The following is a 142,421-nucleotide window of genomic DNA, read 5'->3' as shown; positions in this document are numbered from 1 at the left end:
TTAAATTGCGTTTAATTTACAATTTATAATACAAATTTTATTTTTGGTCGCCAATGTCGGATTTGTTATAGAATTAGCATCAAATTTTGTCGACTAACTTCTTCTATCTACCCGACCATATGATACCGTATTGAATCTTATTTAAATATCAACATTTTTAAGATATTTATGATCGATAAAGTGATTTTCAGAATTGGACATTATATGGGAGCTATGACTAACTATTAGGGTATTTAATTACTCGGGTTTCTGAGTTAATCGGTAAGTCGAGCAAATAATTAATCGAGCTTTAGATTTAATCGGTTAATAATCGGTTAATTTTAAATTATTCCATTAACCGAATAATTTCCATTTTAATTTTAAATTGAAAAGAAAAACAAGAATTTTGTGTACTTATATAAACATTTTTATAATAAAAAGAACAAAAACATAAAAAACTAACAAAACATAACATTTCAACAAAACAATTAATAAAAATGTGAGTTTTTTTTGGATTTTAGGGAGATCTTCTGAAATAGTCTTTTTAAAAAAAAATAATATAATTATGGCAGCGTTGCCATAATTTTTTTTTTAAAAAACTTCAAATTTAGAAAAGAAAAACTGATTTTCCTATACTTGCCTGAATCGCTTAGTGATACCTTGGAACTTTTGTGAATTCGTACAGCAACAACTGACCAGAACAGATGTCAAAGTATGAGCTCTTAAATCTGTCACTCCAGATAATGCTTTTAGCTTACAACAACATACTTTACAGTAGGCCAAATTGTTATCTCCTCCTGATCCACGATTTAAACATATGTAAGTTCATGAAAAATATGTTGCATATGCAGAAGAAAGCTCAGTATTACGTTATGAAATAAAATAAAATATAATAGCAAACTCCATATAGAGAAGTATAACTTTCTTAAACATACAAATGTGTGAATTCCTTCTTTCTTTGTGATCAGCAATTCAAGTATATGATAATCCTAGGCGCTTGAAACTTTCTGAGAACTCATAACTTTTATTTATATTTATTTTTTTATAATGGACACTTTTGTGTCTCGGCTTGGGAGGGAGTGGTAAATGATTTTACATTTTACACCCTTAACAGGATGACAGGTCACCCGGGTACCACATACAAATTATATCGAAAATATTACTCATACGCTCACAACACAATATTGAGTAGCCTTTCTACTTGCTGAATTTATTTGAGTACTGTGTATATAAATGGGAATCCCCATTTATTGAATTGACGTTAGCTAAACTAAAACATTTTTCTTGCATTTAATAATATATAATTAATAATATTAAACGTCATTTGCTCTGAGTGTGGTACCCGGGTACCCTGTTAACCCTGCTGTCAGGTTTGGACCATTTTGGTCAAATTTTTTTTTATTTTTTAGTTAAATTTGTAATGGCTTTTCGTTTCAACCTGAAACGTCAGCTCAGGTATTTATTTTATATTTTAATGTTTTTAGTTAGTTTTTAGCTGTGTAGGATAAAATCGAACAGAAAAAAATTAAAAGTTACAAATCTGTATATGGGTATATATAAGAAAAAGCAGTTATGGGTTATTGGTATTTTCGCAGAAGGATGAACAAATTGTATTTCGATTCAATTTACATACAAATCTATTGCATATAATGCAATTGGCATCACATTAGGACATACATCAATTGCAAATTCCTGGTTTTCTAGCAGCTGAAATTTTTATATCGCCACTTATAGATGGTACATATTTGAAGACGAAGCTTGCTGTTTAGTTAGTAGCCCTGCTGCAAATGTATTTTCAGTTTTGACTGTATTTTTCAACATATATTCTTCTGATAAGCACATAGCTAGCTGATTGATTTTTGTATATAAAATAAATAAATTAAGTGCCGATATGTCAAATGTATTTGAAAACGTTTGGTTTTGCATTTATTGTTGTATTATGTAATCATTTTTATGGCCGAATTTTTTGAACATAAGCAATTTCGGTGGTTAAAGTTTTATATTTTCGAACTGTTCCCACATATGTATGTCAGTTTCATTTGTTCCCCCACTCAAAAGAAGTAAAAAGTTATCAGCTGTAATATTTTGGCCTTTCAATCTATCTGTCTATCTGACTACAACACGACCCTCTCTGCTTGATTTTTCTTTCAAGGTACGGTTGTGTTTTCTATATGTATCATGATTTGGAGTCCACATCTAACCAAAATCCCATATTTAGCAGGCTTTGAAGGATATACTGCCTAAAAGTATAGCGTCCTCTAAAACCATTTTCATGACAGTTATAAATCATTAAAAGAAGAGCTTTCCAATTGTCCCATAACCAACGATCAAGAGCAAACTCATCACTACTTTTTTTGACTACCGTTGATAACATTATCAAAGTTTTAATCTTGTGAAAATTATCCTTGCTCATAATAGACCGGAATATTGGACTACTAAAACTTGTAACACTTGTAAAATTATTATGGTAATATGGATTTTTCTAAATCTTTCCATTGCTTTAAAATTTTTTTCCACCATATTTATTAGTACTTTCAATGACTATTTTTTCTATTCTCGAAGAAAAAAATCAAAAAAGTAGACCTGAAGAAGTGGTAGAGGAATAGCACTACATTGTATTTGGTTTTTCGCAATGTATAATTACCTACACCACAAGCACCTTCATTTTCTTCATCATTTTCCATTTCATATTCACATGTATCGCTTTCAGTATTTTCATCTAATATAGAAGAAATTGAAATATCAGAGTCACTATCATATAGAATTTCAAGAATATCACTGCTGTTCAAATTTCCACGATTTTCCGTTTTTTTCTCTTTGAGAAAGTAAACGCATCAAAAGAGAAACATGAAATGAAGAAAAACTTATACTGGTTGTATGGAAATGGGGAATCCCAGAAATATTTTAGGTATTGATTTTTTTTAAAAATAAATATTAAATTGATGAAATTGATGATTTCCCTTTATAAATTATTTAAAAAGTCTGATCAAAAGAGTTTTATGTCAAATTATTTCTAAAAAAATAATATTTGGACCAAAATGGTCCCTTACCTAAGATTCGTAAGTTTTTTTTAACCTAACAGCAGGGTTAAAGGTGTTTTTTTTGTCACACACATAAGGGTTAATAAAACTTGACTTGAAAAAACTCTCTCACAGATTGAAGATGTTGGATAAATCGAAAGTAAGGCATGATAAAGAATATCCAATTTCTCAGTTATTTTTTTTTAGTTTTTTCTAAGAATATGTATAAAATCTTCCATCATACCATGGGAGTTCTTTTTGGATTTTTTTAGATTTTTAATACTTTAATAGTTTCTAAAGACTGGTATCAGTAATGTCTTCAGTTTCGTCTATTACCATATCGACCTCCGACACATTAGGACAATGTTCATCATAGAACATTCTAGAAAAAAAGGGTCATTTCCAAATTCCTTATTGTCAGTTTTCGTACTATACTTTAAAAAACTATTTCTAGAAGGGAAAGTTTACGAGTTAAGAAATAAAATTTGTGTATTTCTATATAAAGTGCAACAAAAAAAAATAAATTTCGGTTAATCGGTTAATCGACACAAATTATTCGGTTTATTTGTTATTTGAAAATCGTCAATTTTGAATTATTCGAACAGTTAACCGACCAAAATTAATCGGTTAACCGATTAACGGTTAATCGATTCAATACCCTACTAACTATGGACCGATCACAAAATTTGGTGGGATGATTTGCGTATATATGAAACATATTTGTGTTGAATTCAGTAGGGTATTCAATCGATTAACCGTTAATCGGTTAACCGATTAATTTTGGACGGTTAACTGTTCGAATAATTTGAAATTGCCGATTTTCAAATAACAAATAAACCGATTAATTTGTGTCGATTAACCGATTAACCGAAATTCATTTTTTGCACTTACAATTTTTTTTTGTATTTAATTTTCCATTTTAATTCAAATACAAATTTCAAATTAAAATTAGATATTTTTTGAACATCCAATAAACATGTTTAGTGAGTATGTATAACAACTGACATATGTATTTAATTTACATGTATTTGAAACTTTGTTTGTATTTACATGTATAGACGAAACTTTTTTTTTTGAAATGAGTCTTTTATCATAACTGAACGAAACTATTATTAAATTAATCAATATCTAAAACAATCCAAAAAGGAATATTCTTGATTTCTCCAAAATATACAATCAGCGAGAGAGTTTTTTCCAAGAAAAGTTTTATTAAATCTAAAGAAAAAAATCGTTTAAATTATATTCTTTTTATAAAAGACTATTTCAGAAGATCTCACTAAAACTATAAAAAACTGACACATCGCTCATTTTCTGCAACAACGTCATAATTCAAAAAAAGTCATTTCGAGAAAAACATCTTTGAATATTTTATGACATTTTACTAATTCTTAAATAAATTTTCAACAAGTCATGCGATTTCAGAAATTTAAATATGAGATTTTAAATTAAAATTTTTAATATCTTTCTAACCTGTATTTAACCCAAATTTTTACTTATCAAATATACGAGAAAACATGAATTTTTACAATGTTTACAACAAAAAATCACCCTCACACAAAAAATAATTTATTTTTTTGAAAACTGATAAAACTATATGAAAGATTATAGAACAGCGCATATCTTATATTACTCAGTTCAATAAACACGGATTTTGAGTAATGATGTTGTTGCAGCAAATAGGCGATATGTTTACAAAAATTATCTCAAATACCTTATTTGCTGTTTTTTATGTTTTTGTACACAAAATTCGTTGTTGTATCTTCAATTTAAAATGAAAATAGAAATTATTCGGTTAATCGAATAATTTTAAATTAACCGATTATTAACCGATTAAATCTAAACCTAGATTAATCATTTGCTCGATTAACCGATTAAACCAGAAACCCGATTAATTGAATACCCTAATACACAGTGCAACACGAAAAAATATAACTATAAAAAAAACGATATACGACCATGCTATATTAAGCCATCAATTGATGTTTATTGAATTTTGAACGGTCTACCTCTCAAGGGGCCTTGCTACCTATTAATACCGGCTGTACTCATGGAAAATTGGGGTGGTTCTTGCCCCATCGATATAATTTGCGATTCACAACAGGGGAAAAAGACAAAAAATCTAATTTTTTAAAGTTTTTTGCGATTTTGATGAAGTTTTTTTGATTTTATATATTCACAATTTTTGATATTTATGACAAGAGCTATAACTTTGCCTCATAGAGTAAATCAAAATTCCGAACGGTTTGCAAGATATGAGGCTGGGAAAATTATCACTTTTTTTGAAAAATTGACACCGATTCCCCAAATCTTTGGGGGCCCATAAAAAGTGCATGATTTTCTTTTATCACGTAGTGGTGTCCGTATATGTTTATTATGGGCATACTGCATTACTTTTTTACAGCAGTAAGCAGTAAGCGCTTCAGTTATCAGTAAATGCTTACTGGTAATGAAAATTACTGAATACTGAAAAAAAAAATTAGTAATCAGTAAAATTTACTGATTACTGAAATTATTTTCTGTAATCAGTAAAATTTACTGACTTTTAAGAACTAAAATATTTATAGAAAACTTTTTGCAAAAATATGGGAAAAAATGTTAAAATGTTATTAGTGGGTATTTGTTTCATCTTTTGTTTATAAAATCAAAAGTTGTGGACAGATTTTAATGATATAGAGCTTGTTTTGTTTGGAACTTAGCTTTCTATGCGATTGGAAAAAACTAATAGTCCGATTGTTTTGATAAGTTCAAGTTTTGAATTTGGGCTAATAACACCTAGGGGGCCGAGCCACAATGTCCCAAAGCGGGGCAGCTAGGGTATATCAAAAATTAAAAATGATGCCAAATTTTTATTTGTTCCGATTTGAAACATTTTTATATATTTGGAATCTACTAGACGAGATCTACAAAAAAACCTTGCTTTCGCCATTTATTATCTCTTACAGTTTAAGAATTATTCGCATTTGAAAAATACAATTTTATTTTATTGACCTTCCTTGGTCTGCCTTTTTGGTAATAACGGATCCAATTCTTTCCTGATTTTCTTGAAATATATTTTTTGGAATCAACAACTAATTTATTAATAACACTGTAACACAAAATCGAACTTTCCGAATCGGAATGGGATGAAACCAATATCAAATGAAAGCTGACGTTTTCCATAACAAAACCCTCAAGGCTTTTTTCTGATTCAGCGCTGGATTTTTTTTACACGCATTTGAAGATAGTGATTTTGGAAATCTGGCTATCAAGAAAAAATCATTAAAAATTTTATAAAACAATGCCTATTTATGTTTATTATCCCCGAAAGTTGTGGTATCTTACTATTGGTTGGGGTCGGGTAATCCATTTTTGGTATTTATTTGTAACTAGAACTCACACTAGAGGGCGCTGCACAGTTGTGTTGAAAAAAGAATAGGGAAATAAATATGTATCTTCTAAACTGCTGGTCCGATTTTAATGAAATTTGACATGAGAAAAGAGGAAGTGTTGTCGACTTAAAGTATTGAATTAGGACCTCATGGGCCTACCAATGGCGCGGGCAATTTTTTAAATTTGAAAAATAAAAAAGGTAATTTTTCGCTAGTTTTTTGGGAAAAAAAAGTACTTTTTATTTTTTTAATTTATCTAAAAAAATTATTAGAAGATGTATAAAAAATGTATACTTTTTGAAAAGCTAGCTTTACATTAAATGTTCTAAATGAAAAGAAATTTAAAAATTTTTTATACCGAGGGAGTCAGGTCCATCCAAAATACGCCTATTATTTATGTAAAATATAAATTAAGGGCAATTTATTTTAGATAATCCAATATGTTCTTAATTATCTTGTAAAAGGGTTTCGATCTCACCACTCCTAGTATGGTTAATCAAGATAAAAAACTAAAAAATGCCAGAGAGCAAACGAAGAAATAGTATGTGTCCTACTTTGGGACCCCTGCCCGCGCCCTTGGTACGCTCATGAGGTCCTAATTCAATACATTATCTCGACAACACTTCCTCTTTTCGCATGTAAAAATAAATATCAAAAATGGATTCCCCGACCCCAAAAATAGTAAGATACCACAACTTTCGAGGATAATAAACATAAATAGGCCTTGTTTTATAAAATTTTTAATGATTTTTTCTTGATAGCCAGCTTTCCAAAATCACTAACTTCAAATGCGTGTAAAAAAAATCTAGCGCTGAACCAGAAAAAAGCCTTGAGGGTTTTATTATGGAAAACGTCAGCTTTCATTTGATATTGGTTCATCCCATTCCGATTTTGGTTGTTGCACAGTGTAATAGTAAGATAAAAAAATAAAAAAAATCGAAAGAAGTACTTATATTAATTTAAAATTATACAGAAAATAAGAAAAAGATAAATAATGTATTTATGTATATTTTTCTGAAATATAACATTTCGGGAAATATTATAAAAGCAGAATAATATACAAACTCGTATTATTTCGGGGTCCAGAGCCTTCCGAAGTAGACCTATTTTTATGTAAATTTTAACTTTAGACAACATTTTCTCTAATTGCATAGCTGTTTTCAAAAAATTAAGACCTGTTTGGCATCATTTTTAATTTTTGATATACCCGAGGTGCCCCACTTTGGGAAATTTGCCGTTTTGACAATTTTGTATGCCGTTTTAAAAAACAAAAATTTTGAAATTTTGCTAAAAATTTATTTTTTTTGCCCAAAACAATTTATATTTCTAAAACGAATGCGAAGATTTAAAAAGTTTCAGTCTTACTTAAAGGTAATTATTGCGGAATTTCGTTTTTTAGTTTATTCAATAAGCTAAACAGTTTTTGAGTTACCCTAATATATGTTGTGCAACCTCCTCCATTTTCGAAATAACGGTATACATATCTCGAAAACAAGAGCTAACCTAAAATAAGAAAAAATCCCAGGATTTTCGGGATCGGGATTGGCATCCCTAGACCAAATGTTTGATAACTGTTCACTAATTGCAAAATCTCTGCCAATATCTTGTAACTTAATATATCTTGTAACATTTTTTACTTTTTTCAGAAGTATACTTTAACTTGTCTATGATTGACCTAAAGTCCACTCTTATGTAAAGTTGAGTTTAATTCTCTTAAAGTATACTTTTTTTTGACTATGATTATGGGCCAATGAATACAAAAAAATCACTAAAACACGAGATTTATTGACTTTAATCCCAAATTTTGTTTAATCCATTACAAAATGAATTGAACAAAATTTCTAAAGCTTTTTTGTAATAGATGTGAATTGAATTAAAGAAAACTTGAAAGTTCATAAAAAACACATAAAACAAACATTTGCAATAAACCTAAGCTTCTAGAGAAAATTATCTTTCTAACAAGGTATAAAACAATAATTTCGGCACGTGTTCTAGTTATCCGTTTTCATTTAAATTTTGCAGTAGTTAGTTTTAGCTACTAACGAACAAAATAAGACCCATCCAAAGCAAATCTATTTTTTAAGGACATGTCTAATGCACATTCATGCAAGGTTTTGCAAAAATCAAAAAACTTGTTTTTCAAGCAAAAAAGTTTGAAAAAAACGTTCACTGTTCATGGCCAATATTCATTATCAGTAACATTTCTTTGTGAGATGGCCTAATATAAATATTTATCTTATCATGTTTTGATATACATATGTACATATGAAATGAATAATAACAGAAGCGGTTCATTAACATTAATAAAGATGATCAATAAAAGTTAACAGATCATTCAACCTTAAAATAATGAACCAACCAGACTGAGAGTTCACGATTACACGAAGATCGATTTGGTTCAGGTTAAATAACATAAGAAATGCACGCTTGCGATAATATTTTAAAATGTTATTTTAAAACGTAATTTAAAGGCATTCTTTCATTATTAATAATCTATATACATATATAAAAGTGAATGTGTGTTTATATGTATATAGACTGCTAAACGGCTAACCAGATTTGCTTGAAATTTCTATTGTATGTTTTTCTATATCTGGAAGGAACAATAGGATACTTTTTCGTGGTACCTCCCATACAAAATATCAAATATTTTGGAAACTATAATAGCTATAGTCCTCAAATGTTGCATGAGCAATTCTACCGTTTGTTTAAATATGTGCGGCAAAAATGGGAGAAGTAGCCACAGAGGGCGTGGCACCTCCCATATGATGATAATTAAAACAAAATCTAATATATGGGATACAATAAGATATACGGTACGGTTATTCTACCATCAATATTAATATTTAGGATTGTTGCGTACTTGTAATGACACTCGACTTACAGTAAGGAAATTAATGAACAATCTAATCGGGACGACCTTTATAACTGGGAAGTATAAAGGGACAGATGTATTGCTGCACGTATTCCGATTATAACTTCGTAAATGCCATTGATTTTAATCGATTGCAGTTTCCCATTTGCTTAGCATTTGCAATGTCAATTGATAAAGCTCAAGGTCAGTCTTTGCAAGTTTGCGGACTAAGTCTAGAAAATCCATGTTTTTCACATGGACAGTTTTCAGTTGCGTATTCGCGAGTAGGAAAACCCACAGACTTATAGGTCTATGAACCAGATGGAAAAACCAAAAATATTGTGTATCCTAGAGGCAGAATTAGTCTTTACTTTCTGTTACGTTCCGAATCAGCTGTTTCTCTTTTGTACATGAAAAACATGTATAAGTAGTTAGTTTTTCTGTGCTGTTCCGTTTTGTTCCGGACGAACCTGTTAAAAACAAAAATTGTCTACGAAATTGTAAGTGACAGCGGCTTTTCAAATAAAGAAAAAAATTATTTGTTATTGATTTTGTGAAATTTAATAGAAATTTGGAAAAAACAAGCCGTCTGGTTGAAAATATCAAAGGAAATGGTAAGTTAATGTGTTTTAAAGAGGAATTATGTGTTAAAAGAAAAGAAAAATTATATATTTTGTCACAGAACAACTAACTGCCAGAATTAAAATCCAGAACGGAACAGAACGCAACAGCAACGGAAAGTAAAGACTAATGAAGCCTTAAGGCATTGGAATAATAAATAATAAATAAAAAATTTTATATAGTAAACATTAAATACAAATATTTTTGGATCTAAACTTCTATATTTTATTACAATTCACATTAAGATTAGAAAATATGAAATAAATAACGTACTTTTTATTACATTAGAAACTAATTTTAGATAGACTAAGGGCCATTATTACAACTTGCCTCTAAATTCCTAATAGTAAAAGTTAACTTTAAGCAATAGAAAAAGGTACCCTTAAAGTTTACTTTTACCATTAAGAACTTAACCCTTTGTCGACCGACGGAACTTATAAGTACCATAACAATAATAAACTTACAAAATGAAAACAAAACATATTTTGACCCTTTTTGTCCAAAAGTACTTTGAAGTATACTATCATCTTCGGAATAATATATTTTTTTTCCATTGGCAAACTCGCTTATCATGAATTATTTCATGTTCTCATTGTGATATTTATTTATTTTGTAATGGTAAGAAATTTGAATGAAATTTCACATGCATAAAGAGGAAGTATAGTTTAAGTTTTGAATTTGAACCTCATGAGCCCACCAGGAGCGGGACCAGGGGTTCCCAAAGTAGGACACCTCGGGTATGTTAAATTTTTATAATGATCCTACTTCTTCGTTTGTGTTCCGATTTAAAAAAAATTACACATATAGAATCTCCTCGTCGAGAAGTGTTTAAAAATCATGGCTGAGTCCAAAGTTACATGCATTTGAATTTAAAAAAATCGATTCGAAATCGAAATCGATTTTTCGCAATTTTTTTGGGAAAAAAGTACCTTTTTTCTTTTTAAGTTATCTAAAAAATTTCTAAGAGGATGTATAATGAATTTGTACTTTTTGAAAAGCTAACTTTACGCCAAATATTTTAAATGAAAAAAACATTTATAATTTTTCATACCGACTGGATCAGGTCCATTAAAAAAATGTCTATTTTTTATGTAAAATTCAACTTTAGGGCAAAAATTCTCAAATCGCATACTCGATATCAAAATATAGTAACCTAGTTTAGATGGCCCAATAAGTTCTTAATTATTTTGTAAAGGGTTCCGATAACCTCGCCCCTGGTATGGATATTATAGCCAAAAAACGAAAAAATCCCATTTTTGGGATTTTTCAAGATTTTTTTGGGAATTGCGGGATACTTGATAACAAATTTCGAAATTTGTTTTTATTTTTCCATTTTAAATAGAAAAATCTACATAACTGTGAAATTTCATTAAAAAACTGTGTATCTATGCAAAATTCAATAAAAAACATTTTTTGTCATATTTTTCAAAAAAGTATTCCATGAATTTTTTAATTGTCAACAGGATTATACATTTCTGAAAAGTAGACAAAATCCTCTATCCATTGATATATAACATGTCTACATGGTGTTATGTAGGCAACATGCTTTTTTATGAATTTCTATGTTAGGTAAAGTTTTCCCTAATTTATTTGACACGTAAAAAACATAAGGTAGACATGTTATATATCAATGGATAGAGGATTTTATCTACTTTTCAAAAGTGTATATAACTTTTCACAATTAAAAAATTCATGGAATACTTTTTTGAAAAATATGACAAAAAATGCTTTTTATTGAATTTTGCATAGATACACATTTTTTAAATTGAAATAAAATTTTTATTTATGAATGTTTTTTAATGAAATTTCACAGTCATATAGATTTTTCTATTTAAAATGGAAAAATAAAAACAAATTTTGAAATTTGTTATCAAGTATCCCGCAATTCCCAAAAACATCTTGAAAAATCCCAAAAATGGGATTTTTTCGTTTTTTTAACAACATCTGTTGTTAATCCTATAAAAGAAAAATGGTGAAAATCGGGAAATATTTGGAACCGCGGTCATCAAAAAACTGGAGTAGGGTGGGTAAAAATGTTGAAAATTTAATTTTAAAATGCGAATATCTCCTAAGCTATAAGAGATAATTGATAACTACGACGAGGTTTTTTGAGTGCTCGACGAGGAGATTCTATATATGTATTTTTCTCAGAAAAGAAAACACCATAAGTTCGGGTAATGTGGTATACCTATTTTTTATTTTACTATAATTTTTAGAATCTTAATTCGATTGGAACTAGAGTGATTGGCCCGGTTTTTAATAACCTGTTATAACCGGTTTTTTTGGTTATCGATAAAACCGGGGTTTTCTCCTCGAATAGCCAGTTTTTTTAAAGTGTGTTTTTATGAGTTTTAGTGTATTTAAAAAATATTCAAAATCCAAAAAACTTTTTTAAAACAAATATTTCAACTATTTTAGAAAACTTTTTATATTTAGATAAATGTCACAGTTTGTGATCTACGTTCATAGTTAACAGACGTATTAAACCTTTTACTCAAGTGAATTTGTTCATTCAAAACAAAAATTTATTTAAAAACAATAAAACAACAAAATACTTCTTTCAAATAAGAAATTTTAAAATTCCAATCACCAAAAACAAATAAGTGCATTGCCTATAAAAACAATTATTGGTGCTAACTAATTGTTGTTACATTAAAAAAACAACATGGATGCTGATACTGATGAAGCAGAAGCGGGTAGTGAATCGAATGACAATAGTTATTTAAACTGGCAGCAACAAAAGACCGCAAAAAAGAAATCTGAGTGAATCCCCAAAAATTTACAAAAACAAAGACACATTGAATACACCAGCAATAGATTTGCAACTTTACAAATCAATGATGATAACGATAATGATGATGGCGATAATGAGGAAACAACAACACCAAAGCTGACATACATTCCTGATGTAGTTAACGTTAGTAATATGATAAGTAATATATCTAAAATTATACCTCAAAAAGATTTTAACTATAAATCGTTAAGAGATATTCAAATTAGACTTATGATAAAAACCGTAGATTCATATAGAAAAGTTATTAAATATCTAGAAGGTCGTAATATAGGCTTTCATAATTATCAGATTAAACAGGAACGATCGTATAGAGTTATTATAAAAGGACTCCATCACTCGACCCCAATTGAAGATATTAAAGCCGAACTTATTTTGTTAGGTCACCAAGTACTAAGCGTGACAAATATACAAAGCAGAATTACTAAAGAACCTTTATCGATATTCTATGTTGATTTAGACAATCGCATTCAAAATGCGATTGTTAATGTTGAAGCTCCCAGAAAAAAAAACTGAAGTAGTACAATGTCATCGTTGTCAACTATGTGGACATACAAAGTCGTACTGTAACAGGCCATTTAATTGTGTTAAATGTGGACTAAATTTTAGACCCAAACCCAAACAACAAGGAAATTTTTGACTTAAAAAGCATTCAAAATGCGATTGTTAATGTTGAGGCTCCCAGAAAAAAAACTGAAGTAGTACAATGTCATCGTTGTCAACTATTTGGACATACAAAGTCGTACTGTAACAGGCCATTTAATTGTGTTAAATGTGGACTTGATCACCCAACAGCAGAATGTAAGAATAAGCCGCTCGCTGTTTTAATTGCCTGAAGAGTCATACTGCCAATTACAGAGGTTGCCAAGTTTACCAAAACTTAATTTTAAAAAGAGTACAAAATCGAAATTTTAAAAATTTTAATCATAATACTGACTTTTCGGCAAACTCAACTAATTTTCTTCAACTGGGAAATCGTAATGTTGGACATGAAAACTCTAATCATCCTACACAACAACCCAGCAACAATCAGACTTATTCTGAAGCATTGCAAGGCAATAACAATAACAATAACAATATCAGCAGTAGCACATTAGATAGAATTGAAGCTATGTTAGGAAATCTCATCAATATGATAACAATGTTAATTACGAAACTACGCAAATTAATTAACGGGTACCGTGAAATAACTCCCAAATGAAATAACACCCCAAGAAAAAATGATATAACACCCAACAAATTTTTCATACAACATAGGACTTATTTCATTATGAAACAACTCCTAACGCATAGGGAGTTATTTCATAATTTTTTGTTGGGAGTTATTTCATAATGCAATAACTCCCAATGAAATTTTTGTTGGGTTTTATTTAATTTTTTTTGGGGAATTAGGAGTTATTTCACTGTATTGGGAGTTATTTAATTTTTGTTGGGTTCTACTTTGCAAAAGCAGAACCCATAAATATCCAAAACTGGCTTCACTCAGAAAAGTGTATCAAAAACCGGCTTCGTTCAAATAAAGATTCTTTTTATATCGTCGGCCTTTGTCAGGTTGCAACGATTTCTTAATCCGGTGCGAAATGAAAATCGGCTTTCTGAAATATTATAAAACCTTTCTGCAATGAAAGAAATCTTTTCTGAGCGAAGCCAGATTTTGATACACCCTGGAATAGAAAACCTTTGCGCACGGCCAAAGGCCTGCAATGAAAAATAACTTTTCAGAGCGAAGCCAGTTTTTGATACATCCCAGAGAAGAAAACCGGCCAATGGCCGGCAATGCAAAAAACTTTTCTGAGCGAAGCCAGTTTTTGAAACACCCCAGAGGAGAAAACCTTAGTGCACGGCCGTAGGCCGGCAATGCCAAACAAATTTTCTGAGTGAAGCCAGTTTTTGACACATCCCAGAGGAGTAAAACTTTGCGCCATGGCCCGCAATGCAAAAAATGTTTGGTAAGCGAAGAATAATTTTACTTTTGTAGTTCCTTTTTTTAGATTACATAAATAAATTGCTTCGGTTTGGGAATTATTTCATTTCTATGGGGATTTATTTCATTGGGAGTTATTTCGCTTTCTTGGGAGTAATATTTTTAAAATTATGAAAACACCGATTATTGGGAGTAATTTCACTTTACGCTTTGGTAGTTATTTCATTATTCATGTTTGGGAATTATTTAATTTTTGATGGGAATTATTTCATTGGAAGTTATTTCATTTGGGAGCTATTTCACGGTACCGAATTTACGTATTGCAATATGGAATGCCAATGGGCTTTCTAATCATAAAACTGAAATTGAAACTTTTATTAACATCCACTTCATTGACATGCTATTAATATAAAACACCCATGGTGGGGTTCCAGATTAAGTAATCCTAAGGGTAAGGAGCTCTATAAATGTATCTTGAAAAACAAATTCGCAGTTCTTTCTACTGCACAGTGGGGCAGAATCGAAATTTTTTGGAAATAAATCTGGCCGAGCTAGTCCGCTCGGGACAAAATTTGACGTGACCGTAGCCAAGGAGTATTCGAGTTTAAGTTATTAAAATGGATCCTACAAATGTTTCAGAGGCCGCGCTATAGGGGCTCAAACTAGGGTACCTTCGACATGTAAAATTTTTAAACACGTTCCATTTATTTTGTTTCCCATCCGATTTCAAAGATTTTTTTTCATACTAAAAAAATTTTATAAATTTTCTTAATGTGACTGAGTCAGAACCAGTGAATTGTGTTGAATAAAATATTAAGAAAATTTATAAAAAATTTTTAGTATGAAAAAGTGCAATATTTTTGAAGGACGGAGTTTTAAAGTGGAATATTTTTGAACCTAATTGAGATATTGAATTGAAATTTTTTTGTAAGACCAAAAATTACCTTATCTAAACAAAAAATAAAGATCGGAGGAAATGCGGATCAAATTGTTCCTAATATTTGCAATCCTATTAAAATTTTGATATAGAGACTCAATAAATATTGTTACGAAATTGTACTTGAATTCAAATATAACGATTTTAAGGGCTGATTTAAAAGTAGTGTAATATTCATTTTAGCAACAAGAAATTTTAACATGTTCATTTGTATTTGTTTTTTTTAAACATACAAAAAAAGAAATAACGCTAAAATAATAATTATATAAATTTTTATACATTTTAGGGTTATCATTTATTTTTCCTTGTTTTACATTAACTTGACTCTTATTTACTCATTGATAACCATACCTACAAAAAAAAAAAAAATTAAATATTTTTTTTATTCATTCATAAAAAAAAAATATCATGAATGAATTGTTTTTCCCTGTTATGGTACGTTTTCTTATTCTTGATTACAGAAATTTCATTATTGACTTATAATCCAAGTTTTACAAAATTTTGTACGAAATTCACGTTAATCAAACAGGTAAACCATTTTTATACAAAATTTGTGTTTTCTTAAATTAAATTATCGTTTTGTAAAAATAATAGGGAACATAGGGAACAAAGATTTGGGAGTAAATCTGTAATTTTGAAGGAGGTTCCCTTGGTAATATTTCTAATTATACTGTCAGCATTCTCAAAGATTCTTCGAGGACAAAAGGTAATTAAAAATTGTTGAAATGTACACGACATTGACTTTCTAAATAATTTATTTTTAAATCCGATAGGAAAACCAAATTCGTCACCAAAATATTTCTTAGAAAGTCTCCCGAGTTCATTATTGGACACTGTTAATACGTGTTACGTAACTCGGGGGATCACGTGTGCGGGAGACCGACCAGTAGCGTGGGAAACCAGTCAGACATCTTTACGATCTCTAAGACATAATCTAAATTGGCTTAACGAACAGACACATTTTAATTCCACTAAACCGGCATTTTGAGAATACTCCAATCAAAATTTCCATATATGAATCAACAAATAATCTACAATACTAATCTATAGCTGCAGTTCAATTCCATAGTTTAATATATCAAAACCTAATATTCCAACAAAAATGATTGAAAACCCTAAAATTTCTAAACTAACTAACTGCTAACTTCTAAAACTAATAGTTAAAATATGCTTAATTTAAAATGCTAACAAAAACACAATTCTTATAGACTATTACAACTACAAATTCTAACCTAATTACCGTAAAAATTTCTAAAACTAACTATAAAATATTTCAAACTTAACATATTTTTATAATTATTGTAAATCTAAAACTATGAAATTAAATATTGTCATAGGAAAAAGTATTTTCTTCATAATTGACCTATAACTTAATATGTAAAATATCCCTGTATTTTATATTTATATCTGCTAACCCTATATTAATTACTCTAAATTAAAATAATCAACACAAAAGAAACCGAAAAATCAACAAATGTCATCAAAATTAATGCAGAAGGCCTTCATGCAGCGTTGGACAATTGTTTTTGTAAGTTGTTTGTTTTACTATTTTCATTCATAAATTTTATGCATAAAAATATCACAATCAATTCGAATGCAATAAAGTTATCTCTCTCTTTCTTATTTTTTTTTATATGTCATTCGACATTCTCACTATAAATTTTATATAAATATGTTTAAAGCAAAGAGAACACTTTGTATAAATTCGATTTGATTATAACAACAAAACTTATACTTAAAATCGGAGATACATAAATGAAAAACAAAAGTATTATTTTACTGTCTCTTCACTGAAAGAGAATATTATTAATCTCTATCCATAAGTATTTTGTTTGTTTGTTCTTTAACATTTACATTATTATTTTTTTTTTTTATCAATAATTATTTTCTTAAATCTAATTAACCCTATAATGACCTAAAGTTTTATTTTATATTAAATATTAGTTAATGAGAGATTTATAAATTGAATTAAATCTTGGAGTTTAAAAATGTATTAAATCTTGTTAGTGAGAATAAATCTGAAATAATTTAATTATGAATTAGTAATCTTTTCAATGTGAAATTTTTAATGTCTTTGGTAAAGCAAGGGTGTGTTACGGGTTTTTCTAATTAAACATTTATTTTGGCTATTGGAAAACCATGGATGGGTGGGTATTGAGGCTTATAGCAGAGACATAAAAGCTATAATCACAGGTCTAGTAATTATTGGGATGGTATTTTGGATGAAGGTAACTAAACAGGGTTTAAACGCATGTTAATATTTTTTTGGAATGAAGATAAAAAGGTCGTTCACAGGAACAAGATCCCTGCCCTCCACTACCGAACTGGCTAGTAATCTAGAACATGCGTACAGCTTCCTAGTGTGATCGAATAAAGTTTATTTTTTCCACCTTAAAGAAACATACCCAATAAATATTTAACATTACAGTAGCATAATGATTTTAAATAACAGTGCTGTAATAGCAAACTGTAACATATCTGTGGGCATTATTAAATAAAAGCTTTCAGTTGACCATTGATCGTAAGTTGGCAACGCTGTTTGAATTCGAATATTCAGTTAACAAGTAATAGTGCTATATTCGGCTGTGCCGAATCTTAAATACCCTTCACCAAATTATACTTCAAAATTTTAAATATTTTTAGGTAAACAAAATTTTATTTTTTTTAGTTTTTTGAATTTTTTGGAAAAAAAAATTTTTTTTTGTTTGTTATTTAAATTTTTTTTTTTTTAAATTTAAAAATTGTTTTTAAATTAAAATTTTTTTTTTTTTTAAATTTAAAATTTTTTTTTTTTTAAATTTTGAAATTTTTTTTTTTTAAAATTTTTAAAAAATTTTTTTTTGTTTTTTAATTTTTTTAAAAAAAAAAAAAAATCTGGTTCAAAATTTTTTTCCCGATTTTGACCCATTGTAGGTCCAACTTTCTATGGTCTTATATACGTCGTTGCAAATGTCTTTGAAATATCTATCATTAGATATCCATATTGTCTATATTAATGTCTTAGTAATCCAGATATAGGTAAAAAAATAGGTCAAAAATCGAGGTTGTCTTGGTTTTTTCCTCATATCTCAGCCATTTGTGGACCGATTTTGCTGATTTTAAATAGCAAAATTCTCGAAAGCATGTCTGACAGAATTATTGAAGATTTGGATCCCGAAGATATCTGGGGTCTTCAGAAAACTGATTTCAACAGACAGACAGACAGACGGACAGACAGACAGACAGACAGACAGACAGACAGACGGACATGGCTTAATCGACTCCGCTATCTATAAGGATCCAGAATATATATACTTTATAGGGTCGGAAATGAAAAATGTAGAAATTACAAACGGAATGACAAACTTATATATACCCTTCTCACGAAGCTGAAGGGTATAAAAAACATTGTAGAAAGTACACCACAGATGGCGTATGTATTAGTAAGATCTAGAATATTCGAACTTTGACAGTTAAAGAGCAATCTAGAGTGCAGATGGCAGTGTTATAAATAGTGGCAGAGGTTGCAGTCGTGAGTGAGTTTATCAGAGACGCTTTTCGAATAAACATCAACTGAGTGCCTTAAAGTGTGTTTGTAACAGAGATTATTTTATTTATATTATTTTATTGTATTATAAACTTCATTAATATTGATTACTTTAGTCTTTTATTTTGTCAATTTTATTGTTTGTTATTTTTATTTGTTTTGTAACTTTTGTTTCCCATTGTAATCCCATTTTTTCATTATCCTATTTGTTGTTACTTTTGTTTACTTAATTGAACATACATATTTTATTGTTATTTTCTTTAATTTGTTTTTTCTTTACTCTGTAATTGAGTTATTTTAAATGTTCCTTTTGTTTTGCTCTCACACATAATTTTGTTCCAATATATTTAATTTGAATTATCCCGTTACATTTCTTTCTTGCGCTCATAATAATAAAATAACTCAATTCCAATATAATTTCATTTACTTCCAATTGTAAGTTGACCTATAAAGTGTATCACATTAGCATAATCATTCTCTTTGCTGTTTGACCATTGAAGAATAAAGACATATAAACTTAAGTCTTCTGCGTTTTAATTACATAACCCAAAAATTAATTAATAATAAAATTTGATGGCGAATAGGACATTTTAGTCTGTTCAAGCCACAAATTATAAAGAAAAATATAAGGAATTGAGGCCGGCTAGGACAAATCGTCTGGCTTTGACCCAATTCCAATTTATTAAAGAGACTCATCCTCTACATGTTGTGTTTTTCAAGTTAATTCGTGTACATTATAAATTGTGTCTGTATTTCTGAGAATTTATAAACGTGTATAAAAAACATTGAGTGGCTATTTAATTCTGTTGTTGTACATTTTAAAGAAATAAAGAGTTGTTACAATTTTCAAACTACTAAACAGCTTTTATTTGCAATCAAAAGTATCCGGTTTATTTAAAGAAATAAACCAGCGTTTTGAAAAGGTTAAAACGTAACAATATGTCATATGTAATAAAATCTTTATTTATTAATGAAACTCAATAAAATTTTCAACGTTTTTAAAGTTTGTCATTCTAAATAACAAGTTGTAAAAAAACTTGTCAAAAGGTCAAAGGGAATCCCGCAATTTCTAAAAATTGGAGCGAAAATCCCAAAAATGGTATTTTTACAATTTTGCCTATAGGGTCCACATTTCTTTCGGCGCTGGGAAAATACTTTGGCGATAAATAGGGAACACATCAAGGTTTCTAAAGCTGCTTTGCGTTTTCTGATCCCAGCTTTGGGATTTTAGAACATGTGGCCCAAAGTATAAATTTTGATTAAAAATAGGTCAAATTCCGAAGGACGTAGGGGCGACATATTTTTAAAAAAATGGGACAGTTTTTTTTATACCAGAATGTTCTCCGTAAAGATACCTTACAGAGAAACATAAAATTGTTATACGTTCTTAAAGAAAGTTTTCTTTTAATAAAAAAAGAGTTATGTCACCTTTTCGCCAAAAAAAAGAAAAAATCTACTATTTTTTTAATATATAAATTGAAAATCGTTTATTTTTGGATCCATAATAGATATTGATTTGAAATCTTTTGTATATTATTGGTAATTTAGTTGTCTAACTAACAAAAAATCCGAGTGCATTCGGTCCAAAATTACGCCCTATATTTTTAAAATAGCGGACCAAGGTATGGCCAAATTTTAAAATTTCAATTTTTAAATGACTATAACTCGAAAATTAGAACAGATAAATATCAAGACCTATCAGAGCGCTTTCCAAAAATATTAAAATCTTTGAAATCGGATGGGAAACAAAAAAATGGCACGTGTTTAAAAATTTTACATGGCGAAGGTACCCTACATTGAGCCTCCATAGCGCCGCCCCTGGATAATTTGTAGGATCAATTTTAATAACTTAAACTCGAATACTCCTTGGCTACGGCCACTTCAAATTTTATCCCGATCGGACCAGCCGTTTAGAAATGCCAGATTTATTTCCAAAAATTTCGATTCTGCCCCACTGTGTACTGGTAGATCAACTTATTGGCCAAGAGACCCTAGAAAAATTCCTGATTTACTTGATTTTGTCGTATATTCTGGTATTTCAAGTATGAGTTCTGATCATACACCACTAATAGTGAACTATGATACATTATTTTTAAATGAAACATCATGTTATTGTACTTCTTCCAAAACTGACATGGTTTCTTACAAATATTGGATAGAAAAAAACATTGATTTTAAAATAAGAATCAAAGAATATCATAAGTTGGATAACGTTGTAGAAAATTTTACAAATTTAATACATGAAGCAGCCTACTTATCAACACCATCAAAAATACATACCAATAAAGTCATAGTTCCTGTAGAGGTTAGAAAACTTATACAGAATAAAAGAATATTAATGAGAATATGGAAACTAACCAGAAACCCAATGCACAAAACAAACTTAAACCGAGCAGCAAATGATTTGAAAGAACGTTTAAATGAGATTAAAAATCAACAATTTAGTACTTATTTAAAAAATCTAACAGCACAAAGCAATGAAAATAATGAACATAGCTTATGGAAAGCAACTAAATTTTTAAAAAAACCTGTGAAAAGAAATGTACCCATTAAAGATCTCAATGTCGATCGTAGCAAAGCACATGCTTTTTCATAATACCTTGAATAGACTTTTCAACCATTTTCGTTTAACAGCACAGATGAAGTAAATAATATTAGATCCGTTTTAAATAGCCCATGTCAAATGGATCTTCCTATAAGACACATCACACCCAAAGAAGTTGAAATGGAAATATCGAAGCTTAAAAATAAAAAATCTCCTGGATACGACAAAATTGATCCAAAAGATATTAAAATGTTACCGAAAAAAGCAATTCTTCTCCTAACATTGATTCAATTATGAGACTGCACCATTTTCCTTCACAATGGAAATCACACTGGATTACTTTTTATTTGGTTCTCATGTCTTATTTAAAGAACCGGTCTTTTTATGTAAAGGTAAATAATATAACTTCTGATAGTTGTGATATCAACGCAGGAATACCGCAAGGTAGTGTACTGGGACCTGTGTTATATACAATATACACTTCAGATATGCCAACATGTGATGAAGTAACAGTTGCTACTTATGCAGATGATACTGCGTTAATTGCTTGCAATAGTTACTCCACAGAAGCCTCAAGAATAGTCCAGCATCATATCGACCTTATTGCTAATTGGCTTAAAAATGGAATATAAGCGTAAATTCAGAAAAATCTTCCCATATTACATTTGCTCTAAAGAGGGGTGATTGTCCAACAATATTCATTGATGGTCAAGAAATACCAAAATCTAATTCTGTAAAATACCATGGAATGCATTTACACAGAAGGCTAACCTGGTAAGATCACATAAAAGCTAAAAAAAAGATCATCTTAATATAAAAACAAAACGATTGCTTGGTAGATAATCTGAACTATTGGTTGCTTGGTAGATAATCTGAACTGAGTTTATAAAACAAAATATTACTTTATAAAACTATACTTAAACCTATATGGACCTATAGAATCCAGTTATGGGGTACTGCTAGTAACTCAAATGTCGAAATTTTGCAGCGATATCAATCTAATACTCTTAGAATGATAGTTAATGCTCCGTGGTTTGTAACTAACGATAATATTCACAAAGACTTGGGTATCCCTAAAGTAAAATATGAAATTAATAGATTTAGCTCAAATTACCTACAACGACTTAGTTACCATACTAATGTACTTACAATAAGTTTATTAGACGAAAGTGATGAGATAAAGAGACTTAAGAGATATTCACATATTGGATATACCTTATAGCAGATAAGCATTTAACTTTGTAAATAATGTAAATGGCTGACTTCCAAAATGTATCAATGCAAAGTTTGTATGCAGTTCTCCTACGGTATTTTAATTATGTACATATTTAAACTTCCTAAACAATGCAACTATATACTTTGTTTACATTTACGATATGAAATGCACATAATGCAAATTATCATTTTTTTCACTGAAAAATATATAAAAGTATTTATTTGGTGTTTATATTAAGTTTTTTTATCCAAAAAAAAATAATATTACTTCCATTTGTGAGTCGGCAATTTTCTATATTATTTTCTTTTTTATTTAAAAAATTGTCAAAGAAAGCATCAACTATAAAACCGATGCGTGATTGCTTTTTAACTGCGTTCAAAATATTCATTTTCGGCATTTTGAAATAGTATACACAGTAAGCATTTTGTATGCCGACATTATGAAACAGTATACTCTGTTCAAATACAAAGCAACTAACATTTTGGAAGTCAGCCTACATGTAGCTGATGAAGATTTATTAAATATATTTAAACTAAGTTAGTTATAATATAACTTTTTAAGATGTTTTAAACCCAAAGGGGTTTAAAACAAATGTAATTGATTATATTTAAGAGAATTTGCTTATTATTGTTAAATAGATTGCAAATAAATTTTGATGAAAAAAAAGAAGATAAATGTCACAAGCGATCTGAAAGCTTAAAAACCTACTCAATGCTTTGTTAACTATATGTCCTACAAGTACACTGAGAAAGATCATTTTCAAATGAAAAAAAAATCGATATACTCCAAACCATTTAAACTGTGTTTTATTCCTAAGATATAATTTTAACTTTCATAAGTACTTGAAATTTACTGACATTACCAATCTTCGGGTCAAATTTAACCCAAATAGAAAATATATATTTTTTAGCAATTTTTTTTTAAAAAACCTAGTTGTTGACATTGGAAATCCAATAAAAGTCTTAAAATATCAAAAATATTAACCACTAATTTTAGAAAAAATTAAATTTTAATTTCAAAATGGGTTAAATTTGACCCGAAGACCTTATGAAGAACAAGAAAAACATTGCTTTGGTATTTACACTGGGAATCACAGTATTAATACAAGTATAATGTTCTGCAAGTATGATGAAAAGAGATTAGTGCTACCAAAGACATATTGTAGTGCGTAACAAAAATTAAAGATTTTCGCTCCATGTCATATATGACCCAAAGACCTTAAGTGAATAAAATTGTATAGATATTTTTTTTGCCAATTTGTGTTTCTAAAAACCAAACGTAGTTTTTGATATTTGACATTAAATAAAATTCATAAAATATCAAAAAAATCAATCACTCACTTTTAGAAAAAATTCAATTTCAACTTCAGTATGGGTCAAATTTGACCCGAAGACTTTGTGAAGGTTAAAAAAGTAATCAAAATTTGAATTAAAAAGTATTTAAGCATTTTAAAAATGCTTATTTTTTGCTTATTTTATTAAAATATGTACATTAGGGATATAACTATTGACAATTTTGCAATATGCAAATTGGCATACCATAGTCATTAAAAAATATGGTAGATAAGAGCATTAAAAAATATGGAAAACCACGGTATTATTTTTTCGCGGTTGTTAAAAAAGTTCACGCACCAAATGCAATAAAGTTTTTCATTAAATATTTTCAATTATTTCGACTATTTGATCATATTGTCATAATGTCCTAATGATAGTTTAATCAAAATTTTGTTGTGTTTCAAACAAAAAAGTTCTAAACTAATAAGACTATTTGAACTATGTTTATAATTTTGTCATAAAATAATACTTTTTTTGTTTAAAACACAACAACAAATATTATAATATATTAGGACATTATGACAATATGACTAATAGCAGACCACGTGAATACCCCAAATATATGTATTTTATCTTAATAACAACTGCGGACATACTTTAAATGATAATTTTTAAATAAGGGAAGTTTATATATTTACATATATGTACATATATTTAAATATATAAACTTATAATATAAAATTGGCGGATAATGTGGTACACAAAAAGAATTATTGCTAAAATATTTTCAAACAATCGCCTGTCTGAAACTAATTTTATTTTCTATAAATATTTTTATAGATTCTACTATCTTGACCCGGTGCGCTTCGCTACCCCTGTCGAAGTAAAATAAAAAAATGTGAAAAGATTTTATAAGCAAATAAATGAATATAATTAATACCGGAATTCTATAAATATTCGAATATCAAGTGAATCTAATTGTAAGAGTCTTTAAACTTTGTGTAAATTACGTTGATACCAGTGTCCTGCTATGACAGAAATTGTTCCCATCCGTCCCATTTTTACATAAACTTCATGTACTGATAAGAAATTGATTCGTATAAAGTTTGAAGGCTGTCGCATTAATAGTTCTGCAGATATTCGAAAATACTATATACTTTGCATGAGAAGTTCCACGCCCACTTATCCACTCCCGCCCATTTTCAGCTATTCTATGTAAAATGATAAGAGAGCTGAGCTATTCGGACAAAGTTGGAGGAATCTAGTAATTATAGATCTCAAGATATTTAGAAATAACTAATTACTTTGTATGGGAGGTGACTCACCCCGAGTTCCGATCCTTCCCATTTTTTTATTAACTTCTTGCACTGATAAGAAATTAACTCATATGAAGTTTGAAGCCTTTCACATTTACAGTCCTCCAGATATTCAAAAATAACTATTTACATTGTATGGTAGGTGCCACGCCCACTAATTTAATACCGCCCATTTTCAGCCAACCAAAACTTGTGTTTTGTATATTTATTTACCAAACTCCATATAAATTTGTTAATTTAAGTGCATTGTTCATACCTGCACATTTAAGATAAGTGCATAATACTTTTGGAAGCTATAGCTGGTTTTCATGAACAAAATTTCATTTAGCTGCTTAATATAAAATTAAATCAAAACAAAATAAGAAAAATACGATTTTGAATAAAAAATTGTGTTGTAAACTTCTTAATAATTTTAAAAGTAGCTAAAATAGCAATTTGACGTTATTTTTAGACGGAAAAATCACAAAGCTTCACATAAATTATTTGTCGTTAGCTGCTTTTTTGGGCAGTAAACTGTAAATGCACTTACCAGCATCAATGAGCAGGTAAGTGCTGCCTATTGACGCTTCCCAGTAAGGATCTATCTACGTTCCAAATTTCAATAAAATCGGTTCAGCCATTTAGGCGTGAGTTGTGTGGGGGGACATTGAATGACTTTGATGCTAAAATAATGTCCATCTCGTTGTTTCTAACAGCTCAGATAGCTTTCTTCAAATCTTCCGCTGCACATTTTCTTACATCACCTTTGTTTGGCATATTATTTGTTTGAAATGTTAATGTGATACAGTAAACCACTTTAGTCGCCTTTAGCTATATCACATTAGCCGACCACGTGGATTATTGAAATTATTATGAAATTTAACATTATACACTAAATATGCAATATTGTTCCATGTGTCCTTCAATTGCAAAATATTCCCATTTGTCTTTAAAATTAAATTAATGCAGTTTAAAACACGTGATTTTAGGAAAAAAAAATGTTTTTAACAGATCACAAAAAACTCGCTTATTTTTTACAACTGACTATTTTCATCACCTACAAAAATGAAATACACTCACACACTGCTCAATTGATGTGATCATACGGGGTTGTCATAGAATCCAATCATTGTCGGAATCGGGTTTGAAAATGTGAGAAAAACTACATTGGTCCCGTGAAATCAAAAGTTATCAGTTTTATATTCGATCTAGAATTAAATTCTTTATCGATTAAACAAAATATTACATTGGATTTCATAAGTCAAATGTACCTTTTTTTGTAGTTTTCAAAAACGATTCCGACAATGATTGGATTCTATGACAACCTCGATAAACTATTATAATCTTATGATTTTAAGTTTAGAGAAAAGTAGCTATGTATACCACAATACCCGCCTATACCAACTACCCGAACTTACTCTATACATACATACTTATATAATCAACAGCAGTTTAGAATACAATAAGTATTTGTTTTATTTTTTAGAAAGAGGATCTAAGTGAAGCAGTGCCACCATTAAGGCTATTTGAAATTTCACATACAGGAACTCCGACAATTGCCACCAATGTTTTGTCACATTTATTTATTTTAATTACCAAATCGTACACGAACGGTATCAAATCGACAACGTATGGTGTCAAATTGACAACGGTCTGTTATAAAACCGTGAACGAACGGTGTCAAATCGACAAAGGTTGGTATCAATTCGGCAACGAAATGGTGTAATTTTTTCGGTGTCAAATTGACACCGTATGTGTACAATTTTTACACATACAGGGTTGATACACTATTGACACCGAATGGTGTCAAATCGTACACGGATGTGTTCATTTTTTCGCTGGGTATACGCTTCACAATTTTGTTAAAATGTAGATGAACACAGCTCTTCATCAAACAAAAATGTGTGTGTGGCTTAATTGATATTTGCCAAGTTTGCGGGAAGTAAATCTGAAAGTCGATTTTCTACATTTAAATATTTACCTCATTGTCAGTTTTTCAAAAAGTTGATTCAGAAGATATTATTTACTTTGAAACCTGCCAAAGAATTCTTGACGTTTGTTTATTCGTATATTCGATTGTTTGTATGAATTATTTTTTTATAATATTCGATTTTTAAAATTGAACTTTTTATCCCAAGAAAAGAAAGTATATTTTGTAAAATTTAAATTTTCACGGCGTAAATATTTTTGGACAGGAAATCTTATTGGTTTGATGTTTCAATATCAGTGGTTAATATCGCAAACATTTTAGAAAAACTGAAAAAATTGCATTTTTTCCCCTTGTAAATCCACCTCAAAACTAAATCGCAAGTCGGCACGGGTTGCAATCATGATAGAAAGACAAAATTTCATATTTAACTATAGTTTTATATATGAGGGGCTTAGAGCACAAGGGATTCAAGTGACTAATGTTTAATAATGAGAAAAATGAGGATAAAGTTAATTTACAATAAAAAATGTTAGATGCTATCTGGAATATTGCTTTTTAATTAATAGAGATTCTGAGATATATTTTAATCTAACCCCCATTAACACGAAGTCTGGTTATGCCTTAACTAATAGTTATACTGCCGGTTAAAATTATTTTTATATGAAAACTGTCAGTATAACTATTAGTTAAAACATAACCAGACTTCGTGTTACTGGGGGTAACACGATAAAAAATACCATATTTTACATATACAAATACCCAAAAATTACCTTTGAAGTGAGGAAAGTCGCACTTATACCCCTTGTGCTTTAATTTGTTTCAAAGTTCTGAATTACCTGATAAGAAAACCACATAAATTTTTTTATTAACATTTTATTAAGAAAAGCTTTTATGGTTCTTTGTTACATTTTTTAGTCGTCAGAATCAGATTCCATGACATCATCGGGGTCATCCTCACTTTGATTTTCGATTCTTTCCGGAATTTATTCCATTCTATCGTGAGGAAGTGCTTTAAACCATTCATGGTAAATTGGTGGTATACAGCAAAGAAGATCATGTAGGTTATTGAATTTCTGGAATATTATTGTTTTGACGCTGTTTTTTGAAGGAAGTTGTGGTAGTAACTACACGACTCGGTCAACATTTCGAGCTTTCAGATTTAGTTTGGTGAAATTTTCTTGCACATTCATAAGATCATCTTTGTATGACATGATCAGATTCAGAAAATTCGTCAATATTATTTTCAGATTCACTTATTTTTAATAAATAATAAAAAATCAACAATTATTAATATACTCGATTCCATTATTTTATGTTACTTTTTCTTTTTTGGAAAATAATCCACAAATTTGAAACAGGTGTTTTGATAACAAGTGATGGAATTAATCGCTAGATTTTAGCTGATCACTCATCTGAATTCACTAAATCAGTCCATGTGAAAAATGAATTTTAATATTTGCTTAGAGCACAATGGGTTTAAGTGCTCATGTACCCCTTGTGCTCCAACCGAAACAGGTATTTTAATGACAAGTGCTAGAATTGGTCGCCATATCTCGCTAACGGATGAGAATCCCACGTTCAACTCTTGTGCTATGAACTTCTCTGAACTTCACCTACTAACAACATATGTTAACTCAATTTGAGAAAAAAGGCACTTGAACCCCTTGTGCTCTAAGCCCCTCATATATAAAAAAATAGAGGGTAAGCGTTCCAAAATTCCAAAAAAAAAATTTTGGGACACTCTAATGGAGATGTATTTCACCATAACCATTTCAGTTCACATTTTAATTTGCAATTATAATTAATTTTGATTCCTGATTTAGTTTATTTATGTCCAATTTTTGACTTCGTATTTAAATACTTATTTAGTCAATTTTTACTTAAAGTTTAACAAAAGTAAAATTGTTGGTAAGAAAATGGACAAAAGAAGCCCCAATTTCACCGCATCGGAAGTGGAATTTTTGCTGGATGCTTTAAAAAAATACAGCGCTACAATAGAGTACAAAATACAGACAACAAAAGTAAGCTGTCAAAAACATATGGTAGTTTATGAAACTTAAATAGATTTTAAATAACCAACGGTTACTTTAATAGAAAAAGATAATAGACTGCTAAAAAATAACAGTTTTTGTCAGAAATTGAAGAGCGGTTAAAAAATAGATTTGCTTTGGATGGGTCTTATTTTGTTCAACTAACTACTGCAAAATTTAAGTACAATCGGATAACTAGAACACGTGCCGGAAATCGATTGAAAGTTGTAAAATTGGGTAAATAATGGTACTTTTTTCGATAACTTAAAAAAATACCCTATTTAAATACTGGTTTTTAAACATTTGCAATAAACCTAAGCTTCTAGAGAAAATTATCTTTCTAACAAGGTATAAAATAATAATTTCGAATAAAAAATAACAAAGTTATACTAGTTTTATTTGACCCTATATTGCGCAAAAAGTGCTAGTTTACGCATATTTTACTCGTATTTCTGTTGTTGACATAGTTGTTTACATAACGATTGCATGCAAAACAGTGAGTAAATAGTACAAAAATTTCGTTTTTATTGAATATATGACGTGAGGAAATGCTAATAACTTGGTTATTTTCAACTCGATGTTCATGTTTTATACTTTGTTAGAAAGATAATTTTGTCTAGAAGGCTTATTGCATATGTTTAAAAAACAGTATTAAAAAAAATACCATTATTTACCCAATTTTACAACTTTCAATCGATTTCCGGCACGTGTTCTAGTTATCCGATTGCACTTAAATGTTGCAGTTGTTAGTTTTAGGTACTAATGAACAAAATAAGACCCATCCAAAGCAAAACTATTTTTTAAGGGCATGTCTAGAGGACATACTCAAAAAATTGTGTGTTATTTTGAAAAATACTGTTTTAGGGTAGTATGTACTTTAGTACCTCTAACTCACACATTTTTCATAAAACGTATGCTATAAGAAATTATGTAAGTTTTTAGAAAATGTTTCGCATTTTTATTTATTTTTTTTATAATTTTCAAATTCAACATTAGTTATTTTAATTTTTTTTCTACGATAATAGAATTTTTTTACAGTGTTTTAAAGATAATTTTATATAGAAGAAAACGAAATATTACTTTTTAAAATCGGTTTATATTTGCAAAAGTTATTAAACTTTTTTCGAAAAAAGTTCGAAAAAATTTACCTTGTACATTAAAAATTGTACCTACAAATATTTATTTTTTTATTTTTTTTTATACCCTTCACCTTCGTGAGAAGGGTATATATAAGTTTGTCATTCCGTTTGTAATTTCTACATTTTTCATTTCCGACCCTATAAAGTATATATATTCTGGATCCTTATAGATAGCGGAGTCGATTAAGCCATGTCCGTCTGTCTGTCTGTCTGTCTGTCTGTCTGTCTGTCTGTCTGTCTGTCTGTCCGTCTGTCTGTCTATCTGTCTGTCTGTCTGTTGAAATCAGTTTTCTGAAGACCCCAGATATCTTCGGGATCCAAATCTTCAATAATTCTGTCAGACATGCTTTCGAGAATTTTGCTATTTAAAATCAGCAAAATCGGTCCACAAATGGCTGAGATATGAGGAAAAAACCAAGACAACCTCGATTTTTGACCTATTTTTTTACCTATATCTGGATTACTAAGACATTAATATAGACAATATGGATATCTAATTATAGATATTTCAAAGACATTTGCAACGACGTATATAAGACCATAGTACGTTGGACCTACAATGGGTCAAAATCGGGAAAAAAATTTTGAACCCGAATTTTTAAAAAAAAAAAAAAAATTGAAAAAACAAAAAAAAAATTTTTAAAATTTAAAAAAAAAATTTTTTTAAATTTAAACAAAAAAAAATTTTTAAAATTTAAAAAAAAAAAATTTTAAAATAACAATCGAAAATTTTTTTTTTCCAAAAAATTCAAAAAGCAACTGGAAAAAAAATTCAATTTTGTTTACATAAAAATATTTAAAATTTTGAAGTATAATTTGGTGAAGGGTATATAAGATTCGGCACAGCCGAATATAGCACTCTTACTTGTTTTTATTCATATGCGCTGGGGGATAAAATACTAAAAAAGGTGTTAATGAAAAGTTGAATAACTTTTACAATTTTCATTCGATTTGAAAAGTTAAAAAATATTTTGTTAAGAACTAAATTTTCTTATAAATTGGTATAAATTTGATATATTTTAAGTATAAAATACATATGTTAATCTTTTTCTAGTGGCCTGAGACACGTTAATGGCCGGGGGAATTTTTAATAACTTTAACATTTTTTAACCAATTTCTGTTTTTTATGTATCATTAGAACGACAATTACGTACACATTTCTATTCTATTCTTGCATCTCAATACTTTAGAGGGCTTGCGATTTCTGTCATTTTCAATAGGCTCTGTCCTCTATATACCAAATTTTATCGAAATATCTTCAAAATTGCGACCTGCGCACAAGGTTTACATGGACAGCCAGCCAGACGGACGGACAACGTTTAATCGACTCAGAAAGTGATTCGATCGGTATATTTTAAGGTGGGTTTTATATTTTTGGGCGTTACAAACATCTGCAAACGCTTAATACCCTCCCCACTATGGTGGTGTAATGTATTATAACGTTTATTCAGCATGAAATATATGAAAAACCGTACAAATTTGTCAAAGAGAGCAAGGTTTGTGGTACTTCTGAATATTTATATAAATATTTGATATTGTTGAAAACCTTAAAACTTGATGATGGATATTTTAGTAAAATTAAATAATTTTATAAATTTTACCAAAAAGTTCTTGGTAAGCAATATTCAGTTGCGGCAAAAGAAGTGAAACATTTGTTACAAAGGGCTCTATAAATACCGAAATTTACATCAAGGAATGTTTTCTTTCAAAACATTTATTTGTTTTGAAGATACGAGGAGCCGCAGAACAAAAGGTACTTTTTTGAAAATTATAAAATTTTGGGAAATTGATTTTTTCTAGAAGATTTCAACCCAAATATTATAAAAATACCAACAAATAAATTTGTAAAAAAATTCGAAAAAGTACCTTTTGTTCTGCGGCTCCTCATACAGAAGTACAGGTTTTACACGAGTTTGCCAATTTTATACCAATTAACGTTCGAATTTTCAAAAATCCTAAAATAAATCTATTTCCCGAATTTCATGTGCGTAGCTTCAGCAGTCTGGGCTGTGCGATGATGAATGAATCAGTCAGTCACATTAACTTTTATAATGGGCGTGTGACTTAAATATTTATGTGGAAAGCAAAAACAAAATTTCAAAAATTAAAAATTTTGTTTTTGTTTTATATACAAATTCTGAACAGAAAAAACACACCAAAATTCAAACAAAAACAAATTTTTTAAATTTTGTTTTTGATTTCTGTAAACAAAAAAGGTTTTTTGCTTCGAAAATGTAGAAGAATGCGGGAATTTTTACTTTACTTCCTTAATTTGTAAAAAGAAAGATGATTTTGCATGTCCAAAAGAAAATTATTTTTCACCGGATCATTACTTGCAATAAAAAATGGATCCGTTATGACAACCCGAAGCCGGAAATTCCGAATGTTTTCGAAAAAAATTCCGTTTTTAATGAAAATTATCTGGCAGCTCTGAGTATGAAGCTTTGAGAGCTAATGAGAGAAACAAACTCATTGAGGAAATGATTAAAAAGTTCGAAAATTTTAAATCATTTTTTCGAACAACGTGCAAACGTAGTGTTACAATTCATGATAAGGTATTACGACTTAACCATATGTTGTATGTACACACATGCATATATGTATATACAGATATATATATATATATATACATATATATACAGTGGTGGCCAGCGAATTAGGGATACAATTGTTTGCTATATTCCATGTAATTCTCAATTAATTTTTCAAATATTTAAACGTGTTAATGAGGGTTGCAATATATAAACAAAAAGTTTATTCAACGTTATTAAATTTTATATATAGCTAAATTTGTCACAAATAGTTTAGATAGTTATTTTTCATCAATCTTTGGAAAAAAAAGTAAAAATAAAAAATATTTTACTTTTTTTTGCCAAATTAAAAGTCAAAAATTTTTTATTTTTAATTTTTTTTTCCAAAAATTGAAGAAATAGCTATTTAAGCTATTTGGAAAAAGAGCAATAGGTAATAAGTTGCATGGATGAGAAAAAACACCAGTTTGGCCAAAATGTAAAATTTTTACCCCCTCTAACTCAGGGAGTTCTTGACCGATCCTGTTGAAATTTTGTATAAACTTCTATCCAATTGGAATAATCTTGCTGCAAATTTCATCCCGATCGGAAGACATTTTAGCAATTTGTTCACTTCACATGAAATCCCCCATATAGTTACAGAAGACCTACCTCACCCACTCTAGTATACACGATACTATTTTTCGTACTAATCATAGTATGAGTTGAAGTACGGTTTTGTGATAGACGTTACTACAAAATCGTACTATTTCCTTTAAAAAAAAAACATCACAAAAATCTAAAATTTTTGATTTTCATACTTCGTTAGTACGACAACATGATACACGTTACTAATTTCATACTTATACGATTTATCCTAACGTGTATACCTAGTAGAAGTTCGAATAATTTGAAATTGCCGATTTTCAAATAACAAATAAACCGATTGATTTGTGTCGATTAACCGATTAACCGAAATTCCTTTTTTTTGCACTTTAAATTTTTAAATGTTCTGTTAGACAAAAAGCTTCTAATTATACGTATGAGAGAAATATCCATTCCTATAGTAAATAATTTGTAGATTAGAGCATCATGCCATACAGAATCAAATGCTGCCTTTATGTCAAGAATTATCATTCCAGTGGATTTTCCTTGATTGAAACTGTTTTTAATGATATTTCTAATCCTCACGAGGGGTTGAATCGTATTATGTTCTGTACGAAATCCAAACTGTTCTGGTGGTAATATGTTATTAACGTCAATAAAGTTAACCACTTTTCGTTTAATAATTATTTCAAGAAGTTTACTCATTTTTTTTAGCAAGCTAATTGGGCGATAGAAACATGGACTACTACGGTCCTTTCCAGGCTTCGGAATAGGGATTATTTTCGACTGCTTCCAAATTAAGGGGAAATAACAAAATTTAAGGCACGACATGTAAATACGGCATAAAACTTTTAAACCCTTTAAAGGCAGTTTTTCAGGCAAACATTTGAAATGCCATCGGTATCTGGTGAGGTTTTGTTTTTAAAACTTTTTATAATATCTTTTATATCTTTAACACTGTGGTTCATGAGTTGATCACTATCAATCATATTTATTGTATTACTGACCAAACTTTCTGTATTTTTTCTATCTCTTAAATTTGAAGAAATAGTGTGATTCAAAACAAAATTTTGAGCTAGTATTTCTGATTTTTGGTCATTTGTGATATATCTGTCATTTTGTTTGAGTGTAGGAATACAGCTTGCTTTCTTCCAAAACTTAGAAGAAGCTTTATGTACATTTTTCAAAACATTATTCCAATATTGGTTTCTAAAATTAAAAATTTGGTCATTAATAACATTGTTTAAGAAGTTCATTTGATAACTTAATTTAATAAGTTTTAAAAGTTTCTTAATTTAATAAGTTTTAAAATTGATTATGGTAATCTTTTTATGAAAATATTTGCTATGGGTATTTTTGGAACGCTGACGTCAAAAGCATCCTGCAAGACTTCCGTAAATCGTTGTATAGGACAGTCTATATCTTGTTCTCCAATAACATTCATTTGTAAAAGTACATTAGTGTTATTATTAATATGGTCTATAAATGTATTCCAATTTGAGTTCTTATAATAGAGAGAGTCTTGGCGGTTACAAGAAAAATCAATTGTTGTATGTACCGGTAGATGGTCAGAATTTAATCCGTTAAATGTCTGAGCTCCGGAGATTTTATCAGGAATATTAGTTATAAAAAAATCAAGTACTGATGTGTGAGCTGTACTACTTGTAGGAACAAAAGTTGGATCAGGTGGATAACCCAAACTAAAAGTATTTGTTGTTATCAAATTATGGATTATAGTGCCCCAACAGTTCAATCTTAAACAACCCCAACTCTGATATCTATTGTTAAAGTCACCCCCGAGAATGTAGTTGCCATTAGTTCTGGAAAACATTTTTAAATCCTCTTTAAAATGATTTTTTTATGTCATCTGGTCCAGCTGAACCTCCAGCAAAATAGCAGCTGTAGATATATATCGACGTGTTTTCAGAAGGATACATTTTAATCCCAACATTTACACTTTTTTTTGACGCTTTAAAAAATTTAGTTTTTTGTTTATATTTTGTAAGAGAACAATTAAATATTTTGTTAAATATAGTAGAACTTGAACAAATTTGTTTTTTAATATGTAAATAAAGCGCTTTAAATGTAAAAACAAGTTGTACACTTTCTTTTGAGGCTGGTATGGCAAAATTTTAAAATTTCAATTTTTAAATGCCTATAACTCGGAAATTATAAGAGATAAATAGCACACGCAAGCCCGTTTTTTAAGACATAGGCGATGGGAAATAAAAAAATGGCACGTGTTTAAAAATTTTACATGTCGAAGGTACCCTACTTTGAGCCCCAATAGCGCCGCCCCTGTGGCATTTGTAGGGCCCGCGTCAAATTTTATCCTTATCGGATCTGCCATTTAGAAATACCAGATTTATTTCCAAACAATTTTGATTCTGCCCAACTGTGCATTGGGTGTGTTTACTGATATGTTGTTATACACTTAGCAATAACAGCAACTAATAGCATCAATTGCAGAAACGTCAATTGTGCTATAGCACAACCAAATAAATGTGTATTGTTGCTAGAAAAGTTTGCCAGCACAACAAAATAAAACGAATGATATGCAATATTAGCACGACAAAAAACTGTGTGTGCTACTAAAGCACGAACATATATTTTTGTGGATATGCAATGGATTGTGTTTGCTACTAAAAATTGCAGACTAGCATTGAAATTTTAATAGTAATACGAACGAACAGTATGAATATTCATAATAGTTGATTGTGATGAAATGAGATAATTTCATATTTATTGCATAGTCAAATGTAAGAAATATGTTGCTAGAGCTGAATATCGAAACCCTGCATACAAGTGCGTTTTATTCAGCTGTGTCAATTCATACATATTCAGCACGAAAACCTACTGTTTTTCTACAACTTGACGAAATTTTTTTTTTACATAAACATATTTTCTAACTTTTATATACATAATTATATTTTTACTAGCTGAACCCGGTCCGCGTTGCTGGCCCTTACAATAATTCTGTTTTATATTGCATCTCGATTTGAATATACAGTGTCGGACAAAAAAAGCACGGACTTCCCCGACCTGACATCGCACCCGAAACACTGAGGTGGTCATTTGACAAAGTTGTAGCAGATATCTATAAGTACAGTGGCATGATATGCCCTTAAAAAAAAGAAACGGATGTATTTAAGGCAAATGGGATAGTATATTTATGAATTCATCTTAAGGACAGTGGATATACGTTTCTTTTTTGTATTTACTCGGGAGCAAACCACATACAAAACATGAATTTTCCAAATGTAAGACAAGGAGAAACATTATCTGTGATCCAACCTTCAATGTTTCAGTAGCATAATTGAGGCTTGTTCTTCGTTCATTACTGTGTCAATCGATTTGTATTTCATTGTTTCGCATATATCGATCAAAATATTATCGACATTTTGTTTTCTCTACATGTCAAAGCAGTAACTAATTTTAGTTATGAATTGTGAATAATACCATGTTCACACGACGGCATTATTCGTCATTCACGCTCTCATTCGTCATTCAACCCCCAATTACGAACTGTTGGGGTTCCTTAAGTTGCATTAAAATCGGCCCAAAAATATATAACATTTCGCTATCTTTTCATTAAAAATTCCAAATATTGAAAAATTTGACCTTTGACCTTCACGATTTAAAGGTTAACGTTTTCCGATTTTAGTAAAACTTTCAGACCATATTTAAAATTACCAGGATTATAATACCATGAATAAGTTTTACTTAAAATTTATAACAGTAAGGAAATTGGTCTCATTCGCCTAAATATGGACAAATAATTAGTTTTTCTTGAAAATCGCAAAATTTAAATCGCAGGTACGGAAAAACTGTAAGAGGTATTGACATAATTTTTTCATATTTTTATTCCCTATTTTGATCTCAATAAACCCCAATGTGATGTTCGAAAAAATCTGAAATTTGTTTAACAAGATTTTTAAAAATTTGAAAATGGAGTTTTGAAACAGCCGTTAAAAAAAAATTATTTTTTTTGGCCATACCTGCGAATAGGTTAACGGTATCCTACGTAGACAAAAACTCATATACAAGTAAATATGGATATATTTTAAGTAAAAATTAGCTTTTATTTTAATTTTTCTCGAAATATCTTAATTTTTTTCCTAAATTTTTTGTTCAAGTGGCCAGAAACACGTTAATGGTCTGGCGAATTTGTAATAACTTTAACATTTTTTAATCAAATTTTGTCATTTATATTTCATTACAACGATAATTACGTACATATTTCGATTCTTTTGCATTCAATTGCAAAAGTATTTATTTAGTAGGAAAATTTTTTCAAAAACTGAAAAATTTTCATTTTTCTCTAATTTTGGCGATAATACAGTTTTTGGGTCATTTTGAACCAAAGGAGATACAGGGTTAATTTCCAAAATTTTTTTTAATGTAATATTCATTAATATAAATAAATCTACATATTTCTAGAAAACAATGCAGAAAGTTAACGAGTTTCACCTATTTATTCCATATTAACAGTAAAATTTTGCATATATTTGAACTTTGACCTCGATGCGCGTCCAGAAATCGTTGCCCGATTTGGCTCAAATTTTCAGCACTTAACATTTAGGCCTAGTGTCACAATATTCCACCCGGCACTCTTTGAAATCTAAAAAAAAAAATCGGCTGTCACTCTAATGTATATATACATTCAAAATGTTTTATATTAAACACACCATCTGATTCCTCATCCTATTCAAAAGATACATACATATATATTGAAACAGGAAATTTATATTTGAAGAATATTTTATTACGTTAAAATCGTTTATTAAAATTTGAACTTCACGGCATTGACAAATGACACTTTGACAAATCATGCTACTGTACTCAATTTTGATGCTATTATAGCTCGTTTAGATTTTTCCTATGCCGACAAAAGGCCAATTCATATTATTGAACAGGAATTAAGTATTATGAGACAGGGTTCCTTGACTATATTAGATTATTATAACAAAGTGAATAAAAAACTTACCTTATTAAAAAATAAGACGATAATGACCGACGGTTCAAATTCTTCTTTGACAAATGAATTGAATAATAAAAATCTTCAATATGCTCTCAGGGTTTTCATTACTGTCTCCTGATTTACCTAATGCCTTAGCCAAGGCTCAGGAACTAGAAGCTAATCATGTTAGAGCTAATTTTGCAGTACAATTTAACAAAAAACAATTCAATAGCCAAAATCCAAGAAATAACCAGGTTTTACGATTTCCTCCAAGCAAAGCCTGAGCCGATGGAAATCGGCAGTTCAGCAAATCTTGCTGTCAACACAAATAAAATTCCACAAAATGGACAAACTCAAAATCACACTCGAGGACCACAATTCGGTCAATGGCAACAACGACCACATACTCCATTAAATTTTTTCAAAGACCTCAATTTAATCATGGCTTAAAAAGTCAACAACCAAGTGGACAGTTTAGATCTCAACCAAATAATAAGGCACAAAGAATAAATAATTTAAATGAAACTGCTTTTTTAGACATGACCCCGGATTGCCCATATCATCAGAACAGGAGCATCCGGAAGAACTTAAATTTACGCATTTTCTGTAATTACTTTACAGGAGTAATTTTACATGCATTTTTTAGAGTGTACATATATTTTATTTTTGTATGCGAAATTTTTAAATAATAACTTGTCTATAATATCATATTTTTTGAGCCTATTTTCACAATGAAATAAATCCCCAACGAAATATAATAACACCCGAAAAAGAAATTAAATAATACCCCATTTTTGAGGACTTATTTCATTTGCAATAAAACCCCAATTTTTAAAATAAAATAAACCCCCAATAAGCAGGGACCTAACTAAAATATTTTTATTTTTTTTTGGGTCTTTGATAACCATAAGTTTGAACCAATTATGAACCAATCCACAATGGTCGGTGCTGTATGGAGTTGGCGGCCAAAAATACTTCCAGTGTAGGTATCAACTTGTAGGTATTGTAGGTATCAACTTGTAGAATATGTATTTTGAACTTTTGTTTTTATACGATTGCATTTTTGCCAAAATTTTGAAATTTTTTTGCAATTATAATTTAAGCGTGTTTCTAAATGACTTTCTTTAAATGTGTAGCCCTCATTTTTAATATAGTTTTTCACGACATCCTTCACTTTTCGAGCTGTTTCAGCATTCTAAGCACCAAATATCAAAAATATGTGAGCGTGAAAGTTTGCAATTATAAGATGTGACTATTGCAAAAACAATTTATAATAAGGACCAAATTCATAAAGTAAAAATATTAAAAGTCCGTGGAAAAGAAAAAAAACAAACACAATTCTTTACATGCATAACAATAACAAAGCAACGCGAACATAAACTAACAAAACACATCACAAAAATTCAAAGTTGGACATCAAAAACAACGAGGCCGCTTTGGTGTATGTGAGATAAATCAAAGAGATGCAAAAGGATGCAGCTGAAATTTGCAATTTTAGAATCTTGGAATATTAACTAATAAACCAGAAAAAATCCCATTGGAGACATCAGGGGGAAGCACAACTAAAACTCTAGTTGAAATTGAAATATATGACGAACGAACACTAAAAATGACACTGGGCAAATATTAATTTTATAAAAAATACACAAGAAGCTAAACACATTGTAATTATATTAAAATTAAGTTAATACCTTCCAATTCAATATTCATTTTGATTTTTTTCAAAAAAACATTTTTTTATATGGTTTTAATTAATTTAAAGTTGCGCTTAATTTTTCACTCTGCAAAAACCAACTGTCAACATGCTCTCACTTTTGAAGCTATTCTTGAAGAGTATAGTTGGAATAAAACAAAAACAACTATAAATATTAAAACCTTGTTTTTATAAGAAATAGTGATGACACATTTGGTGACAAACTTTTCACTTTGTTTTTTTTATTTTTGGCCTATGGGATCGACCAGTGTGCAATCGTCACAAAATTTAGTAGTGAGAGTTCGACTTATATAAAACTTATTTGTGTTGAATTTGGTTTGGATATCTATATAACTAAGATATTTATGAGAGCTTATCTATTTTCAGATAGGACAATCGTATGGGGGCTAGGAGAAATAATACATCAATTCTAACCAAATTCAATAGGCTTCGTCCTTGGGGCACTATACGCTTTGTAATGGGTGTAGTCTTTAAAAGGCCAAAAAATAAAAATATTTCATAATGGTTATCAAGACGTTAAAAAATTAAAATTTTTCATAATGACTAAAATAAAGTTATTTATAATTATTATTACGGGACCTATTTGTTTGAAGTTATTTTTTCTATAACCAATTACTTATTTAAACAAAATTACAGTTATTTAGGGTCGCTGCCAAAAGGTATACGAAATAATGATGAAACAAATTAACGCATATTTTACTTGCAATAAGTGTAAAATTTAAACAAAAACTTTCAAAGATTTATTCGAAATTGCATCTACCATTAAGTTTACCTCAATGCGGTTTCTATTAATTCAAGTGGAAGAGAAGCAAGAACCATTTTTTTGTGGTAATGCAGAGATGTGGGCTTGGGGGTCTTATATATTGAAGCAACGAATACATATGTCTACAATTTAAAAATTAACTTTACTTTCAGCTAAATACAATAACGTTGATCATACAAATTTTGAATTTGTTTTCTCAGATCAGGCCAATACTCTACGCATTATAATAGAGCACTCTATATAATGGCGAACCCCTGTATCTACTGGTAAGGAGTACCCCAAACAAGAATTCGAATAATCAGAGCTATGTACGAGGATGCAGAATTCACAGCTCTTCAAAACGGGAACATCAGTCCACCATTTCATACTAACGCTGGTGTAAAACAATGATCCCCTTTTTCACGTCAAATGTTCACCATCGAGCTGGATGATATAATGAGCGAAGTCAGTTTAGAGATAAGAGGAATTACATGGGGTCTCTCACTCTGTCTACTCTCGCATAAAATCTCCAAGATCAAACGAAACTACAAGATCTGGAGAGATAAACGAGTAATGTTGGACTTCAGATAAATATCAAGAAAACCAAATCCATAGGAATTAGCAATGTTAACACAGAAAACATCATGCTACAAGGGCAACCAGTTGAATACTTAGATAGCTTCTGATATCTAGGCATTATAGTAACAATAAATGGCGGCGCAGAAACCTACGCAAGCAACAGGCTCAACAGAGCAAGAGCGGCAAATATCCAGAAGTACCAATTTCAGAATATTAAATCTATTGTTTCACTGTATCTTTTAAAAGAAAATTATCTAACAACAACAAAAAATTACCACATTTTCTTGGTTTCCTGTAAATAATACCAAAATAATTTAAATTTTGATGTGACAGTCAATATCATTCGACATTCTAAAACATAAAACGTTGTTAGAAAGATTATTTTCTATAGAAGATAAGATTTATTTTAAACGTTAAAATAAAAAACATTTTAGTACAAATCAAATAAGTACCATTGTTTAGCCGATCGCACAACTTTCAATCGATTTCCGTCACGGGTTCTCGTTATCCGATTGGACTCAAATGTTACATCAGTTAGTTTTAGCTGCTAATGAACAAAATAAGACCGACCCAAAGCAAATCTATTTTTTAAGGTGGAGGAGGCCTAATATACGTACATTACTCATCTCTAAAGCTAACATTTGCAAATATGTATGTATTAAGATAGCATCAATTCATAACTTTATTAACTAATAATAAAAAACAGTTTATGCATTTACAACTTTTGTAACACATTATGTAATTAATTACTCATGAGCAAACACATCCGGGTAAAAATTACACATGTTATGAAGTGGCAACACTGCTACAAGTCAACCAGAGAAACAAGCCGAAGTAAAATAATCGGCGGCGGCGGCGGGGTATATTTTGGTCGCCGGCGGTGGCTTAAACAAGAAAGTAACCGCGGCGGCTTAAATGTCGTAAAATGTATTTTTACGACAATAGTTACTATTAAAGTCGGATTACCAATGTTAGAGGAATTTAAAGTCAATATATATAATAGGGCTTCAAAATACCTTTTATATGATAAAAAAATCGGCTTAAAAAATATATTAATGACTTAGTAATCCAGATATAGGTCATAAATAGATAAAAAATCGAGGTTGTACTGGTTTCTCAGCCAGTTGTGGACCGATTATTGAAGATTGACAGAATTATTGAAGATTTGAATCCCGAAGATATCTGGGGTCTTCAGAAAATTGATTTCAACAGACAGACAGACGGACATGTCTTAATCGACTCCGCTGTATATAAGGATCCAGAATATATATAATTTATAGGGTCGGAAAATTATATTGTGGAAATTATATGTATATACCCTTCTCACGAAGGCGAAGGGTATAAAAATACACATATGTAAATAAAACATTGCTACACACATAAATGGTTTCAGCGGCGCAGATGATAATCGGCGGCTTTCTTTGAGCCGGATCAGCTTTTAAGCCGATTCAAGTCGGCGGCGGCGTGATAATGAAAAATTTGCCAGCGTCGGCTAGCCGCCGATTTTCAGCCGATCGGCTTGGTTCTCTGAAGTCAACATCTCTAAGAATTTGTTTGTTTGCGTTTTGTTTTGTTTCTTTTCTGGGAGGGGGTTGTTGTTGGTTGGAATACAAATTTACGTGCATGAAATGCTAATAAATTGAGCACGAAAAACCTCAACAGAGCGCAAACCGATAAAGTAACAGCAATAACAATAAAAAACCATTTGTGAATTTTATTGTTTTCTAGCTAATAAAATAGTAAACATAGATACATACATCATACATACCTGTACATACATATATATCTAGATATACAGTCAGAGTCAATATTTAATATACAGCACGCATTTTCATCTATGAAGCTAAATACATATTTTAATTATAGAAAGAATATATGTATGACTAAACTTAAAATTAAATTTAGAGTTTAAGTAATCAATTTTTTATTATTTTAAAAAACTTTGAAAATTAAAATTGATTTCGTGGAAAATTTATGAGAAAATGAGAAAAGTACCTAAAAACAACAGTCAAAATTTAGTATACAGTGTATGGATAACGCTCTATTTTATATCACCAAAAGCCGAAAATAAAAAGTTTATATTTTATTCATCTTAATTACGGCCTCTAGTTGCCTTTTCATAGAGTTTCCAAGATATTCAGTTAGATCTTTAGTCATTTCTTCCCCACTCTTCCGTTAAAGAGGGTTCGGAGTTCGTCCTTTGAGGAAATAATTCGTTTTCCAATATTCCAGTCTAAAATTTCCCACAGGAGCTCTATTGGGTTAAGGGCTGGAGACTGCGGAGATGAATATAACTGCTTAGGCTCGTTATACAATAGTCACTCCTTAACAATTTGTTTACTGTAACCATATACATATATGGTTGACACAGTCATATGAATCGTAAATTAATCATATTATGGTTACCACAATCATGTGAATAGTTACTGTAACTATAATATTGTTAAAAAACTTGTAACAATGTTGAAATGATTACAGTAAACATGCACAACTATATTTTTTCTGCGCGTGTACATACGTAAATTTTTTCAAATATTGTACAAACCCATTAAAGATTTTATAGTTGCTTCCGATACCTATTTTTCTGGTATTGTTCTTGAACATTACCTCGTTTGATTTTATTTTTATACCCTTCACCTTCGTGAGAAGGGTATATATAAGTTCGTCATTCCGTTTGTAATTTCTACATTTTTCATTTCCGACCCTATAAAGTATATATATTCTGGATCCTTATATATAGCGGAGTCGATTAAGCCATGTCCGTCTGTCTGTCTGTTGAAATCAATTTTCTAAAGACCCCAGATAGATTTCGAGAAGTTTGCTATTTAAAATCAGCAAAATCGGTCCATAAATAACGGAGATATGAGCAAAAAACCGGGACAACCTCAATTTTTGACCTTTTTTTGATCTATATCTGGATTACTAAGTCATTAATATAGACAATATAGATATCTAATGATAGATATTTCAAAGTCCATTGCAACGATGTAGATAAGGCTATAGTAAGTTGGACCTACAATGGGTCAAAATCGGGAAAAATATTTTTTAACCCGAATTTTTTGTTCATAAATTTTTTTAAAAAAAAAAAAATTGAATACTAAAAAAAAAATTTTAAAAAAAATTTGGAAAAAACTTTTTTTAAAAAAATTAAAAAACAGTTTAAAAAAATTTTTTTTTGAAAAACCATTAAAAAAAAAATTAAATTTTGTTTAATTAAAAATATTTAAAGAAATTTATTTTAAAGCATAATTTGGTGAAGGGTATATAAGATTCAGCACAGCCGAATATAGATCTTTTATTTTTTTTTTTATTTTTAAATTTTAATTATTTTTTCACGTACTTTTTTCGCTGTCCATTTTGATCGATATAAAAGTTGAAAATGAATGATTTAGAACATATAATATCTGACATATTTTTAAATGCTAACGTGATTACAAAAACAATAATTTGTAACCTAATCGTCAATGGAAGAAACAATATTATAAAATTATTAATTTATTTACATATAATCCCCCACATATTATTAAATATCCCCAACAAAATCCCCACCTTTGACTACAAATATGCCAGTATGGCAAGCATGCATGAGAGTGAAAAAAGTTAAATGAGCAAATGAGGCAAGAGATACATATACTCATGAACGTTTGTCGAAATTAAAATCAGTTTAATTTTGAACGTTTCGCGTGTAAGTGCGGATTATCTCTACGATACTTAAGAAAAGAAAAAAGTACGTGATTGGATTGTATTTATCTGTAAAAAAGTTAATAACAAATATGTATCTATCTTTTTGAATAACATAAATTATACGAATAAAAACTATATTGAATAAAATGTAAAAATATTGAGAAATACCTACAAAAATAAAAAAATTGTGTACAATCCCTATGCATAAATATATGTACATATGTATGTATGTAGATACCAACTCGACACATGTGACAACATAAATCAATAATAGTTTTATTTCTTAAAGAAATTGCATTTAAAAAAAATTATAAAATAAACTAATTCAAAATTGATCTATAAAAGAAATCAAAATCATGAAAATAATTGATGTACCTATAAATAATAATAATAATACATACAAATATATCTACAAGTATTAAGTATATACAAAATAAGAAAATTGAATAGTAAATTTTCGAGATATTAGTGTTTTTTATCAACGAATATGGCTTTATCATTTTCATCTAATTATAATGCTGACTTCACGGATACAATGAGGTATTTCTCGGATTCTGATGAATTAGTTTATTCAAAACAACGAAGTATACACAGTACAGAAATATTGATGCTAACAATCTAATCAAATCAAATTAAAGAACAAAGTATAAACGTGTTGCAAAATAGCAAAATACATGCCTTAAAAGTAAAGTTCAACAAGATCTTAGATATCCTCAAAGCACGCGAAATAAATTTTAAATCGAAAATAAAACGTATACGTCAATTAACTATATTTCGAATACTATCGACTTTAAATAACAATTCGTGAGAAATTCGTTTTAGCAAATTTAATAATAAAAATACAAATAAATAGTTAACAATATGGATACATTTATGGATTATATGCAAAACATGGATTATGTGTCGTTTATGTTAATCTGTGCACCTATTGTTGCGGTTGTTATTTCTGGAATATTAGCTATATGTACAACAAAAAGTAAGTTTAATTTCTCATTTGTAGCAAATATAAAATTTTTATTTAATTTTTCTAAACATACAGACAGACGTGACATTTTGAAATATTGGAGAAGATCTAACAACTTTTTGTAGATAATCAATGATGTAGATATTATAAGAAACGAATTTCTACATTTATTTTTCAATATACACCATTTTTCAATATATCGTCACCTAAAATGCAAAATAGCGTAACAACAAAAATACCAAAATCGAATGTTAGGTAGATAATGATGAATAAGTTAAGAAATAATAATAAAAAGCTAAATTTCAATTTGGAAATGCGTTTGTCATTCTGTTTAATGATCAAATGGGAGGAATTAAGTTTATATCATAGATATTTTCAATTTTTCAATGAATTTTTGTCCATCACTTTAAAAATGTTTGAAATGATGTTACGTTAATTTGCATTTTAGGTGAGGATATGTACTTGTGACTACGATTTTGCAATTAATGATAAATAATTTAGATATAATACGGTGTGTACATAAAAAGCAACAGAAATCCTTACATGGCTTTAAAAATACTATTATCGTCCATTCGTCCACCACAATAGCGCTAGTAAGAATCAAAGACGTCAGGTACATACATATTTGTCACAAATTTGTTTTCTCTATTTAAGAGTATAAACATTATTGTGTTTATAAACATATGTTTAGAAATATGTACATATATTTAATGGACCATAATAATTAAGTAGTTAATTGTTTACTTAAAACTTAATATTTTCGAAAAGTATGGGATTTCATATTGAAACTACTAAAAAAAAGTTTGCGTTAATTTTGTAAAAAATTACATTTTTTTAATAACTCATGTTATATTTTGATATAAAATTCGATTTATTAATTTATAGCTTCTTATTCTGAAGTTAGAGCGAGCATTGTGAAGAAAGCTTTTTTAAAAGAAAAAAATTAAAAAGCTCAACACATGTTTCAAATTTGTTTCTATTTTTTTTCTTTTTATACATATGTATATTTATGATTATTCGTCAATAAAAATATAATATTTCATGACTAGTATTATGAAATAAATTTGTATAATAATTGAATTTGGTCAAAAGCAAAAAATCTGACTTTATATACAAATTACTGCATAATAGAAAATCGCAGTTTTTCAATGTCTAATTTTTTGTTGGTTTTTTGAAAAATTTTTAGTAGAAAAATTAAAAATTTAGAAATATGTAGATAATTTTCAAAAACAATAAATTTATAAAAATATCATTGAATTTCTTTTAATTTTATAAATTGTATTTCCTTCTGTATTAACATGCTGCCTCCATAGGCTAGGCAAGAACCATTGTAATCCATTTTTTTCCTGGAAATATTCCAATATAGAATTTTAGTTATAACTGTTTATTTCTTTAATTTTAAAGGAAAAATATTGAAAAATTTAAAAAAAATATATCAGATTAGGTGATATACTACTAAAAGTTAAGAAAACTCAATGAGTTTTCTTCATTAAAAATTTTAATTTTTAAAGTTCCAGTTTTCTTTCGGCAATTTTTATTTTTCTCTTATGAACTTGCCTTTACTTGATACAGAAAACTTTCACCAATTTCTGTAATTTCACACATTTTGTTACAAAATAAATGCTTCTGATACGAGCATAGTGTTATTAGTCATTTTAATTTCAATTTCCACGCATAGTTACATAAATAACTTTAGTATAAGTAGGTATGTACATTAGAGCGACTCACAGAAAAAAGTGATTTTGTTACCCTCCTTGAAAATAAATCTATGTTTGTTTTATAATGTTTCAAACATGATCAATATGGGTATAAAAATGTCACTCGTAGGCCCAAAAAATTTTACTTTTTCAAAATTAATGATTTTTTCATGGTACTATAATAGCAAAATTCAGTAAAATTTTAAGTTGGTCGAGTGTGAAAGAACAAATTATTATTACAGAAATTTATGTAAATATCCATTGTTCAACGTGTTTTTAATAAATAATATTTTCATATACATATGTACAGTGGTGGCCAGCTAATTAGGGACAAAATTGTTTGCTGAATTCCACGGGATTCTCAATTAATTTTTCAAATACAGTAGTTTTGACTTACCTGCCTTTCACTTAAGAGCATTTTGCATATAAGTGCACAAAACTTGTGTTTTGTATATTTATTTACCAAACTCCATATAAATTCGTTAATTTAAGTGCATTGTTCATACCTGCACATTTAAGATAAGTGCATAATACTTTTGGAAGCTATAACTGGTTTTCATGAAAAAAATTTAATTTAGCTGCCTAATACAAAATTAAATCAAAACAAATAAAAAATATACGATTTTGAATGAAAAACGACCTTTTTTTTAAAAAAAATGGTCCAGCTCACGAACGGTTATCACTAGACATTTTAGGAACATCATAAAACAAACCACGGTGTATTTAGAGGGGGTAATAGAATCCCTTCTTTTATCACCATACGAAGTGAGTAACTCTAATATACATACATACAAACATATTTATATAGTAAAGCATGTACATTAGACCGTACCTCAAAAAAAAAATTACCCGTACAATGTGGTTCTGCAGTAACGAAAAAAAAAATAATTTTTTGGTATTATCGAATTACTTCGTTAGCAAAACTTTAATGATTTCTTGCGAGCTTTAATTTTCTGACATTATGGTGGTAGGAACACAGATCTGGTGGATAAATACTAGAACGGAATACTTGGTCAATGGCCCTTAGAGCAAAACATTGGTCTTCTCGAGACAAAAACATTGATTTATCATACTTTAAGATCCGACTGTAAATGCCAAACATATAACGAAAAATGTAAAAAGGCAAAAAAAATAAATTTTTTTTTTTCGTAACTGCATTGCAGAAATACTTTATTAGGGGGTGTTTAGGTTTTTGCTTGTAAGGTGGTACGGTCTAATGTACATACATATGTATGTTAGTTGAGTTGAGTATTTTAGCATCAGAGTTCCGAAGGTACATATATTATTGAGTGTATCGTCAAGACTTGCCCATCCTTATCATGTGGGTTTGTGGCTTGATAAGCTAGTAGTATGTAGATCTTTTTGTTTTTTAATTATTGAATATGAAGAGGTGCGATAAAACTTTTTGTATTAAAACGCATGTAAGACATGTGCAATTGTTAATTTTTATACATACAGTGACGGGCTGTATTAATCGAATTTTGTGCGCCCTTATCATCATTTCAATTTCGGATATAGTAATATATTCCGTCATTACCAGAGAAACCTGTATCATGCAAATGCATGATTCATCCGTTTCAGAACATTTTAAGCATTTTGGCATTGATTTGTATGTGCATATTTTTGCATTTATTAGTTTTTACAGCATGTTTATGGCATATTTTGACTTTTTAGACCAAATTTTACACGAATATAGCTTTTATATTTTTCAAACTTATTTTTATTGAATCTGCCTAAACATTGCTTATCATAGTGTTTGTATTAATAAGTAAAAAATCAGTTTGGAAACTTTTAGGAAAATAAGAATACGGTTATCGTAGCGACCATAGAGCGGAAACTAGAAAATAACTCAAACGAAAAAATTACTCAAAAAAGTTACACATACGAGTGATGTTTTTGTTTTCACATAGTTTTTTTTACTAATATATTCTCACCACTTAGGTTTTTTACAGGAGAGTTTCCGCTCTATGTGTATTCTCTATGGTAGCGACTGCTAATTATGTACATATATGAGAAATGTTATTGTTTGAATTAGAAATCCCAAGTAAAAATTGTAAAAAAATCTACTTTATTTATTAATTTTTTTTTTAACATTTTTCAATATGCAAATTACGTTATTAAACAAATTGTATTAATTTTTTAATAAAAATTATTTTCTGGCTTTAAAAAATACATATATAGATTCAGCTTTTTTTGTAGCATATTTTTTTAAAGAGTATATTTTTCGGATTTTTCAGCATATTTTATGCGGATTCCCTGTTCATTACTTTTGAAATGTCTTGGCCTAATTTATGAGAGAGAATCCCCCAAAAAGCAGTACCGTTGGGTACAGTACATAAAGTCTTAATTGTGTCTTAAAATTGTATATCAAAAAACTAAAATAATATTTAATATTTAAAATACTGAGTGGAAACTTTTTCGGGAATTTCTTTATACGTTTGCTTTTTAAATTTACAATATTCAGATTCGCTGTGATGTGCAAATTTGTCGATAATTGAATAATTCCATTATATCCATAGATTATTTCGGTTTTAGCAACAGAAAGTCAGTTGAAAAAGAAGGATTACGGTTGAAATAACCAAATATTTGTCATTCAACTATAATTTTTCAGTCACATCAGAAAAATTCGGTCATAAAGAATGTAAATGTTATGTTCTTAAGGTGCCTAATACTACAACTTCTAAAGATATTCATATTTAGGAATAATAATAATAATTTGTTTATATGAGGCCGCAGAACAAAAGGTACTTTTTGCTCATTTCAAATTTTTGGAAAATTGAGTTTTATTTATTTCGCCCCCTTAAAAAACTGCATGAACCTGGAAATGGTAACAAGTTTCTTACTTATCAATAGATACATCTAACTGCCATAAGTCTCCACATTAAACGTTAAGGATTTTTGATATAAAACCGTTTTAATATCAGAAAAATAACCTTTTGTTAAAAAATAAAGAAAAACAAAATTAAAAAGTATCAGCCTAACTACAAAAGACTTAATTAAAGTCGATTTTAAGTCCATAAAGTTGACTATTATTTTAAATTTCGTACCATAAAACAAATTTAAAATATTATTTAAAATGTTGTTTTATTATTTAAAAAAAGCTTTTTGTACTGAACTTTTATGTACATTTTCTTTTTTTAATTTTTTGAAATTTCTTTTTTTATTTACATTCATTGAAAAATATTTTCGATTAATTGAATGTATGTATATGTTGGAAAAAGTTTTGAAGCTTTTTTCAAATAAAAACAAATGTTCTATTTCAAAATAATGTCGACTTTAACAAAAATTAACTTTAAATTTTCTTTCATAGTTAGGGTGTATGTTTTTTATGCTTTTTTTTAAACGATAATATTTTAAATTAATGTTTTTAATCCTGATCTAATATATAAACAAATTACACATTGAAATTAAATATATTATTTTTGTCGTTTTATACTAGTGTTGAACGTTTTGCTAACTTGATTGTTTCTAGAAGATTTCAACCCAAATATTATAAAAATACCAAAATACCAATTTTTGAAAAAAATGCGAAAAAGTACCTTTTGTTCTGCGGCTCCTCATATATAATCTAACAATAGAACTTGTTGAATTTATACAAACTACGAGTGCGACAAGACCACTCTTATATTATAATAGCCACTCTTATATTATAAACATCGTGCAACTAAATATAATTGTTTTATACTTTTTTTTAAACGCTGGTAAAAGTCTATAAAGACTGCCTATTCGAAAAAACCTTGCTGGTATTTGGTATAATTTGGTATTAAAATCATCCAGGGAAGGCAAAAAATCCGGGAAATTAGGAACCCTAACACCGACCTAATTTTTAGATTTGACACTGTTGGTTTTCGTAATTTATTTGAAACATTCACTTATTGAACAAAATACATTTGTTTTTATTATTAGTCAAAACATCGCCAGACCTTGCCCAATATAAAAGAAAGTGTGGTTTTCTGTTTGCGCACATTCAAACATATGTATATACCTACACATACATACATACACACATACGTCCATAGATACTGATTTCAAAGTGTTGAAATTAAATTCATCTGAATAAAAATGTTATTGTGTTGAAATTATGTAATTTTTTTTTATTTAACGTTTTTCAGGGCGATAGATAGCGAAGATGATGACTGAACCGCATGATTAGCATAAATTAATATTAATTACGGTGATAAATGAATGAATGGTTAGATACAATTTTAAATGTTTGAATTTGTATGTATGTGTGTATGCATATGCATATTTGTATTTGTTTACATTAACTCATGATTTACTCATACATAATACATATCGCTCATTTGCGGCAAAAACGTCATAACTCAAAATCGGGGTGATTTGAACTGAGTAATATAAAATATGCGCCGTTCTTTAGTCTTTCATATAGTTTTATCATTTTTCAAAAAAGTTAATTATTTTTTGTATGAGAGTGTTTTTTTGTTGTAAACGTCAAAATTAAAATTCATGTTTTCTCGTATATTTGACAAGAAAATTTAGGTTTTATGCAGATTAGAAAGATATTAACATCTACTATTTAAATCAGGTATTATTTCTGAAATCGCATGATCTGTTGAAAATTTATTTAAGAAATAGTAAAATGTCATAAAACATTCATAGCCGTTTATCTCGAAATGACTTTTTTGAATTATGACATTGTTGCAGCAAATGAGCGATATGTATGTACATATGTAGATAAAGGGTCTTTCATTAAGAGATTCCAATCTTTAAATATAAATCAATTCTGATTTGCTTGAAAGGCCTATCGATACTATTATGTATGGAATATAACATCGTGCAAATCTCCGCCGCGGCTTCGCTGGGCATCCATTCTATGACTCTGGCTTATATATGGCCCATATATACAAGAAAATTAATAACATGGTCAAATCGAACGATCTCATGTGGATTGGTATCGTCCCAAATTCGAAAATGTAGATTGCTGATTCCAGAAATGGGACCACAGCAAAATGGGCGAAGCTCGCGGAACGTTGCCCGAACAGAACACCCAGTTTGATAGAACAATTTTATCATTTGCACGTGTTGTTGAACGTTGTGATTTAGCTAAACAAACTGAAAAAAACAATTCGACAAATGTAGCTTCAACAATATGACCGCTATCAACTGTCAAAGTTCGGAAGTCGCTATTGGAAGACCCTTTACATATATACCACCTGCGTACCTATGTATGTATATAGTATTATGTATTTCGCAATGCCTTCCTTCACTTCATTTCTTTTGTATTTAAATGTTACTTTTAATGAATGATAGAAACACTTTTTGACACTATTTTTTCTATTAAAATCACTATTAAAACATTTTTACAAAACGAAGAGAAGCTAAACAAAAGTAAACGATGTCTTGACCTTCAAACGACCACAAGATTGTGACGCTATTTATTGATGCCAAACAAAGTGAATAATTTATTAAGATTCTTGCTGTTCTTGCTTGTGCGTATAGCTCAGTAAAACGTTTTCCAAATTTTGAAATGATTTCGATACAAAACACTGAATTTATCATTAAAACAAACAACAGATTTACACAATAAAAATAAAACAACAGTATGTTTTAAAATGTCGGTCAGTATGTACTGTGCGGACAGAAAAAAATCGTAGTAATCATTATGTAGAAATTAAATTTAGGCTGTTTAATTGGTATATTTAATTATCAAAATTATCAAATTCAAAACTCAAAATTCAATAGAAAATATCAGAAAATTTTGTTTTTGAGCACATGAATACTGATACTGAATTATGATATAATTGAAACCAGTTCAATATGTGATAAACATTTTAATTAAAATATAGTTTTTTCTGAGTATCAATATCAATACAAAAGTGGGGTAAGCTACCTTTTGGTATTCAAAAGCATATCGATGGCTTAATATAGAAAGGTCGTATCTCGTTTTTTTCAAAATCGGGTATTTTACATATTCTGGTAGACAAAACTCAAGTACATCTCTCTTAAAAAATTCAGTTTCCTATGTTTACGAATAACAGATTTATAGTAATACAAAAAAACTAACTCATTTTAATAATAGTTTGAAAGAAAAAGCGCTAACACATTTAATGTTGAAAGCTTATTTTTTGGTTTATATTAAAACAAACAACTTTTATAAAAGTATATTTTGATATATTACAAAAAACTGTTGAAAATTTAGTTTTCAAATGCGAATATCTCCAAAGCTATATGAGATATTCGCGAGACAAGAAGATTCTATATATGGGGACATGAAGATTCTATATATGTTTTTGAAATCGGAACGCAAACGAAGAAATAGTATCGTTTTAAAAATGTAACATACCCGAGGTTTCCTACTTTGGGCACCCCTGGTCGCGCCCTGATGTGCCCATGATGTTCAAATTCAAAACTAAACTTCGACAGACTCAGGTTATTTATTACACAAACCGAGTTTTCATATCAAAAATATACAATAATAATATTAAAAAACACATAAGTAAGTGTGAATGGAATGGAAAACATTATTTGATGAAATCAATTGCACTTAATACATATTTTTATTTATATATCGTTTGGTATTTCTCACTCAATTCCCTCTTTACCCTCAACTCAACAATAATTAATAATAAACACAGTAGGCACGACCGATCACATTTTGGTACATTTTAATACAAAACCACCACTAAATAATATACGGTGGACACAATTTTTCAACAAGATCGGTCAAGAACTCTCTGACATTTTGGCCAAAATGGTGTTTTTTCTCATCTATGTAACTTATTACCCATTGTTCTTAGCATAATGTGTACCAAATAGTTTAAGATTTCTTCAATCTTTCAAAAAAAATTAAAAAAATTTTAATTTTTTTTTTAAATCAAAATCTTGTTTGACTTTTTTTAAATGGTCCCTTTTTTCTCAATAGAAAGCTTAGTTATTTTCCTTGAAGAGCTTTTTGGTCGCTTAGTGGGATGCGAGTGGGATATATATCAAAATAAGTGTTTACAAAAGATTTCAAAAGTTGGTTCACTTGACATGAATTCCCCCATATTTAAAATCCCATCACTAATACGTACTGTATCAACCACGTACTTACTCGTGCTATTATTCAATGTTTTAAGTTTTTTCTCACAAAATGTCGTTTTAACTTTCACTTCTTTCTCAACAACTTTTCGTTTTACATGCTGTTGCAAATGCTTTTTTGGCTTTATAATCAAATCAACATTGGTTTATTTATTTTACGAGCATACCCTCAAGTTTTTTTTTTGTTTAAACTGGTTTTGAGTTTTGTATTTAAAATATGGAAAAGTTTCCTTATATTTTTGATTAAGTGTATCTATGTACATCGTACATACATGCATACATACGTACATATTATATAAGTATGTATGTATGTATGTTTGTTGCCAGATTTTTAAATTTTTTGTTATGTCATGTAATTCTTTGGAAAATTTCCAATGCTTAGAAATAATATTTATAACGTAATAATCTTACGGCTAGGCCTCAAAAATAAGTCTATAATTAGGAGACGGATTTACACACGCGGAGAGAAAAAACCTTGGAATTTTGAAAATGTAATATTGCTTGATGTGATGCCTTTAATTGCGGAAAGACTACTTACTATCTGCTAAACAGTTTACTGCTCCAGTTATAGTAGATAATCTTTTAGTGAATCTAATTTTTACTCACAATTTGATAATCGTTATAACTTACATGTTGCAGTATTTCATTTTCCATTATTATAGTATCTGAATATTTTGTGGATCCTTTAAAGCTGTTTGGTTGAATTTTTTAAATACATAATTTTAATTCGTTGTATAATTTTTTTTACAATTGTCCAATTCACAATCGGTGTCGTAGCTTTGTATCGTTGTATGTCGTAATTTTTTTTTATTAATATTTTGTTTGAGACATATTTATGACATACAATTTACAAATAAATAAATTTTTACAGTTTCAATAGTAAGATTACATATTTTGTGTTTAAAGCTACGTTCACAATGGCAGTGTCACTTTACATTGCCACCCACTATGCACTCAAATAAAGAAATGTTAACTGTTCTAAATACAGAGTGAAATTTTGACCAAATTATTTGTCAAATTATTGAAAATGTACCATAAATAAACAATAAAAACTTTAAATTCTAATTTTATTATTATCAAAATAGCACACGGTCTCTAAAATTTTCTGGCCCACAATCAAACAATCAGCAAAAATAATTTGACAGTCCAGTATGTCTGTAATACATACTCATTCTTATATTACGAGAATCCTATATGTTTCCACCAAATACCTTATGAATGAATGAATCTGACAATGAATGAAATCTGTTCATAGTTAAAAGGAACACGCTGTCCCAATCACCCCTAAATTTACATCCTGTCCACAATACAATTTCTTTACCTCTGTAAAAATCTATTTGCTGAAAAAAAATTTCAATTATTTCCACAAAAACATACAAAGAAATAAACTTAAAATGTTTAATTTTATTGACAGAATTTGTCATTTAATACGTAACATAGGTCATGTTCAGGGCACACTTAGAAAGGTGACTGCGATAAAACAGCTGATTATTTTTTTTATTAAGTTTGAATTATCAATTCACTTGTGGTTGTTGTGGCGAAAAATACAACAAACCCAGAAGCAAAAACAACAACAAGCAACTTTGACAATTCACCTACTTTTTAACAAAAACAAAGTACCTGTTGTTTTTGTATTGTTGTAGTGATGCAGTCACCTTTCTAAGTGTGCCCTGGGTCATGTTAATGATAACATTTGAATGTTAATTCCAGAGTTAAAATAGTCATCACTCTGGAGTAGAAATTGTTCGACGCTGGATAGCCAAATTTGAAATCAAATAAATACAAAAGATAAATAAATATAATTTGATACAGAGTAGAGTACTCCATCATTGGATTTAAGCATAAACTATACGAATAATATATCGAGCCCTTAGCGCCAAATTATCGTAAGTAGAGTTGTGTAGCTCATGAATGACCTAGTTCAATTGAACTATTCACTCAACTGAGCGAAGTGAATCATTCATCATACTGAGCGTTTTCAGCTCAGCACTGAGCGTTTTCAACTGAGCGGTTTTGTTTTATGCTCATGTTTCTTTCAGTACTCATGAAAGAGCTGCACAAGCACATTCATTGGACATCTTCAATGTTTCATGCATTAAAGTTTAATGCATAAAGTTTAATGATTAAACACATTCAAGACAGCAGGCTACCAACTTCAATCTGTCAAAAATAAAATGCACACGTTTATATGGAGACGATTATTTTAACGACAACACAGCTACACGGCCACACGCTAAGGGCTCGATATCATCACCGTATTATCAATTACGATTATTGATTACGATTAACTATCTTATATTACATATGCAGGCGCGGTCCCAGATCAACCATTACATATTTTACATTTTTCTTTTATTCCTTTAATAAAGTAATAAAATGTGTTCTATAATAGAAAATAGTTATAATGAAAACATGCATATATTAAGGACGTTTATCAGCTTCCACAAAGTGTGTATGTACTGCTAATCATTTTTGAAATTCGGCAGCCTCAGACTCCTGAAGGTTAAGAATTTTCAAGAATAAATGGAAACATTTTCAGAATCTAAAATCTTCTCCCATCAACCAGGTATTACTTTTATGATAGCTAACTAAGTTTTTACCTATAACCATGCTTGTATCTTTTCCCTTTTTTCTTGCTTATTTTAAGTTTTTGAGCACATTTAAACTTGCCTTACTTATTAGCAATTAAAATAAATAAAAAAAATATAAAAAACCTATAACTATACAACCCGTTTTTTAGTTTTTATATAAATTTATATTGATGATAGGTTATTTTGGTTTCAGAAAACCACAAATCGAAATGACGTAAGACACATAGCATAAAGTGTACTTTAAAAACAGATTTTTTAAACTAAAAAATTGTGATTCAATATCTCAAGTAGATTCCATTTTATATAGTTCTTTGCTTCTCCTGTAAACTTTTGAAAAGCGATGTTACGTCATTTTACATTTTAGGTGACGATATGTAATTATAAATTTCAAATGTGTATTGTATTATTAACTAACATGTTTATCAACATTCAAAATACTATATTGTGAAAGTACTTTTGTAGAAAATATTTTGTAATTAATTTTCATAAACATATTGTGCCTATATTTACGCATTTTCTATAAATTTACATGAAAACTTATTACATACTTACTTTATAGTAGTAATTTTACATGCACTTTTTAGAGTGTAACTAAATTTGTGTGGACTCCTTCAAAATGTACAATTATACCACGGCAGATCAATTGGAAATATTAATTTAAGACGGCTTAAAATATGTACATATGTATATAGTACATATGTATATGTTTTTGGCCGTTATCATTATTATATTTTTTAGATGATCTTTTATGTACGTCTGTTGAGAAGGCTCACTGGCATCCAAAATGTTTTTATAACAATATTTTACAATTAGTATGTAGTATGAAATGAATTTAACTCTGATTGTTTATTTGTTATTATAAAATTGTTTATTGAAACTTAATGCATGTATATTTTCTATTAATTTTTTTAGCTTTTGTGTACATATGTACATATATTTACAGAATATTTTGTATATTGTTTTATTATAAGAGAAAAATCTGTCACGTACGATATTAAATTTTATTTATTATAAAATCATCCAAAGATTGTTTTTATTTAAATATGACGGATTGTAAAGGCAACATATTTGGTTAAGTGTAAGATATTAAAGGAAAACATAACGCCTCTCACGATTCGCATATTTCTACATGTACCTCAAAATTACTTCCGTTTTATGTCACGTACGATATACACTTATTTCGCTCGATATTTCGGACAGCAATGTTTCGAAAGAACTTTTTATTATTTAAAAATATAGTACCCACTGAATGGAACATAAAGACAAAATTATTTTTCAGATACTCTTATTTTTGCAAAATCTATTCCACTCTATAGGCGTACAAATAAATGTCACGTACGATGATATGGAATTGCCCATATGTATGTATGTATATGTAAACCGTTGTAATGTATAGGTTACTCTATACATTCCAGATAATCTATCTTGAAGTCAATTGTCTCTAAGCTATCAGACCATCTCTTTGTAATCCAAAAGGGTCAACTAGTCACGTAGCTATTGAAGTAACTAGTTGCCACCTAAGTGATAGGTAAAATCACTAGTTCGGGTCTACTGAATTTAGCTGGACTGTGTTTTTTGTCACTTTCAGCTATAAAATGTCAAAAATCTGATTTCTTTTATGGCAAATACATATATGGGCAAATCCTGCGTGACGAACGTTACATTCGTACACGTTTTTATATTTAAATATGAACTTTTTTTTTTTAAATTTCTTTAATTAATTTTTTTGGAAAAAGAATTTCTGACAAAAAAAAATTTTTGATGAAAAAAAAATTGGGGTTAAAAAATTTTTTTTTCCGATTTTGACCCATTGTATGTCCAACTTACTATGGTCTTATATACGTCGTTGCAAAGGAAATATCTATCATTAGATATCCATATTGTCTATATTAATGACTTAGTAATCCAGATATAGGTCAAAAATATGTCAAAAATCGAGGTTGTCCTAGTTTTTTCCATATATCTCAGCCATTTGTGAACCGATTTTAAATAGCGACCAAGCCGGAAGAATTTCGGAGATACTGATGTATGAATCGTGTATGTAAGTTATTTGGGGGCTTCGGAAAGTTGATTTCAACACACAGACGGACATGGCTATATCGATTCCGCTATCTTTATGGGGTCGCAAATGAAAAATGTGGAAATTACAAATGGAATGACAAACTTATATACATATACCCTTGCCACTCATGGTGAAGGGTATAAAAATAAAATTTTCTTGTATAATATTAAGATATCTGAGCTAGTGCTGGATTTGGTAATCATTTTTGTATGAATGACCATCGAAATACATTTTGTTTATATATAAAATATAATATACATACATATCTAGTCTAATATTACAATTAAAAAATTTCAAGTTTGATTCATTTAAAAATTGTTTTGTTGGTAGACTGTTTCTGGGACTTGCCCATATACCATGTATGACCGTACCTTTAGAAAACATTTTAAAGAAAAGTGAAAATCATTGTTTAAAAAGCGTAATGTATCTAGACTGAAAAATATATATCTATCTATGTATGTATATATGTACATTGTATATTGTACAATACTTAGATCGCATTTTGGGAAATAAAAACGCGAAAAAAAGTTAAATAATTGTGTTTACTTAGTTGTTTTAATTCTCGTTATTTTTATCAAGTTGAGGCCAAGTTTCATTCAACTTTTATTATTTTTTTTCTGTGTTTAGATGATTGTTTTATTTACGTGGCCTGTCTGCTTGTCGTCATTATTATTAGCGTAAAAAAAACATAAAAATTTTGTTAAAATAACAACTTCTCACATACAAGGTACAAACTGGTACCAAAAAATTAAAGAAGATTTTCATGTATACATTAGGGTATAACCAGCACTGATAATAACAGATTATTTGGGTAATTTTTTTTATTATTAAAAATAATACGTTCTCAAATATTGCATTAGTTACACACAGAAAACTTGGTAGCAATAATGTTTTTAGTGCTTTTAAAAAAGTTCGACGCGAACAATTTTCGTGTTAGTGCTTTTTTTTAGTACCCTTTGAAAAACTTTTGTGGCACTAAATTTAACATCGAAACTGTAACTTTTATAATTTTCTTCTAGGAAATGTTCAACAATTAAGGTAATTTTATAAATAATTTTCTAGAAATTATTAAAACACTTATATCAGAAATTATCTTATCAATACGTTTAATAAACGTTTTTTTCGTGATGAAAACGTTTTTCGTTCCAATTTCAATTAGTTAAGTCTAGTATGGAAGGATGTGTCCGTACAAATAATTAATTACTTTCGGAACTATTTCCGTGAAATCGTTATAGAGTTGTTCGTTCTAGATCGATGTTCTTTAATCGTTGATTTTGGTTCAAAATTTTAACCCTCGGACATTCTTCTAGGAAGTTTTAGAGAACATAAACTATATAATTATAATCAGAAAACTTGCTGAAAAAATCATTATACTCGAAAAATGAAAATAGAAGATAAACGTGAATATATTCTGAACACGATATTTTACAATTATCATTGTTACCGGTACATTCGTGGTTGAATTCCGTAGAGATCTGTTGTACATAAAATTACATTAAAATTTAATCCATTTTTCTATTTCGAGGAAAAGAAATTTGTTTAAGTTTTGATTTATTTTTATTGTATAACATTTTGTTAAATTGGTTCCAAGAAGCTGTTTCGAAGCTTATATGTGTCCTTGTTATTAAAGCAGTGAGGAACTAATATATAACTATTACCAAAGAACTAGTTCCTTAAAAACTCTTTATAATAAATGTTATAGAATCACAACAATATTTCAAGAATCTAAACTGTATCTGTTAGCACTGGTTCTAGATCTACTTAATTTAGAACAAATTCTTAAATTTTTCTGGAACATACATACATATACACATTTTCTTTGAAAATTGGAAACTATTTTTCTTAGTGCTTTTTTAAGAGAAATATGAGTTTTTTTCATGAATTTGGCTGTTTATACCTATCGTTTATTAAACATACATAGAAATTTTTGTTTCCATTACGTATCATTTTTCTTCCGTAAGAATGTGCCAAATTATATCTTTCTTATTATCTTATATAGTATATAAATAGGCCCCACGATTTTTTGTGGTACACTTTTAAGTATGTTATTGTCCACCAATATTGATGAATATGAAACTAATATATAACTATTACCAAAGAACTAGTTCCTTAAAAACTCTTTATAATAAATGTTATAGAATCACAACAATATTTCAAGAATCTAAACTGTATCTGTTAGCACTGGTTCTAGATCTACTTAATTTAGAACAAATTCTTAAATTTTTCTGGAACATACATACATATACACATTTTCTTTGAAAATTGGAAACTATTTTTCTTAGTGCTTTTTTAAGAGAAATATGAGTTTTTTTCATGAATTTGGCTGTTTATACCTATCGTTTATTAAACATACATAGAAATTTTTGTTTCCATTACGTATCATTTTTCTTCCGTAAGAATGTGCCAAATTATATCTTTCTTATTATCTTATATAGTATATAAATAGGCCCCACGATTTTTTGTGGTACACTTTTAAGTATGTTATTGTCCACCAATATTGATGAAACATATTTGGTTAGCCTGCTACTTCATCTGAATCAATTATTGTAATACAATTTAAACCATTTAAAGAAGTATTAAGTTATTTTTACATCGATTTGTTTTAGAGAAATTGGATGAAAAAGTTAGTTTTTCATTTCTAAATATTGAATTTTTCTACTAAAAATATATTAAAAGTAAAAACCGAAGAATAATTGTCGGTTTCGGTTTTAGGCCTTGAAAAATCGCGGTTTCGGTTAAAACCGAACACGAAACTCTAGTATACATTATTGTTTTATTGAGGGGACGTTATGTAGACAGATATTTATATATTTCGACTAGAAAAAAATATATTTTTTTAATAATCTCAAAGTTTCCACTCAAAGTATTCGCTTGTATTATAAAAACAGCAAATTAATATTTTGTAAAAAGCTTTTTAAAATTGTATTGCAGCAGACAGTGGTTTAGAAATTTTTTATTTTGGAAATAATTCGGTAGCTCGTAAACGTTTTGAGATATCTTAATGAAATTTAAAACAGTCAGAGCTGTTGTATTTGTGAGTTCTCTATCGTTTAACTAACTGTGAAAATACGATTTTTTGAACACATATTTAGAAAATGTAAGTAATTGTAACTAAGACACAGATCATAGAATTAAAGGGGTACAAAACTAAATACTTACACAGGTCTGCAATGATCTTTAGTATACATATTCGATACCCTGATTCTAACAGCCATATGAATACAAATTTAAAAAAGGTTTATAATCCAATTATAGGAAATTTTTCATAAAGTTGTATTCATAAACGACATAGTTGGGGGTAATGCACTAAATGTTGATTGAAATCAGCATTGCAATATCACTCACTAAAATTGCAAAAAAATTTAGTTTGCACTATTTTTTATCAGCTTTAGTGATAATGCTTATTTCTTAACTAGCACTAAAAAATAGTGATAGTGATAATTTTTTAACTATCACTAAACGAAGATTTAGTGCAAAAATCTGCACTACAATTAATTAGTGATAATAAATGAGTAGTCATGAAATTGATGAATCCAAATTCGAAAAATACAAATTTTAAATATTTTTTGTTATTTTTAATGAAATATTAGTCTTAAGTTTTTAATTAGTGCACAGAAATAAACTTAAACCATTTTGAACTTAAAAATTTAGTGCACAATTTGAAGTTGAACTCAAATTAGTGCAGAAAAAAAAGTTGCAATAAACTGATGATTGCATTTTTTTAAATCAACTAATTTAATTTTGAGTGCAAAATTTTTTAACTCACTATCACTAATGTATAGTGAGGCTGCTAATTTTCAACTCAGCACTAAATATGAACAAAATGATTGCACTAATTTTGCACTATCACTAAGTATTAGTGCAAACTGCAAAATTAGTGCACTACCCCCATCTATGATAAACGATTGATAGCTTAAAATACCTTTGATAAACAATTGTTAAGTGTACAAATTTTAAAGTAGGTTCGACCCTACTATAAACCTATTTTAAGGAATTCGTTTTACTTTTTATCTTAAAAAAGATTTTAAAGATACATTTGGAATAATAGACGATAATATTGCAATTGCTAAACACAATTTCCACTCCACTGGCGAATAAGTTCCATTTTACTAGTATATGATTTTGTTTGATATTCCTCCGGCAGTGAACTATATGAGGTTCACAAGTGAGTTTGATTGACATTTTTGTCATTTACTTTTAACCTGCAACGCCATATAGTAATAAAATGTGTAAACATTGTGGAAGAAGGTCCGTCCACACAATCTAATATACCCACTCCGGAATTAAAACTATGTGTTTCCACAAAATGTCAATAAAAATAATTTAATTAAATAAATTATAAAACAGTGCTGTTTATTTTAACACAGAATATTCGTCATTCGAATACTTTTAATAATAATTAAAATAAACTATATAAAAAAGTTTGTACATTAATACATTTTAGCTTTATATAAATTTACTCGGATCAGATATACATTTTTTATCTAAAAATTAGTTGTTATCTTCAAAAATGTATTATTACTAAAAACAATCAATGAAAAAAAGAAAATTAACGAATATTGTATCCTAATTAAAAGCAACACTAACAACGAAAAAGGGTAAATAAATGTGGAAGCATTGCCAGCTTAGACAAAAATCAGTACATTAGTTATTGTGCCTTTAACAAACATTTATGAATACAGTAGTTTTGACTTACCTGCCTTTCACTTAAGAGCATTTTGCATATAAGTGCACAAAACTTGTGTTTTGTATATTTATTTATCAAACTCCATACAAATTCGTTAATTTAAGTGCATTGTTCATACCTGCGCATTTAAGATAAGTGCATAATACTTTTGGAAGCTATAACTGGTTTTCATTTAGCTACGTAATATAAAATTAAATCAAAACAAAATAAGAAAAATGCGATTTTGAATAATTAATTGTGTTGTAAACTTCTTAATAATTTTAAAAGTAGCTAAAATACCAAATTTGTCGTTATTTTTAAAGGGAAACATCACAAAACTTCATGTAAATTATTTGCCGTTAACTGCTTTTTTGGGCAGTAAACTTAAATGCACTTACCAGTTGTCTGATGTTAACTGCACTTTTAATTTACCTGCTCAAAATATCGTGCAAAGTTGGTTGTGCAGGTAAGTCAAAATTACTGTACAATACTTTTATAAATGATTTTTAAAGCTAAAGTGTTCGTTAACAAAATTGTGCTTTAAATCTATAATAAGGTTTTTTATGCATATAGCCGTAACTGTATAATTATTTTTTTTATGATACGCGTGCATTTGTAGCATTTTTCTAGATTTGCTACGATGGAGGACACTCCCATGTGATACTACAAAAATAATCTACCATCATATGTTCATCCCAGCGCCCTTTATATCAATCTTCAATCACATCTATAATCTATCTTGATGGAAACGTTATCTTTGTTCTTCGCTAAACGATCCAAAATTTTCAAGAAACTTTAATTTTCCTTTTATTCATATCTGTAATTTAACAACACAAAAATAGTAGTCATCAATGTGGTTTTTCGGTTCTGGCCAAATCATAGGTACATCAAACTTCAAATGACTACGATCGTTTACCGCTTTCGCACACTCTTAAATGTTCACTACACACTTTACACACAGGGTGAATTCCAAAACGTCTGAATGCAATGCAGTCATATCTTTATCAAGACAAAGCAAGCACACGCGTAGTTAAAATTTAAAAAAACTTAGCATGCTGCCTGTTTTTACTTGTTCATACATTTTGCTATATGAAACATTATCAAAGTTTACACGGTTGCGTTAAGAATCGCTCGACTTTTTAAGGTTGCATTTAGGGTTTCCCGGATAATTTTATTTACCGGGAATGAAAAATTTCATTTTCTATTTCTTTTTCAATTAGAAAAATAAGTAAAAAAGACAATTATTTTATAAAAAAAAGAAAATCAATACAATACAATTCAATTCTACTAACATAAAACAAAAAAAAGTTGTTTAAAATATTTGGAGATCATTTGTTACTAAAAAATTAAATATTAGCGGTATTCATGATGTAGAGCTCTTGCCCTGGTAATAGAGTAAAATAGCAATTAAGTGTCGCATTATTGTATATACTATGATCGTAATTGCATTTGTAATGCACTTTTTAGCTTTTTATATACTATAGCGGAGCCCCTTTTGAACACTTTTTGCTTTCAAGCCTCATAAAAATGTATGATTTTGAATTATTGACTTTTTCATAATTTAACTAATATGTATGGAAATTAGCTTTAGTTTAAGTCTACAAGTAACTTATTCTTAGTTCGATTTCCATTTTTTTTAATGGATGAAGTCATTGTGTTCAAATATGCCCCCCATACGGGGCATTTTGAAAGGAAATTTTTTTCTTATAGCGTTTATGTACAAAAATAACAAACAGTTCTATTTCCTTTATATATAATAAATTCGATTTATTTATTAAGAAAAACCATAAACATTAACATTTAAAAATAAAAAACAATAAATTTATTTCACGAAAGAAAACACTCTTACAAAAAAATAAAAAAAAAATACAAAATTTACTGTAACAAGTAAGAGTGAATCTTAAATACCCTCCACATAAATATGATGGCATAACAACTGAAATAATATACCAATTGTTAGAAAGACTAGTTTACGCAGAAGATATTTTATTTCAAATGTACAAAAAATTGTATTTAATTCAGAAATTTATAATTTAAATTCCTATTAGAACGTATGAAATTTAACAATTTATATACATAATAATTAGTTAATACGTTTGGATCAACATTTTTCCCTTTTAACCTCAAGTGAAGAAACTGAGTATAAAAAAGGGTATACGAATATATTTAGTCAAATTTCAAAATATTTGGTTGTGGGACTTATATGGGAGCTATGACCTATTATGATTTGATTGTCATAAAATATTTTAACGTGATTTTTATGGACTTATATGGGTGCTGTGGCCAATTATGTACCGATATTCACAAAATTCAGTATTATGATCTGTGTACTATTTTGGTTCAATATATGGAAGCTATGAACTATTATGTTCCTAAGTATTTGAGGGCTATTTTTATAGAATTTCATATAAACAACACTATTAACAAAAGTGGACCTTATATGGGAGCTATGCCGAATTATGGACCAATATTTAAAAAATTTTGTAGCACGATTCTTGGATACAAATTACTGATCGGTGTAAAATTTTGTTTCAGTACAGATTTTTTTTGGATATTTGTGCAGGTTAATGTGTTTTCCTAAAGTGGTTCTTATATGGAGGCTATGACTAATAATGGGCCTACCATCATAAAATTTGGTACATCGATTTTTGTATATATTAAAAAAATTTGTTTCGAATTTCAAACTGATAACTATATTTGTAACAAATTTATGGGGATTTTAGTGATTTTCGGGAGTGGACCTTATGTGGGAGCTATGGTTGAATATGGACCGATATTCCAAAATTTCAAAAGTATGATTACTGGATACAAATTACTGATCTGTGAGTTATTTAATTTGGATATCGATATGTTTTAAATATTTTTTAAGGTTAATATTTTTTTCGGAAATGGCCCTTATAGGGGAGCTATGACCAATTATCGGCCAATCTGCATACAATTTAGTACAGTGATTTATATGTATATGAGTATTATTTTTGTCGAATTTTAGCATGATAAAGATATTTATAAGAGATTTATGAGTACTTAACTGATTTTCGGAAGTGGACCTTATATGGGAGCTAAGGTCAAATATGGACCGATATTCACAAAATCCTGTAGTATGATTTCTAAGTATAAATTATGGATCTATGTAAAATTTTGTTTTGATATTGATATTTTTTAGATATTTATGTAGGTTAATGTGTTTTTTGGAAGTGGTCCTTATATGGGAGCTATAACCAATTATCGGCCGATCTTCATAGAATTAGGTACAGCGATTTTGGTATATATGGGTACTATTTATGACAAATTTCGACTTAATAGCGATATTTATAAGATATTTATGCTTATTTAAGTGATTTTCGGAAATGAACTTTATACGGTCAAATGTGGGCCGATCCACAAAAAATTTGGGGTTGTAATTTTTTTAAGCAGGAAACTTATTATTCCTGAATTTTGTGTGGATACTGCAATTTTGTAAGCATTTACAGACCATATAACCATATTTCGGGAAGAAATTTGTATGGGGACTAGGAGAAACCATGGACCGATTCTTGTAATTTTCGCCAGAGTTAGTCCCTTTAACATAAAAATAACGTGTGTACAATTTTATGGTATTATCTGCAATATATTTGCACAAATAACGAAAACTATGTTAAAATTATCAAGTTTTTTTTAGGTTGTCTCACATTTTGGTTCATAACTCTGGTTCCACTGAACCGATTTTGCAATACCAAACTGCTTAGGAGCACAATAAACATTTTTTTGCAAGTCTACCAACTTTGTTTGCCTATTTTGGACGTGAGAGTGTTTTACACAGACAGACGGACAGACAGACGGACATGGCTCAATCGTCTTAGAATTTCATAAGGATCAATAATATATATACTTTGTTGGGTCTCAGATGAATATTTCTCAATGTTACACACGGAATGACAAACTTATATATACCCTTATTCACCACTTATGGTGGTGGAGGGTATAAAAACATGGTCACCCAACTACATTCGGTCGACGACTGAAAAAACTAGTTGTTGACGTTGCTAGAAAACAAGGTTGCCGTGAGAAAAACTCTGTTAAGGATAGAAAAAAAATGTTTTTTTTTTTTTTTTATCAGTTTATCAGTTTGCTCTATACTGTATGTTGTAAACAAAAACAAATACTCATTCACTGAAAATGAATATATACAATGAAAATCGAATCGAAGACCTTGGATTTTTTTATTGAGCTATTTTCACATAACAAAACATTCGCCAAAAGGAATTTTCGAAAGAAAAATTTATTTAAAAAATATATTCAAAGCAAAAACATGCAGTATTTCACAGCTACAAAATAAACAATATTTCGGCATTGTTGATTTAAAACAAACATACGAAATTCGTAAGTAAATTTGTTTAAAATTGTATTGGTTTTTATTCAACTGACTTTTGTCAGTCTATGAATTGCATCTAACTAATTGACCTTGTTTCAAATGCAAATTTCATGCTTTCTATGTGTTAATCTGAATTTTGAATGTGGTTTTCTTGAAAATGTTTCAAATATAAAATCGTGATTAAAACTGCTCTGTTTGCAATTTTTCCATAATGAAACTTAAACAATAAACTTGAAAGTGCACATGTTTGAACTCAAGTTTATTTAACAACATACATATACTTTATAAATTAAAAAAAAAATATTAATAATTTAAAAAGATTACATTTTATTCAAAAAATAATTTACCGCAAATATGTGAAACATAAACATATGAAATCAACTTTCCACTACACTCAAAGAATATACACATTTAAAGTGAAAAAATTCAAAATAAATCGAATTTTTAGTTTGTCAAAAGGCTTAATTTATAGCTCTCAATTAGCCCTATAATTGGTGTTAAGTTTGATTTTGGGCAAGTTTTCATTTTCAAGATAATTGCAAAAAACCGAGGCATTGGCACGGGACAAATACAGAAGTCAATTTCGCGGCCAACCATTCGAACGCCAATTTCAGCGAAACCAGAGGCAATATTTAAATGCGACTAATTTTAGAATGTTGTGCATTGATGTCTCTTAAAAATTGTTTTGATTTTACGCAAAAATTAGTTATACTTTTTTTTAAATTAATTTTAATCACAGTCGCATGGGACATTTTTTTCCATCATGATATTTATGTAGTTTCTGTTCCTTTTTTTACGAAATTATATATAACAAAGCTTAGTTTTCAAATTAACAGAAGTATTCAATGTATTTATTTCAATATAATATTAACAAACTAAAAACGTAAGAAAAATATTTAGTACGAATAAGCCCCTGTCTATACTTGACAAATATTTATCATAACAATAAATGACGTTTGTTTTCACAACAAAGTTGTTTGAGCAAAAACACTAACAATTTTTCAAACGAAGCAATAACACAAAATTATTATAATTTATTATCTTGACCCCCTGTTTATACCTGATAAATTTGTATCATGATAAACGTCAAAATGGTTGTCAAGATACAAAATTATCAGGTATAGTCCCCATTTATTAGTATTATTGCTTCGTTATGACAAAATTGTTAATACTAACAACTTTGTCTTGACGACAAACGTCATTAATTGTTATGATAAATATTTGTCTAGTATAGACAGGGGGTGACAACCATTTTGACGTTTATCATGTAAAAAATTTATCAAGTACAAACATAGGGCAAAGTATTGTATATCAGTAAATATGTACAATAAAAAAACAAGTAAGAAAGTATGGTCGGTCAAGCCCGACCATATAATACCCTACACTAAGTAAAATAGCAAAATAATTTTCTTTTAAAATTTCAATAATTTATATTCATGAGTGATTTTCGAAATGGGCCTTATGGGAGCTATGACCAATTATGGACCGATCACCATGAAATTAGGTCGTGTGATTTATGTCTATATGAAAATTATTTATGTTGAATTTTGTGTGTATACCATAATTTTTAAGAGATTTATGGATGTTGAAGTGATTTTCGGAAGCGGGTCTTATATGGGAGCTATGACTAATTATGGACCGATCATAATACAATTTGGTGACATGAATTCCGTATATATAAAACTTATTTAGAGCAAAATTTGTGGAGATACATGTATAAATTAAATATTTATGACCGATAAATACCCTCCCCACTATGGTGGTGTAGGGTATAATAAATTTAAATGAATGCTTTTCACTTCTTTCCATTTTTTGTCTAAATTATATAACAATGAATGCTTTTCAATCTGATCAGACTGCAAAAGATATAATTTTACCATATTTATGTGGTGTTGTGCATATTTACATGATTTATTTCATTTATGTAAGATTTTAAATTTTTTTTTAAATTTCACACCTACGATGTCGCACGGGACAAAATTTATATAAGTACCAAGATCATAAATCTTCTTATTTTTCAATAACGTTTATTTTATTTTAATTGTATTAACAATCTCTGTTTGGACTCAATATTTGACAATCTTTCTGCATATACTTTCGACACACTGATACCAAATGTTGTTTTTCAATGTCGCACGGGACATCGAAATATGTGATAATGGAAAGTAAAAACTTACAGTTATATATGGGCAATTCCATATCATCGTACGTGACATTTGTACGCCTATAGAGTGGAATAGATTTTGCAAAAATAAGAGTATCTGAAAAATAATTTGGTCTTTATGTTCCATTCAGAGGGTACTATATTTTAAAATAATAAAAAGTTCTTTCGAAATATTGCTGTCCAAAATATTGAGCGAAATAAGGGCATATCGTACGTGACATAAAACGGAACTCATTTTGAGGTACATGTACAAATATGTGAAAATATTCGAATCGTGAGAGGCGTTATGTTTTCTTTTAATTTCTTACACTAAACGAAATATTTTTCCTTTACTATCCGTCATACTTAAATAAAAACAATCTTTGGATGATCTTATAATAAATAAAATGTATTATAAAATAAAAAACAACATGTATATTCTGTAAATATATGTATACAAAAACTAAAAAAATAAAAAGAAAATATATATTCGGTTTCAATAAACAATTTGACAATAGCAAAAAATCAATCAGAGTCAAATTCATTTCATAATACAAGCTAATTGGAAGCCTAGTTTTCGCCGGAATTTTAGCCTAAAACATACCTAATATTTTTGTCATGAAAATGTTGTAATATGATCACATAGTAAAATTTTATTATTGTCTTCTATTCAAATCATCTTAAAAAAAAGTTTCAAGGGCATTATTTTCTGACTCTTTGTACCCTCAGGAAGATTTTAGATATCAAACGTCAATGCATAATGTCTATCTTTAAGAACTTGTATCAAAACAAAATGTGCATTATAAATATTCAAATCAGAAAAGTTGCCCTTGGACGACTTTGCATTCGAATATCTCGAAATGGGTTAGAATAAATGGAAAATTTATTTACATTATTTAAATTTGATTGTTTCCCTATGAAAATGAGATAAAACAAAGTGTTTTCAAACACTTTTAATTTTCTGGTCTCGGTGGACCTCTCGTATGTGCTTGATGATTAATCAATATATTAATTTTTTGTTATCTTTTTGTTTTGCTATTGCTATTGCTATTGTTATTGCAAATTAAATTCCCAAAATTCTAGCAACACAGATATGTATGTATCTCTAAAATGCTTCCTAGAATGTGTATAAGTCAGCAGCCTTAATCTGTCCCTAAATGGCCAAGATATATAAATATAAATGTATTCGAAAAAATGTTAAAAACAACCTATGAACACAATAACGAATAATAAAAAAATGCTTAACAAAAAGCACACTCACTCATACAATTTTTATGAATCATTACAACAAAATTTCTTGATTATAAATATCGTCATTTTTGCTTTGGTTTTATTTGCCATAATGGGAATTTTTGTTTTAAATGTCTACAGTATTTAGCATTGCTCATCAGTTTACAAGCAGTTTGAATCAGCCAAACACTAAGCGCCAATAAATTTTAAATTCATTAGCAGGCAACTAAAAATACTCGCATGGTGTAAAAAAATGTTTTTTGCTCTTAAAATTTAAAAAATATACACTTAAATATACTATGTAGTTTGATTATAGTTCGATTTCAGGGACTTTGGCAGAATATTTAAAAATAAAACTATGTACTATAAAAAGCAAAATATGCAAAAATATGAATGATATCGATTCCAAAATTAATAAAATTGTTTGAAAGAGATAAACAACTAACTCATGTTTATACGACGCACAGAAAAATATGATTTTGCATATTTTTGGTTACCCTGATCATTAGTATATAATAGAGATGAGAGATATTTCCATAGCTGTGATTTAATCACCGCGATTGAAAAATTATTGGTATCAATTGTTCCTGAATATAGCAAGTAACAGGTACATTTAAGAGCCATTATTACAACTTGCCGTTATAGTTAAAGTTACCTTTAAGGGTACCTTTTTCTATTGCTTAAAGTTACCTTTAACTATAACGGCCCTAAGTCTGTTAACTCTTTCAGTCACGGTTTTATGTGTATAAGTTTAAAATCAAAACAATTGCATTTTCACTTTAATTAAGGTTAGTTTATTATGAAAAATAAGAAAAAATAAATCAAAAACTAAATAAAAATATTAAAATTTGAACAATCAAAATTCAATTCAATTGATTAATAATAGTTTTGGTTAATCAGAAATGTTGATTAATCCATGCATTGATTCATCAGTATAATAATTAATTAGAATGTTTGATTATTCTATTAATGACACATCCTAGTATAATGAATCTCATTTTAACGAAAATCCGATATAACGTACAACCACATTTTTAACATTAACTACCTTATATAAAGAACGTTTCAACAATTTTGTACTCGATTTAACGAATGTTGAGAAATATAAAACAAAATCAAATGAACGATACAATTTTTAACGTTGACAATTATATAAATGTAACAAGAATGGTTCAAATAATCATCTATCTCTAAATAATGATGTGTATCCCCTTGTGGAAAAGGAGTTTAATTGTTGATTACTCTATCACATTCCACTTAATAGAATTGCTTTAATATCTAAGTAGAGCAGTGATGTTCAAAATAAAAATGAAGATGTATTGGTGAGAGAGCTACCCAGCAAACATAATGTCAAACACTTAAAATAAGAACAAAATAAAGAATGTTTAGATTTAGAATTTTTGCCAGATATAACAAATTTATTAAATTAATGTAATTTAAATTTTAAGGAAATAAACGAATACACATTATACGGCCGAAATTCTCTAAAATTTTTTATTTATTTCTGACTTTGTTGTTTTGTGTTCAATTGTAATTGAATCGCGTGTGTTTGCTAAGCTTCGTTCAAAAACAACCAACAACAATGCTTAACAAATTTCTGAAAAAAAATTACGATAGTCCGTCGCATGTGTTTACATCGCTTGCTAAACGATGAATGAACAAGAGTTTTTAAAAGAGCGTAACAAATGTGTGTAAATTTTTTGAACAATTGTTGTATGGCGTGAACATCACTGAAGTAGAGACATAGAAATACCAAATAAATGGTGGATTTCATGCAAGTGAGTGATATCTGTATACAAAAAAACACGATGTAAGTCTTCTTAAAAAATCAGCATACAATTATAGTTGAGCACAATATAACTCCTGATGTTAATCTCAATGCGAATAAAACTGATATCTATTGGAAAATGATACCAGATAAAACGTTTGTTCAAACTTGAGAAACTAGTGCTCCAGGTTTGCGTTAAAAAATTTTGGACGATAGTCATCTCCTAATGTCACACAGCTTAAAACTTATTCAAAAAATAAATCTCGATATAGCGAATTTTTCGATTTAACGAATGGAACTGACAACATACCGTTCGTTATACCGAGATTTTCGTGTACATACATCTATGTAAGTATAACACATAGTACATACACACAACCTCAAACTTGGTCCAACAAACCGAAACTTTTAAATTTTAATAAAAAAAATCAAATAATTTGGTGTTTACTCACTTTTGAGGCTATGTATATTGGGGTATTCATTCGAATAATGATCGTTCGATTAATGGAATAATTTCTTATGAATAGTTATTCGAACAATTTAAAAATTACCATTTTCGAACAACGAATAATTCGAACAATTTTATGTAGAATAATTGAATAAAACGAATAAATGTTCATATACATATGGGGCACTTCGTGTCAAGTAAACCAACTTTTGAAATCGATGTCTTCCGATCGGGATGAAATTTGCACCAAGGTTAGTTCTATTGGATAGTAATTCACAATTTTTCAACAAGATCGGTCGAGAACTCTCTGAGTTAGAGGGGGCGCATTTAAATAAAGTCAAACAAGCTTTTGATTTCGGAAAAAAAATCAAAAATTGTATATCTTGAGTTACAAAACATTTATTTTGATTTTATCCCACTCGCATCCCACTAAGCGACCAAAAATATCTTAAAGGAATGGACCTAAGCTTTCTTTTGAGCAAAAAAAAATTTAAAAAACGGCCCCATTTTGGAAAAAAAAATCGATTTTGCAAAAAACAAGTCAATAATTGTATGTCTTGAGTTACAAAATATTTGTTTTGATAGATATCCCACTCACATCCCACTAAGCGACCAAATAGGTCTTAAAGAAAAAGACCTAAGCTTTCTTTTGAGCAAAAAAAATTTAAAAAAGAGAGCCCATTTTAGAAAAAAAGTTAGATTTAGCAAAAAAAAAAATCAAAATTGAGTTACAAAACATTTATTTTGATAGATATCCCACTCGCATCCCACTATGCGAGCAAATAGGTCTCAAAGAAAAAGACCTAAGCTTTCTTTTGGGCAAAACAAATTTTAAAAGAAGGGCCCATATTGGAAAAAAAGTTAAATTTTGCCAAAAAAAAAAATTAAAAAATTGTATGTCTTGAGTTACAAAATATTTATTTTGATAGATATCCGCATCCGCATCCCACTAAGTGACCAAAGAGTCTTCAAGGAAAATATCCAAGCTTTTGTTTGAGCTAAAAAAAAATTAAAAAAGGGTCCATTTTGGAAAAAAAAGTCAACAAAGTTTTTGATTTTGCAAAAAAAGTCAAAATTTTTATGTTTTGAGTTACAAAACATTTATTTTGATACATAACGAACTCGCATCCCACTAAGCCACCAAATAGGTCTTCAAGGAAAATATCTAAGCTTTATTTTAAGAAAAAAAGGCCCATTTTGAAAAAAAGGCAAAAAAGTTTTTGATTTCGGAAAAAAAATATTAAAATTTTTTTATTTTTTAAATATTTTTTTTTCGAAAAATTGAAAAAAGAGCTATCTAAACTAATTGGGACACATTTTACTAAGAATAATAGGTAATAAGTTACATGGATAAGAAAAAACACCTGCTTGGCCAAAATGTAAAATCTAACTCAGAGAGTTCTCGACCGATCTTGTGTCTGAATTACTATCCAATAGAACTAACATTGGTGCGAATTTCATCCCGATCGGAAGACATCGATTTCAAAAGTGGTTCACTTGACGCGAAATGCCCCATATATTTAAATTTAGCAATTTAAAAATTTTAATATATATTCATAATTCCAAATTAAAATAAGTAATAATGACTTACAAAAATTGTATTGTTTCTGAAATTCGACAAATAACTAAAGATAAAGGGAGTCTTTCGATCAGACTATTATTCTGGGGTGGGCAAGGGCCCTTCCCAAATAGTAAAAATAAACAATTTTGTCTATAAAAAAATTATTTTTTATTAAAACAAATCTAAAATATCACAAAAATTTAGAACTGCTAAATTTGAAAATCGTTCCTGAAGCATTGCACTACGTAACCATTGTTTTATTTTTTAACTTTTTGGGTTCCAAAAACTCCATGATTAATGTTCTAGGGCACTGTAATCTCTTAACGGAACAATATACAAATCCAAAAAAAATCTTTCTGCAACTTTCCAAATTTGTATCTTATACAATTACAAACTTCAAATTAGCCACGTTCACTGACAATGATATCAAACTTTGGACAGATTTGTGTAATTCCCTAAGACAACTTGATTAAGCAAAGATTCGGCAACGTTGATAGAGCTTGCGGGTATAATACAATTTGTCTTAAATAATTTAGAAAAAGTGAATAAATCATTTACTAAAGAATTATTTACTCCTTTTAAAACCCGAATTAATGAACGACATAAAAAAGTTCTTAATACGTTTATATTGTACTTGAATTCAGGATCATGTCCAACTAGCTCAAACTTTTTACAGCATAGCTCCAAAACGGAAACTAAAATGTATGCTAGTCAATTGTTTTATAGATTGTTCGGGAGGATATTTCTGATGGACTTTGTTTTCGAATGTTTTTTAACATTATCAATACTTGAATTGTTAACTTTAACGTTATTTTTTGTTTTTATTTAACAATAAACTATTAAAAAACTTACATCAAAATTTCATTCTTTACTTTTTTTTAAAAAAATGTAAGTTATTCGAATAATTCGATTAATTTTAACCATGTGATCGAATTATTCGAACAAGTCTCTCAAAATCTCTTATTCCCTATTATGTTCTCAATAAATCCTAATGTGACGATCAAAAAATTGTGAAATTTGTTTAACAAAATTTTTAAAAATTAGAAAGTGGAGTTTTGAAACTGCCGTGAAAACAATTAAATTTTGTTGGTCATACGTGCGAATAGGTTAACGTTATCCTATGAAGACAAAAACTGATATACAAGTAAATATGGATATATTTTAAGTAAAAATAAGCATTTATTTTAAACACATTCCGATTATTTTAAATTAAATAGCAAAAGAAATTATTTAATGGCGAATTTTTTACAAAAAACTGAAAAAATTACATTTTTTCTCCTTGTAAATGCACCTCAAAACTAAATCTCAAGACGGCCCTTCTTAGAAGAAGCTAAAAATTTGTTTGGTGGTATTTTAGGTCACTACGAAAGTATTCGGCAGGTATGCGCCAAAAACAATTATATCGAAAAACAAGTAAGAGTGCTATATTCGGCTATGCCGAATCTTATATACCCTTCACCTTTGTTGTGGACGCATTATTATTTTTTAAAATTAGTATATATATATGTACATTGCCCACTTTCAGCGTACAGCATCCTAAATTTATCAAGAACACAAAAAACAACAATAACGCCAAACGAAACAAAACACCAAAAGAAAAAACAAAAACAAAATACGCAAGCCAATGAAACCGACACACATCCAAACATACGTTTAATTGTATAAAAAACAACAACGCCAAAAGAAACAAAACACAAAAGAAAAACAAAATACGCAAAGCATGCACATCCAAACATACGATTTGTTGCTTTTTTGTCAAAAAAACCAACACACAACCAAACAAACGTTTAGTTGTATAAAAAACAACAACGCCAAAAGAAACAAAACACAAAAAAAACAAAATACGCAAAGCATGCACATCCAAAAACATACGTTTTGTTGCTTTTTTGTCAAAGCATGCAATGCATTGTGTTTTTTGATGAAATTTTCAGAGGTTGTCTCGGATTTTTGCTCATATCTCCGTTATTTATGGACGGATTTTGCTGATTTTAAATAGCAAAATTCTCGAAAGTATGTCTGACAGAATTGTTGAAGATTTGGAACCCGGAGATATCTGGGGCCTTCAGAAAATTGATTTCAACAGACAGACAGACAGACAGACGGACATGGCTTAATCGACTCCGCTATCTATAAGGATTCAGAATATATATACTTTATAGGGTCGGAAATGAAAAATGTAGAATAGATGCCACAAAATGGCATCTATTTGTTGTTGCATATTTTTGAATATTTTGTTATAAATGCATTTATTGCATATTTAATTTTCTTTTGGATATATTTTTATAGCAGCAAATAGTCTAAAAGTATTTTATTCAAAACTTATTCATGTAACATGTTTAGCACATGGTTCACATCGCGCAGCCAAGAAATTAGATCTCAATTTGAAGATATAGATTTATTAATTTCGTATTGAAAAAAGTGTTTTTAAATTTCAATAAATGTATCCAGTAGAATTACATACACATTTCGATTCTTTTGAATTCAATTTTACAAAAACTGAAAAATTTGCATTTTTTCCAATTTTAGCGATAATACAGTTTTTGTCGTTCTGAACGTTGACCTCGATGCGCACCCCAAATTCGTTGTCCGATTTGGTTCAAATTTTCAGCACTTAACTTTTAGGCCTAAGTCACAATATTCCACCCGGTACTCTTTAAAATCTAAAAAAAATCGGCTGTCACCCTAATATACATATACATATACTGAAACTGTGACCTCAAATGTATATTTTTCTTGCATTAATAAATATATTTCAAATAAAAAACTTGTTTTTATTGCATTTTTTGTAATTTTTAGTGAATATTTTCTTTCTTTATAGTGTATATTATAAGCGCATATTTTTAATTTTTTAGTGAATGAAAATCCTTGCCTTGCTTATTAGGTATTATTAACATTATTTGTTTAATAAAGAATTACAATTCTAATAAATGTGGATACATTGTTTGCTCTCTTTTAGATGACACTATGCAACGTAATAGTAGCAAACGATGTCATACTTCCTCATCAAAACCTCACAACTGTAAAAATGATACTTTGGATTCGGGTACTTCTGGAAATGGTAAAAATCATCAACATTCGACCAGCACAAGTGAAAAGCAACGCAAATCACGAGGTGCCAATAAAAGACACGTTTTAACAAATAATAACACAACTGACCAAGAGTCGAGGACCACATCAGGATTTAAATTTAACAATTGGTTACAAAGTGATATGTACTACTACGAGAGACATTTCATATCTTCTTCCGCCGAAGGTGAGTAAATTTATTTGAATTTGGTCCGACTAATTTAGGCTTTTAATCCCGTGAGTTTTGAAGAACATCGTTCCCAGTAAACAGTGATTTATAAATCATTTGCATGTTTTAAGCTAAAATTGTTTTTGCTATAAAATTGTAACGGTTATTATTTGCATTAAGAAACTAAAATCGAATGTCTTCGGATCGGGATGAAATTTACACCAAGATCAGACACAATTTTTCAATTTCACAATTTTTCAACAAGATCGGTCAAGAACTCTCAGAGTTAGAGGGGTTCATAATTTTTGATTTTTTTTGCAAAATCAAAAACTTTGGTGACTTTCCAAAATGGGCCCTTTTTTTGCTCAAAAGAAAATTTGGGTCTATTCCTTTCAGACCTATTTGGTCGCTTAGTGGGATGCGAGTGGGGTATATAGCAAAATAAATGTTTTGTAACTCAAGATATACAATTTTTGATTTTTTTTTTTTGGCAAAATTGAAATTTTTTCCAAAATGGGCCGTTTTTTTATTTTTTTTTTTGCTCAAAAGAAAGCTATTCCTTTAAGAGCTTTTTGGTCTCTTAGTGGGATGCGAATGGGATAGTATCAAAATAAATGTTTTAACACAAAAATTGTATGTCTTGAGTTACAAAATATTTATTTTGATAGATATAATAAAGAATAGATTAAAAGAATAGACCCAAGCTTCCTTTTGAACAAAAAAAAAAATAAAAAAAGTTAGATTTTGCAAAAAAAAGTCTAAAACTGCATGTTTTGAGTTACAAATCATTTATTTTGATAGATATCGAACTCTCCCACTAAGCGACCAAATAGATCTTCAAGGAAAATATCTAAGCTTTCTTTTGAGCAAAAAAACTATTTGGAACACATTTCCTTAAAAACAATAGGTAATAAGTTACATGGATAAGAAAAATCACATGTTTGGCCAAAATGTCAAATTTTGACCCCCTCTAACTCAGAGACTTCGCTATCTAAACGATCCAGAATATATATACTTTGTGGGGTCGGTCGCAAATGAAAAATGTAGAAATTACAAACGGAATGACAAACTTATATTTACCCTTGCCACTCTTGGCGAAGGGTATAAAAGTCAGCCAAATCGCTCCAGTCGTTCTCACGTGATGTCATTACATACATGGACCATTTAATTTTTATATACATATATAGAAGATATATAGGGTGATCGGCCCGGTTTTTAATAAAGCTCACATTCGGTTTTTTTGAAAAGCTCACATTTGGAATATCGAAAAACCGGGTTTTTCTCCTCGAATAGCTGGTTTTTTTATAAAAGTGTCTTTTTATGAGTTTTAGTGTATGAAAACTTTAAAAAATATTCAAAATCCAAAAAACTTTTTTAAAACTAATACTACAACTATTTTAGAAGACTTTTTATATTTTGACAAATGTCACTAGCGATCTGGAAAGCTTGAAAACTTACTCAATGCTTTTTTAAATATATGTCCTACAAGTACACTGAGTAAAGGATAATTTTCAATGTCTAGCTTTATAAAAACAAAAGAATAAAATCGATATACTCCAAAGCACTTGAACTGTGTTTTATCACTAAGAGATTAAGAGATTTTAACTTTCAAACTTGTCAAATTTGACCCAAATAGAAAATAGACATTTTGTTTGTCAATTTTTTTTTTAAAAAAAACCTAACGTAGTGCTTGACCTTTGAAATTAAAAAGTCATAAAATATCAAAAATATCAACCACTCATTTTAGAAATAATTCAATTTTAATTTCATAATGGGTAAAATCCGAAAACCTAATGTAGGATAAGGAAAACATAGCTTTGTTATTTACCCGGGGAATTACAGTTTTCATACAAGTATAATGTTCCGCAAGTATGATGAAAAGTGACAGATATATATTAGTGCTACCAAAGATATATTGTAGTGCTAACAAACATCTGAAAAATCTTGAATTTTTGCTCCAAGATTTTTACCCAAAGACCTTATGTGAAAAAAAAATGTTATAGATATTTGTTTTGCCAATTTGTTTTTCTAAAAACCTAACGTTGTTGTTGACATTTGAAATTAAAAAAATCATAATATATCAAAAATATCAACCAATTTAAAAAAAATAGATTTTAATTTCGAAATGGGTCAAATTTGTTTAGCTAAACTTTGTAAAATGATCAAGAATAAAATCCTTTTTAATATGGTAATAAATTGATTGATATACATTTTAAACACTTTTAGAATTATAGTTCTCCAGATATTCGAAATTAATTATTTACTTTGAATGAGAGGTGCCACCACTAATGCAATCCCGACCACTTTCAGCCAATCTCTGTAAAATGGTAATAGAGCTATGCGGACAAAGTTTGAAGAATCATGTAATTATAACTTTGTATGGGAGGTGACTCACATCCTTTTCCGACCCTCCCATTTTGGTTCCCCAGACATTCGAAATTAATATTTACTTTGTATGGGAGGTGCTACGTCCTCTAATCTAATTTCGCCTATTTTCAGCTAACTCCGCACAGTAATAACAAATTAATTCGTAAAAAGCTTAAACACTTTTATAATTGTAATAGTTCTCCAGATATTCGAAATTACATAAATATTTACTTTGTATAGGGTGTGCCACGCCTACTATTCCAATCCCGAAAATTTTCAGCGCAACTATGCAAAATGATAAAAGAGCCATATAGACAAAGTTTGAAAAATCTTGAAATTATAGTTCACAAAATATTTAAAAATAACTATTTACTTTGTATGGGAGGTGACTCGCCACCTGTTCCGATCCATCTCATTTTTGGTTAAACTTCATGCAGTGATAATAAATTGATTCGTATAAAGTTTAAAGCCCTTCGCAATTATAGTTCTTCAGATATTATAAAATAACTATTTACTCACAATTACATATTGAGAAAATAAAAAAAACCTTCAAAATATTTCTTTCAAGCGACTTTAAATTACATAATAAAATCTTTTTCTTCATTGTTTTCTATAACAACTCTCACTTAAAACAGAGCGAAATCAATACTGTTTAATTGTTTCTCTTATTTATTTACAACAACAACACGCATTGCTTTGTTTACTTTTTAGCTTAAGGTTCACATGTACACGTTTTTGCATATGTGTTAGTAACATCTTAAAACGCTTATAACTCCTAAAAAACTGAACCGATTTCAATAAAATATATATTCTGCACTTCTGTGAATAAATCCCTTTAAAATGGTATATTTCTTTCCTAAATTGAATGTATAATGTGAGCGTAAAAGGGGTCTAAAGAAATCGACTTGCCTATTAATATTATTATATATATTATATATATATTATATATTATATATTATATATTATATATTATATATTATATATTATATATTATATATTATATATTATATATTATATATTATATATTATATATTATATATTATATATTATATATTATATATTATATATTATATATTATATATTATATATTATATATTATATATTATATATTATATATTATATATTATATATTATATATTATATATTATATATTATATATTATATATTATATATTATATATTATATATTATATATTATATATTATATATTATATATTATATATTATATATTATATATTATATATTATATATTATATATTATATATTATATATTATATATTATATATTATATATTATATATTATATATTATATATTATATATTATATATTATATATTATATATTATATATTATATATTATATATTATATATTATATATTATATATTATATATTATATATTATATATTATATATTATATATTATATATTATATATTATATATTATATATTATATATTATATATTATATATTATATATTATATATTATATATTATATATTATATATTATATATTATATATTATATATTATATATTATATATTATATATTATATATTATATATTATATATTATATATTATATATTATATATTATATATTATATATTATATATTATATATTATATATTATATATTATATATTATATATTATATATTATATATTATATATTATATATTATATATTATATATTATATATTATATATTATATATTATATATTATATATTATATATTATATATTATATATTATATATTATATATTATATATTATATATTATATATTATATATTATATATTATATATTATATATTATATATTATATATTATATATTATATATTATATATTATATATTATATATTATATATTATATATTATATATTATATATTATATATTATATATTATATATTATATATTATATATTATATATTATATATTATATATTATATATTATATATTATATATTATATATTATATATTATATATTATATATTATATATTATATATTATATATTATATATTATATATTATATATTATATATTATATATTATATATTATATATTATATATTATATATTATATATTATATATTATATATTATATATTATATATTATATATTATATATTATATATTATATATTATATATTATATATTATATATTATATATTATATATTATATATTATATATTATATATTATATATTATATATTATATATTATATATTATATATTATATATTATATATTATATATTATATATTATATATTATATATTATATATTATATATTATATATTATATATTATATATTATATATTATATATTATATATTATATATTATATATTATATATTATATATTATATATTATATATTATATATTATATATTATATATTATATATTATATATTATATATTATATATTATATATTATATATTATATATTATATATTATATATTATATATTATATATTATATATTATATATTATATATTATATATTATATATTATATATTATATATTATATATTATATATTATATATTATATATTATATATTATATATTATATATTATATATTATATATTATATATTATATATTATATATTATATATTATATATTATATATTATATATTATATATTATATATTATATATTATATATTATATATTATATATTATATATTATATATTATATATATTATATATTATATATTATATATTATATATTATATATTATATATTATATATTATATATTATATATTATATATTATATATTATATATTATATATTATATATTATATATTATATATTATATATTATATATTATATATTATATATTATATATTATATATTATATATTATATATTATATATTATATATTATATATTATATATTATATATTATATATTATATATTATATATTATATATTATATATTATATATTATATATTATATATTATATATTATATATTATATATTATATATTATATATTATATATTATATATTATATATTATATATTATATATTATATATTATATATTATATATTATATATTATATATTATATATTATATATTATATATTATATATTATATATTATATATTATATATTATATATTATATATTATATATTATATATATATATATATTATATATTATATATTATATATTATATATTATATATTATATATTATATATTATATATTATATATTATATATTATATATTATATATTATATATTATAATAATAATAATTAAAATGTATTTAAGCGCTTTAAAAAGGCTTATTTTTTGTTCTTAGATACATGTATATTCTTTATAATAATTATATGATCTCTTTTTTTGTTTTGTTATATTTTTTTAATAATTATATGATCTCTTTTTTTGTTTTGTTATATTTTTTCATGAATTGTTTTTGTTTTATTTTAATAAATAAAATTAGTTTTCTTCTTATTTCTAGGCGTTTTAATAGTTTCGGTGTTTTAATAAAACCGGTTAACCGGTTATTATTAAAAAACCGAAACTGGTTTATATTAAATTTTTCGAAGAAATCGAAAACCGGTTTCTAAAAAATGTCGAAGAATCGACTATAATATCAAACCATTTTGAAATGCAACAAACAATTAATCTTTACCAGCATGTTTTAAATTATCATAAAAATAATGATATTCTTTCGGAATAACAGGCTACAATTCTTGTAAATGCTTCCAATTGCTTAGTTGAATAGGACATAATTCTTCATACGTGAAGATCTTCGTGGTTGTAAGAAAGTTTATACGTAAAGCTAATCTGCTTTCTAGAATTTTCCACAGAATTTCTTTTTGTAGGAAGCTGTCTACGTGGGTCTTTAAAAAAAAATATAATCGACTAGCTGACCCGGTGCGCTTCGCCACCCCAATTAGAAGAAAAAAATAGTACTATTAAGTCTCCCATTGTGAATCTAATTGTAAATGTCTAATTTCATATTTCTGGGTCCATTATTATAGAAAATGCAAAATAAAGTTACCACTAAAGTGAATTCAAATTCATTCAGAATCATGTGAGCCTAATTTTAAATTTTTAGGTTTATTATTATAAAATATTCAAAAAGTACCATTGCAATAAAGAAATAGTACTATTGATTAGCACTTTTGAATTCGCATTCACTAAACCATAACCCGTCAAGTTTGAATTTTAAATTTGTATAGCATTTCCTATATTATCAACTAATTTTGTTTCTATGACACTTAATATTTAATAAGTTATCACAAAACCGAAACTGATCGGTTTTAAATTTTTTAAAACCGAAACAGCGGTTTTGAAATTCTTCGGGTTCTTGGAAACTCATTTAGGACCCTATATGCTTAATTTCTTGTTTCTAAGTCCATTGTTATAGAAAATGCAAAAAGTACCACTAGAAGAAATAAAAAGTACCTATAGTTCAGTTCTCACATTTTGGAACCTAAATATAATCCCCTATTTATAACACTAACTTCACTCAGATACATATCAGCTAACTTTAATGTCGATAAGTGATAAGTGAAAAAAGTCGCCCCTAGAATTCTCACTCACTTAGGACCCTATATGCTTAATTTCATGTTTCTAAGTCCATTGTTATAGAAAATTCAAAAAGTACCATTAGAAGAATAAAAAAGTACCTATAGTTCAGTTCTCACACTTTGGTACCTAAATATAATCCCCTATTTCTAACACTAACTTCACTCACATACATATCAGCTTACTTTAATGTCGATAAGTGAAATAATTTAAAATATTAAAAAAGTACCATTAGGAGAAAAGTACCAATTTCCCTTTTTCTCCATGAAAACCCCTCAAGTTTGAAATTTAAAAATATTCGATTTTGCAAAAATTGTTTATGTTACAGACATGTCTCAAACGATTAAAATCTGTGTTAATGTGCCCAAGAATAAATATGTTTTAAAAAAAAGTACCAAACTTTTTACCCAGATTTGGCCTAAAATACACCTTGGCACTCGAGTTCCAAACAATATACAGGAACCAATGTTAAAAAAATTATCAAAATTGGCTTAATAATTTGCAATAAAATGTATTTTAACGATTTTATCCCTTTTTTGGTACCTTTTTTTAACCCCACTGCGATGGTAGAATTTTATTCAAATAAATTTCTGTATGGTGGTGGGAGCTCATAATAAAATATTCGTATGTATATGTCAAATTATAGAAAAACATATTTTATGAAAAAATACCAAAAATAAACATTATTTTTATCCCTTAAGAGTTCGAATTTCCAAAAAGTAACAAACTTATATTTTTTATTTTTTGATAAGTAAAGAATAAGATTTAAATTTTGTTTCTATGTTTATTGGTGTAAAATATACATAGGGTGCCAAAAAAGTACCAAAATACAGTTTTTACCCGTTTTCTCCCCTAAAAGGTTCGAATTTCGAAAAAATACGAAACACCTGTCAGCTTATTTTTTAAATGGAGTAACATGCATTTTTAAGTTTTGTTGTATCTTTATTAGTTTTGAAGATATAAGGTTACCGAATTTACCCGTTTTTACCCCTTTTTACCCTCTAATCGTTCGAATTTCCAAAACTCCCTTCTTAGTGGATCGTTTTGGGGAGGGAGGAACCCACAGTTAAAATTTGATGATTCTAGCTTCAGTCGTTTGGGCTGTGCGATGATGAATCAGTCAGTCACTCAGTAACGTTACTCTTGTTATATATGGGGCATTTCATGTCAAGTGAAACAACTTTTGAAATCGATGTCTTCCGATGAAATTTGCACCAAGGTTAGTTCTATTGGATAGTAATTCAGACACAATTTTTCAACAAGATCGGTCGGGAACTCTCTGAGTTAGAGGGGGTCAAACTTTGACATTTTGGTCAAGCAGGTGTTTTTTCTTATCCATGTAACTTATTACCTATTGTTCTTAGCAAAATGTGTTCCAAATAGTTTAGAATGCTAATAAACTAATCTTGGTGCAAATTTCAATTCGGAAGACATCGATTTCAAAAGTTGGTTCACTTGACATGAAATGCCCCATATAGATTGCAATCGCTGCAATCGTTGGTCGATCCCATAGGCCAAAAATAAAAAATTAAAGTGAAAAGAGAAAAGTTTGTTACAAAATGTGTCATCACTATTTCTTATAAAAACAAGGTTTTAATATTTATATTTGTTTTTGTTTTATTCCAACTGTACTCTTCAAGAATAGCTTCAAAAGTCAGATCATGTTGACAGTTTGTTTATGCAGTGTGAAAAAGAGGAAAATTAAGTCGAAAATTCAAAATGAATATTGAATTGGAAGGTATTAACTTAATTTTAAGATAATTACAATGTGTTTAGCTTCTTATGTATTTTTTATAAAATTAATATTTGCCCAGTGTCACTATTAGTGTTCGTCAATATATTTCAATTTCAACTAGAGTTTTAGTTGTGTTCCCCCCTGAAGTCGCCAATAGGATTTTTTCTGGATTATTAGTTTCCAAATAATTATTCTTAATTTGTTGTATAAACTAAAATATTGATATTTAAAATAACAATTCTTACCAATTTTTTAAAGAATGATTATGTATTTAATACAATTAAACATTGAATGCTTTAAGTCATTATACTTTTATTCTAAATCTCGTATTTGAAAAAATTAAATCAGAATTAAGTGTGTTATTTTATTTAAATATCAAATCGGTTCTTAAGAACACACGTCTCTAAGATTTTTGAAGATATAAAAAACTCTAATTGTAAACATATTTATTTTTGGGGAGTTATTTGTTTATATTTACCGAACGCAACGATATTTCTCAGAATGTCAGATTAAAAGAGAAAAAATGTTTAACGAAAAAGGAAAGATATCAAAAATATTTTAACAGTTTTCAGTTGTAAACTTAAATTTAAATCTCTAAAAAAATTTTAAGCAAATATGTAATTGTAATGACAACTAAGTTGAGTTTTATCTCAATCATTTAGGAACAGATTTTAACTGTATAAGTGGAAAGAAAATAGATTACGCTTTAAAATGGCTTGAAGTTTTGATACATTTTTAAGTTGTAAGAACTGTTTTTGTTTCTAAAAAAAAAAAAATTATCAACTTTTTTTATTTTAGTAGCTTTTCATTACTATTTTTGATATGAACGCTAGGTTTTCATAGAAAAATATTAAAATAACTATGTGTTGTTGAATTTGTTGCAATGTGTGTAATTAATAACGCAATTTGTGCTTTTTCCATTGAAAGTATAAAAAATATCCTGCGATTTTAAAAATCTTAAGGCTTTTCTTAATAATTTCGGTCCGAAATAATTTCGATTTTTAGATATTCAAAAATAACAATTCACTTTGTATGTTCTGATACCACCCATTTGCGTTTGCGTTCAGTTGCTCTCAACTACGAACAATGGTAACAACATAAAGCTATTTAGAAACGTTTTTTTGGAAACAATTCGGTATCTCGAGAACTGTTAGATACATTCACCCCTATCGTGAAAAACATGTGAAATTTATGTTCCCATGAAATATTCATTTCCCTCGAAGGGAAAATTGCTATCGTGATATTCCCCTAAACTTTTCATTCACAATAGTTGATTTTGTTCGTAGCAGCTGTTTATTGTTTACAAAATTTCATCTAAAAATTTCACAACATGGGGAATTTTTTCACGTGAACAAAGTTTATGAACAAAAAATGGGAAATGGGAACATGCTTCATGTGAAATTTTGATTTGCGATAGGGGTGATTGTTACAAAATTTCACATGTTTGGAGCTGAGATGTTTTCGAGTTGATTTACATTTATTCAGCTTCCTAGAGGTAATGATATCGGATGAGGTCTAAAATGCTGTCAACTGAAACATCAATACAAAATTACATTTTTATTTTGATCGAATTATATTGTGTCTCAAATCACCCCATCATTTTAACTAATAATACAAATACATAATACATAACGATACATTCCTAATGGATCATACTCAGATTGGAGGGTTTTCTCCCACTGTGCAATGTTTTAAAGTATTTGCCGATAAACATTTGATTTGAACTTCACTACGTACACCATATGTTTATAATAGTCTATTCATAGTTGTATAGTTAAAGTTATGTAAAGCAAGACACGTTTTAAATTTAATTTAAAATATGGAAGTACATACCTAAATAAATATTTATTTTCAAATTTATTTGTTTTTTTAACACATGGTTTATACACATAGTTAGGTACTTCCTGTATTCAAAACGATTTTGTTGTAATAATGAAATAAATAAATAAATAAAATATTCATTTTACATACACACGTATACACATACATACATACATTTAGATATGTATAAATACATGTGTAAACATTCCCAGCAGCCCAGCAGTTAAGCAAGTAGTCAATGTATCCCTTAAAGACAGTAATTGTCACAAATGTCTTATCACTTGGCTGACTCCAATTTATATATTTTGGTCATTTGTAGTGCAGAGAGTATACAATTGGTTACTTTATACATCCCAAGTAATCTAGCGGGAAGACACTTGACACTTAAGTGGCTCTAAGTAATCTGGAGTGTAGTCACTTTAAACGTTTTGTGAGTAATTCGTACAAACTGGTTTTATACAAATTGTGTTGATATAATTCTCATACAGTTTATTTTTATTTTTGCTTAAGTATATTGATATCCCTTGTAACATAGCATGAAGTCAATAGTCACTTTAGTGTCTCTTAGTAACCTATGATGAAGCCACTTCAAACTTTTTACCCACCAGAAGCGTTGACTACTTTCGATCAGCTATCAGACAGTCCCATTGTAATCAAAAAGGGTTAATTGAGCCCCTTCTTAGGACATGCACGTGTTAAAATAACTAGTCACGTAGCTGCTCAAGTAACCAGTTACAACGCTAGTATATAAATGACGCTATGTAACCAGTATGTGAATCCAAAGCGTTGCCTACTTTGGACCAGTATCGGACAGTATCATTGTAATCAAAAGGCTTAGGACATGCCCGTGTTAAAATGACTAGTCACGTGGCTATTGAAGTAACTAGCTCCAACCCTAAATAATATGTAAAATCACTAGTTCGGGACTGTCACTTAGAACTGCTGGGTTAGTAATATCAATACATGCGACTAAATCAAGTACGCACAAATTGCCTGTAAACATCTTACATCGCGGAAGTCAATAAGACGAGCTGTTAATACGAGTAAAATAAAATATATCGCCGAATATAATATGTACATTAGGGTGTCCCTTAATAAACAAAAGTTGGATTTTGGCCATTCTCACCCCCCATTTTGGTGAATATTAGTAAAAAAAATCATCCTGAAAAATTTTAGGTAAATCGGTTGGGGTTAAGACGTGCCGCAAGCCCTCTGAAGTTTTGAGATGCATTTACAAGGGAAAATATGCATTTTGTCAGTTTTTGTAAATATTTTGCCATTAACAAATTACTTTTGCAATTTAATTTAAAAGAATCGAAATCTGTACGCAATTGTCGTTCTAATGAGACATAAAAAACAGAAAGTGGTCAAAAAATGTGAAAGTTATTAAAAATTCGCCAGGCCATTAACGTGTCTCAGGCAACCAGAACAAGAAAGGTACAAAATTAACATATTTTGATAAATATTAAAATAAAAGTTCATTTTTACTTAAAATATGTCCATATTTACGTATATATGAGTTTTTGTCTTCGTAGCATACCGTTAACCTATTCTTAGGTATGAACAAAAAAATAAAATTTTTTAACGGCAGTTTCAAAACTCCATTTTCAAATTTTTAAAAATTTTGTTAAACAAATTTCAGAATTTTTTGATCATCTCATTGGGATTTATTAAGAACATAATAGGGAATAAAAATGTGAAAAAATTATGAAAATATCTCCTATAGTTTTTCCGTACCTGCGATTTAAATTTTGAAATTTTCGAGAAAAACCAATTATTTGGCAATTCTTTGGCGAATGAGCTCTATTTCCTTACTCCTATGAATTCTGAGCAAAACTTATTCAGAATATTATAGTCCAGATAATTCTAAATATACTCTGAAACTTTTACTAAAATCGGAAAACGTTAACCCTTAAATCGTGAAGGTCAAAAGTAAAATTTTTTAATATTTGGAATTTCTCTTGAAATTTCTGAAAAAAATGCATATTTTCCCCTTGTAAATGCATCTCAAAACTTCAGAGGGCTTGCGGCACGTCTTAACCCCAAACGATTTACCTAAAAATTTTTCAGGATGATTTTTTTTACTAATGGAGGGTGAGAATGGCCAAAATCCAACTTTTGTTTATTACAGGGCCTGTCTGTAATAAATCATTTTTACCCTTTGGGTAAAAATGACCCACAAACTATTTTACCGCTAAAATTCGCGAAAAATGCAAATTATTAAGTTTTTGTAAAAATATTGCAAAATAATCGAAATGTGTACGTAATTGTCGTTCGTATGAGATATAAAAGAGAAAAATTGGTTTAAAAATATTAAAGTTATTAAAAATTCCCCATCCCATTAACGTGTCTCAGGCAACTTGAACAAGAAATGTTGGAAAAAATATATATTATATAGTATATATTTATAATTTCTGATATATAAGATTCTGTAAAAGTTTTACTTAAAACTTACAGTAAGGAAATTGGTCTCACTCGTCCCTATAAAAAATTACGTGCATCCAAAGTTGAAACATAAAAATAAAAAGGGCGCTATTTTTGACGTTTTTTTATCCAAAAAGTCCAGTTCATTTATAGACAAACATCATATGTATATAAATTATCTATGACCCGGAAAGAAAACGTAATGCATAAGCGAATAAAATAAAATTTGGCACATTTTAGAAATTACATTGAAGTTTCAGGTGCTGTTAATTTATTGAACTGTAAATTTGTTTACTTTAAAATGTTAAAATTCTTTAAAAAAAACCAAAAATTTTATTTTGATAAGCTAAATTGTTAACACCTCACACAGCGCTCCGTGGCGGTTGGCATTAAAAATGACTATGATACAAATTTTTGTTTCGTATACATTTTTTTGAAATTAAATATTTTTGACTAAATTTTCTGACCAAACAACCGAAATATGTAACACTGAATTCGATGAAAAATAACTACTCTGTGCTTTTTTTATTGAATGCGTGAAAGTCAATTTTAAACCTTAAAATTGATTTTGCGTAAGGATAATTATAAAATTTTTAGTAAAAACAGTGGTAAATTTGTGCGAGCAAATAAAATGAAACTCTAAGAAAATTAAATTGATTTTTAAAATTTTGAAAAAAAATAATTATAAAAAATTTATAAAAACTATGTATAACATTATTGCATTGCCATAATTTAATATTAATATACAAAAATTTAAGGACATTAAAATTGCAAAGGATAAACTTTTTATCAAAAAATGCTCCTATTTCGTTATAAAAATTAAGATATAATTTAGAATTTATAATATGTATGTATGTGTAAACTAGCAGTTTTAGGGTTTGTTCAATGCGTATATTTTAGGTTTTGATAAGGTTTATTTCAAACGTTGAACAATTTTTATTTAAAAGCTAAATTTTTACAGAAATTAAAATATGCATCATTGTTTACTCGATTTACTCAACTTTCAATGGATTTTGGAATCAATTAGTTTATGCTACTAATGAATAATATAAGACCCATCCAAAGCAAATATATTTTTAAGGATGGGTCTTATGCAGGAATGATAAACTAAAGATTACGCCATCACGCGCACATAATTCAAACTTTTTGCGCATGTTGAACTCTGACGTCACGCAATCTGTATTCCCATTGGCTAATAGTCAAGTTAGTTTAATTCTAAGGTTTAATATGTATGATGTAAATACTATTTTATTGTTATTGTTTAATTTAATTAATAAATTTGTTTCGTTTCGTTACATTACTTTTATTTCTGATTGATCAAAAATAAACTAATGAATTAACTTTGCTATCATTCGTGATTTTAGAAGTTTCTTGTTATATTAACAAAATTTTAAATTGATTTTTCGAACATAGAAGTTATCTAAGAGGATCTAACTATGTCCGTCTGTCTGTTGAAGGCACAATAAGGCCTAGAGGGAAGGACCTAGATGAAATGTTCTCCAAATATTTTCTGTCAATCAATGTTTGCTAGGAAAAAGAAAAGATCGGTCCAGAATTTAGAATTTAACATCCGATGTTTAAAACCAATTAAAACACAAAAAGGCCTAATAGGGGTGAATTTTGGTGCAAATAGTTATTGCTAATTGCTAACTTTGAAATCCCATTCTAACCATTTTTAAGAAATATTAACTATGGATATTTGTTTGTGTGAGAGTTTTTTATACTCATGTTCAACTTACTTTTCTTACATTTCACATAGAGAGATTCATACCGTAATACCGCAATAATCGCATATCTTTAGTTTGGCTATTATAATAGCACTCTTATTTATGAAAATTTATTTTGTGAAAAATAACAATAACAACTAAATTCTTTATAAGCTATTTAAACAAAATAAAATATAATTTAATGTTTTCTTAAGTATATTTTGGCGTTTATTGTAAATGCAATAGTCTTCCTTAGGACTTAAACCAATATGTTTCTAATTAATAACTTTTTAAATAAGAAAGTTAGGAAGGTAGGGATTTCACGTATACATACAGTTCTATTAAGAGAATAATGTAGCATTTATAACTCAAATCTTTCTTAAGTCGACTTAGGTGTTATTGCTTATGACCACAGATATTCAATTTTTCATAAATAATTTTATTATTTTGGAGTAACATAGTTTTTCTGTTACGATTTTTATTATTTTGTTCTTAAAAATTTTTATTCAAAAACCTACCAAAATACGACAAAAATCGGAACAAACCAACCAAACTACCAAAAGTCAATTTATTAACTTGAAACTACCAATTTTGGTCCAATTGGACCAAAGCGGCAACGCTGGTTATATCCCTAATGTACATACCGTGTGATCCATATGAAACTTTGTGTATGTAAAATACATGTGTACGCCTTAGAACATTTTTGGCAATTAGATCATGTTCTATTTTCGCGTGTTTAGCAGTTGGTCAATTTACAAGGTCTCCTAACATGTCGTATTGTCATAATGTCCTAATATTTCGCGACTCGGCGGCTCGGCTTAACCGACTCTTAGGCGTTCGGCGCAGGTCACTGCTGGTTGATTACGATAACACAATAAACATTGCATACAGAGTATTATTTTAGGAATTTTTTTGCTTAAAAGGCAATAACAAGTTTTTATAACAACTTTTATACCATAGTGCGGAGGGTATATTGGGTTAGTGCTGATGTTTGTAACATACCAAAATATTGTCCCACTTGTTCCGATAATCACTTGAACTAGGATAAATCTCTTAAAAATATAGGTATCCTAATAAAACTCAGCACAAATAATGTATATATATACAAAAATCATGTCACTAAATTTTATAACGATCGGTCCATAATTAGTCATAGCTCCCATATAATGCCCACTTCCGAAAATCATTTTAATGAGTGTAGATTTCTTAAAAATTTTGGTATTCAAATACAATTCAACACAAATAGGTTTCATATATGCAGAAGTCATGCCACCTAATTTTATTGCGATTGGTCCATAATTATATTGGTGTATGGAATCATATGGTCGGGCTTGACCGACTATACTTTCTTTCTTGTTTATTTTGAAATATTAGGACATTATGACAATATGACATGATAGGAGTAGTGTTTATAAAAACCGACTTTTTAAAAAATCTGTTTGTCGGTTAATCGAAAATTGGCCTTTATTTATTTATTTGAATTCAAGTAATATAGAAAAGCCTCAATAGGCCAATAAATATATACTATTACAAATAAAAATTACTGAATATGTACATATGTATGTATGAAAATAAAATATATAAAAGAAAAATTACAAAATAATAATTCAGATGATTTCATTAAAAAATAAAAAAAATAACAATATTCAAAATACAATTACAATTGGCTCCCCAGCCATATATAAGAAAATAATATTAATACAAAATTAGACAAAAAAAATATAGAAAATGTCCCAAAAGTCACCGAGCAAGATAAAAAACAAGTAAGAAAGTATGGTCGGTCAAGCCCGACCATATAATACCCTACACCAAGTAAATGAGTAAAAATATTTTTCTTTTAAAATATCAATAATTTATATTTTTGAGTGATTTTCAGAAGTGGGCCTTATATGGGAGCAATGACCAATTATGGACCGATCGTAACAAAATTTGGTGACATGAATTTTGTGTATATAAAACTTATTTGGAGCGAAATTTGTGTTGATACATAGATAAATTAAACATTTATGACCGATAAAGTCCAATTTCGAGGGGACATTTGTATGGGGCTAGGTGAAATAATGGACCGATTTCAGCCAGTTTCAATAGGCTTGGTCCTTGGGCCGAAAAAGTAATATGTACCAAATTTTATCGAAATATCTTCAAAATTGCGACCTGTACTCTGCGCACAAGGTTTACATGGACAGCCAGCCAGCCAGCCAGCCAGCCGGACGGACGGACGGACATCGTTTAATCGACTCAGAAAGTGATTCTAAGTTTTGGGCGTTACAAACATCTGCACAAACGCATAATACCCCCCCCCACTATGGTGGTGTAGGGTATAACAACAAATAAGAATCCTTAACCCAGATGAGAAAAATGAGTTAATAGTTTGACACGAAAAGCATTATTCGAGTGGGAAAATATCCGAAGATCAACAGGTAAGTAATTCCAACATCGAGCAACTCTAATGATAAAGACCGCTCAAAACAACTACACCTGATCCTGGGTATAACAATCTGAGGGTTTCTAGTGGAGTGGTAAAGTGAAATCTGGAACAAAGTTGAGAAGGCAATCCACTCTTCACAACCCTAAAGAAAAGTAACAAATTCCTATACAGAATAAACCGTTCAAATTTACAGCCAAGAAAATCCTTAACATAACCAGATATATGCATTCTTCGTCGAACACTGTAAACATAACGTACAATGGAATTAGTGATGCGATTCATCCTATCAGTAACGCAGGTCAAAGTACCAGACACGACCTCCAATCCATAGAATATATGTGGCATAAGTAAAGCGTAGGCAAGCTTATACCTCACATGAAAAGGTAAATATATGTTATTTGAAAAAATTCTACGAAATATTCCCGAAACCCTAGAACATACATGGTCAACATGTCCCTCAAAAGTAAGGCGATCATCAATATATATACCTAAACACTTAAGTCGGTCAACAAAAGCAATATTATCACCATCAATTGAAATATTCAAACCAGAAAAATGTCCAGTAACCCCAAAGAGAGCCAACGTCTTAGAGGAATTAATCAACAAAGAGTTAAAAGAGGACCACTGGGAAAAACGTGAAAGACTGTAATTGATGTTGGACTCTATCACATCCATATTATCGCGATCAGCACTAAAAAGAAGAAAGACATCATCAGCAAAGAGGAACGACCTACATATACTGCAATCAATATATTCCGGAAGGTCATTAACATATAGTATAAAAAGAAGGGGTCCCAAAACAGAGCCCTGTGGAACACCTGTAAAAAGGGGAAGTACCCCTGAATATACACCACCGATATCAACAAATTGATGCCTATCAGACAGATACGAATACACCAGCCTACAAGCAGATCTTGAAAATCCGAAAAGACCACCCAATTTGTCAATCAGTACAGAGTAATTAATAGAATTGATTGCCTTGGTTAAATCAAGAGAAACCAATGTGGACAATCTATTCCTATTTAGATTATCCCGAATTAAATCTGTTAAATTTAATAACAGAGAAGTAGTATTGTGTCCACGTCGAAAAGCATACTGAGATGGGACAATGTCCCTCTCAACAAATACAAGAATTTGATCTTTAAGAATATGTTCCACCACCTTCGAAGTATTGAGATAGGTCTTAAATCCCCCAAACCACGAACAACTCCGGATTTCGGAATAGGAACAACCCGAGCTACTTTCCATAATGATGGAAATGTGGAGGTAGTCAATATAGAGTTGACATGGAAAATCATAAGACGAGAAATGTAAGGAAATATAATTTTAAGAAAGCGAATGGGAATGCCATCAGTTCCCACTGACCTAGACTTAACCTTACAAAGAGCTAGCCACAACTCACCCTCAGTTATGCTCCTAAAAGAAAAAGATCCATAAGAATTGTCAAAGTCAACATCAGTTGTCAGATCGAGAAAGCAACATTAGCAAAGTAATCATTGACCTCATCCACATTGAAGTCACACTGCATACCGCCATCATCAAAAAGGCCACGTCCTTTCAATATTTTCCACATAGCAGAAGAGTCTAATCCTGAGAACAATTTGGCAAAATATCTCCGTCTCTCCCTACGAATAAGGTTTTTGACTCTATTACGGTATTTGAAAGGCAGAATAGGCAAGATCTCTCAGAGAAGTAGCCAGCAATATACATCTAGCTTTCATCCAACTATCAACACCATTAGGGATCCTTCTTCTAACAATAGGAACAAAATTAAATAGGGAATCTTCAGGGAGCTCAAAAAAGAAGACTGGGAATCAATTGAAGTAGAACTAAAGAAAGGTGTTTGGTCCAAATTCGTCAAAAATTATACAATATCATCCTAGTCAATAACATTGAAATTTCTATATTCAAAAAACCCCAAGGACTGTTGAACATTAATACGAAAGGACGCAAAAAGCAAAGCATGATGAGAAACCGAGGGACATTGTACCTGATCCGAAAAGCTTACAAAAGATCTATCACTCACCAGCCAAAAATCCAATAAAGATGTCGAAGAATGAGCAACATCAAAGTGAGTAGGCCTAGAGTTATGAAATACAGACAGGTTGCATCTCATACACAGCGATCTAACAAGGGTAGCCTTCACAATATCAAATAAATTGCAGTTGTAGTCTCCAACAATAACCACATTAGGGTATCGCATAAACAAATCGCAGTGCCTATCCTCAAACGAAGCAATGTCACCATTAGGTAAGTGTACGACCCCAAATAGTACCGTGATACCACAGTTATCTAATAGAATAAAGAGCGTCTCACAACTACCAAGCTCAGAAACTTTAAAAACAACACGAAATCGCAAGGCATCAGACACATATAATGCTACACCGCCACCACGCGCACCCAACCTGTCATTCTTAATTAAAGTATAACCAGATATCTTAACAGACAAATTTTATACATATGGCTTCAGCCAGGTCTCAGAAATAGCCATCAGATCGAGGTTACCACTAACAATTCTCTTGAACTCATCGAATTTGGCAGAGTTAGCACTAGGCCTAATACTTTGGCAATTAATATGTCCAACTCTCAACTGATCAGGATAATTTGGAAAGGGTAACATAATGGAAGAACTACCACTTATAACGGGACCAATATTATCGTTACCTAACATTATATTGACAGATAAGGGTGAGGAACCAAAAGTAAGACACTAATCTAATAAAAATATTCATAAATTACAATCACTAATATATATTAATTATTTCATAAACACAGCCGTCAAAGGCAATAGTAAGAGATCAAAATTAATACAAAATTAAGAAGAAAAAGTGTAATAACAACCTCATGCATAATCAATTTGTAAATTTATAAAAGGTTTATAAAATAAAATTTCTATACAAAATCCATTTTATAAACCTTTGATAAATAAAAAACTGATTATGAATAATAAAAAAATAAATTGTATGACAACATCTTAAATTGACTTAAATTATGAGTTATTGCTGCTGTTATATAAACCAGCACATTGCTCCATACTATAGACGACTTCATTCCCATCAATCAAGGTCAACTTAACTTGAACCTTATCAGAATTTAATATTTTATATTTTGAAATAGATTTCTGTCGCTTCAACTTCCGACACAAAGCACTCAAGTTTGAGGCAGCGAGAGAGTAGTGGTCGTTGAGATATACTCGACTACCAATTTCACCTCCAATAACATCACTCACCTTCAGCATTCTAGTATTAAAATAATCCTTCATAAGTCTGTCTCGCAAAGATACACAATTAAACTTAACAAAGATAAGCTTATTGTAGTTCATGTAGCAAACATGATTAATATCATGATCAGAAATATTTATATTATATAAGGAACACAATGAAGCTATAGCAAGGCATCCCACTTATAACGATGTCACTACGATATAGTCTACGATGAAGGATGTGATTTTCATTTTCCAAAGCATTAATCTTAGATGTAGTCGACAAATCAATGTTATTAATTAACTTGCTGCAAGCAATAAAATCCTCTTTCATTTGTTTATTAGAAGACAACACCTCTTTCTTGAAGTCCGAAAGAATTTCAGTTAGAGAATTCCTGTATGAATCCCGATCATCAAGACTGGTTTTAATAAAGTTATCCAAAGTGGTTTTAATGGCACGTACTTCATCACGTAGCGAACCGTCATCCTTGGCAGCATTAATACAAGTTGCACATGTAAATGAAAATGATGTTTGTTTGTCTTTAAACAAGGCAAGGTGCTTTTCGGTAATATTAGCACAGGGAAGAAGCAGCCACAAATCGCATATATTGCATTTAATACTTCCTTGGGTTTTCCCAATTGCATCATTACAACATCCGCATTTAGTAGACTTAGCAGCAGGCATATTTAATTAGCAGCAAATCAGAAGAAAAAAAAATTCATTTCAGTACCCAGACAGCAACAACAACGCAACAGCAGCAGCAACAGCAAACCAAATTTATGTGACACAGAAATCAGTGTATTTAAATGGAATTAATATAATCCAATGATTTAGCATATACTGTATGCAAAAAATAATTAGTAGCACCAAATAAAATGTAGAATTGTTAAATAATTTGTATTAATTTAAAGTTATTGACAGCTGGTAAATTCACGTGTACTATCCAGTCATAGCGTTGCCAGATTACCTTTGGTGGGTTAACCGACTTCGAAAAACCCGGTTAAACCGGTTAACCGACATATATTGTAGAAAACATAAAATGTCCAATAAAGTATACACATCTTTAAAATTTGTGGCTTTTAGTAGTCAGAAATGGATAATAATATTAAATGACTGTAAATATGCGAAAGTGCTAAGTCCATTTTATTTTGTAAAAATTTAAAAATTATTATATCAGTCAAAAGGAATTGAGTATAAGTATATTACTAAATATATGAGTAGGTGAGATGCAAAACTCGTTCGTTACAAAAATTAATAAAATCAAGATAACCATTGATTCTGGCAGTCCTATTGGAGCTTTATGGTAAGCAATATAGAAATTGTATGGATTTATGTTCTTTTCTATATTTTTACATGACATAAAATTGCAGTTAGCTGCAAAACTGGCTTGTTTCATTCATCAGTCATTTTCAAAACTCTCTCATTACATATTTCGTAGCAATACTCGCTGGTTCAATGTTTTAATCATTCTATTTGAAGTGTGCTAATTTCTAAATTGTTAAGATCTTATCATTTAAAAGTTATACAGGAATACAAAATTCATTTTTTGTTAAGAATTAGTGTGCTGAATTCCCAATTATTGATAAATTCACTGAAATTTATTGTTGGGGGATAAGCAAGTTCCTGTGCGCATTTCACTGGTTGCTTAGGCCAGATCATCAGGATCTTAATTACTGAACTTTTCTTACTGGAAGCGATGTTCCTATATACATATGAATGGAAAACTACTGTATCGTCTGTGCTGAAAACACCAGGTCAACTAATGAAGTAAAATTTATTGAAAGAAGGTACATATGTATGTACATCAAATTCAATTTAACGTTTGGTAAAATCATCACTAAGTTTATAATGAATCATTAGTAAGATTTAGCTTAACTTCTAGAATTATGCGGAATTTAATTTTTAATAGTTTCATTATGTGCAATTTATTCTGAAAAAGTTTTTAAGTAAACTTATCGTCCTCTACTATTTCTTAAACATTTTTATCTAAAGATTGTAAATAAGCAGTTTAGATTTCAAATCAGACCAAATGTTTGATTGCACCAAACATGAGATTTATTAATTTTAGTCCCAAATTTTAAAAACCGGTTAACCGAGTGATATAAACCGGTTAACCGAAAATCAACATTTTAAATTAACCGGTTTACAAAAAACCGAGATTTCGAAGAAACCCCGGTTTTTCGGTTAACCGGTTTATAAACACTAGATAGGAGACCATGTGAACTGACCATGTTTGTATTTTGAAATATGTACTTTGAAAACACAAAACAAAAAATAGTAGAGAAAAATCATTACAAAATAAATTTAAGTTTATTGTGATTTAAAAATTTATTAAATATATATTTAGTTAAACACAACAATTCTATACACTAATAGAGGTTATGTCAAGTGAGTATGTATAACAACTGAAATATTTAATTTACATGTCTTCGAACATTTGTTTATATTTACATGTATAGACGAAACTTTTTTGTTGAAATGAGTCTTTTATCATAACTAAAAGAAAATATTAAATTAATCAAAATCTAAAACAATCCAAAAAGGAATATTCTTTATCATGCTTTTGATTTCTCCAACATGTACAAAATATTATTTTGTAAAATATTATTTCAGAAGATCTCACTAAAACCATAAAAAAATCAAACATCGCTCATTTGCTGCAACAACGTCATAATTCAAAAAAAGTCGTTTCGAGAAAAATTTCTTTGAATGTTTTATGACATTTTACTATTTCTTAAATAAATTGTCAACAAATCATGCGATTTCAGAAATATATATAGTAGATGTTAATATTTTTCTAATCTGTATTTAAACCAAATTTTTACTTATCAAATATACGAGAAAACATGAATTTTAATTTTGAAGTTTACAAAATAATTGACTTTTTTGAAAACTGATAAAACTATTAATTATTTGCTCGATTAAGCGACTAAACCAGAAACCCGATTAATTGAATACCCTAATATGTATTGAATACATGTCCCAATACATATGGAATACATACCGAGTGACCCCACTTTAAGTCATCTTACGCTCGATTTCGAATTTTTGTGACAGTCACAAACTTTATCGCCAAAACAGTATAAAGACAATCTAAATTGTTTGTCCGATTTGTGCTTTGTAAATTCCGATTAGTGATAGTGTAAAATTAGTGCAATCATTTTGTTCATATTTAGTGCTGAGTTGAAAATTAGCAGCCTCACTATACATTAGTGATAGTGAGTTAAAAAATTTTGCACTCAAAATTAAATTAGTTGATTTAAAAAAATGCAATCATCAGTTTATTGCAACTTTTTTGCATGCACTAATTTGTGTGCAACTTCAAATTGTGCACTAAATTTTTAAGTTCAAAATGGTTTATGTTTATTCCCGTACACTAATTTAAAACTTAAGACTAATATTTCATTAAAAATAACAAAAAATATTTAAAATTTTTATTTTTCGAATGTGGTTTCAACCATGATACAATAATTGTAGAAGGTAGAATCACTAGGGAGAGTTTTCAATATTTAGCCCTATAACGTCAAACTTTGATTTTGATTTTTTTCATATTTTCTTTTGTTTGACGTTACAAGAATTGTATAATTGAGAATTTATTTTTTACTGTCAAATTTTTTTTTTTCAAATAAGGTTTTTTGAAGTTTCCTTATTTTGTGAGCATTATAAAAACCGTTGCCACATTCCTAAAAATTATTTTTATTTTACAGAAATTTTTTACAAAAAATGTGTAATTTATAATTTAGTATTTAAATAAAAATGTATTAAGTATGTTGTGTTGGAAGTTAATGATTCAATTCCTAACATTCGCTAGATAATTTGGGCTACCTGACAAAGAATTTTGATTAAATTTTAAAAAAATTTAATTTAAACGTTCCAAAAGGCTTAAAAGACTGGTGTTTGGTTTGTATAATCCACCCTCTGACAAGTTTTACATACATCCAGCCACTGTTGTCGTTTGTTAGGTAATGTAGGGACTTTAAAAAAATTCGCAGTTGGGGAAAATGCAACTCATGTTTGTTAAATCTTAAAATAATGTTGGCAAATTAGCTTTGAAATATTTGAAAATGAAAATCTTACCTTTGATCCCAATTTGATAGTAAATATTTTTTTTTAATATTCTTCAAATTAATGAAAATTATGTATTAATTTTTTCAAAAACTTCAAAGAATATATGGGAAAATTTTTAATTAATATGGTATTACTATTTTAACGAAAACGTCAAAATCCTTAAGCATGTCAGACGTAGAATTTTAAAAAATAAAGAGAGAATGAAACTACCTTCTATTTTTCTACTATGGGGTGTACCTTATGTTGTTGTATCATGGTTTCAACAATTTCATGACTACTCATTTTTGAAAATTTAGTGATAGTATGTTTAATGCAGCCTTTTTTTGATTGCAGGTTAAAATTTTGCACTAATTAATTGTAGTGCAGATTTTTGCACTAAATCTTCGTTTAGTGATAGTTAAAAAATTATCACTATCACTATTTTTTTAGTGCTAGTTAAGAAATAAGCATTATCACTAAAGCTGATAAAAAATAATGCAAACTAAATTTTTTGCAATTTTAGTGAGTGATGCTGATTTCAATCAACATTTAGTGCACTACCCCCAACTATGCAGGATATCATATCGTTGGGCTTGACCGACAATACTGTCGTACTTGTTTTTTTTACATGTTTTTTTAACGATTTTTTTAATAATTCCAATGATTTACGAAAAATAAATATAATTTAAAGTTTATTGACATTTCTACTAAAACTGAAGGACATTTTTATTATAATGTTGTTCGTTTATTTTGTCGATTCTGACGATGAATTAATAAAAATCTCTCTTTTGGATTTGTTAAGCACTTAGTTGTTAGTTGTTATTTGTTTTATTAACTATTATCGCCAAGTATGTTTTCTCTTGTGCCACTTTGAATACTTAGACGTGTGTGTTTTTTTAATATAAAATACGAGTAGTAAATGCTGATGCTAATACAGTGAATCAATTAAGTCTCCGTACAGAAATACTTATAATATAAACTATCAATTTATGGTCACTTTCAATACATATTTAAACATTTTTTAATTAATTTTATAAAACATTTTATGAAATAGAAATCAACATAAAGAAATACAAACATTTTCATTAAAAACATAAAAAATTACACAAATTCAATAATTGTACTAAGGGTATCACCAACCGTTTTAAGGCAAGGAATCCCAATATTAAAATTAATTGCATTTCATATGTGGTAGGTCCTGCTTTCTGAGAAATTGCAGCATTTAAATGGCAGTGCATGGAATGGAACAGCTTTGTTGTTGTTAGGGAATCTATTTTATACCACTCTTCCATTATAACGGCTTTTAGCTGATCTTTACTCGATATATTGTGCTGCCGAATCTTTCTTTCCAAGTGATTCCATAGATGCTCAATCGGGTTGAGATCAGGTGACTGAGCTGAGCGATTTAATTGCTTAGGAACATTATAAATAAGACATTCCTTTTGGGATCGTTGTCTTATTGGAAGCAATACAAACGTCCCAACCATAATGTTTGCAGCACTTTGTTTCAAGTTTTCTTTTAATATATTAAGGTATGCATGGTCTTTTCAATAAAAATTAGATTTCCCACCCCAGATAAAACCATTCAACTCCAATCAATAACGTTACCTCCTCCATGCTTTACGGTTAGCATAAAATGCTTCGGATCCATTTCAGTATATGGCTTTTCTTGGACGCTGAGTTCTTGGTTTATTTGCCATTGTTCCGGTTTTTTTGCACTGTTGAATAACGCACTGAATGGGAGAGCGTGGTCTTTTTACAATATCATTGATTTCACTTTTTCCTTCATTTTGCAGGTAAATAATATTTTTATTTTTATCCATTGAAATTTGCTTATTTTTGCATTCCCTGACAACAACAAAGCTGGTCCATTCCTGCTTTGTTGTTACAATTGCTCAGAATGGAGGTCCTAATGCAATTAATTTTAATATTGGGATTCCTTGCATTAAATCGGTTAACTGTTGTACTTTTAGTACAATTATTTAATTTATGTAATTTTTTGTGTTTTTAATGAAAATGTTTGTATTTTTTATGTTGATTTCTAGTTTATAAAATTGTTTATAAAATTAATTAAAAAAATGTTTAAATATGTATTGAAAAGTGACCATAAATTGCTAGTTTATATTATAAGTATTTCTGTACGGAGACTTAATTGATTCAGTGTATATCACTGGTTGGTGTGTAAATTATTTAATTATGGTCTCTTTCATTGTTGAAAAAGCTCTCAGCGAATGTGATTTGAATTTTTAATACACTAGGCAAATAATATTTCAAATATGTACTTCGCTTATATTTGAAGAGAAATTCGAAAATATCTAAATAAAAATTATATTACTATATTCATATATATGTAAGTAAGTAAGTACAAGGTGGCGCAAAAGTAATCCTCCTATCAGAAAATGCTATAAATTTTGCGATTGGCCCCTAATGTCAGTTCTGTTTCGACATTTGTGGGATCAGATACTCCTTTATCTGATCCCACCCAAATATCAAGCTTTACTTTAACTTCCTTTATAAGGGAGGGGTCATTCCTACTAAGCCGATAATGATTAGCTAAACTTCGAACAGGGATCGGTAATATATTCGTTTTTAGCTAACCTCCGTAGAATGGTAATAAATTGATTGATACAGAGTTTAAATACTATTAGAATTATAGTTCTCCAGATATTCAAAATTAATTATTTACTTTGTGCCACGACCACTAATTCTATCCCGACCATTTTTAGCCAATCTATGTGGTAAGAGAGCTATGCGGACAAAGTTTGAAGAACCTTGCAATTATTACTTCGTATGGGAGGTGATTCATCTCCTTTTCCGACCGCTCCCATTTTGGTTCCCCAGATATTCGAAATCAATATTTACACTGTATGGGAGGTACTACGCCCTCTAATCTAATTCCGTCTATATTCAGCTAAACTCCGCACAGTAATAAGAAGTTAATTCGTAAAAAGTTTAAACACTTTTACAATTATAGTTCTCCAGATATTAGAAATTAAATATTTACTTTGTATTGGGTCTGCCACGCCCACTATTCCAATCCCGAAAATTTTCAGTGAAACTATGCAAAATGATAAAAGAGCTATTTAAACAAAATTTGAAAAATCTTGCAATTATAGTTCACAAAATATTTAGTATGGGATGTGACACACCATTTGTTCCGACCCGTCCCATTCTTGATTAAACTTCATGCAGTGATAAGAAATTAATTCGTATGAATTTTGAAAACCGTCACAATTACAGTTCTGAACATATTATAAATTAACTATTTACTTATGTACAATTATTTACATATTTACCCCCATATGCATAAATAGTTTTTAAATTGGTCAAAGGTTTATAAAAACAATTTTGAATGGAAATTTTGTTTTATAAACACTTTCAAAATATATTTTTTTAAGTGACTTTAAATTACTAAAGTCTTTTTCTTTGTTTTCTATATATATAATATATATAAAATATATATTCTGCACATCTGTGAATAAATCCTTTTAAAATGGTATATTTTTGCCCAAATTGAATGTATAATGTGAGCGTAAAAGGGGTATAAAGAAATCGACTTGCCTATTAATATTATGATGATATTTCGGTGCTTCGAATTAATCAATTAAATCAATTTGAGCTTAATTCACTAAAATCTTAATTCGTAATTAAAAAATGTCAGCCTCGCACAGCGTTCGATTTCAGAAATTAGGACGACAAAAATTAAAAAATAATGTTACTTAAAAATTTAAATTGACCACGCTGTTTGCAAGCGAAGGCCCAGACTAGCTTAAAATTATATGATTCCTGTATATTTTTAAGTTTGTATTATTATCTATATCGATACTCTGAATGGCATGTTAAAAGAAAAACAAATAAAAACACAAAAACTATATAGTGGAGTTCAGTATTTGATGCTTATTGTCTTGCGAAAGCGTAAATGCAAAATACTGTAGCTTTTGTTTATAATCCAACAACAAAATATGTACACAGAATTGCAATTGTCACATCATTGCTTTTGCGCAATACTAAAACTGTATAGCTTTTTTTCAACGAGCATTGCCTAGCAAAATTCGTATTATTGCGTGGTCCAGAGCCTTCCGAAGTAGACCTATTTATACCCTACACCACCATAGTGGGGAGGGTATTATGCGTTTGTGCAGATGTTTGTAACGCCCAAAAATATTAGTCTACGATTAAACGATGTCCGTCCGTCCGTCTGGTTGGCTGGCTGGCTGGCTGGCTGGCTGGCTGGCTGGCTGGCTGTCCATGTAAACCTTGTGCGCAGAGTACAGGTCGCAATTTTGAAGATATTTCGATCAAATTTGGTGCATATTACTTTTTCGGCATAAGGACCAAGCCTATTGAAACTGGCTGAAATCGGTCCATTATTTCACCTAGCCCCCATACAAATGTCCCCTCGAAATTGGACTTTATCGGTCATAAACGTTTAATTTATCTATGTATCTACACAAATTTCGCTCCAAATAAGTTTTATATATACAAAATTCATGTCACCCAATTTTGTTACGATCGGTCCATAATTAGTCATAGCTCCCATATAGACCCGCTTCCGAAAATCACTTTAACGTGCATAAATCGCTTAAAAATGTTGGTATACACACAAAATTCAACATAGTTAACTTTAATATAGACATAAATCACACGACCTAATTTTATGGTGATCGGTCCATAATTGGTCATAGCTCCCATATAAGGCCCACTTCCGAAAATCACTCAAAAATGTAAATTATTGATATTTTAAAAGAAAAATATTTTTACTCATTTACTTGGTGTAGGGTATTATATGGTCGGGCTTGACCGACCATACTTTCTTACTTGTTTTTATGTAAATTTGAACTTTAGACAACATATTCTCTAATCGCATAGCTACTATCAAAAAATTACATATGTTTTGTATGTCCCAATATGTTGTTCAATATCGTGCAAAGGGATTTCATAGCCCCGAGTTTTGTGCCTTTAATAGATCCAAAAATCTAAAATATCCCAATTTTGGAATTTTTGAAAAGTTTTTTTGGGAATTGTCGGATTGCCATTAACAATTCACAAATATCTTTTTCACTTTTGCATTTGTATGGAAAGTTTCATTCATTATTTTTAATTTTTGATATACCCGAGGTGGCCCACTTTGGGACATTGTAGCTCGGCCCCTCTTGGTGGTATAAGCACAAATTCAAAACTGAAACTTATCAACACAATTTTATTAAAATCGGGCTATTCGTTTAGAAGTTACATATTTATTTCCACCTTTTTTCAATTCCCCCACTGCGCTATGGATCCGAAAACTCTAAATAAAAAATTAAAAAGAGAAAAACCCAACAAAAAGTCGACGCTGGATGAAATACAAATTACAAATTACATTTTAAAACAATTGCACAAAATAATCAAACATATTTTTGTAAATTTTCACGACCAATAATTCTGTATATCAGCTGTTACCTAATTTGCATCTAGCATTGCAAAGTTGCTTAAAATACCGCTCACTGTCAATGACAAAAGAATTGCAATAGCAAACAATTTCAAGCCTAAAACGCAAACACTGAATACCGCTTATGCGTATTTTATGCAAATTCAAAAGTAAATAGAACGTGTTGTAGATGCGATATTAAATTTATTTTTGTTTTATTCAATTGTTGTAAAACTAAAAACTAACACACAAAAATACATTATTTTCTAATTAATGGTAAATTTTTTATTAAGTATCTAAAATAAATATTTGATATCTGTATCTGTTAGTGGGATTAAAACTCCCCTTGTGTTTTACAATCATTTACTTTTATTTTCCATTTATATAAGTATTTGAGGGACAATTTTAAACTATCTTCCATTCTTTTCATTACTGCACGCAGAGAAAAAATATAGTTGGGCATGGTTACTGTAACCATTTCAATATTGTTACAAGTTTTTTAACAATATTATAGTCACAGTAACCATTTACATGATTCTGGTAACCATAATATGGTTAACTTACGATTCACATGATTGTCTCAACCATATATATGGTTACAGTAAACATATATATGTTTGTGACAACCATTTATATGATGAAGGACTTATCATATTATGGTGCTCTCGGCTTAATGCTTATCATAATCTGAGAACAACATATTATGATAAAATTATTCATCATCAGTTGGCAACCGTCAAGGTTGCCAACTCTTCAGCTCAGAAAATGGCTAGATTTTGTATTAAAAATGGCTAGAAATGGCTAAAACCCAAAAATAAATTAATACAAATTCATAAATATTACATTTCTTGCCCCCATTACCACGAAGTCTGGTTATGTGTTAACTAATAGTTATACTGACAGATTTTTAAAATAATTGTTACCGACTTCGTGTTAATGGGGTTTATCAGATTAACCCCCATTTTCTCAATCTCCAGTTATCGTTTTTCGTAACGATATACTTTCAATTAATATAATTTTTGTATGAGAACTATCAGTATATCGCCACGGTAAAAAAATAACCAGAGATTCAGAAAATGGAGATAAATGTTGTAATATCAATATTTTTCCTTTTTGATAAATTAAACATTGATTACACTGCGGAACAGTGATTTTGGTGCCCGAGATTTGAACTACGTTTTGTACAAGCTGATGAACCCTCATTACTATGTTATATTTGTTGTTTTCCAGTCAGCTCGCGTTTTCGAAATATCGCGGTTTTTATATTTTCATTGAATACCCTATTCTTTGGTGTTTTTCTTAAAAAATTTGGGTAATGCAGCTAAGAATGTGAAATTTTTTTAGCATGAGGCTGCTCTACGTAAACATATGCCTCTTTTGACTATAATAATTCTAATGGATGCTTTGGCATATTTGTCTGATCTTTCAGGAAAGTTGAAATTTGACTCTTTTAGCTTTATCCTTAATAAAATTGTGCATTATGAAAATTTTAAATAAAAATTTAGCTCTGAAAATTCAAGGCATTATAGCGAACATAGTTTTTAATTAAAATGAAAAATTAGTTAACAATTTAATGAAATATTTAGATAATATCCCGAAATTTTACATGCTAAAAAACTATTTTTTTTATAAATAAATTTTTAGGTAGTCATTAGTCTTATTTCTTAACACATTTAAATCTAACTACAGCAATATAAATACTTCATTTGACATTTTTAAAATATTGCGAATTTTGTATTTACGTGATTTACAGCGTTTTTGGTGAAAATATTTTTTTATTGAAAATATAGTAATTTATAGAAAAAAAATAATTTTTACAAACATATAGATTTATTTCTACATTATATATCCAGGAATTGTCTAAGTTGATAATTTGAATACCAAAGTAAGCAAAATACAATTGAAGATCAAGGTATATAATTGATTTTCGCTGATCTTTTAATATATATTCGCCACAAATGTAAGAAAACATATTAGGATCTTTAACACAGCATCTCAACTTACTAGCTATAATGAAATAATATAACAAGAGAAATTATATTTAGGACAAAAAAAACATTTTTGATTAAATCTTTAGTTTATGTATAATCTTGCAGGTGTAAAACATTCAAGTTACGAACATTTGTATAATTTTTTAATACGAAAAACATATGAAAAATATTGTAAAACTTTGAGTTATTTGCCAAATAGTTTGGTATATTTTTAATATTTTTATATAAATTAGTTTTTTGATATGTTTTTATTGTATATAGTGAAAAAAATTTGAACCCTTTTACCACAGGTCAAACTTATAAGGATGAAACTGAAAAAACTTAATTTTCAACTTCCTTGCGATATCACCAATATATCCTGAAATTTGGATAAACAAAATTGATGTCAAAGAAAAGATAATTTTGTGTAGAACACCAGTACAAAAATAAATTTTTAATTTTAGTCTCCATTTATGAAAAAATCAAGCAAAAAGAAAAAAAATACAGAATAACCAAAAAAATTAAAACCGCGATATCTTAAAAACAAGAGCTGCTCAAAAAAAACTAAAGTAGTTTTGACTATGAAATGTCCCATACATGTTTTATCAAAAACATTTTCCGCGGCACCAAAGCAAAATGTCAATTTTGTTCCACTGTGTTATTGGTTTTTGAATATGCCTGATGTGTTTGTTTTGGAAACAATTTCGAAGCCTGTTTTTATAAAACCAATAATATTCTCATCAAAACATCAACCGACGAATTTGTTTAAAAGTACTGTTTCTTTGTCATTTGATAAAAAATACTGTTTTATTTTTAAAAAATTCCAAAAATGTTCAAGAAAAGTATAAAATAAAAAAGGCTAAGACAAAATAAAATGGCTAGATTAAATCTAGCCATATTTGTATGGCTAAATGAAAATAAAATCGCTAGATCTAGCCGGAAAATGGCTAAATTGGCAACCTTGGTACCCGTATATGTGAGAGAGTAATTTTAAACAAGTAACAGAGCTAATTCGGCTGTGCCGAATCTTATATACACTTCACCAAATTATACTTTAAAATAAATATTTTTAGGCAAACAAAATTTAATTATTTTTTTTTCATTTTTTTTTTTGAAATTGTTTTTTTAATTTTTTTAAAAAAAGTTTTTTCCAAATTTTTTAAAAAAATTTTTTTTTAGTTTTTAAATTTTTTTTTTTGGAAAAAAATGTATGACAAAAAAAAATTTTTGATGAAAAAAAAAATCCGGTTAAAAAAATATTTTTCCCGATTTTGACCCATTGTAGGTCCAACTTACTATAGCCTTATCTACATCGTTGCAATGGACTTTGAAATATCTATCATTAGATATCCATATTGTCTATATTAATGACTTAGTAATCCAGATATAGATCAAAAATAGGTCAAAAATCGAGGTTGTCCCGGTTTTTTGCATATCTCCGTTATTTATGGACCGATTTTGCTGATTTTAAATAGCAAACTTCTCGAAAGCATGTCTGACCGAATTATTGAAGATTTGGATCCCGATGATCTCTGGGGTCTTCAGAAAATTGATTTCAACGGACAGACAGACGGACATGGCTTAATCGTCTCCGCTATCTATAAGGATCCAGAATATATATACTTTATAGGGAAGGAAATGAAAAATGTAGAAATTACAAACGGAATGACAATCTTATACATATATACCCTTCTCACGAAGGTGAAGGGACTATTTGGTATACTTTGGTATGTATATTAGAGTGCTCTAAGATTGTAGTGTTCTATGTATTGTTGAAATACGTTGTCTAAAATATTAGTATGATAGGATTACGTTAACTGGTGGCGCAACGACGCTGAAGTTTTGAGGTACATTTGCAATTTTTTCAGTTTTTGTAAAAATTTTAAATAGTTACTTTTGCAATTTAATTTCAATGAATCGAAATGTGAATAATTGTTGGTCTAATGAGGTATAAAGGACAAAAATTGGTTACAAAATTTTAAAGTTATTAAAAATTCCCCAGGCCATTAACGTGTCCCAAGCCACTAGAACAAGAAATGTAGGAAGAAAACTAACATGTTTGGAGAAAGATTAAAATAAAAGCGAATTTTTACTTAAAATATAAAAATAAATAAAATTAAGATGACAAAAGATGGCAGATTATGGAAAAAGATGGCAGATAGAGGACACAAATTTTATAGATGACAGCCAGTTAAAATAGATGATTGTCCTCTAAAAAGAGGACGTATGGTCACCTTAAGTTTGGAGACCATCGGTTGGATGGTTTCAGAGCCTATAACATTTTTTGTGTTTTATGTATATATGTATATATGCGGATCATAAATGTTTTTTTTTGGCGATTTTTTAAACAACCATGTGAAATTTCGTTACGATATCTCCATTAGCTCCCGAGATACCGAATTATTAAAAAAATGTTTTAAAATATTTTTGATAATGTTACAATTAAAAATATCTTTTTTATTTTCGTTTCTTTTTAGACAAAATGGCTACATGTCATAATGCAGCTCATCGTAACAGTATATCTAGTGAAGCAGGTGGTAGTGATGATTTAAACTGTAGCTCCAGTAATGAGGATTTGTGTTCAACGTATTCAGTGCGCGCAAATTCATCAAAAAAGGCAACAAAACAGAGACAAAAGAAACACCAGAAACGTAATCAACACCATATTACCATGGATGCTACTAACATTAGCACAAATGTCAAACTCATGGATACTGATGAGGAAACTATAGATAATGTTAAACCTAATGGAGTAAAACAGATATCAACCAATGGCGCATTAAACTTAAGAAAGCAATGCACAAAAGCTGCCGCTTTGAAGGCGGTTTTGAATAATAGAAAAATATCAAAGTCGTACATTCAAGGCCTAAGCACTTTGGAATTGAATTCGCCTGTTCGTAGTTCCTTGTCATCCGCTTCTTCAACAACATCTATAAACTCTTCAGTTTCGTCATCGGCTTCAAGCTCACCAACAAATTCAGTCAATTCCTCACCCACTGCATCGCCAACTGCTTGTAAGCGTAACACGGATATTTTAAAAAAATCTGCAAAATCGTTGATATCACCTTTGAGACAATTTACCAAATTGAACATGAACGAACAGGAAATGGTTCAACAAATGAGACGGTATGTAATCGATCCAAATCTTCTAAGAGTATTCGGCTTCCCTGTAGAATCAGTTCACAATGAGGGTAGCGTTGATATTTTCAAATGTTTGCCAAAACATTTGGCCGAGGAAGCTGTAACTAAAGACAATCAACGTCATCATTGTCATTTTTATGGTCGGAAAAAATCTGACGTAATCAATAAAAGTGATGATTTTTATTCGAGTTCCTGTGGGCAACAATGGTATGCTAACAGTTCAATCGATTCGGGCCATGGTTCTGATGAATCTAGTCCCCGCTCCACCGACTCCGATTCAAGTGAAATTGGTGAAGATGACGCAATTGCACCTGTAATGGCTTTCTATACACCTGATGGTGTTTACCAAATATTTTCGGAGTATTGTAATTCCATAGACAAACAATGTGTGCGGTGTTCCAAAATGTTCCAAGTCAATGAAGAAGGCGAGTACTTGTCTTTCGATTCGTGCACTTATCACTGGGGTAAACTGAGTAATGTCTACAACGGCAAATGCTACACCAATATTTATTCTTGCTGCCAAGATGAAGAGCTTAGTGAAGGGTGCTCTCGGCATCCCTTGCACGTTTGGAATGGTGCTGTAGTAGGCATAAATGGCCCGTACACAGATTTCGTGCACACGCAACACAGGGAGACGAAACTTCACAACTATACAAAAGTATATGCCATCGACTGTGAAATGTCTTATACAGGCTTGGGTTTGGAAGTCACCAAAGTCACTGTGGTGGGCTATGATGGCGCCTTGGTTTATGAATATTACGTGAGACCACAAGCCGAAGTAATCGATTATAATACTCGTTTTTCGGGTGTTTCTGAAAAAGATTTCTTAGCTGACTCGAATAACTCTATTAAAACTTTTGCCGAAGTACAACACGACTTGTTAAACCTCTTCGATGCCGATACTATACTCATTGGTCATGGTTTAGATAATGATTTGAGGGTTTTGCGTTTAGTACACAAAACGATCGTGGACACTTCAGTGATCTTTAGTCACTCAACGGGATATCCATACAGAAGATCTCTCAAGAATTTAACAAAATCTTTTTTAAAACGTGACATACAGTGCAGTAATATGGGTCACAGTAGCTATGAAGATTCCCGAGCCTGCCTAGAGCTAATGTTGTGGAGAGTGCGAAAAGATTTACGGCACTGGAATTACCAATGAGAACGCAAACATCTTTAATGATTATAACAAAAACATAATTGTGATCAATTTTATGTATATAATTTTAATTTTTTAATTCCTAAGAATCCGGATATTGTAAAAATTTAATACTTTTGTACGTATGTTGTATGAAAGTGTTAATTATAAACAAAATTGAATTTGTACATATAAGAGGGTGGTCATTCCATCGGTTTTTTATGCTATATATGAGTTGTATTTCCCTACAATAATACAAAGTTGCAGCAATTTTAAAACTAAAACATCACCAATCAACACAAGAAAGAAAAGCTACAACTATTCGAAACGCGGTTGAGAAAAGGAGTCAAATAATTGGTCACACTACTATACAAACGAGTGAATGATATTGTGTGAATGTGCTATGCAAAATAATTAATTTTTTATCTTTATATTTATGTATTTCAATTTTTTCTGAAATATTATAGCAGATTTTGAGTTTACAATCCCAACTAATACGAACATTTTCTGTTCATTAACAAAAAACTAATTATTTAAACGAATTTTTAATAATGTTCTTGAAAAAATTTAAATTTTTATTTATTAAACTTTTGCTCTGTATTTTTTATTTCCTTTTCTCTGGAGAATCAAAATCGAATGCAATAACTTTGTTCAACTAGAGGCGCAACTGAGAGTAAGCTGAGAGTAACAATAATTACTCTCTTCACACGTACTTGTGATCAGCGTTGCCACCAGCGTTGCCACTCATAAAATATTTTTCTTACCAAATTTTTAATTAAAACCTACCAAAACCTACCAAATTTATAATATTTGAGAAATGCTGTATGGATTCGTTTCAAAATTAATAGTTAACTTAAAATTATATAATTGCTGCTATAAAATTACCCACACAGAGAAACCAAATTCGTGATGGCAATCGAATTTGTTGCCAATCGAATGATTCTACCTTAGTAACCGAATTTTACAGTTGTGGGTAAACATTTTTAGAAGGAGTAACAAAAATTTGGTTATTTCAACCGAATTTCTTCTTTATTAACTGACTTTCTGTTGAAAGAACCGAAAAATTCTATGTGTGCAACCGAATCATTTGATTGGCAACAAATTCGGTTGCTACTACGAATCTGTTTCTCTGTGCAGAGGAAGAAAGTTATTTAATAACACTACAATCATAAATATGTTAAAATCGTTCAGTTTTCGAGATTTTATTTTTGAGTCGATTTAACGATGTCCTTCCGTACGTCTGTCTGGCTGGTTGTCCATGTATTTCACATAGCCCCCATATAAATGTCCTCCAGAAATAAGACATTATCCGTCATAAATGCTTGATTTATATAGATATTAAATAACATTTTTACAAATAAATTACACCTAAAAATTCAATTCATAATTGACCATAGCTCCCATATAAGTCCCGCTTCCGAAAATTACTTAAACGAGCATAAAACTCCTAAAAGTGTTGGTATCCCGAAAAAATTCAACACAAATAAGTTTCATATAGAAATAAATTACGCGTCCTAATTTCCATAATTGGACATTTAAAGTGTCAGATGAAACTGAAATATTGAATAATAACACATATTATTAGAAAATAAAAGTTTTGAGAGCCCTTTGGCATTTTTTGAACTCAACACTACTAAATAAATACACATTTACCTGACTAAACTAAATATTTAAGAAAATGCTATCTTCATATTATAGAATATTATTTTGGCTTAACATAAGTAGTTTTTTCGTTATTATTTTAATTATTTTGTTCTTAAAAATACTTATGTATTCAGAAATATCGTAGCCTACCAAAATACGACAAATATCGAAACAAACCAACCAAACTACCAGAAGTCAATTTGTTAACTTGAAACTACCAATTTTGGTCCAAAGCGGCAACGCTGCTTGTGATATGTGAATTCAACATACTTTTGAGAGAATTAAACATATCAAATTACATGAAATTTTAACTGTTATTTTCCGATTAAATACAGACCGAACCTCTTTATTACACTTCTACACAATATTTGGCAAATTCTTTGAATACTTTTCAGAACACTTTTTTACCGAAACACGTTTATTTTGCTCTAACGAAAAAAAATATTTTTTATTAATTTTTGACACTTAATTTTATTTGTGGTGGAATTTAATTTATAGAACAGAGCATAGACAACAACTAGATAGGTAACTGAGAGCCAAAAACCTAATTCATGAGAATGTATTGCATGTATTTTGTTATTGTTTCACCCGTATGTGTGAAAAGAGAGTAATTTTTCCATATATATTACTCTCTCCTTCCGTTCTATGTGTTTATTCTATGGAACAGAGTTTAAATTTTTGGCACTGAAAATAGAAGAAAATTTAAATAAATTAAAATTTAAACATTTTTATACAACTCTGTGTGTCTGGTGAAAATTAAAAAGGCACCAATACAATCTCAAAACTATGTACTAATACATTCTCACGACTTAGGTTTTTGACAACAGACTTAGGTTTTTTCCCTCTCAGTAACGCTTCTATGGACATAGAATAATAGTTACTTAGCATTTTGGTTAGGAATTCTAATAAAACAATTAAAACAATAATCTAAATCATAAAAATCAAAATTGTATTCCCATAACCCAATAAACCAGAGAATGATATGATAGCGAAAGCGATATTGACTTATTATTGAAAACGATATTATCATAATATCGTTTTTAAATATTGTGCGTCCAATAAAATTAATAAATAAACCACAAACATTTGAAAAAACTTCAAACAGAAAAATAATTTAAGTTACAAATTTTCAAACATACGAAAGCTGAAAACAAAAGTAATATTAAAATATTTTTCTTTAATTAATTAATACATATCTTTATTGAAACCTCTATAAAATAATTAGTTGCAATGTTTTGAGGATTTACTTAAAAGTATTACAACAATTAACAACTAAATAATTAAATACAGAAACTGCTAATATCACAGTATTAAGGAAAAGTAGTCTAAAAAAGCTTGTAAACACATCAATGTTATACGAAATTTTAAAACAACCACCAATTATTATTCTTTAATTACAAAAGAGTCTCAGTGGAGTCTTATTTAGAAAATGTCCAATTATATAAATAAATCCCTACATCTTTGATATTTTCGTTTGTACTTAATTCTCTGATTAATTAACATTTTACTAATATCAGAAATTTCTCGTTGCCAAGAATGTTTGCAACCGTGTTTTCTTAAAAGCTTCAATGACAATAGATATTAATTAATTAAAATAAAAGTCTAGATTACCTGTATTAGTAACAGGTTGGTCAATGTCCTGGCACCTAATTTCATTTTCCACCCAGCTTCTAATTACTGACTAGTCTGCAGGAACTGAATATGTCAAGGGCTGAAAAATTGAGACAAGAGTTTGATAAAATAATGTCTACTGTAGACGACTGGACTGGGTTGATATTTTGTCCAAAGCGAGTATGTTCATTTGGGTAATATATGTAGTGGCTGGATTAGAGGTAGTGGCTGAAGAGCTCCTTACCATTAGAATTGTTTGACAAAAAAGTCTCATTTGAAAGGAGAATATCGGTTTTCCTTTTACGAAAAACTTATTCCAGCTGTGCAGCTGCTGACTCAGTTGTAATGTCTTGGGCATTCCAATGCATAACATAAATATTGTGTAAACATGTTGAAGCATCATACCCAAAACTACAACACGATTGCAATATTTTGCTCCATGTCGATACATAGCACACTAATAATACACAGAAATATTAAAAAATATCTTATTTTCGTACCCCCATATGCATAAACAATTTTTAAATTTATCAAAAGATTATAAAACAAAATTTCCGTACAAAATTTGATTTATTAAGCTTTGATAAATTTAAATGCACTTTATAAATAAGGCCTATCTATAATATCTCTCTTTGATACATGCTGACGATGAAACTCGATCAGATAAAGAGCATAATTCGTTTATATGTATGAATACTTATCTCGAATTATTCCAATAACAAAATTAAGTATTTTACACTTTTTATATAATAATAAACTAAAACTCTTTGAATTGAAATTAAGTTTTATTAAACGATGATAAATTTAAAATGTTATTATGAATAAAACATTTATCTAGAAGTTTCTACAACACATGCGAGTAAGGTCCTATTTACATTGGCAACATTTCATGCGATAAATCACAGAAACTTGTTTGTTTGTTTGATTGTTGGCTTGAAGTGTTGAGAAGCTAACGGGGTAGGGAAAGATGCACGATGTCGCAACCCATGCGATTATAGGTTATTTTTCATGTTTTGCTTTTGAATTGTTGTTGTTGTCAAATATTAATATTACAAGATGCAAGGCACAAATTAGATGAGTGTAACCTTTAAAGGTGTTAGGAATCATTTTTGAAAGTAAATACAAATACAATTGCTGCGCTTAATCCCCAATGTAAATAGGCTCTAAGCTGGTGAAAATTGAACATTTGATTTCTTATTGCAACAAAAGCAAAATACGTATTTAATTTTTACTCAGAGAACACGTACGCTTGTGATATAGAAACTTAAATTTCAATCATTTGGAGCGAAATTTTAAGTTAATTTAATTAAATATGTTTAACAATAAAATGTACTGATTTTTTGCTGTGATTTTTATTACACTATTCGCGCGCTATTCTCATTTTTCTGTTGTCCATTGTGACATGAAAGAGGAAAATAGCTTCAAAAATTACCTTAAAAACCAACATAACTACCTTTTCTCATTATTATTATTATTATTATTATTATTATTATTATTTTGTTCTTTAATTTTGAAATCAACTACGTTTTTTATACCAATTTTACATACTAATCATATCATGTGCCGAATAACATTTTTTTTTTCATCCCCTTTTATTAAATTTATTTCATAATACATAAGTATATACCAACATACATATGTATATCATTATCATATATACAAAGAAAACTGTTTTGGTTGTGATAACCGATTTTGTACCTATTTTGAATCATTCAGTATTAATGACAGAATTTTTCTGTTGTGGCTGACAAAAATTGGGATATTTCAATCATAATTCTTTTTTTCCAATTAACTTTCTTTAGCTAGAGCCGATTGGCTATAAATTTGGTTATCACAACGAATATGTTATCTCTGTGTACATACTACATACATATGTATGTACATATTTACATATGTATATCATTAAACAAATATGTAATTAAAATACATAAATTATTATAAGTCCTTAAATTTTTATTCAAAAGGTTTTATTCAAAATATCAATCATTATTTTTCAATGTACAATATATACCTGTAGATATGTATGCACCATTGTGAATACATACATATGTACATATACTATACATAGTACTTATGTATGTATGTACATATAGACATATAGTTTTTAAGTTTTTTGTATTGTATTGAACGCTGTACATACATATAGTTAGTCATACATAATTATCACAGATTTGAAAATATGATATTATTGCAAAAACAATAATCATAAATAATGTTCCTAAGTAAATGAAACAAATCTTAACAATTACTCTTATCAAATGTGAAAATAGTGATAATTTCTTTAGAAAATATAATGAAAAAACATGTACCTACATATATATATACATTTTATTCGTATGTTTGTTAATTTTTTTAAAGAAAAATAAAATTTTAATTTATTATTTTTTTACTATATACAAATTAGTGTTAATGCTTGTTTTATTTTATGAAAAGGAATTAGAAACATCATACTTCCAAGAGATTTTATTATTTTTCCAGGTACCCATTTATCCCCTTCCGAAAAGTTTCGACATAAGATATTATCATTAATTTGAATATGAGGTTTTATTTTATTCGAGCATGGGTTGTGAGTATTAGTAGGGCTTAAGAGAGAGAGTAACGTTCGATGTTGTCGACCATGTAAAAGTTCTGCGGTAGATTTTCCACATGAGTTTGGACTAGTTCTATATGTTGTTAAATAAGCAAGCACTGATGCTTGTAAGCTAGAACCATCTGTTAATTGTTTTTTAATAGAAGTTTTAAATGTACGTACAAACCTTTCTGCATTACCATTCGAAGAAGGATGAAATGGTGCTGTTGTAAGATGTTGAATACCATGTATTTCACAGAACACTTTAAAATCATTTGACGTAAATTGAGTTCCGTTATCAGTAACAATTGTCTCTGGTAATCCTTCAATTGAAAATACGTTTTGTAATGCTTTGATGGTAGATATTGTAGTACTGTTCTCCATTTTTATAACATACTAGCTGAACCCGGTCCGCGTTGCTGGCCCTTAGAAAACATCTGTTTTATATTGAATCTCGATTTTAATATACAGTTTCGGACAAAGTCGGTGATCCAATGAATTCAAAAATTCAGTAGGATAATCAAAGGCTTGTTCTTCGTTCATTACTGTGTCAATCTATTTGTATTTTATTGTTTTGCCAAGCAGTTTCAATTGTATTTGCTTATTGATCTTGTTAACATCATAATTTGTTGGTGCCAAAATTGCATGTTCCCACAGACAATCCGAATTGTTGTAGTTCGTTGTAAGACTTGGGAATACTTTGTCGACAACGTCTTGAATATTCATTTGCATTTGGCAGAAGTCCGGAAATGAAATCTCATTTGTGGAGGGATCAATTGGAATTTCTCGCATCATCATTGGGAAGCGGGAGCAATGATCCAATTCTGTGGTACATTTAAAGGTTCATGAAGCCGACGTCATTTGAAAGCATGTGTTGTACTTTTGGATATTTTGAAGGAAGTGTTTGGAAATAGGATTGGCGCCGGAAATGTAATTTAGTAGCAGCTCAGACGGCTTAATAACTGGTAGCAGAATAACTTTACCGTTCGAAAAGCACATTCCCGGGGATTCCTTAGGGAACTTCAAAATGCTGCAATGTAAGTAATGTTTGTTCATTGCGTCCATATGTAACATACATACACATATCTGTTTTTATATATAATGACATTAACGGTATAATGTAAAAATTAGATTTTTACACACCTCTCCGCCCACAGACCGAATATCAAAAATCCGACTTTACAGTGTTACCCGCTGGGTTATTCTGAAGATTCCCTGAAAATTTCATCAAAATCGGTCCAGAAGTTTTTTTATATAAATAGATGGTATTAGCGGTATAATGTAAAAATTTGATAATGCCACGCCCCTCCGCTCACAGACCGAAAATCAAAAATCTGACTTTACAGTGTTACCCGCCAGGCTATTCTGAAGATTCCCTGAAAATTTCATCAAAATCGGTGGAGCCGTTTTTGAGTTCATTCGGAACATACATACATACCCACATACAAACATCCATTTTTATATATATAGATGGGAATTGAGAAAAAGAATCCACTATTATTAGCCACATGTATTTTTCAAATGGACCTGCATAGTCCAAATGCACACGTTGCCATGGTGATGTAGCTTTTGGCCACGGAGAAAACTGCTTTGGTGGATTTGTTGAGTGTGAATGAAACAATTTCAGCTATATCATCATAAATTTTTGGCCACCAACAATAACGTCGTGCAATTTGTTTCATTCTAACTATTCCCCAATGACCTTGATGTAAAAGTTGCAATATACGTTTTCTTAAACGTTTAGGAATCACAATACGATTAAAATTGTTTTGTAGTATTTAACATCGCCATTAAACGCTTATTGCTCAGAAATATTAGTGTTTAAAAGCTTATTGTTCAGAAATATGATTGTTTAAACGCTTATTGCTCAGAAATATTAGTGTTTAAACGCTTATTGTTCAGAAATATGTGTGTTTAAACTCTTATTGCTCAGACATATTAGTGCTTAAAAGCTTATTGCTCAGAAATATTAGTGTTTAAACGCTTATTGTTCAGAAATATGAGTGTTTAAACGATTATTGCTCAGAAATATTAGTGTTTAAACGCTTATTGTTCAGAAATATGAGTGTTTAAGCGCTTATTGCTCAGAAATATTAGTGTTTAAACGCTTATTGTTCAGAAATATGAGTGTTTAAACGCTTATTGTTCAGAAATATGATTGTTTAAACGCTTATTGCTCAGAAATATTAGTGTTTAAACGCTTATTGTTCAGAAATATGAGTGTTTAAACTCTTATTGCTCAGAAATATTACTGCTTAAACGCTTATTGCTCAGAAATATTAGTGTTTAAACGCTTATTGTTCAGAAATTTGAGTGTTTAAACGCTTATTGTTCAGAAATATGATTGTTTAAACGCTTATTGCTCAGAAATATTAGTGTTTAAACGCTTATTGTTCAGAAATATGAGTGTTTAAACTCTTATTGCTCAGAAATATTAGTGCTTAAACGCTTATTGCTCAGAAATATTAGTGTTTAAACGCTTATTGTTCAGAAATATGAGTGTTTAAGCGATTATTGCTCAGAAATATTAGTGTTTAAACGCTTATTGTTCAGAAATATGAGTGTTTATGCGCTTATTGCTCAGAAATATTAGTGTTTAAACGCTTATTGTTCAGAAATATGAGTGTTTAAACGCTTATTGTTCAGAAATATGATTGTTTAAACGCTTATTGCTCAGAAATATTAGTGTTTAAACGCTTATTGATCAGAAATATGATTGTTTAAACGCTTATTGATTAGAAATATGAGTGTTTAAACGCTTATTGATCAGAAATATGATTGTTTAAACGCTTATTGATCAGAAATATGAGTGTTTAAACGCTTATTGATCAGAAATATGATTGTTTAAACGCTTATTGATAAGAAATATGAGTGTTTAAACGCTTATTGATCAGAAATATGATTGTTTAAAAGCTTATTGATCAGAAATATGAGTGTTTAAACGCTTATTGATCATAAATATGATTGTTTAAACGCTTATTGATCAGAAATATGAGTGTTTAAACGCTTATTGATCAGAAATATGATTGTTTAAACGTTTATTGATCAGAAATATGAGTGTTTAAACTCTTATTGATCAGAAATATGAGTGTTTAAACGCTTATTGATCAGAAATATGATTGTTTAAACGCTTATTGATCAGAAATATGAGTATTTAAACGCTTATTGATCATAAATATGATTGTTTAAACGCTTATTGATCATAAATATGATTGTTTAAACGCTTATTGATCAGAAATATGATTGTTTAAACGCTTATTGATCATAAATATGATTGTTTAAACGCTTATTGATCAGAAATATGATTGTTTAAACGCTTATTGATCATAAATATGATTGTTTAAACGCTTATTGATCATAAATATGATTGTTTAAACGCTTATTGATCATAAATATGATTGTTTAAACGCTTATTGATCATAAATATGATAGTTTAAACGCTTATTGATCAGAAATATGAGTGTTTAAACGCTTATTGATCAGAAATATGAGTGTTTAAACGCTTATTGATCAGAAATATGATTGTTTAAACGCTTATTGATCATAAATATGATTGTTAAATGCTTATTGATCAGAAATATGATTGTTTAAACGCTTATTGATCAGAAATATGATTGTTTAAACGCTTATTGATCAGAAATATGATTGTTTAAACGCTTATTGATCAGATATATGATTGTTTAATCGCTTATTGATCAGAAATATGAGTGTTTAAACGCTTATTGTTCATAAATATGATTGTTTAAACGCTAATTGATCATAAATATGATTGTTTAAACGCTTATTGATCATAAATATGATTGTTTAAACGCTTATTGATCATAAATATGATTGTTTAAACGCTTATTGATCAGAAATATGAGTGTTTAAACGCTTATTGATCATAAATATGAGTGTTTAAACTCTTATTGCTCAGAAATATTAGTGCTTAAACGCTTATTGCTCAGAAATATTAGTGTTTAAACGCTTATTGTTCAGAAATATGAGTGTTTAAGCGCTTATTGCTCAGAAATATTAGTGTTTAAACGCTTATTGTTCAGAAATATGAGTGTTTAAACTCTTATTGCTCAGAAATATTAGTGCTTAAACGCTTATTGCTCAGAAATATTAGTGTTTAAAAGCTTATTGTTCAGAAATTTGAGTGTTTAAACGCTTATTGTTCAGAAATATGATTGTTTAAACGCTTATTGCTCAGAAATATTAGTGTTTAAACGCTTATTGTTCAGAAATATGAGTGTTTAAACTCTTATTGCTCAGAAATATTAGTGCTTAAACGCTTATTGCTCTGAAATATTAGTGTTTAAACGCTTATTGTTCAGAAATATGAGTGTTTAAACGCTTATTGTTCAGAAATATGAGTGTTTAAACGCTTATTGTTCAGAAATATGATTGTTTAAACGCTTATTGCTCAGAAATATTAGTGTTTAAACGCTTATTGATCAGAAATATGATTGTTTAAACGCTTATTGATTAGAAATATGAGTGTTTAAACGCTTATTGATCAGAAATATGATTGTTTAAACGCTTATTGATCAGAAATATGAGTGTTTAAACGCTTATTGATCAGAAATATGATTGTTTAAACGCTTATTGATAAGAAATATGAGTGTTTAAACGCTTATTGATCAGAAATATGATTGTTTAAAAGCTTATTGATCAGAAATATGAGTGTTTAAACGCTTATTGATCAGAAATATGATTGTTTAAACGCTTATTGATCAGAAATATGAGTGTTTAAACGCTTATTGATCAGAAATATGCTTGTTTAAACGCTTATTGATCAGAAATATGAGTGTTTAAACGCTTATTGATCATAAATATGATTGTTTAAACGCTTATTGATCAGAAATATGATTGTTTAAACGCTTATTGATCATAAATATGATTGTTTAAACGCTTATTGATCATAAATATGATTGTTTAAACGCTTATTGATCAGAAATATGATTGTTTAAACGCTTATTGATCAGAAATATGATTGTTTAAGCGCTTATTGATCATAAATATGATTGTTTAAACGCTTATTGATCATAAATATGATTGTTTAAACGCTTATTGATCAGAAATATGAGTGTTTAAACGCTTATTGATCAGAAATATGATTGTTTAAACGCTTATTGATCATAAATATGATTGTTTAAACGCTTATTGATCATAAATATGATTGTTTAAACGCTTATTGATCAGAAATATGAGTGTTTAAACGCTTATTGATCAGAAATATGATTGTTTAAACGCTTATTGATCATAAATATGATTGTTAAATGCTTATTGATCAGAAATATGATTGTTTAAACGCTTATTGATCAGAAATATGATTGTTTAAACGCTTATTGATCAGAAATATGATTGTTTAAACGCTTATTGATCAGAAATATGATTGTTTAATCGCTTATTGATCAGAAATATGAGTGTTTAAACGCTTATTGATCATAAATATGATTGTTTAAACGCTTATTGATCAGAAATATGATTGTTTAAACGCTTATTGATCATAAATATGATTGTTTAAACGCTTATTGATCAGAAATATGATTGTTTAAACGCTTATTGATCAGAAATATGATTGTTTAAACGCTTATTGATCATAAATATGATTGTTTAAACGCTTATTGATCAGAAATATGATTGTTTAAACGCTTATTAATCATAAATATGATTGTTTAAACGATTATTGATCAGAAATATGATTGTTTAAACGCTTATTGATCATAAATATGATTGTTTAAACGCTTATTGATCAGAAATATGATTGTTTAAACGCTTATTGATCATAAATATGATTGTTTAAACGCTTATTGATCATAAATATGATTGTTTAAACGCTTATTGATCATAAATATGATTGTTTAAACGCTTATTGATCATAAATATGATTGTTTAAACGCTTATTGATCAGAAATATGATTGTTTAAACGCTTATTGATCATAAATATGATTGTTTAAACGCTTATTGATCAGAAATATGATTGTTTAAACGCTTATTGATCAGAAATATGGTTGTTTAAACGCTTATTGATCAGAAATATGATTGTTTAAACGCTTATTGATAATAAATATGATTGTTTAAACGCTTATTGATCATAAATATGATTGTTTAAACGGTTATTGATCAGAAATATGATTGTTTAAACGCTTATTGATCAGAAATATGATTGTTTAAACGCTTATTGATCAGAAATATGAGTGTTTAAACGCTTATTGATCAGAAATATGATTGTTTAAACGCTTATTGATCATAAATATGATTGTTTAAACGCTTATTGATCATAAATATGATTGTTTAAACGCTTATTGATCAGAAATATGAGTGTTTAAACGCTTATTGATCAGAAATATGATTGTTTAAACGCTTATTGATCATAAATATGATTGTTAAATGCTTATTGATCAGAAAAATGATTGTTTAATCGCTTATTGATCAGAAATATGAGTGTTTAAACGCTTATTGATCATAAATATGATTGTTTAAACGCTTATTCATCAGAAATATGAGTGTTTAAACGCTTATTGATCATAAATATGATTGTTTAAACGCTTATTGATCATAAATATGATTGTTTAAACGCTTATTGATCAGAAATATGATTGTTTAAACGCTTATTGATCATAAATATGATTGTTTAAACGCTTTTTGATCAGAAATATGATTGTTTAAACGCTTATTGATCATAAATATGATTGTTTAAACGCTTATTGACCATAAATATGATTGTTTAAACGCTTATTGATCAGAAATATGAGTGTTTAAACGCTTATTGATCAGAAATATGATTGTTTAAACGCTTATTGATCATAAATATGATTGTTTAAACGCTTATTGATCATAAATATGATTGTTTAAACGCTTATTGATCAGAAATATGAGTGTTTAAACGCTTATTGATCAGAAATATGATTGTTTAAACGCTTATTGATCATAAATATGATTGTTAAACGCTTATTGATCAGAAATATGATTGTTTAAACGCTTATTGATCATAAATATGATTGTTAAACGCTTATTGATCAGAAATATGATTGTTTAAACGCTTATTGATCAGAAATATGATTGTTTAAACGCTTATTGATCAGAAATATGATTGTTTAAACGCTTATTGATCAGAAATATGATTGTTTAAACGCTTATTGATCAGAAATATGAGTGTTTAAACGCTTATTGATCATAAATATGATTGTTTAAACGCTTATTGATCATACATATGATTGTTTAAACGCTTATTGATCAGAAATATGATTGTTTAAACGCTTATTGATCAGAAATATGATTGTTTAAACGCTTATTGATTAGAAATATGATTGTTTAAACGCTTATTGATCAGAAATATGATTGTTTAAACGCTTATTGATCAGAAATATGATTGTTTAAACGCTTATTGATCATAAATATGATTGTTTAAACGCTTATTGATCATAAATATGATTGTTTAAACGCTTATTGATCAGAAATATGATTGTTTAAACGCTTATTGATCAGAAATATGATTGTTTAAACGCTTATTGATCATAAATATGATTGTTTAAACGCTTATTGATCATAAATATGATTGTTTAAACGCTTATTGATCAGAAATATGATTGTTTAAACGCTTATTGATCAGAAATATGATTGTTTAAACGCTTATTGATCATAAATATGATTGTTTAAACGCTTATTGATCATAAATATGATTGTTTAAACGCTTATTGATCAGAAATATGATTGTTTAAACGGTTATTGATCATAAATATGATTGTTTAAACGCTTATTGATCATAAATATGATTGTTTAAACGCTTATTGATCAGAAATATGAGTGTTTAAACGCTTATTGATCAGAAATATGATTGTTTAAACGCTTATTGATCATAAATATGATTGTTTAAACGCTTATTGATCATAAATATGATTGTTTAAACGCTTATTGATCAGAAATATGAGTTTTTAAACGCTTATTGATCAGAAATATGATTGTTTAAACGCTTATTGATCATAAATATGATTGTTAAATGCTTATTGATCAGAAATATGATTGTTTAAACGCTTATTGATCAGAAATATGATTGTTTAAACGCTTATTGATCAGAAATATGATTGTTTAAACGCTTATTGATCAGAAATATGATTGTTTAATCGCTTATTGATCAGAAATATGAGTGTTTAAACGCTTATTGATCATAAATATGATTGTTTAAACGCTTATTGATCATAAATATGATTGTTTAAACGCTTATTGATCAGAAATATGATTGTTTAAACGCTTATTATACCCTACACCACCATAGTGGGGAGGGTATTATGCGTTTGTGCAGATGTTTGTAACGTCCAAAAATATTAGTCTAGCACCCACCTTAAAGTATACCGATCGACTTAGAATCACTTTCTGAGTCGATTAAACGATGTCCGTCCGTCCGTCCGTCCGTCTGGTTGGCTGGCTGGCTGTCCATGTAAACTTTGTGCGCAAAGTACAGGTCGCAATTTTGAATATATTTCGATAAAATTTGGTACATATAATTTTTTCGGCATAAGGACCAAGCCTATTGAAACTGGCTGAAATCGGTCCATTATTTCATATAGCCCCCATACAAATGACCTCCCGAAATTGGACTTTATCGGTCATAAATGTTTATTTATATATGTATCTACACAAATTTCGCTCCAAATAACTTTTATACATACGAAATTCATGTCACCAAATTTTATTACGATCGGTGCATAATTAGTCATAGCTCCCATATAAGACCCGCTTCCGAAAATCACTTTAACGTGCATAAATCGCTTAAAAATGTTGGTATACACACAAAATTCAACATAGTTAACTTTAATATAGACATAAATCACACGACCTAATTTTATGGTGATCGGTCCATAATTGGTCATAGCTCCCATATAAGGCCCACTTCCAAAAATCACTCAAAAATATAAATTATTGATATTTTAAAAGAAAAATATTTTTACTCATTTACTTGGTGTAGGGTATTATATGGTCGGGCTTGACCGACCATACTTTCTTACTTGTTGATCATAAATATGATTGTTTAAACGCTTATTGATCAGAAATATGATTGTTTAAACGCTTATTGATCAGAAATATGATTGTTTAAACGCTTATTGATCATAAATATGATTGTTTAAACGCTTATTGATCAGAAATATGATTGTTTAAACGCTTATTGATCATAAATATGATTGTTTAAACGCTTATTGACCATAAATATGATTTTTTAAACGCTCATTGATCAGAAATATGAGTGTTTAAACGCTTATTGATCAGAAATATGATTGTTTAAACGCTTATTGATCATAAATATGATTGTTTAAACGCTTATTGATCATAAATATGATTGTTTAAACGCTTATTGATCAGAAATATGAGTGTTTAAACGCTTATTGATCAGAAATATGATTGTTTAAACGCTTATTGATCATAAATATGATTGTTAAACGCTTATTGATCAGAAATATGATTGTTTAAACGCTTATTGATCAGAAATATGATTGTTTAAACGCTTATTGATCATAAATATGATTGTTTAAACGCTTATTGATCAGAAATATGATTGTTTAAACGCTTATTGATCAGAAATATGATTGTTTAAACGCTTATTGATCAGAAATATGAGTGTTTAAACGCTTATTGATCATAAATATGATTGTTTAAACGCTTATTGATCATAAATATGATTGTTAAACGCTTATTGATTAGAAATATGATTGTTTAAACGCTTATTGATCAGAAATATGATTGTTTAAACGCTTATTGATCAGAAATATGAGTGTTTAAACGCTTATTGATCAGAAATATGATTGTTTAAACGCTTATTGATCATAAATATGATTGTTAAACGCTTATTGATCAGAAATATGATTGTTTAAACGCTTATTGATCATAAATATGATTGTTTAAACGCTTATTGATCATAAATATGATTGTTTAAACGCTTATTGATCAGAAATATGATTGTTTAAACGCTTATTGATCAGAAATATGATTGTTTAAACGCCTATTGATCAGAAATATGAGTGTTTAAACGCTTATTGATCATAAATATGATTGTTTAAACGCTTATTGATCATAAATATGATTGTTTAAACGCTTATTGATCAGAAATATGATTGTTTAAACGCTTATTGATCATAAATATGATTGTTTAAACGCTTATTGATCAGAAATATGATTGTTTAAACGCTTATTGATCATAAATATGATTGTTTAAACGCTTATTGATCATAAATATGATTGTTTAAACGCTTATTGATCATAAATATGATTGTTTAAACGCTTATTGATCAGAAATATGATTGTTTAAACGCTTATTGATCAGAAATATGATTGTTTAAACGCTTATTGATCATAAATATGATTGTTTAAACGCTTATTGATCATAAATATGATTGTTTAAACGCTTATTGATCAGAAATATGATTGTTTAAACGCTTATTGATCAGAAATATGATTGTTTAAACGCTTATTGATCATAAATATGATTGTTTAAACGCTTATTGATCATAAATATGATTGTTTAAACGCTTATTGATCAGAAATATGATTGTTTAAACGCTTATTGATCATAAATATGATTGTTTAAACGCTTATTGATCATAAATATGATTGTTTAAACGCTTATTGATCAGAAATATGAGTGTTTAAACGCTTATTGATCATAAATATGATTGTTTAAACGCTTATTGATCAGAAATATGAGTGTTTAAACGCTTATTGATCATAAATATGATTGTTTAACGCTTATTGATCTTATTGATCATAAATATGATTGTTTAAACGCTTATTGATCAGAAATATGATTGTTTAAACGCTTATTGATCATAAATATGATTGTTTAAACGCTTATTGATCATAAATATGATTGTTTAAACGCTTATTGATCAGAAATATGATTGTTTAAACGCTTATTGATCAGAAATATGATTGTTTAAACGCTTATTGATCATAAATATGATTGTTTAAACGCTTATTGATCATAAATATGATTGTTTAAACGCTTATTGATCAGAAATATGATTGTTTAAACGCTTATTGATCATAAATATGATTGTTTAAACGCTTATTGATCATAAATATGATTGTTTAAACGCTTATTGATCAGAAATATGAGTGTTTAAACGCTTATTGATCATAAATATGATTGTTTAAACGCTTATTGATCATAAATATGATTGTTTAAACGCTTATTGATCATAAATATGATTGTTTAAACGCTTATTGATCATAAATATGATTGTTTAAACGCTTATTGATCATAAATATGATTGTTAAACGCTTATTGATCATAAATATGATTGTTTAAACGCTTATTGATCATAAATATGATTGTTTAAACGCTTATTGATCATAAATATGATTGTTTAAACGCTTCTTGATCATAAATATGATTGTTTAAACGCTTATTGATCATAAATATGATTGTTTAAACGCTTATTGATCATAAATATGATTGTTTAAACGCTTATTGATCATAAATATGATTGTTTAAACGCTTATTGATCAGAAATATGATTGTTTAAACGCTTATTGATCAGAAATATGATTGTTTAAACGCTTATTGATCAGAAATATGATTGTTTAAACGCTTATTGATCAGAAATATGATTGTTTAAACGCTTATTGATCATAAATATGATTGTTTAAACGCTTATTGATCATAAATATGATTGTTTAAACGCTTATTGATCAGAAATATGATTGTTTAAACGCTTATTGATCAGAAATATGATTGTTTAAACGCTTATTGATCATAAATATGATTGTTTAAACGCTTATTGATCATAAATATGATTGTTTAAACGCTTATTGATCAGAAATATGATTGTTTAAACGCTTATTGATCAGAAATATGATTGTTTAAACGCTTATTGATCATAAATATGATTGTTTAAACGCTTATTGATCATAAATATGATTGTTTAAACGCTTATTGATCAGAAATATGATTGTTTAAACGCTTATTGATCAGAAATATGATTGTTTAAACGCTTATTGATCATAAATATGATTGTTTAAACGCTTATTGATCATAAATATGATTGTTTAAACGCTTATTGATCAGAAATATGATTGTTTAAACGCTTATTGATCATAAATATGATTGTTTAAACGCTTATTGATCATAAATATGATTGTTTAAACGCTTATTGATCAGAAATATGAGTGTTTAAACGCTTATTGATCATAAATATGATTGTTTAAACGCTTATTGATCATAAATATGATTGTTTAAACGCTTATTGATCAGAAATATGATTGTTTAAACGCTTATTGATCATAAATATGATTGTTTAAACGCTTATTGATCAGAAATATGATTGTTTAAACGCTTATTGATCATAAATATGATTGTTTAAACGCTTATTGATCAGAAATATGATTGTTTAAACGCTTATTGATCAGAAATATGATTGTTTAAACGCTTATTGATCAGAAATATGAGTGTTTAAACGCTTATTGATCATAAATATGATTGTTTAAACGCTTATTGATCATAAATATGATTGTTTAAACGCTTATTGATCAGAAATATGATTGTTTAAACGCTTATTGATCATAAATATGATTGTTTAAACGCTTATTGATCAGAAATATGATTGTTTAAACGCTTATTGATCATAAATATGATTGTTTAAACGCTTATTGATCATAAATATGATTGTTTAAGCGCTTATTGATCATAAATATGATTGTTTAAACGCTTATTGATCATAAATATGATTGTTTAAACGCTTATTGATCAGAAATATGATTGTTTAAACACTTATTGATCATAAATATGATTGTTTAAACGCTTATTGATCAGAAATATGATTGTTTAAACGCTTATTGATCATAAATATGATTGTTTAAACGCTTATTGATCAGAAATATAATTGTTTAAACGCTTATTGATCAGAAATATGATTGTTTAAACGCTTATTGATCAGAAATATGATTGTTTAAACGCTTATTGATCATAAATATGATTGTTTAAACGCTTATTGATCAGAAATATGAGTGTTTAAACGCTTATTGATCATAAATATGATTGTTTAAACGCTTATTGATCATAAATATGATTGTTTAAACGCTTATTGATCATAAATATGATTGTTTAAACGCTTATTGATCAGAAATATGATTGTTTAAACGCTTATTGATCATAAATATGATTGTTTAAACGCTTATTGATCATAAATATGATTGTTTAAACGCTTATTGATCATAAATATGATTGTTTAAACGCTTATTGATCATAAATATGAATGTTTAAACGCTTATTGATCATAAATATGATTGTTTAAACGCTTATTGATCAGAAATATGATTGTTTAAACGCTTATTGATCAGAAATATGATTGTTAAACGCTTATTGATCATAAATATGATTGTTTAAACGCTTATTGATCATAAATATGATTGTTTAAACGCTTATTGATCATAAATATGATTGTTTAAACGCTTATTGATCATAAATATGATTGTTTAAACGCTTATTGATCATAAATATGATTGTTTAAACGCTTATTGATCAGAAATATGATTGTTTAAACGCTTATTGATCAGAAATATGATTGTTAAACGCTTATTGATCATAAATATGATTGTTTAAACGCTTATTGATCATAAATATGATTGTTTAAACGCTTATTGATCATAAATATGATTGTTTAAACGCTTATTGATCATAAATATGATTGTTTAAACGCTTATTGATCATAAAAATGATTGTTTAAACGCTTATTGATCATAAATATGATTGTTAAACGCTTATTGATCATAAATATGATTGTTTAAACGCTTATTGATCATAAATATGATTGTTTAAACGCTTATTGATCAGAAATATGATTGTTTAAACGCTTATTGATCATAAATATGTTTGTTTAAACGCTTATTGATCATAAATATGATTGTTTAAACGCTTATTGATCATAAATATGATTGTTTAAACGCTTATTGATCATAAATATGATTGTTTAAACGCTTATTGATCATAAATATGATTGTTAAACGCTTATTGATCATAAATATGATTGTTTAAACGCTTATTGATCATAAATATGATTGTTTAAACGCTTATTGATCATAAATATGATTGTTTAAACGCTTCTTGATCATAAATATGATTGTTTAAACGCTTATTGATCATAAATATGATTGTTTAAACGCTTATTGATCAGAAATATGATTGTTTAAACGCTTATTGATCAGAAATATGATTGTTAAACGCTTATTGATCATAAATATGATTGTTTAAACGCTTATTGATCATAAATATGATTGTTTAAACGCTTATTGATCATAAATATGATTGTTTAAACGCTTATTGATCATAAATATGATTGTTTAAACGCTTATTGATCATAAATATGATTGTTTAAACGCTTTTTGATCATAAATATGATTGTTTAAACGCTTATTGATCAGAAATATGATTGTTTAAACGCTTATTGATCAGAAATATGATTGTTAAACGCTTATTGATCATAAATATGATTGTTTAAACACTTATTGATCATAAATATGATTGTTTAAACGCTTATTGATCAGAAATATGATTGTTTAAACGCTTATTGATCATAAATATGATTGTTTAAACGCTTATTGATCATAAATATGATTGTTTAAACGCTTATTGATCATAAATATGATTGTTTAAACGCTTATTGATCATAAATATGATTGTTTAAACGCTTATTGATCATAAATATGATTGTTTAAACGCTTATTGATCATAAATATGATTGTTTAAACGCTTATTGATCATAAATATGATTGTTAAACGCTTATTGATCATAAATATGATTGTTTAAACGCTTATTGATCATAAATATGATTGTTTAAACGCTTATTGATCATAAATATGATTGTTTAAACGCTTCTTGATCATAAATATGATTGTTTAAACGCTTATTGATCATAAATATGATTGTTTAAACGCTTATTGATCAGAAATATGATTGTTTAAACGCTTATTGATCAGAAATATGATTGTTAAACGCTTATTGATCATAAATATGATTGTTTAAACGCTTATTGATCATAAATATGATTGTTTAAACGCTTATTGATCATAAATATGATTGTTTAAACGCTTATTGATCATAAATATGATTGTTTAAACGCTTATTGATCAGAAATATGATTGTTTAAACGCTTATTGATCAGAAATATGATTGTTAAACGCTTATTGATCATAAATATGATTGTTTAAACGCTTATTGATCATAAATATGATTGTTTAAACGCTTATTGATCATAAATATGATTGTTTAAACGCTTATTGATCAGAAATATGATTGTTTAAACGCTTATTGATCATAAATATGATTGTTTAAACGCTTATTGATCATAAATATGATTGTTTAAACGCTTATTGATCATAAATATGATTGTTTAAAAGCTTATTGATCAGAAATATGATTGTTTAAATGCTTTTTGATCAGAAATATGATTGTTTAAACGCTTATTGATCATAAATATGATTGTTTAAACGCTTATTGATCAGAAATATGATTGTTTAAACGCTTATTGATCATAAATATGATTGTTTAAACGCTTATTGATCATAAATATGATTGTTTAAACGCTTATTGATCAGAAATATGATTGTTTAAACGCTTATTGATCAGAAATATGATTGTTTAAACGCTTATTGATCAGAAATATGATTGTTAAACGCTTATTGATCATAAATATGATTGTTTAAACGCTTATTGATCATAAATATGATTGTTAAACGCTTATTGATCATAAATATGATTGTTTAAACGCTTATTGATCAGAAATATGATTGTTTAAACGCTTATTGATCATAAATATGATTGTTTAAACGCTTATTGATCAGAAATATGATTGTTTAAACGCTTTGTAACGATTCTATGATTGGGTGTTTTATTTTGGGAACGGTGCTACCTAATATATCGGCCGTGCTCGTCGGTGGGGTGGATGATTTGTTCCCAAATAATTATAATTTAAAAGCTATTTGAATCAATTACACAGACTTTACTTTAGGTAGCAAATCTATATAATTTAATGAATTCACAATGTAAAATAGAAGTGGTAAATGATTGAAGTGTAGCCTAAGATGGAACTTGCTACACTGTGCCTAAGCCCTCCCTCCATGCTGACAAAAATCAGTGTTGGCTGTCAGCCCAATAACAAAAATAAAAAAAAACTAACTTAATCTACCTTTTATACCCCATACCATTAACTTCACTTTTCGTAAATTAAAAAAAATTTCAAAATTTCATGATTAAATCATTATAATATGAATTTGAAATTTATTAACATTTAAAATAATATGTGTTATTTTTAATATTTATTATACTAAATTATAATTATAAAAAAAATAAGAAAAGGTCACGATAAGTTAAATAATATTTTATATTATTGAAATATTTAAGATGTCAAAATTCATGACATGTAACAACTATATGTTAAAATATTAAAATGTGTTTGGTCGTCTTTTTGAATGTGTAGTATTTAAAATAAATTCAAAATGAACAATATTGAATTATAACAAACAAATTAAAGAATGTGGCAACCCTTGTTGCAATTTATAATTGGATAAAAAAAATTGAGTGAATTTAGTTGTTCATTTTATATTATTTTGTATTATTATTTATGTACTATAATTAATTGTGAGTGTTTTTTTAATATGGTTGATAAATATGATAACCAAAAGGAAATAACAACACACTTACATTTGTTTAAGTCCAACGAAGTCAGCAGGCGCCGGATGACAGTAGACGTTTGCGAATATTATTTAAATTTGCTCAATCACAATTAATATAAGAGAGTTTGAATTAAGTTTGTATGTATGTGTGTATGTATATGAGTGTGGGTTGTGGATTGTGTATTAAATGAATAGTTAAATTTTCATCTAATACAGTTTCCACATTATTGTATATGAGTTGTTTATGTTTCAAATAGTAGTGTTAAATATTTAATTTAGTGTAGTATAGTTTTAGGATATTTTCAAATTTTAATAAAAGTTATCTTAGGTGACCATATAAATTTTAACAATTCAAATTTAAAACAAAAATGATAATTTACAACACAATTTAACAAAAAAAAATAAGATTTTAGAAAATTAGAATTTTAGGAATATTATAAACTAATGAAATCAAAAATTTAGAATTTATGAGCAAAAATTTAGAATTTTGAGTTTAATTTGATAGATTTAAGCTATATGTATTTAAAATTTCCGTTTAACTGAATATGAATATGTAACCGAAAATTATTATTTGATACCAAATGTTTGTGTTGTGAATAATTTATATTCACGTTTGTTTAAAAATATGGACCTGGTCACCTTAACAGACAATTGTATTCGTATATGAGAAGATATAATATATTTATTGTTCAATGGTTTTTTCACTTCTTCTATCGTTGAAACTTCGGATCAAAATGATCTTATATGAACGGGTTCACAATGTTAATGTTGAATCACTTGAATCACACAAACACAGAATTGAATGTTGAATCTTTTGATATTGTTCCAAAGCTCACGATTTAAAGATATGGTCAGCTTTAACACCAAATGTCTTAAATTGCACTATATTCAAAAAATAAAATTACCATTTTACAATAAAATCTAGCAAATAACTGAAATAATGACCTCACCTTAATTAGAAAAAAATTCTAAAGCGAAATTTTTAGCTTCAATTATTTTTGTGACCGACACAGTTTAAAGAAAAATTTCAAATTATGAAAAATTTTATATTTTTAGACAAATGAAAAGCAAAGGTAACTCAACAAAACATAAAAAAAATTAAAAAAAACTAAAATCAATTGAAGTAATTTGGTTCAAACAGTAGAATTTTAATACAGCCAAAGAAAAATTTAGTAAAACCTAATGCAAATGTTTAATCATTAAACAAAATAATAAAAAAATAATAAATTTCAACGAAGTCACCCTCACAAAACAGATGAAATGCAAAGCTCGCTGCAGAATTTCATCTGAAAAAGGTGTCAATCTTGTATTTCAGAATTTTGTAATTGCAAGAAAACTCATATCCATATATCTTTTATATGGTATATTCCAGTATAGTCGCCATCAACATCCTCGAGTTCATAGTTCACGTTGCCAATTCGCCTTTTCACAATAGCCTTTACACCCGTAGGTGCAAGTTTAGCATTAAAATTATTCGCTAATGAACTTTGGGTGAAATTTCGACGTATCACAGTTTGACCAACATTTAACTCACGTTGTCGGGATCTTAAATTGTAGGTTTTTACATTCTTGTCATAAGCCTCCTTAATTTTCTTCCGGATGGAGTCACGTAATAGTGTAAAGTTGTCTTGTCTTTCCAATTCTGTATCCGTTTCCGATAGAAGTTTTAAGTTGCGCAAAATTTGGTAGTCTTGCCCATGCGTTATCATTGTTTGTCCGAACAAAAGTTCGTAAGGAGTTCGGCCTGTTGTTTGATGAATGCTACTGCGGATTGCACAATTAACACTTGGTAAGTATTCATCCCATTTGCGTTGATCATTTCGTACATATGATCGCAATGCCTCGTTTATAGATCGATTAACCCTCTCACTGGCATTCGATTGAGGACTGTGAACAGCGGTGAACTGATGTGTAATACCAAATTTGTCAACTAACTTCTTAAAATCGGTAGATTTAAATTGACTTCCATTGTCAGAAATAATTATTTCAGGAACACCAAAACAAGTGAATATTCCTGAGATATTCAATAATAGGCTTTGTTATAAATTTCTTCAATGGTTTTAAAAATGTAAATTTCGTAAAATGGTCCAAGATTATTAAAATTCCTATGTTGCCATTCCTTGTACGTGGGAAAGGTCCAATTAGATCAATATATAGACGTTGGAATGGTCTTTCTGTATCTATCATTTGACCCATAGGTGGTTTGAGTGCGTTGGTTGGTGCTTTAGAAGTTTTGCATAAAGAACAATTCATAACATATTCTTTTACATCAGTGACTAATTTTGGCCAGTAGAAAAATTTTCGAACACGATGTACAGTTTTGGCAATGCCACCATGAGCTGCATTTGGTACGTCATGTAATGCAAAAATCACTTCTTTACGAAGTTCTTCTGGTACATAAACTTTCCAACTATCCGATTCGTCAATGTTTCCTGATGTGAAATTAGTCCTCTTGTAGATAAATTTGTCAACCACTTTATAATCGATTAGTTCAGATTTTGAAAATTCGTTTCTCAACCGTGTATAATCAGGAGAGTCAAAGGCTTTGGAATTTAAATCAATAGACGGCAATGTTTGTATCTCAATTTCGGCTACAGTTGTGTCATCATCAAAGGCGCGCGACAAGGCATCTGGCACAACATTATCCTTACCTTTTCGATGTTCTATGGTAAAGTCGAATCCTTGTAATTTCAGTGCCCATCTGGCCAATCGTCCGGATAGATCCTTCTGTCTCATAAGCCATTTGAGACTGGCGTGGTCGGTGATAACTTTGAATTCATGGCCTTCAATATACGCTCTAAATTTTCTAATAGCTAAAATTACCGCCAAACACTCCAGTTCCGTAATTGAATAATTTCTCTGAGCTTTGTTCAACTTTTGTGACATGAATGCTATTGGCCTTTCGATTCCATTGTCGTCTAATTGGGCTAAAACTGCGCCTATACCTACAGTACTGGCATCACATTGGACTATAAATGGCTTGTTAAAGTTCGCGTGTACCAATATGGGTGCTGTAGTCAACTTCTCCTTAATGGTTTCGAAGGACTTTTGGGCATCATTCGTCCATACAAAAGTTTTCTTTTTCGATAACAATTCTGTCATAGGAAATGTTACAGTGGCGTAATCATCGATAAATCGACGGTACCAACCGGCCATACCGAGAAACTGGCGGAGTTGTCGAACTGTTTTTGGCACCGGAAATTGAGAAATGGCATTAACTTTTCCGGGATCAACTTTCAATGATCCTTCCCCAACAACATAACCCAGGTACTGGACTTGACGAAGACAAAAACTGCTTTTCTTAACGTTTATTGTTAAATTTGCTCTTCGAAGTTGTGCAGCCACCTCATGCAAATGTTTTAGATGTCCTTCAAAGTCTTCCGAAATTATTAGTAGGTCATCAAGATAAACGAAAACGTTTGTTTTTAAATTAAACGGAATGACCTGGTCCATCAGTCTACACATTGTTTGTGGTGCGTTACACAATCCAAACGGCATCCTTGTAAATTGGTACAAAGGCCGATTAGGGATTGTGAACGCTGTTTTAGGTCTCGAGGCTTCATCCAATTTAATCTGCCAAAATGCATCTTTCAAATCCACCTTGGAAATATAATAAATTGGAGGAAGTCTCGAAATAAGTCCGTCTATGTTTGGAATCGGGTATGCATCTTTTGTCGTCACGGAATTCAATTTTCGACTGTCCAAACAAAAACGTACCTTACCAGGCTTTACAATTAATACACCAGGAGATGACCAAGGTGATGTAGAGCACTCTTCGATTACACCTAACTTCAACATCCGATCTATTTCGCCACATAACAGTTTTTCTCGCGCTGGTGATATAGGGTAATATCTCTGTTTAATCGGGGTTGCGTTGCCAGAATCGATATTATGCTCCAACAAGGTGGTACATCCTAGACCATCGCGTTCGGAGTTAGGAAAACAATCAATTACTTTCTGTAATTGTTGTTTCTGCGTCAATGTTAATGGAATTTTGTTCGGATCCTCATCAGTAACAATTTCATTTACGGATTTCATTGTGACAATTTGGATTCCATACTTTTCCCAGAAGTTTATGCCACAAATAATATTTTGGGTAATTGATGGAATCAAAAGGAACTCAACTGATTCATTTTGGCCATTATATCCTATATCAAGAATTACAGTTCCGGTACAATGCTGACTTTGACCGTCGGCGGTCTTGACATTACCGAAAGAATGTTTATAATTTTCAAATTCAACTATTTCAGAACATAATTCTCCCCCAATAACGTTGACATTAGCGCCACTATCAAGCAAAGCAAAATAATTTCTATCTCGAATCTTCAAACTAATGTAAGGTCTATTATCATTTTCCTTATTTACCAAAGAAGATATGATATGTTTTCTGAAATTGTTTCTCCTCTTATAAAATTCACGTAATCTTTTTAACGACCTGCTGGTTTTTTGTTCAGTATTAGGTTCATTAAAAATTCTATCTCGAATGCGATTATATTCCTCCAAGCGAATGTGGTATGGTCGCTGCAAAGGATGAACCAATGATTCGTCCTTTTTCACAGTAAATGGAATATTGTCTTTTCTAGTTTGGTTTGTCATGTCAGGGATATTGGACTTAGCAGGTGGATTATCATTTTCAGGTACAGTATTCGATGGAATAGAATTTAGTAATTTTGTTTCGGATGCCCGTCCTTCTTCGTACGGACATCCCTCAAGCCGTTTCCCCGCTTTTGACAACACTTGGGACATTTAGGTTTAAAAATATTTTTCGCCCCACAACCGTAACAAAATATAGTCCGAGGTTCTAGGCAGTCTATGAAACTATGCCCAACTTGGTCACAACCACGTTTATTTAAATTTGTAATTGACATATCCTTAATAAATTTCTCGTGTCTTCGAACTGCACGTCTTAAATGGGAAACTCGAGTGATATCTAAATGTAGAATTTCGTGTCTAACCTCCGATCTCAAATTACGTTGTATGGTCTCGCACAATTCATATTCTGATAAAGGTGTTCGAAGCTTATCACAAAGAA

General features: G+C 28.7%; 1 protein-coding gene across 1 annotated transcript; it reads left to right on the top strand.

Annotated features, from left to right (window-relative positions):
- Positions 1-45,316: 45,316 nt before the first annotated feature.
- On the top strand, positions 45,317-120,571 carry prage. Its single transcript, XM_065508478.1, has 3 exons — positions 45,317-46,220; positions 78,723-79,019; positions 113,112-120,571. The coding sequence occupies exons 1-3, from the start codon at positions 46,106-46,108 to the stop codon at positions 114,938-114,940; spliced, it is 2,241 nt and encodes a 746-aa protein (XP_065364550.1). The 5' UTR covers positions 45,317-46,105; the 3' UTR covers positions 114,941-120,571.
- The last annotated feature ends 21,850 nt before the right edge of the window (positions 120,572-142,421 follow it).

This window comes from Calliphora vicina, chromosome 4, assembly GCF_958450345.1.
Source record: "Calliphora vicina chromosome 4, idCalVici1.1, whole genome shotgun sequence".
NCBI classification, from domain to species: domain Eukaryota; kingdom Metazoa; phylum Arthropoda; class Insecta; order Diptera; family Calliphoridae; genus Calliphora; species Calliphora vicina.
Note: the sequence above shows the minus strand (reverse complement) of the source record. Positions and strands in the feature narration are given on the sequence as shown.

Excerpts from the sequence above, each read along its gene's own strand:
- prage (XM_065508478.1), top strand. The coding sequence starts at position 46,106 with ATGGATACATTTATGGATTATATGCAAAACATGGATTATGTGTCGTTT. Across the intron at positions 46,221-78,722 it reads AGCTATATGTACAACAAAAA|ATGACACTATGCAACGTAAT; the intron begins GTAAGTTTAATT and ends GCTCTCTTTTAG. Across the intron at positions 79,020-113,111 it reads CATATCTTCTTCCGCCGAAG|ACAAAATGGCTACATGTCAT; the intron begins GTGAGTAAATTT and ends GTTTCTTTTTAG.